Genomic DNA, 121,312 nt, shown 5'->3' with positions numbered 1-121,312 from the left:
TTTGGCATGTTTGTTGTTGGAATAAATGATGTAAGTTTCCCTATTAAAGTTACGCACGTGGTTTCCTTTTTTACAACGTCGCCTTTACGCACGGGCCACGTGACCCCTTCACCTGTCAACCACAGTTCACTTTAAAAAAAAAAATGGCAAAACACATAAATGCATGCTTTGTATAACTCTATTGGAGTTTGACCTTTCGTTTCTTGACCTTCAGTTCTTTGCACGTGTTTGACAACTGTTTCAGGTATTTGAACCAAACTCTGCAGAAAATATCGTTGCTATGGAAACCAGTGAGACAACTCAGAAAGTCTGTTTGTATGGCTGAGGAGTTCCTCCCTGAAGCCCAAAAGCACGGCAATACACGAAAAATATTTGTGATCAGAACTGTTGTTTAAAGATTACTTTACAAAAGTGATATGTCTCTTACCATAAAATAATATATTTTTGTAAATACATATAACATTTGAGGGTAAATGATTGAATTAATGTTCGTGTTGTATTATTTTATAAGGCTTTGTAATATAATTATTATAATAATTCAACAATTTGAAATCATACAAATGTTATTGTAATTTGAATCCTGCAGTATTATACTGTAGAATTTATGAAGCACTCAAATATGTATGCTCTTGAGAGTGCATATTTGTTTTAACCTAAATCCTAGATAAGAAAACATTGGTGAAATCCAGAATCTTTATGAAAACTGCATAAGAACACAATTCTTCTTAAGAAGTCTTGGAGAATGAGGCCCATCATCTATAAAAGGACCAAATATGTCAAATAAATTGGTTAGAAATCCTAGATCCTCTGTCTTAAAGACGGGGATTAACCCCCTATGACTTCCGACATCCATAAAAATAAACTAAACTAAAAAAGGGGAACACGTGGAACCTTGAAGCTGATGGATGACAGCAGCAGAAAACCACACCACCACACCTGTCAGCTCAGATCACCAACATTGGACATTAGAAGAAGGAAAAACTTTACCTGGTCTGTCGAGTCTCGATTTCTGCTGCAACATTTGGATTGTAGGGTCAGAATTTTTTGCGTTATTCCCTCGTGCATCCTATTAACCAGCCGTGTGCCCACCGGTCCCAGGATGCATTGCTTGCAAGTGGTAATTTTGCTATGGCTGATAAACAAACTGAACTCACAAAGCGTCAATTAGGAACCCAAAAATCCAATCATACACGTCGTTTATTCACGCGTCTCTTTTACACAGAACTGAGACGGGTTTAATCACCTTAAACAGACTTCATTCCAACAGGACAGAAACAAAAGGAGACTCACCAAACACGTCTTTGTTTGACCTCCCACAGTTCCATATTCGTCCTGCAGCAGCAGCAGCACACTGTCACATCTACACCGTCAGAAGTTACACTATTACTACTGGGATGCCATTTTCCCTGTTGGAACGTAACAGAGGTGACAAGAAGAAAAGGTTTGGAGTGACTCTGTAGTTCTTCTGTATGCCGAGCACATGGGGAAGAATAACTGATTTCACAGCTGACCCGGAGACACAGCACAACAGTAACGATTGTGGTCGTTTTTCACAATATATTCCCAACTTGGACAGGCAGAGAAAATGTTCCTTTCAAGTAAGACTGCGTGTCAAGCAGCAATAACAACATCAGAACACAGGTCCCTCTGTGGCACCGACATGAAAGACTTTCTATACTGCTGATGATCACATGCAACGGTCTTAGAAACGCAGCCATAGCTCCAGGTGAAGTAGGGAATATTGCAGAGTTTGTCAATAATGCAGTCACAAGGTGTTTCTACGTGGCTCGCTGAGAAGAGAGTTCATCTATGAACAGCTACAGTGGAGTGTTTCCTGTCTTCGAAGAAGAAATGCGTATGCTTATGTGACATAGTTAAGTTGGAAGAAATATAATTATGCCGTCATGAGACGGATTCTTCTTCCTGCCAGATGAAAGCCATGTGAGACTCTCGGCATCTTTACTCCAGATGAAATTATGATGAATAACCAGAAACACAAGATCGAAAATATGGGAAAATGTCAGAATGAAATGCTGAATATTTCATTACTGTACCAGAAGAAGTTACAGCTGCAGGTTTTACAGTGAATCGGCCACCGCGTGTGAGCTCATGGATATCTCTCTGAACATGCAGGCACGTTAACGACGTTGCCAACCTCTTGCCCTGAATATAACTTCCTGGATGACAGAAGATTACTGTAAAAAATAAAATAAAAATAATAAAAATATAGGACCAATGCTCTGTACCGTTTTATTGGGTGAAGTTAGCCGCAAATAATCAAATAGTGGCAAGTCAGCCCAAACTGAAATGTGAGATTCGTTCCAAAAACAGCAGAAAAACAGCAGCTTTCCTTACATTTGAATAAATCCTAAAGGCTACAGATCGTATTCCATCAACTCATTGCTCAAATACATCCATAAAACAAGTCAGGATATCACCAAGATTCGTTTATGATTATTTTCACCAACAGAAATGACATTTTGCTTTTCTCAAATACATCAATACATTTTATGGCAGTTTTTATTTCTCAAATATAAAGTAATATTGCCCTTTACCGTATTTTGAAACAAGCAAACTATTTGGTAGTAAACCACTATGGTCTTGGTAGAAAGTAAACAGTTAGTGTTCATAAAAATTAGCCTTTTTACCCAATTTGTTTTACATATATGTTTGTAAGTCTGCGGTTTTATGACAGTAGTTTGGACTCAATGTGATTTCAGCAAACATTGGTTTAATGTCATCCTGCATTTATATATCAGAGTGAAATCTGTTCAAGATGATTATGATAAGAGCAACCTTTAAAAGATGTCATGTAATTTATCCAGCATGTTTAAATAAAGATCTGCATTTTTAAGCTATTGAAAGTTAATCAATGTTTAAAACCGATTTCCAACGATGATAAGAACTCTCGGTTTAAAGTCAATGACAATAAAAACGCTCTCTTTCTGATTCGGTGGCAAAAAAAACCCCAAAACAAATCATCACAAAGCTGCGAAGCTAAATTTAGATTATTTTTTTTAAAGGGGATTTCCACTCAAAATACAAACTGCTCATAATTCATGGTCAGACGTTTTTCTGTCTGAGAGCCAGAAACCAGAGGAAGTGTAGCACCCGTTATGTGTTTGTGTGCTGCTCAATGATGATGATTGAGATGTTGGTTGGAACGATTTAAACTGAAATGACATGTTAGATCAACTAACCAATCCGTTTTCTGACTCTGGGAAAAAAAAACTTCCACAAGTTCATAACTGTCCGATTGTCCCAGAGTCATTTTGTTTTTAAATAAATGCCACTAAAGCAGAGGAGGATCGGCTTACCAAGGCACCCCTTCCTTTCACTCAAGTACTTTGATAATTGTGAAAATTAAAAAAAATACTATCCCGCTTCGCCTCTTCTTAACTATTATAAACCCTCCAACAGCATTAAATATTTTCAGGTTTCTTAATGTCATTGTTGTTTCCACCTCGGTCAACCCTCTCTTCTCAGTCCCACTCCTCCTCGTCTCTGTAGGGGTTGTCGTCCCTCGGTGGCTCCTGAAACCTGATGTTTGCCAGCATGTCCCTCATTGCCACCATTAGACGATTCACTTCCTGGTTCAGCTCCTGTCCGGCTCGAGCCACTTCCATGTCATCCTCCTGCCTCAGTCCACCCTTATTAAGAACAGAGAGGTCAGTTAATATACAATATACAAGCTGAAAACGTGGTTGGATATCCAGACATTGTTGTGTAAAAATAATTGGTCCTGATGAGGAGACACGTCAATATGTGCAGCATCTGCATGGAAAGAGACGCCATGTATCCTGATGACATGCAGATGAAAGAGAAGGGGCACTAAAATCAAACCTTGAGGAACTACATGTTATTTTGGAGGATTTGGAGAAGTTATCATCAACTGAAACAAGCAAATCTCTGCAAGAAAGATCCAACGGATTAAAAGCAGCTCCAACAGTACAATATGATTCTTATGTCTATTTAAAAGTACCAACTGTATCAAAAGCAGCCAGATTGAGTCATGCCAACATAGCAAATCTATTTGCATCTAAAATGTATCCTGAAGTCATTAATACTTTAAGTGTGCAATTCAATTTAATTCATATAGCCCATAATGACAAATTAGCATCAGAGGGCTTTACAAGCACCGTGGAGAAAGAAGAGCTGGGCTGCATATCTTCCCAAGTCTTAATTTTATTTATTTTATCCAAATCATATCTCTTCCTCTCCATAAGTGGATAACATAATCAGGATGGATGGACGGATCCTGATGGAAACAAGCCTCAGGCTAGGGCTGGGCGATTTGACCTAAAAAATAAAATATCCATATTTTCCAAACGAATTGACCATTTTTGATTTAAACCTTGATTTTGTTTCTGTTTTTCCTCTAAACAAACTAAAAAGACCAAGGTCAAATTTAAATACATATTTTCTTTGTTAACACAGTAATAATAAATGATTACCAAGTAGTCTAGGCCTATGTGGACAAATCAGTTGTTCCAGAATAATAATAAAAAAACAGAACCACTTGGCTGTCATTATGTGTAAAGATGTTTTTTTTTTTTAAATCAAATTGAAAAAAAATGTCTCTTGTAGGCCATCCCTGAAAAAACATGTAAAATGAAATACGATAAATAATAATATGTAGCCCGGGTGTAGAAAGCAGGGATCCCTAAGATAGCTAAACTTAAAGTAATTTGGTTTAATAAAGAGTAAAAATGGTTCACTCAGTTTAAGACCAATTAATCACAAATGAGTAAACAAGGCAAGAAAACGGCAAAAACACAGAAGACAACACTTATTGATCACTCAAAAACATTACTAACACTATTATACACTTATTTACACAGAAAATCCACCAAAACAGCGCTCCACTTTGCCGTCTCCGCTCTCCTTCGCTCCGGCTGAGCTCACTTCAGCCTTTCCCCCCTCGGAAAGCCCCTTCATCACCGTAACGTCATGTATATCGATGGAGAGCGCAGACTCTCTGCTGCCAGGAGCCGTCGGAATTAGGGCGATCGCGTGAATGGTTGAGGAGTTACGGTCATTTCAATTTCATATGTCCATTTCTGTCGCAGGCGACAGGATAAACAAATCTGCGGAGTCTAGTTTTCAAATCGTGATTTTGCGGTTCAGCCATTTCACAAACCGTAGGAAACTCAAATGCAAATGAATCAATTAAGCCCAGCCGTGCCTCAGGCCCATGTATAAACTTTAAGGATGTAAAGCTGACCCCACAAGATGTTCAACGTGAACATGTGGTGGCAGTTGGTTTGTGCTGCTCAGCGACAGCAGACAAAAATAAATCTGTCAGACTTTGGATAATATTTATGATCCCCGGAGATCATACTGTTCCATGTCATGCACCTCAATCAATGTAAAGTTGTCAATGCCCTCTTGTTTTAACCCTGTTTGGACATAAACCAGACTTGTTCTGCACTTGGACTGGCACCACCAAAGTCCTCACAGCACTAAGTAGACTTCGAGGCGTATTGACATTAAAGATTATGGACCACTCCAAAAGTATATAATCATGTTTATGTTCCAAGACGGCAAGTTGTTGGTTTTCTTCTTCTTTAACAGAATGAGTGGGAATAGCTTCAGTCTATGCATTCATTTCAATTGAAAAACATGGAAATTAAGCATTCTGGTGAACTCCAAGAAGAAACTAAAGGACACAGTTATTAAGACCACTTTTTAAATGGTTTTGGTGTAATTAAAATTAACTTCCAACTGGTCGAGTGGGGAGCTGTGGCTGGTGAGCAAACACAACTCATTTGTTCAACCTCTTGGCCTCGACGAGCCAAAAGGTTGAATCAGAGGCGAGGCGAGTCGATATCTAATCTTCTATCTCGACGCTCAGAGCACCCGAGGAGAAAAAGATGTGATGTAGTGAAGACGTGTTACCATGGCGACACGCTGCCAGTGGATTTAATGACCCCCCCAAAAAAAACCCTCTTCGGACCTACACGATTCACATGCATGACCTATATTTGGTTCAAAATGAAAGGTGACTAGTTTGCAGGTTTGTTTAAATCTAGTCACAGTGCTCAGGTGTATGAGAAGATCTAAAAGGGCACCCATGGGAATAATGGCTCCATACAGCGACCAACAGTCCAAAAACTCCACAGGGTTCCTTTAAATTAATGATGGAACATGAATTTCTCTATTTGTGAGTGAAATAGAGAGTATATTAATACCGGTACACATTAATATACATGTATATAGATTTTATTATACAGTGCTGGGACTGAAAAATTCACCCTTTTCTGTGTTTTTCCTTTAGAAACAAAGCCTTCAATGCTATCATATGATTCATGCTTTCATGATTAATACAGCTGCTCCCTGAAAAAGTCACCCAGTGATGCTGCAAAAGACTCTACGGCTTCGTGTGAAACGTAATGATCCACTAGAGATCTGCTAGAATTAGGTAGAAGATTACTGGCACCTTTTTTAGATAAGTCAGATAGCATCAGTCCATATTTGTAATGGGGCCAAAAACCGGCAACTATAGGCCTTTTTACACAGCAGACGCCATGTTGGCGACGCGACCTCCGGCGGATTTAACGAGTTTAAAGCCTAGATCTAAAGAAGATACAAAGCCGGTAGTTGCTCATATGAGGCCACCATTGTCTGTATCAACATGTTTATGATGCAGCAACTTCGCTTGGGGGTTGAAGAGCGGACGAGCAAACGTTCACCTTTCACAGTTGTTTTGCTGCATCGAGCTAATCGGATTTCTGACGCTCATTGAATACGTCACACGACCGGCGGCGCTCTCCTTCTGCAAAGGATGTTTTGTAAAAGGAGCAAAGTTCTTTATAAAACGGTGCGATCGATCGCAGCACATTTTTGACTCCTTTACCTTTATTATCCGCCGGAATCTTCTGCGTAAAAAAAGGGCTTTTAATTCCACATCTCACTGTGACTGCTTTACATCAAAATGTGCTTATCGCCATATGGAACACGGGATAAGAAGATAACGAGGCATAAATGAGCGGAAAGAACAAACACAATTGGTTGGTGAGGACATTATGGACCTATGATGACTATACAATTGCTGCAATTCAAGTTATGTACTTGCAAACTTAATTGATCCTTATAGTGTGGAAGCCACAAGTGAAGCACACGTTCTGATGCCGGTGTCTCTTACACACATGTACTTTTTTAAAAAACTACAGGAATGAATGGCAAAGTCTATAACTTTGCCCTATAAATAACAAATGATAAATATATACAAGCGCATCAAGCTTAATTATAAGGAAAGAGGGAGCAAAGTTGAGGCCAGGAACAAATTTGCACTTGATGAATGTCATTATTGTTCTTCGTTGGCTGTGGGAAATGGTGGACAGAATTAACACGGTCATATGCCTTCTTTGTATTTTTTCAGTTGTCATCCCCTTAGGGTAACCATGAGTCTCTGGAGAAAACAGCCCATCAGTCAAGCATGTGGCGAGATGCTTTCAGGGTCCTTTTTACGAGTTTGTATGTTTCCAACAGCCCTGGAGGGTGCTGCAACTAATTAGCACTGTGTGTTATTTTAGTAATAGCTTCATCCAGACCCTACATTTAAAAACAGTTTACACCCAATCAATGATTTTGGAAAGTCAACTTAAAAAAGAGACAAAAAAGACATCTGGCAGGGAATCAGGGTATCAAAAAGATAATTTCTGATTTTATCAGTTGACACACTTTGAAGCAGGTCAATTCATAGTAAACTACTCACCAGCTCTGGGAGCTTTTTTTTTTATATGAAGTATAGAGCTTACAACTGTCACATGACCTGCCCACATCCTCACCATGGGTTCTTTATTAGAGCCCTTTTATTATACAACAATGCAGCAGCACCAGGATTCATCTTCGGATGACATCACTAGTTTGCCCTTCAGGTTAAAGAGGGATTTGCTCAAAGCCACAAATTATAACTGAGGCTTACAGCATCATATACATAAAAAATCTATATAAAAAAATCAATTTTAAGGAGTATCTGTCCTTTTTTAAATGCATTGAAGAAAAACACATTCAATAAAACTAAAGCACATCCTTTTCTGCCCCAAGCACCACCCAACACCAGACCATTTCATCTTTCCAGACCTATTTCCTGCCTGATCCATGAAACTCACCTGAAGGTTGAAGTTTGGCAGCAAAGACCGGAAAAACAACGACAGTGTGCTCTCATTGGTTGGACCAACGTGCTGCCTATATGCAGACACACAAACACAGGAATCTCTTTTAAAAAAAGAACATTGAGGATTTGCGGGTTTTATGAAGCACAACATTTGTGTCTTTGCCCGTACTGTGGGATATCAAGGACAGGTGTAAGGGTCCTCCATTACCTCTCTGGTCGGGTGTATGACATAACCGAGTCCAGTGGAGGCAGAGGGTCGAAGCCCATCACAGGCTGACTGGTCACCTCCTGAGGGAATCAAACAAACACACTAAGATTAGTCATTTTCTTATTGATACCAGGTAATTGAGCCAAGTTTAACCATCTTTGTTGTCCTGACACACAAGACCCTCATCCTCATTTTATTTTTCCTTACTAAAGGCAGACTTGAGGTGGCTTCCTTGATCTCAGAGAGGAGGACGTGACGATGGATGTTCCTTGGTGCACACTTGTACCGCTGCTTTCTGATAAAACAGAGGAGCAGAGTTGTGTTAACACATGGAGCATCATTTCACAGAAGGTTGGTAGCAGAGAAGCTCTTACTTGGTTTGGCAATCCTCCACCAGAGGGTCTTTGGCATCAACCCGACACAGTACCTCCTTCACAGACTCTTCCAACCACAGCATTACTGATGCCTCCCTCCACAGGCTGTGAGTCCTCCCCACATACAGAGCTATCAGTTCAGCCAGGGCTGGGGGCTGTCTAGAGTCAGAGAGGGTAGGATGAGTTTATCAATACGAGGATAACGGAAAAGGTTACACACAATGCAAAATTGATACGCTACATTAATAGTATGGGGTTAAATAGCATGATAATGAAAATAAAGGGAGCAAACATTACCCTATCTGGCTTCTTGGGCCAAAGAAGACATGTGAGCTGACTGTGGTGTCTGGCTGGACAGTACACAGATCCAGTAGAGGAACCAAAACTGCAAAAAACACATTTAAAACATTTACAACGTCTCTGATGTGAACGGCATTTAATCACTACTATATTACAGAGATCTTTTGAGGCATGCCATAAACAATGTGAAGAAGTGACTGAGGGGCAACCGTGTCTAAATATTCATAGAGGTGGTTCATTTCTGAGAGTCTAACCTCCAGGGAACATGATGAGAGCGTTCTGCAGCATCTGGTTTGCTTCGTGTCTTTCTTTCACACTTTCTTCGGGATCCACGTCTTCCTGCTGACTGAGATGGAAATGGCAAAGTGCAATGGAGAACGCAAAGTTTGGCAGTAGGCACAGGTTTCTGTGCACCTGAAATGCAAAAGAACAAACAATTTCTCTGTCAATCAATCAACATGTATTTGAATTTCACACATGGGTATCGCAGTTCAAAGTGCACACTTTACCTCCAAGTCCTGATGTAACTGTAAGAGATACTGGTACTCTCTGGAGCGCAGCGTCAGGAAGTCGATGAGCAGGAGCATGCAAAGTGGATCAGCGTCCGGGTCCAAACTAATACGGTGGCAGACGAGACGTGAAGCAAAGGATTACTAAAAGGGCACCAACATACACGCAGACCACATTTCTGAATGCAACAATTAAAAGTCTCATCCCACACACTGTGCACCCTTGTTTACAGCTGATATTGAGTTTAAATTCATATGTTGCCACTTTACAGTGGAATTCATTATAAATCACGAGCAACCAGATGGAATAAAACAATCCCACAGCTCTGGTATTTGCTTTCAGTGTACATTTTGAAGCTTGGGCAGCAGTCACACTGCAGTGTCTCAGAGTGGTTGTGCTTTGCACAAATTGCTACCGACAGTGATATCAGTCCATTTTTCTGGTTTCCTTCAAAATCAACCACAATGCCTTTAATATTACCCGAGGATGCACGATGGTATTTAATATGGTTTGTGTTCAAACAACAACAAAAAGTGGAATAAAAGTGTCTCTTCTCCAAAATATAGGATGGACATCATATCACATAATGTGTGATGTATTCTTTGAACAGATTCTGTTATCGATCATGTTGCCGTTTTACGCCGACAGTGATTTATTCACTGCTGGTTAGATATTGCCAGCTGTCATATAATATTCCTACACTGCAGCTTTGCAAAAGGACCAGAACATGGCTGCAAGTAAGGAAGCCAGAATTTGATGAAAATCATAGATTAAATTAAAAATTAAAAAATTAAAAAATTAAAAAATGCAAGCTTTGGCAGATTGATGGGAATGCTTGGGAGCAGCCCTCTTCCCCGTTTATGAAGTCTAACACAAGTGGTCTCTGTACCTGCAGGATACCGGAGGTTCTACGTAATGACATTACATTTGAATATTTACATTTTATAACCAATACAAAAAAATATATATTTATTTAAGTGTATCATCTTGGTCATTTAGGACACATTTTCTTACAGTTTGCATTTCAGCGTCACTTTTAGTTGAAGAAATGTTATTCAAATGTCTTTTAAAAACATTTTTGAAGTATAAGGAAGGTAATTGGACCTGCATTTATTTATAAATCGCTAATTGTCTTCCATCTCATACATAATTTTGCAGGGGAAGTTGTTAAACCAGTATCAGCAGTCAAATCGCATCATGTCAAAATAAAATGTTACTTTTGGATTTCCCCTAGCGCCTGAACAGGATTACCACTGTCAGACTACAAACCTAATAGTTTAACAGTCTTTGAAGTGCGTCTCCCAAGTCTGATGACTGCTGTTGGTGGTTATTTTATTGAGGGAAATAAGAGTTCTTTTTGTTTAGCTAGCATGTGACCATATGTAATATTATTCAATGTGATGTTAAATGAAGAAACTAAAAAACAGGAGGAAAATTAGGAGCGTCGAAGCTGCCATTTTCCTTTTTTGCGGGAGGAGTCGAGTGCTCGTCTGAGGTAGGAGATGAGTTACACATGAAGACATCAATCGAGTATTGAATGTTGCTGAGGTAAAAGTAATGTTATTGGTCAACCTTTAAATGGAAAAGCGTGTTGGTCAAAATCTTCTATCACAGTGTTTGTAATTTAATATCTTGATACTGATATTTATCACAATATAGCATGTTTTCTGGTAATTTAATAAATAGTTTATGTCAAATAACCACATGGTAAAGGTGTATTTATACTGTATACTACCGAGTATTTTCTCATCCAAGAAACAGAAGTGCAAAATTAACATACGTTTAAAGTGAATTATAGAGAGGAATACAGGAATATCTCCAGCTATATGCAGACTACGAATACATACAATAATTTGATTTAATCGACTTTGATCAGATTTTCTGAGAAAGTTGAATACTATGGGCTTGTTCTCAATTTAGATATCTGTCTATATCGGGATGTATGATTTAATCATGAGATGAATACATCGAAAGTCAATAAATTACATTTTTTTTGTACAAAACAAGTTTCTCTTGGACTCTATAGCTGGTCTTTCCCAGCGCTCCAGCTTTCCTTTCTGTACCTCAGGATCAGTTTGCAGTACTCCAACGCTGTCCGTGGGCATCCTCTCTTTTCCAGGAACATCATGTGCTTGTAAAGAGCCAGATAGAATGCCCTGCAAACACAGTTGATTGAATCATTCAATCGCTGAGTCATTCAAACACAATTTAAGTTCCAAACCAGATTCTGGAGTCCAACAGATGAGCCAGAGAAGCAAGGTGTCTAACAAAAGCAAGAAAGGAGGAAACCTTAAATGACCAACCTATTCTCTGGTCGCAGATAATCCAGTCGGCTGCTGCCTGAGCTCAGACTGAACAAAGGGTGAAAGGCACACTCAAAGCTGTACAGAGCCCTCTCTGAAAAAGAACATAAAAATGTATTGATATCTAGAACAAGAATATACAGTTTTCACTGAACACAGCTATAGGTTGTGTGAGACATCTTCATCACCAGCAGCACTTCCTGGGGACCAGAAGTTAAAACCGCTGCGTACTCCCTATGTTAAAGTTCAACTGATGGGTCTGTGATAACAAATGAGATACTGTGCTTTGTCTGGAACGTCAACTTGAAGTTGGCGTCTCGGTTGCTTTATAGCTCACAAACAACACGCGGATGCTTTCCACTCGACCACCGCGATTATTAGATAATTGAGGGAAATTACAGCCCTTTTGGCATCTCATAGAGTGGTTATATTAGACACACTGACCACTGAAACACTATTTTGTTCAGATTCTCTGTGCACTGTAAGGATTCTACTTTACATGTATCTATACAAAGTGCATATAATCAACAGCTGAGAACTTGAAATAGTTATTTCTACAGGGATTTCTTCCAAACTAACAAATAATATTATTAAGTAAAACATTTACAATATATTGTATAATGAACGGTATTTCAGTAAAAGATTAATATGATCATAATGCAGTTAAAACAAGAATCTCAAAACATGCCAACCCTGTTGTGACAAAAGAATACTTAAAATTGTAAAGGGAGCGGAATGTTTCATGTGTTTATCAAAACAGATCCAAGCCCCATCGCTGTTGGCTGCAAATTAAGTGATGAATTAATATGGATAAAGAAACAGTACATGTCTGCTCCTCTTAGCTATGATTAAAAACAGACTTCGAAAGCATCATAATGTCTGTGTTATGTCATGGCTATGCCAAAATCCAGAGTAGACGCATAAAAAATGGAACAGAAGGAGCTCTTCTCCAGTCGGAAACAACTCAGCTTAGGTGTAGTATTTGATAATAGCTTAAAAATATAGCCAGAAATAATTGGAATTAACTAAAGATGACAAATTGTGTCAGTTTGTCTTTGAGAGCTACACCAATCAGTGGCTGTGAAAAGGATTCTGCTCAATGGTTTGGCATCTGGGTCATTCGGAGTGCATGATCCCCACCGATGAGGTCCCTGGCCATCTCCTGATCCTCCTGTATGCGGCAGACGTCCGAGAGCTGCAGCAAGGAGTCAATGTGGTAGGGGTTGAGCTGTAGCAACGCCTGGACAGGAGAGGAGAAGACACAATGGTCATAATGGAGGAAATGCTGTACATGGGAGGAGTTGGATTACAAAACAAAAAAATGAGGGCCGTCCTCGCCCAAAGAAATCCTTAGTCGACTCAACTAATTGATTAGTTCATTTAGATTCTCCACCAAGAATCACAAAAGCACCACTTCAAAGCTGCGTTTACTAGAGATGTGTCATATGTTTCTTTAAATAATGTGTCATATGTTTCATATGTTTGTGTCATATGTTTCTTTAAATAAGTAATTTGGCATGAAAATACAATATTACAATTCTATACAATTTATTGACTAAATAAATCGTAGTCGATTAATCTGTGGGGTAGAGAGTCAACGTTTTATAAAATGCATGTGGTTACACCATCCCTGCAGTATGTTTACATTTACACATTTTGCCCCAACCACGGTTCTCATTGTGACTCAACACTGACTTTTCTCTCAAAGTGTTATTTTAATTGTAGTTGTTGATTTGTTTATACTGAGGACGACTCGACAGGATTGTTAAATGCTGATTCAAGAGTTGAAAAGGCTATAAGGACACGGATAACATTGTCTATGCATAGTGATGTGACCATTCTTGCCACACAATAACATTGATTATGTTATGCATCTTAGGCTATGAATATCTATCACTCATGAGAATGTAACTGACAGCAAAGTACAAAGCAGAGATTAACTGATTTTTACCACAATGTTGTTGGGATCCATGGACTCAACAGCATCCAGGAACTTAAACTGGACTTGCTGGTAGTGCCGACCGTGCTCAAAGGTGAAATACTGAATGCCGTCCTTCGACTGCAGTAAGGCCATCGAGATTCCTGTCAAAGAGAGTTAAGAACAGCAACCCAAGAAAGACAACAGGCTGGTAAATGGCTAACACAAGTATGTGACACAGAACAAAAACCCCAGATTCTAATTATTGCTATTAGAAACTTAAATTAAGAAAATACAGTCTGCATGTAAAGTTCCATTCACCACCAGGGTTATCAGCGTTCGGCCAATTACTCACAATAGTTATCGTAGATTATATATAATTTATCTATTATACATTTATAGTTATTCATTATATTATTCTAGTGTTTGGTGCAACAGCTCAACAGTCATTTAAATTGGCAAACAGTCAGTTTCAGCCTGAATTAAAAGCTTCATAAAAACAATATAGATGAAGGACAAGCCTACCTGGGCGGCTGAAGCGAGGCCAGCTGTCCTTAGGACTGGTCATCCAGGTGCTTCGCTGAAACTGTCTGTTTCTCTGTCGAGGTCTTTCAGAAAACAAACAGAAAATAAGCACAAGAAAACACACGGGCCACTTAAATGCAAACAATCTCACAAACCTTTTCACTATTCTTTTTACCTTTGATCCCCCTGAACAGCTCGAGCCCCGAAATATCTCTTCAGCTCCGTTTCTGGGTTGAGGTGCCTAATGAATGAAACAAAAACAAAAAATGCATTAAATCTTCATAGGCTAATAACTGTGGGCCAGCCGAGGAAACAGAATCCAAGGGAAACATAGCAGATGTTTGATTTAGATATTTTAGATGTGTCCACGTCTCCTCTCCAATGCAGAAAGATAAAGAAATAATTCTAATACTATTTTCTGCTAGTTTCAAGAAGCAAGTTTAACATACTGGACAGATAGTTTACATATGGAAGGCAAGATTTAGTAAGTGAATAATCACACATGTGGGACACCCAACCCAAGCCTCACAGTTCCCCCTTTTATGTGGTTTTACATTTTAATTTGATCTTCAGCCAATTAACAAAAATAGAGGAAAATAAGGTTCCCATAGACATTATATAAAATGATGTAGTATCTGAAAAGCTGAAAGTCTTCCTTTTTATATGTATTATAATCTGGACACTCCTTCAATGACATAATGGCTGCACAGAGATGAATTCATGTGGGCCATCTTTCCTACCCAGAGGTGATCAAACTTGCTTGCGTCACTGAAACCCACAGCCCAGATGACATCACATGCTTTCTATGAACAAAAGTAACTGGCGTTTGACAGCTAATTGAAATGGCCTGCTCTGCAACGCTGAGTCGGACTGCTCTGACATAATCCCAATGCAGGGTAAACAAACAGCCTCCGAATAGTTTTGCTTTCTTGTATGAAACAAGTGCCACCATGTGGCGGCACAGAAAGGAGTCACAGAAATCTAATGTGAGGCTATGAGCTGATCATTGACCAAGTGAAGTCATGTCAGCTACGTATACTAAGACATATCTTAGTACTACTACTCCAATATTCATATTCATTGCTGTGTGAATGTAAATATACTAATGACATCTGAATCTATCTAGTTCGTCTACATGAGAGATGTTGGCCTCCTCACCTGTGCTCCACATGTAGCACAGATCTTCTGTCGGAGCCACTGCAATCCTCATTTTGCAAACTCAGACCATTGGACTGCTCCAGGTTCTTCAGCAATAAATCGATGTTATCATCTGGTACACTCTCCTGAAAGTTATTACAAAGAAAAAAAACAATAAGACGGTGTTTAGTTGTTGTTTGCTTGCCAAAATAAGCAGTGTTGTGTGTATGCAGCTTCTGGCTCTGATTGTAACACATTGTTATAACCAGAAAATGATTTTCATTACATGTAATGAACATACATGTATTAAAAAAATATTAATAAAAATGATTCTAAGAATGTAGCTAGGGTTATAATTTATCCTGCCAGAGCAGATATTGAATCCCTTCTCAACAAATGTACCTCCCCATCTTGTGACGTCACTTTTGTCTTCTTCTTTTTCTTCTTCTTTTTAACTCTGTCTCCAGACAAAGACTTTAAAAGAAAGGAGATGACAGTTTAATATATGCAAAGATGGACATTTAGAGGTGTATTTTGGTCAAATCAAAGGATCACAGAAAGACATCTTTCTTCTCACATCGATCCATCGTTACCTTTGTAGACGCTTCCTCTTGCTTTTGGTTTGGTTTTTGCACATCTCCGTTATCATTCTTTTCTGTGCCACTCGTTTTATTTCCATCTGGTTGTTCTGCCTCTTCGTCGGGTGAGGTCTTCTCTGCTTCGTTGTCTGCATCAACTATCTAGTGTTGGGTAAAGCAGTGCTACAAGTTGACAATGAAATCTCATAGCTGCATTGAACAGCGCAATAAACTTTGTCCAGTTTTAAGGCATCAACTTTTCCTGAAATAATGTAATGGCCACAACAAGCCGATGACTTTTGTGTTCATGAAAACAAGAAATAGGACATGCAAAGTCAACGTTGTTAAGCTTGAAGATGTAATGTGCCATGGATATATAATACTTGTATTATATATCCATACTACTGTTGTGATGAGTAACACAGACCTACAACCTTTTACACAAAGTAAAAAAAGAAGTCATGCATTGTGATCACAGTGATCTTTTGCTTCATAAGCAAATCTCGATTCACGACTCCTGTGTCTTTATTTCCTATTTTTATAATTAAAGATGTCATTACAACAAGTCTGTCTATGTACCTTCGATTTAAGTGCTAACGTTATAACATCATTCACATCGGCTTTACAGAGGCAGAGTAGGAATCTGTAGTTTTGAACACTCGGATATTTCCCTTATTATATAAGATATATATAATCTATTTACTTAAAACACGCGTTGAGAGGCAGGTTGCATCGTGTGATTGTAAAGCTATATAACGTTTCCACTTCAATAATAACACAATATAAAGGCTAGGTAAGCACACCTGTGTTACAGTACACGGTACACAGTATTTCGTGTTTTCTTGGGGTTGGTTTTGCAGACTACTTCCCCGAGATGTTCTAGAGTGACAGACACGTTGTTAGCTAAGTTGAATCTGAATGAAATGCACCTGAGTTTAGTGAAATACGTTTGGAAACGAGCTACCGTGAAGGCCACACGGCTAGCTTGAGTTAGCTCGCTGTAAACATCTGCCAGGAATGACGATGCGTTAGAAGTAACATGCGAGTCGTTTGGTGAATTACACCGTCAGCTTACCAATTCATAAATGTTGGTGAAGTTTTTCTGAGCCTTGTTTTTCTTGGTCTTTCGGCTGCTGCCTTTGCTATCAGACGGGGGGGAAACATTAGCCGCGTCCGGCTGCTCCTCCGAGCTGTCAGCCAAAGTTAGCTCCCCGGGGTCCAAGGCCTCCTGACCCCGCTGCTTCCCTTTGAGCCTCCGCAGAGCCCGGGTGGACATCGTCTACTGCTTTTGGGAAACACACGTGTCAATATTCACGATTTAATACGTTTCTAGTTAGCTGACAGACACAGCAAACGGATGGAATTATGGCCAATGCCATTGGTTTCCCTATCTTCTTCTTCGTCTTCTTTTTCTTCTTCTGACAAATAGTTCAACACTTCTTGGAGTATTACTGCCCCCCAGCGGATGGATGTAAAATTACATCAATAACTGTTCGTCCCTTTTTGGAGCGTATTTTCTTTCTTTCTTTGTTTCCTCTAGGTTGCAGTATTAAACTACCCATTAAATAACAATAAAATCAGAACAGGTACCGATACATTTAAAAAACATATGATGTAACCAATTAGGCAAGCAGTTAAAACATATCAACACAGAGGCCTAGTCATAAGCAAATAGTAACTGTACAGTGTGTGCTGTATAAGTTCACTTGTTTTATCCTAAAACTCCAATGCAACACATGGTGTTTCAAATCAACTCAGTGTATTTGCAGTTCTCTCATACACCGGAGGAGGCAGCATCAACCAGAGTAAAACTGCCTGAACAAGGCAGGCAGGTTTTAAATGACTTCTATCGTTATGAGCTCAGCACATTATGCTGGAAAACACAATGACTTTAATGTGTAAATTGTGCTTGTTATTTTTACCTTATTGTACTGTATTTAATCTATATAATTGATCTATCTGTATGTCATTAGCTACATGTTACTGTGTTGGTTATTGGTAAAAAATGAATAAAAACACATTTTCTATAAAGACACTATAGATGTTATGTCTCACAAGCTACAACCCCACAAACTAAAATGAAGAAACTATCATTGCACCTCTGTGGTATCCAGGCTGACGACAGCTGCAGGTCAGATGTGACCAACAAGAACTAAAACCTATATGGGACATAAATGACTAAAAATATGCAGAAGTAGTCTAAAAACCAATGACTTAATTACATTTCATCATAAGTCAATAAAGGGTAGCAATGTTACAAAAGATGAGAGAAAAGAAACACTTCAAGATGAGAAAAGGAAGTTCTGATGTGGAGAAATTCAGTGTGATTTCAAAAGGGGGAAGTTGCAAACCTAAAATAACCAAGGGAAACTCATAAATTTAGACATATGAAAGTAGTAACAAAAAGGACAGATTATAAATTCAAGGGGCACAAGGAATTTATTTACAAGACATAAAAATACAGACACTAAATAAAAATAAATCCCTAATATAATACACCTGATACCGCCCAATATGTCAATTTACTCCTATATATAATCCTGTATGGCCAACAGTGCTATATAGTCCCACAGTATTGTGATCAGTCAACCTCAAGAAACACACAAATACACAGGGGTCAAGAACAGAGTGTAAGAACATAATACAATATATTGTATGTATTGCAAGAAAAAAATGAATTGACACAGAAAACAGGCATAGGTTTCTGCAGGCTGAGGTAAGAAGGCGTGGACCATGTATTCCAGTCACTTACTACACTTAACTTCAGAAAATGAATGGTATGTCCAGAATTGAATAATGCCGTCCCAGTGTGACTGGTTTTTACTGGTTTATTTTGACAGACAGGGGACGGGGTACAGCGGATGGGGCAATGGGCTTATTAGTGGGCTACTCGCCAACGGGGATGGGGTTGTCATAGGCTGCACCCTCCAGGTCCTCTACCCGTTTCCTGCGGGTCTCAGGAGGAGGTCTTGGTGGAGGATTCTGAGGAGGATTCTTCATGCTGTCATCCGGCTTTCGGATAATCTCCTTCCTTGGTAGAATGGGCTCCCAGTGTTCACCTCGGATTGCTGCCTGTAAGCAGGAAGAAGACAAATAAAAAAGAAGTGAGCAATGGTTAAGCATGCCTGAAACCTATTGTTCAAAACCAACAACAATAACTGGAGGAGGCCCTTACCCGGCACACTCATAGTTGTATGCACAATTAAAATTAGATAAAGTGTTCCTCCTGGCAAGGTTTATAACTGTAGTTACCGCACTTAGTTGCTGTTATTCAGGCACACCCCTGACTGGTCAGATTTCACAACTACGAGGCCATGTCTCAACAGAGGTACCAGTAATGAAACAATCTCTTCTTTGTTGCCATTTCCTTGTTTCCGTCAACCGGCTACTTCCTGCCTCGTCTAACAACTTAAAGACAGAAAGATTTACGTGGAAAAATCTGCCAACTCACCACAAGGTAGATGAGGCTGGCAATGCCCAGGCAGACGCACCCGAGGACAGTAGCAAGCATGAAACCTCCAGGCACACAGATTCTAAAACAAACAGGGATTTTGATGACAAAAGAATTCAAGGATGAGTTGCAACTAAGAAGTATGTTGAGTGATGAGAGGAATGCTGTTTAGCAAAGGAAAGTGTCAGATCTAATGAACTCACGCAGCATGTAAAAACGCTCTGACGTAGTAGTTCCGTGTCAATGGCCCAAACGTCTTTACACAGACAGTGAAGCAGTACTGGCCCCTGAGTGAAGACAAGACACAGGAGTGAGAAAAATGTAGTCTCCGTGATATTAAAAACAGAAAAAATAGAAATATATGAAATCACTTACGTCCTCTCCACACTTGTGCCCTTGGCTCGCTTGCTTCTGGGATACTCAAGTAGACACACAAACGCCCCAGCAGCTCTAGGGACCTGTCAAGGCTGTTTTATCTCACCAGTTTCACTGTTCACATAATTACTATGATATAACATCAGCTTCTATCATGTTGTGTTTTAAACAGCGAAAGACTAGAATGATTTTTGGAAAAAAACCTGTTGGAGACCAATCATACGGTTCGAAACATCTATGCTTTTCGGCTTGTGATTTATGAATTCTTACCATGCAAGTAGGTGCTGTTATTTAATGTGGAATATAACAAAGTATTCAGTAGAGTTACATTATATCATTAAGGAAATGCCGCGTTCACGATAGCAGGTTGTTGAAGTGGGACTCTGGAAACAGGACGGTGCACATTTTGACAGACACTTAATTAGAAGAAACTCTTCTGTTGTGGTTTATGCAAAGCACAAAAGGATACACAGCATAGGCAGCGAACTGCCAGCCCCTGAACTGCCCTGCCACCCCCACAATGCCTCCAGTGAGGAGAACTGAAAGAAGGAAGCAGGAAGATAAAAATGAAAACTCAGAACAAACAGATCTTTGATCAAAAGAGGCGAGCCTAAAGCGTGGATCGCATTCACTCTGAAATGCACTTTCATGTGTTAATAAAACAGGTTTTAGTTACAGTTCATTTAAATAATGTTATGCTGTAAAAAAATAAATGTCCCATTATTTTTTTAATATGTAGCATGATTTTGATCCAACTAGTGAAGGCATATACATATAGATTTGTTTATTATATATATATTTGTAATACAATATTGTATTTGAAAAGTGAATCAGACAATAATTTAATTAAAACTCAGTAAGTAAAGTTTTGTTTTTCTGTTTAAAAGTTACTCACTGAGTCCTGCAGCCAGAGCCTGCTCATTGGCCCACATCGCCCACTCTATCTTCCCCATGGCGGTCAGTGAAGCAGCCTCTCCGCGAACTGCTGGGAGTCACAGGAGAGACGCAGCTCGGATTGTTTCTACACGGAAGAAAGTGGCTTTACGTGATCGGAGGTGTATGTATGTGCAGAGCGACGCCCAGCCGCGTCATTTCCGATTAGTGCAGGATCACAGTGGGCGGGGCAAACCGACCCAACCTCCCAGACAGGTCAGAATTCTTATGAAACAGGCAGGTGGAGGATGCAAATCTCTCACGTACCACTCTCACAGTCGGCCATGTATAATTCATTTATCAACACCTGACTTGATAAAGTTGAATGGAATGAGCTCATAGTCGAGTCATGTGATTTTTAACGTTTTATTGCTCAGCAGGCTACGTCATTCTGAACATTTCAGCCTTTAAAGTTAGATTTAAGGCACGTTTTCATTTGTTCCCTGTCAACAACGAACAAACAAATCTTACAAAAGCTTGAATCTGAAGAAACGGTTTTATTGACAAAAATATTTATTATTTCATGTCACAGAATACAATTGACAAAAGTTAACTTTGTACTCTAGGTCTTTAATCAAGATGAAAATGAAAACATAATATAACATTTATTCTCCACCTCAAAAGGCGAGGGCATGCTCATGTCTACGACTGACCAGGTAGTCAAATACCTCTAAAAGAGAATCTACCTGTATCGACAACGAGCAAGAGGTGAGGGCCGTCTGACTATTAAAGGAAGACGTATTAACACCCACGATGGAAAGGAAGGTGTCTTGTTCTTGAGATTTGTAAAAACATGAATATACATTTCATCCCTGCTGAGTTGGCTTCACTGTTGCTCATTGGAACGTCATCCATATACGGCTGCAGGGCATCACAGGGTTTCCTTGGGCAACCCATCGGATCCAAGTAGATGCTGAGTGGGATCCTCCACAACACGAGGGCCTGGTCCAACCTTGAACACGAGAAAATGACTCGTTATGCAAAATAACCCATCCTCTGTAAGTGCATCTACCGGTATGTGTGAACACGTAAAAATGCATTTAGAAACTTGTTCTAATAAAGTTTAAAACTGAATTAATGTCAGGGAAGCAGAGGAACTACTGTACATCACAATATGTGCTACAAACTTCCACTGAAGTACACAATATTTATATAAGTATATTCAATAGGAAATGTGGACAGAAATTCAGATGTGTCTCACAATCTGCCCATTGATATATCACATCTCTTTATTGTATATTGCCTTAAAGTCCCAGTCGGCAAGTCTGGCGAATGGAGGGCACTCTGTCAGATTTTGAATGTTTCCAACTCTCACACTCCTCCCCCTCGACCACCAAGCTCCTCCCCCACGACCCCCGAGCTCCTCCCCCTCGACCACCGAGCTACTCCCCCACGACCCCCGAGCTCCTCCCCCACGACCACCGAGCTCCTCCCCCTGGACTTCGTGCCCTTTGAACTCCCTTAGATCACGCCACCTTTGAAACGCGGGTTCGATGTTGACTCTGGTTTTATCACGGGCACCGTCGCCATCTTTCTTTTTTCCCTTCTTTTCCACCGGTGTTTTTTTCTCCTTGGTTGTTTTGGACCTCCTCGTTTCGGTTTTTACAGAGTAATTGGAAGCTTGTTGCTACTTCCCTCCGCCTCCCCCCTGAGGGGCTCTGTGTGTGCATGAACACAGCCCTGCGTGCTGATTGGACAGGATGATCCGGGCGCTGTCGATCTTTGCAAAACAAACAACAGGCTCTACGTGCACGTAGAGGCGCACTTTTTTTTCTAAAACCGGATGATTTATGTTGTTCTATCGGAGCGTAGTGTCGGCTTCAGTGAATATGATCAAACACATGTTGCCGACTGGGACTTTAAGACAAACCACAACATATTATTAAAAAACCCAACATGGCTTTTCAGTTGCTGCTGGTGAACTCCGTAAACTGATCTAACCGCTGAGCTACAGAGTGATTACATCTGTGAGTATATGTGTACCTTGGTACTAATAACGTAGCTTAGTCCCTTTGGCAAGGGCTCTAGACCAATAGCTTGTTTCAGCTCCTCAGAAAGAGCAACGTGGTTGACTGGAAGACCCTTAATAAACCTAAAGAGAAAGAAAAAAAACATGAAATTACTCATTTTGAAAGAGACTGAAGCAAACTCACAGTGTAAACGGCTTATTTGGAGCCAAAAAACACACACGATTCCATTACTTTGTATGTATATTAACTTAGTTTGTATGTCAGCAATAGTTGGTGGTGCTAAAGTTAAGTAACTGGTGACTGTCAACTCACTGTCCTCCATTGGTCTCTGGGGGGAAGAAATGTTGAACAGCTTGAACAAACTCAGGAACATGCTGCTGTAAAGTGTAAATCACAGCGTTGGGTCCTGCATCGAATGTGTAGGCCATCTAGAGGGAAACAAGCAGACTGTAACCTCTTTAAGTCTTTGAAACCCTCCCCAAGTTTCACATCTTCATTACACCAGCTGCATGAACGGATGCTCATTTCTAACACGTGTTTTCTAACAATGCCAATGCAAATGTGAGGTATACACACCATAAAGGTATACATGATGTACATTATAAGAAGACATACACGCAGCCACATACAAATGATCTGAAGATGACATGTTTTAGACCCTTTAACTAGAAATCATGTACTGCATTTCCATTCATTACTGTATTTTATTTTGCAGAAGTGAAACTATCTTAATCCATCACATTTAAATTGCTTTTCTATTTGTTGCCTTATAATTAAGCATAAGCATAATATACAGCTGCTCAAATTCATATTTCTCTGCTCCATTTCAGAAACAGAACGTTGTAAAGTTGCTCACCCTTGTCTCCCCATAGTGTCTGTTATACCGATGCACCAACTGAATAACCTGCTGAGACACACGGTTGAGGTAGAAGATAGGAGGGTATGTGTCAAGGCAGGTCGCATGGAACTGGTTGCTGTCCTTCATGGTTAGTTCAGCAAAAGCAGTAAAGTCCTTCCTTCGCACTGCTTCGATCATCTCTACCATCCGGCCTGGGACGACACACTCGGCTCGGTGCTGCACACACACAGGAAAGATTGACATCGGCCTCCTTGTCAGTAACAATACGTTAATAATAGTAGTACAAAGAATGATATCATAAAATAAGTACCTTTAATAGGCAGCTTGTTTGTACACTGGTTTGCATCCCAGAGGTGCTGCCCACTGGTTTTCTCTCAGCACTGGCCTGTGAAAAAGGGCATTCATTTCATGCTAGATAACTTTTTTTTTACCATTTACAATACCTTTTGTGCACTAGTCAAAGTGCTTGCACTACATGTTGCACAAGAAATTGTCATTTACGGAAGTTAAAAATAGTATAACTTTCACAATAGAGCACCAATGTGCCAAGACATAACTGACAAAACATTCTTTCACACACAAACGGACCTACCACGAGTACAAGGACTCTGAGCTCAGGCCAATGAGTCTCTGGGGCCACCTGCTGGGCTAGACTGTCCTTGCCGTCATCTTTCCGTCCCATGATCCACTGGACAAACCCTCCATACATACTACGGCATGCGCTGCCTGAGCCTTGCCGGGCAATTCCAGACAACTCCCCCTCTACGCCAAACACCTGGGCCAGGCTGTAAACTGCAACACAACCACGACACGGGGAGAAGAAGCAGAGGAGACTGGGTAAAGTAAAAATGTATCAAAGATGTAATAGACATGGTTTATAGACAGAAACATAATATAGTTTTCATTCTCATATGAAACACAGCTGTGGAGCTTACAATATAATGAGTTTTTTTCTCACCTAGACAAGCGAAGCCAGCAGCAGAGGAGGCGAGCCCGGCAGCAGTTGGAAAGTTGTTAACAGAGCAGATGTGGACCTTGTGAGACAAACCAGTGGACTCCAAAGCAGGATCCCCGTCGTTGCGTCTCTTCCTCGCCAGGCGTCGGACTAAATACAGAACACAGACAGAATAAATAGTGGCCCGCACTCGATATGTGCTTTTTACGAGGCAATAAAACAGACAGCACTCACTCTCTTTCAGACAGGACTGTAGTCGTGGGTGGTTTATGTCCTCCTCTTTGCCATTTAGCCATATTCGATCTTCCTGAAATGACCTGCTGGTTGCAACTGTCGTGGTTGTTTTCAGCTGAATAGAAGAAGGAAGACGAGGCAGGTCTACATCAAAGTGTAGCTGATCACAAATACAAAAAAGCCAGGTGACACAACTTTTTTTCTTTTTTAAAGAAACCTTTAAATGGGTTCATATAAAACACACATATTGACACTTTATTGTAATTCCAAAAAAGTTTGTCACTACATAGTGTTGGCAGGCTGGATTTACGATGCATTAAATAGCACAGGAGACCCTTAATACGTCATGACTGACGTCTGTCAAACGGGAAACCACCGGTTAACACAAACATGCAATGCTGTTAACATAAATACCTGGTCCTGATGCAGTGTGACGCTCAATGATGAGTTAATTGGTAGAATTAACTCTTCATTTCTCTTCCCCCCTGAAAAGTAAGTTTTATACAATATGAACCAATATGAATGACACATGAATGACACATTTATACAGGCTTTAACGTCGGTTACCTTTGGGTCCTAAAGCTACAAACCACCTAGCTCCACAATAACAAACATGGGTCGAGGAAACACTTACAGTATTTGATGACAGCTATGTTCACAGGAGCCGTGCACGTCACTGTGTTCGGCGTGTCCGTGTTTTCTCCGGGCATCGCTGTATATGTACGCCGAAGCTTGTACTGATGAAGTACCTGGAAGTACCTGAAAGTACCTGAAAACTCAGGAACGTACCAGACGGCTTTCGCGCTTAGCAATTACAGTTAAGCTAGCGCCGCACAACCTCACTGTAGCGTTTCCTCGAGGACTCTCCCAATTGGCCGCCGTTTAACATGTGGCTAACCCCGCGACCAATCAGAGTCGATGTATTTTGATTAAACAGTCGGAATAGCCAATGAGAGAGCATCTGACCACAGTCGTGCGAAAATGGGCCAAGCATAGAGACCAGCCCACACTGGTGTATCTCACTAATGAAGGGGTTTATTAGAAAATACATACTTTCCGTGGAAAGTCGATGATGATTATGAAATAAATCAAAGTCACTGTACATATTGTAATTTTATATTTATATATTATATTTATAATTATAATAATATAATATATAAATATAATAATTATATATTATTATATTTATATAAAGCTGTTGCGAAATAAGTACAAGTAAAGCAAATGTAATTCAGTGTTAGTGTTGTAGAAGTTTTACTACAGTGCAAAAGGTAATACGTGACTATTTCCATTTTGTACTACTTATTACTTCAACGGCACTTTATTTCAGAGACAAATTGTACAATTGATGACCTCATGAGACGCATTGCTATAAATTAATCTAAGCCGTAAATGACAGTATATACTGTCGATACTTTGTATTTGTAATACTTGTTACTTTTACTCAGGTTAACTTTGAATGGGGAGGACTTCTGTCATGGAACTTTTTTATACTCTACTTAACCTCTTTAAAAAGGATTTGAAAACTCCTGCCACCAATGGTGTTAATTTATCGGTGACCAGGTTACTCATATTCATGGAGTTTGATTTCCCTCCTCTTCCACTTTGCAACGCAGGAACACAGAAATGCAAAGCTATGATCAGAGTTGAAAGCAACACTAATTTGTTGTGTTTGTAAAAATGAACGCTGACTGTGCAGCCTCGCTAACTCCAGCTTTACTACATGTTTGCTCCCGAAACAAAGCTTAATGTTACTGGACTCGATAGGAGCATTTCTTGCATATCACACAATAAAATCATATTTCTCATTCATGCTTTTTTATTTTAAAAGTAGCCGGATACATTTGGCAATCGGTAACTCTTGAAATGGTTGATTCAGTAATAGTCATCCATACGTAAACAGTAAGTCAGCTTTTACACTGTCTCATGACGCTGCAAATATTTTCGGTTCTTGTGTAAAGCGTAAGTCACAACCATGACAAATGTGGGCCCAAGGAACATCACCCGAGAAAAAACGAAATAGAAACCTTTTCTAAAGGGTTGAACGCTGGTTGATTTTAGAAGTGGTTCACTAGAAAAACAAAGGCTTTTAAAACATGTTTTTTTTTATGCAAACCTTTAAGATACATGTCAGCAAAAACAACATAAGTGCAACATCCTAAGTTAAGGGGATGTTGGCCCCAAACAGAAAACAATGTATTCACAACAGTCAAGAGAAAATGCATCAACAACAGTGTTTTGCATTTTATCTAGCTTCTTGTGATCGAAGAACAAAAGTCAAACATGTTGAAACTAAAGTAACTACTGAGAGGGACTACAGGAGTCAAGGGGTACAACACAAGCAGAGCAAATTTGCTGCAACTTGATTGAAAAGAGCACCTCATTTGATGCTGAGTATTCTACCCCACACCCCTTATACCACCATTACAACTCCACTTTGTTCTTCCTTCTTGGTAATGTGGTTTCCACTGACAGAAGTTAGTGTGGCCTCCCAGGATTCAGCTAACAGGTCAAATACAGTATCAGAGTCTCAGTAAAGCATAGCCCCTCGCGATGTGTTGTTCCAGAGCTCCCATTTAAAGTTAGTCATCATCCTCATCGTCTGAGTCCATCACCTTCCGCCGGTTGAACTGAAAAGTACAGAACATAAAAGATATAAGATGGACATGTGACTGATAATGAATCCAACACGGGTGTCACTTCAGTGGAACTTACTTTTACAGTTGTTTTCTTCTCCGTTTGCTGACTGACTTTTTCTAGAATCTCGATCAAGCCCGACTCCGAAATCTGCCAAAAGAGGAAATCCATTCATGCTGCTGGCTTGTGGAAAAAGTTCAACCATATTGGTGCTTCAAGCATCAGAGCAGAGGTCATTTTCTTACCTTTCCTCCCAACTTTCCAAAGCGAGCCATTTGAATGAGATAGCTTTCAACTGCATTGGCCTTCTCTGGCTTCACCATAGCAAGATTACTCACTGAAAAAAGAAAATTTATTTCACCGCCTTGTGTTCACATGTGAGTGGCATTTGTAAATGTACATCGCAACATATTCATCACACAATATAGTTTCAATGGAGCACTGGACATTTTGTCAAACCTCATTTAGAGCAGCTTGACATGAATCGTGCATCACACTACGTGGTGAATACGAACCGTTCATACGATGCAACACAGATTTTGTTATGATTCTTTTCTACAACATTTATAGCTAGTAGTGACTTGGTTACAGAAAGTGTAAATTGTACTGTTTGGAAAAGCTTTTATAACGGCTGTCTTTCTCATCATTTGGAATATTTCCAATTCAATTTTTGGAGGAATCTTTGCATTCCTTTTTTTTTTTTGCCCATTTTTAACATGTCAAATTATTACATTTCAGTAAAATGAAAGGAGTCTCTTCACAACCATTGATCCAATCGACTTCATACGGACCCAAGGAAGTGCAATGATGAGTGTGAGCTCTCTACAGGACACATGTATTAGTATTTCGTTATGTAGACACTGTGTAGTGTATTGAGAGGGTACAGCTTGCTCTCAGGTGTATTGGTCAGGATGCAAGGAAGCAGGGTTTTGAATGTGAAGTTGTTTGGATTAGCGGTTCTTGATAAAGCTTTAAGCTGAGGCCAAACAATCGGCCGTGCATGATTTAATTTCCAAAGAGATTCCTTCCAATAAGCTAAATAAATCTGAGAGCACACTTACATCTTGCACGGGCAGACTGGTCGAGCACTTGAGCCAAAATGGAGTTCCTCATGTCCGTTTCTCTGTGAATATAAGTAATATTACCACATCAGAACCACCTACTAATGTTTGGATCAAGGACTGTACTCATATATACATATATATATATATATATATATATATATATATATATATATATATATATATATAAAAACGTAAAATGTAATCACTATATGGTCATGATTAAAATTAATTATCATATCTTACCTTTGTTTAGCCTCCTCTCCTTGCTGTTGATTATTTGAAGCATCCTGAAAGAATGCGAGACAGCACCATCATATATGGCATTTAGACAACTGAAGAATGTATTATAAATGAGTTCATACCAGTCCAAGATTCCCATAACCCTGGTTATGACATCACAAACTACCTCAATAACAATTGCGATGGGTTTCCCCTGCAGTTTTGATTATTTTTATTAAATCTAAAATTAATATAAAATAAAAATGAAATGAAATCTGGCGATCATGACTATCATGATGTGTAGGTCAGTCACTGATACGTATAAACTGTGTACTCAGATATGTACAGGGTTGAATAATTTACATTTGAATAATAAACGTGTCAGCACTGCCTGAGGGGAAAAACGATGTGTATTAAAAACAGTGTTTATATATTACTTCAAATATATCTTCAGCCTTTCTGTACAGCAACATTTTACAATGATATCAATGTATCTGTGATGTAATAATATCATCCTCATTGCATTGATGTTTCATGCTGAGCATCGTGTACTAGTAGTACTAGTGTAGACCGTACTAGTGTAGAACCACTACACTAGCACTAGTGTAGACTGTACTAGTGGAGTACAGTACTAGTGTAGACACCACTACACTAGTACTAGTGTAGGCACCACTAGTGTAGACACCACTAGTGGAGTACCACTAGTGGAGTACCAAAACACTAGTACTAGTGTAGGCAGTGGAGTGTGTAATCAGTACTAGTGGAGTAGACAGTACTAGTAGAGTACCACTACACTAGTACTAGTGTAGACAGTGCTAGTGGAGTACCACTAGTGGAGTACCAAAACACTAGTACTAGTGTAGGAAGTGGAGTGTGTAATCAGTACTAGTGGAGTAGACAGTACTAGTAGAGTACCACTACATTAGTACTCTTCAAACAGCCCTTTAACGCTGAGTGCTGTCTAGTCGACGTGAAGCCATGATGCTGGTTATTACTGTGATTTATGTAATTAACTACCGAGTTCATTACAATTATTCTACACTGAGACACTGACTATGGCTCTCATACGTGGGCTAAGTATATCGACTGAGTGGCGGTTAAATTGTTGGAGTTGGAGTGACTGGTTTAGCCACACACAGTTAGCTAGCAGACGCCCAGCCTCTCCTTATACGGCGGCCGCTAACACGCTTCCCAGCTCGTGGTTTGTGCTTACCCCCTGCTTCGCCTGTAGTTCCGCCATTCTTTGCCGCCTAATAGCATCCAATTCTTCGTCCGCCATGGTTTACAAAGGTAATATGGACCAGAAGACGGAAAATGGGGGAGATAACGCAATAAAAAGCGTCCTAAACTCGCATCAGAAGGAAGGCCCTGCCTAGTTCAGGGGAGTGTAATCGACAGCGAACACACCGATCCAACACTCAGGGGAAACCAATCGAGCGCAGAGTAAGGATCACATAAACAAGAAGAAGTTGCCAGAGCCGTACGAGGACTGCAACATCACTGGTCCCATAGCACACATTTATTATTAATCTGTGTTAATATATAAATATTTTTACAAATAAGATTTTGGTTCAGACAAGGGTTATTTTTCCGTAGTGCTGTAATATTTTTTATTTATGTATTTATGGTATGGACAGTGTCAATTTTACTTACAATTTTCATTCAGTAAAAATGCTGATTTGAAAAGACTTGGATTTACATGCATATTGGCATTAGTTCAAACTAGTTTTCTGTCAGTTGATCGATGCTTCTGGAGTCTCATCACACGTGATCTCTAGCTCCCTCTGTACGTGGAATAGGAGAACTGACTCAGGAGCAGAGGGACATGGTACTTTTGGTCTGGGTTATTTATAGTGAAGACAATCTGAAACGAAACACCAAATATGAAAGAGATAAACAATTATTGAGTATGACCAATTGTTAGGATTCATATAAATCAATCAATAAATACATCAGCATTTCACCTAAGAATGGAAGCTGAGGATGTTATTATATCAACCTTTACCTCAACATATGGGTAAAAGCTGGTCTTGCCCATCCTCTCCCAGTACAGAGCAGTTTCAAAATGCATTCTATACACACCGCAAGTAAACATTTGTTTAGTGATGAGTCCTGGGCAGCGTCCATCAGCATTAGTGGTCCTGTTGAGACAATACATTTATTAAGAACTATGAATAGAAATAGAGATTTTCCCGTGACATTTTGGGACTATGTGTGTGATATTTTGCTATGGTTGTTGTCCCCAGGTTTTTACCCAGTAGTTATCAAACTCCAGTCATTAGTGGAGGGGTCTTGTCGATAAAGACTGAGGGCCATGTTGGAGCCAGGGGTACCCATCGCAGTGTTCAGCACATGGGTGGTCAGGGGACTAGCAGGGCCTGCCATTGCTGTGATCTACAGAAAAATTTGACTTTAATTCATTTGCTTTATTCCAAGGAAATCCCATTAGACCACAATATCACAAAATCCACGAATACTGTTTTTACTACTGGTAAAAACACATTCATTATATGGGCATTGTTTTCTTAAAGTGACAGTTATTATTACATTAAGCTGGTAAATATCAGAACAGTCCAAATTTGGTGAAATATTATTTTATTGACTGCTGTTATAGCCTCTTGTACTTCTCGCCAAATTTCTCCTGACACAACTTGTTGCTATGAAATACAAATATAATATACAGTACATAACAGTATATTGAATATAATCTTCTATTATATTGAATACAATATTCAATTGTATTATAAACCTCGAAAAGGTTCTGTGCTTACCTTATTTCCAGGCAAAATATGACCCTTGAGTTGCTGCAGCCTGTTCGCACTCATGTGTACTGATGAATAAATTGGTTTTAACCAAAAAATAATGATTTCATGGTTTATTAAACACCATCAGCTGTTTGTCACATTGTCCTCGTGCAGTTCTGCACACTGCCCTACTCAGCATGAAATTCAGCACACATCTGCTTATCCTTTTGTCAACAGAAGTCTGGTTGTGCAAGAGCTCCTTTTGTAGCACTTTGAACTTTGGAAGAGATGAAAGTGGAGTCAGAGGCAGTGGCACACGAGACGAGGATAATTAATGGACTGCTGGGTTAATGAACGCTACATACACAACCAACGTCCTGCTTGAAATCCACAGGTTAATCCACTGAGATGAATGTTGATAACAAATCACAGCGACTGTTCCAATAATCTTCAATAATAATTTCTTTTTTGAAAGCACTGCTGTCATTTCCTGTCATTTTAACGCAGTGAACTGTGAAGGCAACGACAAGTTCTTTAAGTAGCCTAATGTGCACCGCTGATCCTATGAGGAAAAACACCTTCAGCAGACCAGAAAGTAATTATTTAGGCCATGTTGCATGGATTAATTTGTGCTCAATGTCTCTGTACTTTATAGTTTTTCTGGCTATAACCATCAAAAAGGTCTGACATGAACCCCCAAGGGGGTTGTGGGATAATTTCTGGGGGTCGCCAGATGGTTGGGGAGAAAAAATACACTCAAAAAGTTTGAGAAGCATTATATTTAACAGAGGGCACATTCACTAAGCTATTCCCAGAGCTTCCTACCAAAACTCATTAATCAGCCAAGGGGACTTGCTCATTGTAGGACAGCTTTCCATCAGTAAATAAATTGGCCTCAACAATTAATATTGATGATTACTTTGTTTTTTATCCGTCAATCTGTCTCTTTCTCATGCTAAAATGGCTTTTCAGAGATGATGCTGCTGGTGGCCGACCGGCTGCAGGTGGATTTATTTTACTAAAACAGAGTTACAGTTTGCAAGGATTGTTGTAGAATATGCAGAACATATACTTGACCTGTTCTGACCTGGCTGCCATGTTGTTGTCAGACAAGTTTGAAATCTCATCATCAATGGACAACTTGTGTAAACTGCTACAGTCTGTCTGGGCAGAGTTGATAGCGTCGTCCTGAAGCAGACACACATCAGCCCTCAAACACACACAGTATGAATGACAATGTGCACAATTCTGCATGTGTGCCAAACGGAGTTATGAACCATCTGTCAATGAGGAGAGGACATGTTGTGGGTTCAAAGAGACCTGTGATCATATGATCTAGTGGCCCAGTCTGATCATTACAATCATCAGCTTTCCTCTGGACTCAGTTCCATAATTAATATTGATTTAATAACTGACCAATTAAACATAATCTCCATTTTTTACCACCAATGTTTCTCTTAATCTCTCAGAATAAAAACACACTCCCATGTATTGCATTTATACTCAATATGAAAATACTTTTACTACTGTGATCATGAGTATTTCCATAGGCTTATCTGAAGATTGCAAACAAACACATGTAACACCATAGGAATAACATTGTTTTCTTTAAAAAAAAAAACATATGGCAAGTCCTAAAGCAAGTTTAAAGTCAGACAGTTCAACAATTACAGCAAAGTTTACAATAATACACAATATTACACACTGACCTGGGCCTTTGCATGTCTGGAAAGTGCCAAATACATGACGGAAGAGAGTTGGAACGTTTCTCATATACATTTAAAGTAGAGAGAAGACATGTTTCAGAGTCACACAGAGGAGTAACGGTGAGAACAAGCAGAACACAACCTGTTCTGATCCGAGTGACTCTTCAGTCTCTCAAGGATTACTGTGATTTACTTTGACTAACTAATTCTGATATCTTAGAAGAATACAGTAAAGACAAAAGTTGAGTTGAGCGCCAACATAAAGCCTCTTAAAAGATGAAGATCGAGAGTTTAGAGATTTATTTAGCTTACAGTCAAAATCCTTTGAGCTCCACTTGAGGGATTTTCATTTTACGGTACATGCACACACTATTCCAGTTATACCATGATTCTTAAAATAATCATATTTAAGCTGTTAACATGGTTCATAACTGCCCATGCTTCATTTATATTCCTGGTTACATTGTTTCTGTATCATCTAATAAAAGATATAAGACCTTAATTCTGGTAGAAACTGGTGAAAAACGGCATCACCTCGAGCAGAACCCCATGACTACACAGAAATAGTACTTTATGTACAGTCTGATGCTGGCATACTGCCTGTTTCATAAGAGGGCTTTTAATGTGGACATGACAAATTGGTAAGCTGCTTACACAATGTTATAATCAGAGAGCCCTGTTGTCTCATTTGGATTAATACTGGAATATTGGCGCTGGTGCAAACCCTCCCATACAGTTCAATTGGAATGCCTGCATAGGCCGGATTATGAGAAGTTAAATTCACCACCATGCCCTGGTTGTCTTTATAATTACTCTCTCACTCCCTCAGTTCAACACAGTAAATTCTCCTCAATCAGGTGTGTGAGTGTGTGTAAGTGTCCTGTGTGACTTAATGGTACGGTCACAGAAAGCAGGCTGCTGTGATACAACTACAGACATGTATGGTGTGAACTGATATGTACACTCTGTTGGAGGGGAGTTGAGCCTCCGATATGCGTGTTGGCTTGTTGGTTGTCGTTCTCTTCCTCCATGTTTGGCACTTCATCCATGTCGTCTAGGTCTTCTGGTGTTCCTCCCTCATATTTCGTCCTCGGGGTCGGAGCTGTGGTTGCTCATCTGTGACACACAAAGATGGGAGAGTGACAACTGGATGCCATGCAGGTGGAAAAACAACACAACCTTGTGTTTTATGTCCGTATGGTTGTGTGTGAATCTCTGTATTGTTGGGGATGATGATGGTTTCTATGCTAAAGACAGATTACCATTGAAATTGATTGGTTTCATGATAGTGGAGTTTTTAATGTCTCACCTCACAGGACAGAAACATGTGGTTAACTTGTCTTGTCTTGCATTTTATCATTGCCTAATATATGAGCTTTATGTAATTAAACGTAATAATGTAAATGCAGGACATGATGAGGGGACACGCTGAGTCGTCCTGTCCCTCCTCCATCTTGGATTATTAGTTATTTTATTTGTATTTGTATTATTTAATTTATGTCACGTTAATATTATACTTTGTATTCGAGGAAAATAAATGAAATCAACTTGAGTTTTCCCATGTATTATTGTTCTAAATACATATATTTGTTGCTGCACCAATTGGACCTTTGTCATGAATCTCAATAATATCTCCAGAAACTTGGACAATGAGAGCAAAAGGGACGCACTTCATAGATGCCCTTATGAGGCATTCCAGTTCACACAGAGTTCAGGTGGGTTTACCGTGTGGTGGTCATCATCAGGCTCCCTCAGGTCAGGTTTCTCCCTGTGGATTCGATGGTGGGAGCTGGGAGGAGAGAGGGAGAAGAAGGAGTGCTCGGGGCTGCTTGCAGACAGAGCATACGGCGAGCCGGCTGGACTGTCCTCCCTCAGGGGAGACCCTACAACACAGGAACACACGATGCAGGGAGGTTAGGTGTGGACATTCGGACCTTTGCTTTGGAGTGAGAAGAAAATACATGTTTTCCCGTGGGTCAAAAACAAAAACGTCTATGCACTGCATCCCACTGACTTTGTACTAGATGACAGGCAGAAAGCAGAGTGGCAGTGACAGGATGAAGGACGGATGAGGAGATAGCGAGGGGGAGGCGAGAGATGCCAGAGCTAGATAGTGAGGGACGGGGGAGTCAAGTAGAGCTGGAGATAAATTAATATGAAGATGAGAGCAGTCAAATCGCCCAAGGTCAGTCAAAGAACACTTTCCTGAAGGTGTGCGTCTACAATTGCAGTAGTCACAATACATTTGTATATTCAGCCTGATGTGAGATAATGAGTTCTGGGTTCAAGGTTAAAGCTTCGTCTTCTTCTTCTTTAGTTTAGCTACAGGGGATTACATCAATGAGTGGTGTGAACTGTCTGTTTAATTAAGATTCTGAAAAACAAAACAAACCAAAAAAAAAAACCGATTTCCTTTGGAAGGATAATAAAGCTAGTCCCGTATCTTCCATCTGTGCCTGAAGTCTTGATGTTCTTCACATGTCCACATGAGGGCAGTAGCAGCTCTTCCCTCCATGCACACTGATCCGCTGTTGTTTCAGTCCTTGATATTCGTCTGTTTTCTGAAGCTTTATCAGTCCAGTCCAAAAACTCGCTCACAACCATAAATCAAGACAACTGCACTCTGGATGATATCGGCTTTGATTCAACTATTTTCTCGACAGGAGGGAAATAATTGATTTGTCAGGTAGAATAGGAGTGGCTCTGGTGGTGCAGTAGCTTCCCATCCCCCAGTTCGCCCTGCGGCACAGATCCTGAATCACTTTGATTGGGGTTGTGACTGGTGGAGGTAATCAAGCAGAAACCTGGAAGTGGCATATCACCAGAATGCACCTGAAAATGTTTTTGATGTGCTAATAGATTATCTATCATTTGATCCGGCGCCTACTTGCCTCCACTGTCTTTGGGAATGAGCGTCTCACCTTTGTGGTCACTCCTCTGTGTGTCCATCCTGTCAAGACTGTCAAGGAGCCCGTCGATCTGTGTCTTTATCAGAGTCAGCTCCTTTTTAATCACCTGCAGCTCCTCCATGCCCACTGCAAGGACGGAGACAGTGAGAACGTACAGGACGTTAGGAAATGACCACACAACCTTTACATCTCTATAGGGAGAGACTTAAAGGGATAGTTAGACATATCATGTAGATGAGGACCAGAGTATCGAGCATCTCATCTAACTTTCTGCAAGAAGGCAAATAAGCATGTCTCGCTATTAGATTTACATAATTTAAAAATATGACTATGAAAGGAGAGAATTGCATTCAAGGTTAATCATATTGGGTATTTTGTATTAAAGCATATAACTTGGATCAGCATGTGCAGAATTGATTTGCCAGATTGAGGAATCATGAAGCTGTGTTATTAATACGGAACATTTCCCCACTGCATGCATCAAAGTAGCATCGCAGGAAAAGAGGTTCAAACTGATCAATTAGAGGTGGAACGATTCATTGATGAATCGATAGTCAGTCCTATAGATTCTACTCAATCAATCTGCTAAAATAAATAAATAGAACGAATCGTTTTGGCTTCACCAATAATCGATATAAATGTGTTAAATCGTATGAATCGTGATTCTTAATGATTAATGTTTTAATACGTTTAAGACACTCTCTCCCCTGCCAGCATGTAGTCTACTGAAAAATGTTCAAAATAACTGAGCATTACATTTTTGTATTCAGCATAAAATATTATGCAGGACTACTTTTTTATAGAATAAATATGTTAAATAAGTAATTCTGTGGTCTGTTTATTCTCTTCTTCTCTGTCTGTTTATTTGTTCACCTTTCAGAAGAATACAGATCGTCTCACTCACATTATTGCATTATTTCATGGATATAGAATTTTGGTTACAAGTTACTGAATCGAATCTAAAAATTGTCCTTGAATTGAATCGCTGTGAAGCCAAAGATTCACACCCCTATGATCAATAACAAGAAATTGTGCATTGTGACTTCAGTAAATTTAACACCGCATATTTAGTCTGCTTTAAACTTAAAGGATGGGAGCCCAGGGATTTATACATCTGAGGTTTATATTAATCATTTCTTTTTTTATAGAAAGACACATCCCCCCCTTTTAGACACGCGGTATAAATCTATAGTCCATTCATATTACTCACACTTGGCTGTGGTTGAACTAGTGGAGTGGGCTCTGGAGCTTTTGGAGTGAGTTCTGTCTCGACTGCGTCTTTGGGCGGAGGAGTAGGAGGAGGAACGGGAGCGCTTGGCCAGACTGGGTCCCAGGGGCAAAGGAGACAGGGATGCTGGCACACGCTGGTAGTCGTACGCCCTGGAAAAACAGGAGACACTCTTTAAAAACAACACATTTCAACGTTGTGCATGCAGCAAGTTTGCTGTGACTTGATGCAATCCAAGTCTTTATCGGAAAACATGACGAAAAGAGAGCCGGCTCACATGCATGCAAGGGTTTCTAGTTCAACTCCAAAATTTCAGGCTGAAAAAACAAAACAATCAAACATGTTTTTATTCCTTAAAATTAAGATCAGTATTGACGCTAACGTTGGGAATGTACAAACCAAGCCCTAGCTGGAAAAAAGAGATATCAGAGGAAGGACGCAACAGTTAAGAAAAGCATCTCCTAGATGAATATTGATATTCACATTCTATTTTCCTTTGTTTTTTTACTTCCCGTCTCTGTTTCTGTCTTGCGCCGCGTTGCCTCCTCCCTGTGGACAGCTCCATGTCTCTATCTGTCACTGAATGTAATTGGTTCTGTCAGGGCCAATCAATAGCTCGCTGCCAGGCTAGTAGTGCTGGTGACAGGGGGCATATCACAGTCAAACTGCATAGTGCTTACAGAAACCGCACTGTGTGCTGTGTGTGCGTTTGTGTATTTCTACAGGAATAGAGGTGATGTTATGACTGAAGCAGAGGGTGATTTGACCTCAACACATGGACACAAAGAGCAGGTGAAACGAGGCCAAGCAACTCCTCACCAAAGAGCCAATCCAATGATCATCTTTCTATGGCATTGAGAGGAAGATCTAGCTAAAAAAACAACAATTCAAACTGTACAACCAGCTGCTGCCGTGTTCACCAACCTACATACCACAGAATTCATTGTAATCCATTAAACATATACATGTTTTTCAGTTCTTCTCGGCTGTTTATAAAAATAATTGCATAATTTATCAATTAACGTGGCTCAGGTCTAGATAAATGACAAAAAGAAGTTAATTAATTGAACTTTTTGCAAAAAACGTGTCCATTCATGAGCTCATTAGCTACAGTAGTGACAGTGTAAGAAAAAATGATTGGACAACGTCCCGTGCCAAAGTATAACGTCTCCTGATTCAAGAGAAAGGGCTTATGACTAATGTTATGGTCTACGGCAGGAAAGAAAAACTAGTCAAGACAATGGCAAATTAAAGGGAAGACTTTTTTTATGAGGGAAGTGGACTGAGTGCTTTTGAGACCTGCAGTTAACAAAACCTCGATCATTCGATAGATCTGGATGGAGGACAGTCTGAGCACAGCCTTAATGGTTTCTGCAAAGCCACGAGTGTGTAAGCTCTCCTGCTGTATATCGCCAGCCAACAACAGGCAGACAAGCTGTCAGCTCCAAGGATTTGGAGACGGGCGGTAATGTAGATTTATGATTGAGCTGTTAGCCAGTCCTGAAAAGTTTTCTCTGTTGTTTTCTCCTCCGTTATATTCTCTGAAGCTGCTCTACTCGAGACTGAGATTTCTGCACAGACGGTGCTCTTTGCACATCCACAGGCACACATGCATCCCGGAGCCACATAAGGATGAAGTGTATTAGGCCACCATAAGTGTGTGAGATTAGAGACTTTGAGCATTGTCCGTGTGGAGAGACACAGAGACCGGAGACTTATGGGAGTTTAAAGTCCTTTAGAGCAGTTTGCAGGGGCAGATAGACAATGTGTTGTTACACGGGCTTTGAAGTGTCATCCCGGAGAATGGAAGTTCAGACAATGAGAGACTGTAGACGAGTGAGGATTACAGAAAAGTGAGCGCGTGTGTGTGTGAGGGAGTGTTTGTCTCTGTGGATTAGACCCCACACGGAAAGCAGCTTTGTCAGCTCGAGCTGTTATCAGTGTGTTGAATGACACTCTTCCACGGAGAGAGAGGACAGCGGACAGAAGAAAAAAAAAAAAAGTAATTTCTCTTTTTCCCCACATATCGATATCACACACACACACACACACACACACACACACACACACACACACACACACACACACACACACACACACACACACACACACACACACACACACACACACACACACACACACACACACACACACACACACACACACACACACACACACACACACACACACACACACACACACACACACACACCCCAGAGGCCAACACATCAATTTGCACACATGCGCTGCCACACAGCTGTCAATAGCGCTGGTCGACAGCACGGGAATAATCATTCACTGTGTTAAAAGCAAATTGAAAATCAGTGGCGAGTGTTCTCCCTTCTCCCCAAAGACAGAAAAATGCAGAGCAAGGCAAACCAAACGCAAAGAAACGAAACAAACAAAGAAAAGATGACAGCGTGGTGACACTTCAATATGTGCGAGAACGGCACTGGAATGAGGTGTATTATCTGTGTGTGTGTGTGTGTGTGTGTGTGTGTGTGTGTGTGCCTGTTAATTCAGATGTGCTGAGTGGGGAGTTTATGATTGAGGCCCGGGGATGCCGGATGGTCTCTGCACAATTTGAGTGGAGGACCAATAATACAGGAGAGCTGTGAGCAGTTTAACGATCTACCTGACCCGTGTTCTGCCGGTGTGTTCTAGAGTGTGTGAGGTAAACACACACCTGCAGACTAAAAGAGTGTGTGATGAGGCCCAAACAACACATAGTTTGGATGTTTCTGGCCTTATGTGACATGAACGGATGGTTGTTGTGAAGCTGTTCTGGCTGGTAGGAACCGCAAACTTACTGGGAACTTTATCTTAAAGTCTACATTCTGAAAATCAGGTGAGCCTCTGAGACAGATTTGAAAAAAGCATCCCGCCCCCCCAACCAAACCCTCCCCTGAGTGTTCCACGATTCAACAAGGCGGGATGACGAGGAGCAGGGGAGATGAGGGGATTGGATGGAGAGAGCAATGACTCCCATTGGTCAATTTCTATGCATTCCTATACTGCTGATAGACTGAATGGATTTTTTTAGACCATAGCTTTAAGTGGCCTGTAACCTGGTGATTTTAGGTTTCTTTTAGTCTCAGATATTCTCACACTTGAACTTGAAACACAGTCGTTTGAGATTGAGCTTGAACCGGGATCGCACAACCCAAATCCACACTGTGTGTGTGTGTGTTTGTGACAGCGAGCTCCAGGCTGTTGAGGAGTAACACTGTTAGCAAAGACGAATGACTGACAGCTGTGTGGCAGACCGGCAGAGACTACTGGAGACGGCAATGGTGAAGAATCCGCTTTAGCCTTTATCCTCCTACGACACAAGCAATAAGGTCCGTGAGCTGCCAAGCGTGGCTTCCTGACAGTACCTGTCATAGTAGTCCTCATGGTAGCCGTCATAGTCCAGGTCGAACTCAGATCTGAGGAAGAGACAGAGATGAGAGCGGGGTTAGTAAGGTTTGTCCCAAAACCCACACAACGCGCTCCTACTGGGGGCGATCACACGTTTCACTTAACAAACAGCGAGCAGCGTTGGCGTGTCGGTGTGTAAATACGCGTGAGCCTCCATAGATTTAAACGGCACGATCACTTCATCTGGTAAGCAGTGTTCGTGATCTCCAGCCAGCTAGAAAAAAAGACATGGGATTTGTTTTGCTGCAGCATCCAATGTGGAAAAAGCATAGACCGTACCACCCACTGAACATGTCATGTGTGAGGCAGGAAGTGATGCAGGTGAGTGATGTGACAGGAGTGAAGCGAGTTTACCTGCAGACCAGATCAGAGCGAGCGGAGGACGGGAAAGTGACACTAAGCCAGAGCGAGATCCCATTCTGGTGTGTCAGACCTCAGCATGCCTCCCTAATCCGCACACAGTCGCTAATAATCCCTCCGTGTTTCTCTCCCTCCTCTGTCTCTCTTTGTCTCTCAATGACTCACCCCCTCCATGAGACTTCATCTCTTTCATTTCATGCTCTCTCTTTGTTTAAACTGACCTCGCTCTCCCAATTTCTCTTTCAATCAGCCTTGTACTGTAGTTCCATTCAAGAGCTTTACTTGCAAGATAATAAAAGAAATGAATGGTTTAAACCTGAAATATCTGGGTTTGTTTGGCCATTTGGGGGTTAGTGGATAAAGTAAGGTGGATATAAACAACTTGTTACTTAAACGGCCATCAGTTAGGAAGACATTTATCTTTTATTTGGAGTCGTGTTTCTGTTGGATGTTAATCCAACATTCACTTGGACTAACTAAGATCCATCGTTATTATAAAAAGATATTGTTTACATTAACATTTACATTTAGCAGACAGTTTATAGCTGCTTTAGAGTAAGCATACATTAAAACTAGGGGTGTGAATCTTCGGCTTCACTTCGATTCGATTAACGATACAGTAGTTGGCGATTTCTTTTTCGATTCGATTCGGTGAAAAAATAACATATTTATTCTATAAAAAAAGTAGTCCTGCATAATATTTTATGCTGAATACAAAAATGTAATGCTCTGTTATTCTGAGAGAGTGTCTTAAACGTATTAAAACACAAAGATTTAACGCATTTATATTGATTAAAAAACGATTCATTCTATTTATTTATTTGAGCAGATGGATTTAGTAGAATCTATAGGACTGACAACCGATTCATCGATTCATCGAATGAATGGTTACACCTCTAATTAAAACACTAACAAAGTATGAAACTCAATCATGTAATTTGCATGAACCAAATTCGGACACATTTTAAACCATATATTCATGTCCAATATATTGGTGAAAAAAAAGTAAAAATGTGATTATTCTTCAACATATTTTGGGAATCTAACACACTCGAACACATCTGCTCATCTGTCACTCAGGCAGGCGGTGATGCTCCTGGTTGTTGTCATGCAGCTCATCTCAAAGAAGAGGTGTTTTTTTGTATGTCAGGATAAGCAGCAGGGGAATAAACTGAAGACTTGCCCACATTCAGTATTACACACACGTTACAGCACACAGTGAAACGTTGCAGGGCTGTGAGGAGCTGTGAGTATGCTTGTGTGAGTGTGTGGGTCTGGATCTGAAGTGGAGACATATTTTGGAGTGGACCGTAATCACGTCTCCGCCAGCATTGTTCTCATGGCCGCTTCGCTGTCTCATACAGCTGGTTTTCAGAGCGCAGGAGGCAGGAAAACGCAAATGAATTCACTGCTCATGTCTGAAGCTGCACACAAAAATGCAAAGCTTATTCATTTAAATACAATGCAGGAGGTCTACATATTGTTTTAGTGATTTTGTGATTCATATACATATGAGAAGTATCAGAAGGGCATTGGAATCCTAACTGATAGAGACCTAAGCTGCTGTGCACTCACTATTCTGTTCATCGGGTTATAACTACTAGGGTTTCTCCTAAATAAATAGATATACATATAAATAATTCAGTACAAAAATGGAAACAGTATCAGCATCATGTCTTTTTTTAAACCAGTGAACGCTGAATAATAATCATTTCATGTTGAAGGTTAGGTGATACATTTTTTTGTGTTGAAAATAATGATGGTCAGGTTCAGAAATGCCACCACGATGCAGTGATGATGTGAGACAAACAGGTATTTTCATATGAGTTAAGCTTAGTCTGTGACAGGTTGGCCCAAGCCATTTAGACTGTAATCATGTTGAAAGTGAGGAGCCAAGTGCCTGGGTCACTGTGTGTGTGTGTGTGTGTGTGTGTGTGTGTGTGTGTGTGTGTGTGTGTGTGTGTGTGTGTGTGTGTGTGTGTGTGTGTGTGTGAGAGAGAGTAAGACAGAGGGAGAGAGCGAGAGAGAGAGAGACAGACAGAGACAGAGAGAGAGAGAGAGAGAGAGAGGGGGAGATGGACAGCAGGGTCACTAAAGGCTAATTAATTTCTTTTCATAATTTTTCAAGTGCCAAAGCAATCCATTAGACACGGCTGGCTATAAATCATGGTCTGTGTGTGTGTGTGTGTGTGTGTGTGTGTGTGTGCTATTAGCCAAAGAAGAGTTGCTTTTTGTGGACAAAGCTTCCCAGAGATTTCCTCCAAATGCACACTCACTCGCCTTAGGCCGAAAACCATCAGTTTCACCGCAGCTGAATCTATAAGAAAACCTCGAAATAGAAGTGTGTGTGTGTGTGTGTGTGTGTGTGTGTGTGTGTGAGTGATGAATTATTAGAGACTTAGTTCAATTGGCTTAGAGCCTTGACAGATGCAATTTAAATCGTGCTGACAATGCATCAAAGTGACATGTTGTGTGAGATTCTTGTTTTCTCGACTGTGGTGACGGCTTCGGTGATAAATATTCACTGCTGGTGTCTTTTCTCCTGCACTTCTTTTACAACCAGTTCAAAATCACATTAACTTTGAGTACCCTTTCATCTTTTCATTTTTTGTCTTTTTTTTTAAATATAATTTTCTTTGGTATTTCTGCTTTGCTTGATAGTGCACGTTTAATTGTGAGTGTGAGACTGTCCCTCATTTGCTTTGCAGTAGCCAAGAATTCACACATAAATTATGTGCATGACTGCAAGACACCATGTTTATGATTGAAATACAATAACAGTTATATATAATTTGCACAGTACAAACATTTGTAAAGCATACATTCAAGTTACTTCATTTCAACACCTGATATATGTTCTCCGTCATCTTTGTGTGGTTTTACAGATTATTCCAGTGTGCTAGCAGTAGAAGACTTTTCTAAATCAGCAGCTCACTGCAGCAGGTGAAGAACTATACCATTAAGAGTAGAATGGTCAACTGAATCTAATCTGCACATTTTTTAATTACCGTGATATAAAACAGAAATGGTTTTGTTTCTGTCCAAGAAGCCAAACTTTATTTTTTTTAATTTAAAGCCTCATTTGAACTTCCTGACCTTGCAAATTTCAATGACATAGCCTTAACAACCTCAGGTGTACTTCACTCATCTGGCAGCAAAACCCAAAGAAGCAAGACGGGAGAATTAGGTATCGTCAGCATAGAGATGTATTTGGAAACGATGCACAAAAGACACAAAATATTTCATATAAATGATTTCAGGAATCCAGATTATTTACCTTTATGGGATATTTAATCTTGAACAGTTATGTGCATCACTCCTGAAGCTGACAGAGATGATTTATTAATATCGAGGCACCTTTTACCTCTCTAATCGTAGCACTACAGGGGGTTAAGTGTGTAGGGAAGCTTCAAAGAATGCATTGTAGAAAGGATTTATGAACATGAGCCTGGTGTTAAATCTGTGCCTAAATAGTCTTAATGTGCTCTTCATTGTGTTCCATAACATAGCCATTGTTTTCAAATGTCACCTGGTACACAATTAATCATATGAGCAAATGCAGTCAGATTAGAGTGATGTCGTGTGACAGTTGTTGTCATTGTCAACGTGAATACAAAGGCAGGTTTATTCCTGAGCTTATGCTGCGCCTGTTGCCAACAATAAAGCTGCAGTTCAAGTTGAAATTCATCTGTGAACCCTGGCTCATCATGTTACTGTTACGTAAGCAGGGCAAACAAGGACAGTTGCCCTTTACTTCTTTTTTTTCCACACATAATAACAAACTTGTTCAGTCATGTTTTTTCCTCTTAAGAAATTATTCTAGAATGAGACATATTCCCTCCTTCAAAGTGCTGAGGAATTAAGCCGTGCTTTTGTGTCTTCACGCTTAGATTACGGTAATTCTCTCTAACCAAGGAACTGCAGCTCGCCGTCAGCTGCTTCAAAACACTGCAGCTCATCTTGTAACAAAGACAAAACACAGGGAGCACATTACTGAAACTCTGGCCTCTCTCCATTCTGTACCAGTGGAGTTTAAGAGTTTAATATAACGTGGTATTACCTCTAGTAGGTCCACAGGGTGAAGAACCAGAGTGCACTTCTGTATCGGTTGGGTTTGTGTACAGGAACCATGCATCTGCCGTCTTTCCTCCATAAAATTGGAATAGAACTCTTCTAAGAGATCATCCATTTTAACTGACCTTAAAAAAAATGTAAAAGATTCATAAAAAAAATATTTTTTCTATTCTTTTGTATGTTTACAAGCCTACCTGCCTCACTTTTTCCTGAATGGATTTAATAGAAAAGCACTGTAAGTGTCGTTTTGTAAAGTATTATATAAAAACATCTTTGGTTACTTAAGTTCAGAAAAGTTCAAGTTCAGTTTTTTGCTCATATTAGAGCAAAATCCTTGGACAAATACCACAGTACAGTACGTGTAAGGTAATATTTTTTCAATTGGCAAACAAATAAAAAGGCAGCGGGCGGATAAAGAGGAGAGATTCTGATGGATTGGAAAGTAAAAAGAATTTGGTGTCAGGTCACAAATTGACTGCGTAAGAAACATAGACCCTTACTGGTTATGAGCCTTTCCACATTTCATCTAAATTTAATTTCCCCTAAAAGTACCAGCAGAGACTCCCAGAGCTCCATATCATGTGCGGTCATTCAGTCAGTGGTTTCAACAACTGTCTAAAAACATGGATTACGTTCCATTAGCTGTAGGAATGATGATTCTCGAAGACTGGGATCAAAATAGAAATCGTGTGATTTTTCTATGAAGCCCAGTCAGTAGATGGCGGAGGTCGGGTGGACGGATGGATCAACAAAATAACCATTTCCTACCGACAGTCAATGTTGGATGATTGGTGGTTATTAACCATGATAATGATGCTCCCCTGATGTTCACTTTGATTTTAGTGTCTTGACCTAACCGACCCTGCACAAACAACATATTTTTTCTATGGCCTCGGTGGTGAAGAAAAGTAGGTAAAGAAGCATCTTCACTAGGATTAGCATTACCTCGTCAACATGGCCCGTAGCCAGACTCATGGTAAAATATGAAGAAGAAAAAACAACAGAAAAGAGCAGAACAATCGAGAGACAACACACTGGAAAACAACCCACATCTACACAGAGAGACTGACAACAGTTTGCAGTCAAGAAGAAATAAGATTACTGTGTAAAATCAGTGCGGTGGGATCTTTCCTCATGACCCGTCTAAACATTAGAAACTACAGTTTTATTCATGGATTGACAATTAGGGGAGAGAGAGAGAGAGAGAAAGAAAGTAAGGGAAGAAAGAGATAGCATGGGATGTTAAGGGTGAGTGTGATCAAGTTGAGAGCAGAGAGGCTTTGATGGGGAGGAGGGGGAGATGAAGGGAGTGCTGGCAGCTCCTTCTCTCCCTCTCAGACTCTCTAAGGACAGACTGAGCTAATCTACTCCCTCTTTCCCTTTCATTTAATCACTATGGCTGTCATTCCCTCCATTTCACTCACATTCATTCATTCCTCCAAGTCTTTCATGTTTTTCGACACATGCATTAAAGTGCACACAAACACACATGATTACAACAACTGTTTTGCTGATATATTCATAATTCATCAATCATTGGTAAAGACATAAACTGTCAATCATACTGTATATGTCAACTGTCAGAGACCTTTCTGTTAACTGTCACGACACATCAGTATCCCTTTAATATCTCCGGTTCCATTGGAGGCAATATTGCAAATCAATGGGCAAGTCTGCTTTATGGCAATATTTGACATGCATCGAGTGATTTGATCTATAATATCAATATTGCAGTAAAAATTACCTTCACCGTGATAGATGACACACACACACACACACACACACACACACACACACACACACACACACACACACACACACACACACACACACACACACACACACACACACACACACACACACACACACACACACACACACACACACACACACACACACACACACGTCCTGAGGGAGAATTAACATTTGACAGAGAGCGACTTCATTACTTCCCGAGTTCCTACTTAATTAAACATGTAGCGATCGCCCACGCTGCTGCTTTAATCAAGGATGTGTGCGGGACAGTAGCCGATCAATAACATATTACCATGTAATCTGCTCCTTGATATCCATTACTGCCTGGCCCACTGATTTGCATCGTTTAGATGCACTGCATGTGCTGCAGGATGCTGATGTACAGCTGCAGGCCGGAGCATGAGAAGTAGTAGAGTAATAGTAGGAGCTCATACGTTTATATCCTACATGCATCGAGGTTAAATTATAGCCTGAGAGCAATGTATTCAGTTGGAGGAATAAAGGGAAATAGATAAGGGTTGTGTGTCATTTGCACTCATGCATCCTCGCTTTAGCGCACGCAGCCCTGGATGGCTGACAGCCCTTTAGGTATGATTGCAGTCACATTGTCAGAAAGAGGAGTGGAAGAGAGCAGTGCATTGATAGAGAGTAGCCGGGGAGCGCTGCTGCATCAATAAGGCCTTGAACAAGAGCCAGGCGTAGAGCTGGAACATAACAGGCAGTAGATATCAGACAAAACATGCATCGGGGAACAAGAGACTCAATACAAAGTGTCCTACAGGTTTGGTCCACTTGTCCATCACAATGCATCCCTTTTTCCCCCATCAGAGGTGTACTCATCAATGGTAAACCAATGCTCAAATGGCAGGAAGGGGCAGAGCGGACTTGCCAAAGCTCTCTAACAAGAGTGGATAAACCGGTGACGACAGGGAGAGTGAGAAAGGGTGGAGTGGAGCATTTGTTAAAGAGACAAGGACGATGGGGACGGAGGGAGGAATGAGTCCCTGCCTCTGCAGCTGCCGGGGTGTGGACATTCCTGACTGATGCAGCTGGCTTGTAGGATCAGCCATGGCAGCGGCAAGGTGGGCAGTAGCATGGGACGGTTGCTGTTTGATTAGCCTAAGTTGGAAAAAATGAGTCAGTGTCATGACTCAGTCTGTGCTTTTAGCCTCATTACGAGCTAAAAATGATGGAAAACTGGCTATTCGACAAAACCGAGTCATACGAGACAGTGTTATTAAATGTTTTGCCACAAGGGATGGAGACAGTGTCATTACAGTCTGTAATCATTAAACCTTAATGTCACCATTTGCAGCAGGGCTTTGATCCCACAGCAACTGAAGAGGTTCAAAAAGGAAAAGACACTGATCACATAGAAGAAACACCAAAGTGACAGTGACGTTGCAGATTCATAATAAAAGGTCTAAATGATCCTGGACGGCCTAAACAAAAGATAAACCTAATTTGCCTTTCAAATCAGGCGGCCTTACAGGTGTTTAGTGTGGAAGCCAAAAGGGCTTTTAGATTAATTACTCATTTAGCACTCTGGCAGGACAGCATGTTAATAAATGGATAATACCGTAAATGATTTGTTGTCAAAGTAAAAACACTTCCCATAATCCAGAATGATCAGGTGCTACATTTAGCCTCCGTTTGATACAAAGCAAGTCTAAAAATAAGACCACGGAGCCAAAAACTCCAACTTTAAATCACTAGCAGGCAAAATCTGCAGTACGTCTGCGAGTGGGTGCACGGATTCGGGTACCAGTGTGCACGCACACTGTAGGTATGTCTCCACACCATGAATATGTGCATATGTAAAAAGTGTGGGTTTAGCTGTGGAAACATGCAGGCCTCCGTGGCATCAACAATGTGGCCTAATCCTCCTGGAGGCAGAGTGTTTTTAGTAGGATAAGTGCAATTCCTCGGAACACGACTCAACACGTTACAAAATGAGAAAATCACTGTACTTTATTTTTATGTATTTTTTTGCAGTGACTTTGAAAAGGTTCTTTTGAATTCCAGCTGGTTGTTGGAGCTCGTGAGGGAGCGACGGTTGGAAACTGCTTCTCCGTATATGAATATGTGTGGCTCCTCTCCAGGAGAAGCCAACTGCTTGGTGGCATTCATCAAAGGCTCGGGGTCTCGCTGGGAGCAGTAATTGGAAATCTCAGAGTTCAGGTTATTTAGTGCTAATTAGCAGTGTTACACAGCAGTAAGGTGACATCCAGGGCCACTCGCAGAGATCCCTCCCCTCCGCCCGTTACCCGAAGAAGAGCTTGACAAGCAGAGATATTAGACGCTTCCTGGAGCTGGGGCGACTACCCCTGTCAGAACCGACTTAGAGCGAAAAGTTAAAAGGTTACCCGGGGCTGCCTGGAGTAATTAATCCTTTCAGCCTTTTCAACTCTGTCAAGCCCCTGCATCGTTTTCGTGCCCTGAACTATGCTGTTGTGCTGAAATAATCAAAGAATTAAAAGCTAAAAGTCAGTTCAGCTCAACTGCATGAAGGGCAAGGCAGCATGGTGAGCTAAAATTATCTTCTTTACTCGCCACCAAAAAGGAAAGTAAAAGACACCACACTGGCACAAATGCCAAAGATCCAAGTGTGTGTGTGTGTGTGTGTGTGTGTGTGTGTGTGTGGTTAGACTTTGTCTTCCAACCACAGAGCAAACAAATTGACTTCTCCCCTCAGACAGCGAGAGGATCCGAACATTTAGGGGAGATCCGGGGCAAATAATAAGCTGCCATTCAGAAAAGTCCTCAGTAGGGCCGTCTGTGGTTTTAACCGTGATGGACATGACTGACATTTACCGAGTCAACCTCAGACTGCAGTCTGCGATCCTCCCTGGACAAAGGTTTAACCTCGGCTAACATTAGCTGGGCTAAAGTCAACAGCCTCCCTGCATCTGCCTCACTTCTGTTGAGACGGAGATTGAAAGAGGCAGAGAGACTGAAAGTGAAGAGACAGGGATGTGTTAAAAGTGGACGCCTTGTTTGCACTCAGACACAAACCAAACGGACTGCGACTGCAGAAACAGAGCCATTGGTTGAGGTTAGGGGTAAAGGAATAGGTCTTCTTCTTCTTTTAAACAGTAGACATTTTGGCTGGTCATGGCAGAAACATCACAGGTGTTACTCATAACTCACAGCACAACAATGGCTCTGTTCTATTCGAGTATCCCAGTAAGCCATGACAGTGCCACAGTCAGCCAGCACAACAAGCCTTTTTTCAAAGCAGAAACTTTGGCTCGTCACAGCAGGAAAACCACGGGTGTACTTTATAATATTAACTACGACTACATTCCATTTAGGTGAGCTCGGCCCACTGCTGGCTGACTGTCATGGCTTACAACCGATGGAACACAGGCATCATCCATGAAATGTGTTTCATTTGTGCTTTTCCTGCAACGACGAGTCAAAATGTCTATGAATTTAGTAATAAGAAGGTCTACAAAATGATGAATCCCCAGAGTGAGTTATTTGGAGGGCGTTTGTCAGGTATCACAGTGTAGACTGAAATAATAAATGGAGTGTACAGTAAAGCTGCAGAAAGGTGACTTTGAGGTGCGTGTTTGCATGTGTGTGTGTGTGTGTGTGTGTGTGTGTCCCTTGTGGTGGCCGAAGTAAAAAAAAAAAGGGGTCTGGCTTGTTTTTGCTGATGCATTCATTAGCATAAGTATGTGTTTGTACATTGGGCAGAGGGAGACATGGCCACAACAGGGCGTCCATTTAATGATCGGTCTATGATAAGTCAGCATCAGTCTTTGTATCGTGGAAGTTGATTCTGCAGAGTTGCTGGTTTCCAAACAGCCTGGAAGAAACCATTTATATGAATTTAATAAATGCTTATAGATGCAAGTTTCTGGAGAGTTATTTGGTATTGTGAGTGCATGTATACACACTGGAGTTGCCGATATTCTGTGGTACCCCTTGGGACATGCAACCAATTGTACTCACACTTTTTATATAGTCACACACTCTGCTAACCCCCATTACCCCTCTGTGCTGACGGAGAGTTTTTACAGTGCAGGCTGGGAAAAGGCTCTCCTGCTGCCGCCCGATCGCTGATATGCTCAGACACCCTTCCTCCCCTCTCCCTATTTTTTTTTACATCATAAAACTAAATATAACATATAAATGCATAGATAAAGGTGTGCTGAATTGTTTATTTATTAAAATAATGGTATCTGATACCAGATCAGGTTATTGTCACCGACGGTACCGGACTGATATCCGATCTCAGTATCCGTGCATCTCTACTTTAAACCGACTGTATGAAAGGTCACTTAATGTTATGTTTAACATACTGTTTCTGTCCATAACATTCTTACTTTGTACCTTCAAGAAATGCCTTTTCTTGAGCAAATCTACGGTGATATTATATTCAAATGCGGCTCCTTTCGTTCGTCTTCCTCATCTCTCACTGTAGAGAGTATTATTGGCTATTTTTATTAATGTCCATTTTTTTTTTTACCATATGGCTGCCTTGTGCATCATATCTTTTTGGTCGTGTCATATCCTCTTTCATATGGACGTCTTAGACGTGAAGCCTAGGTTAGATTCAACCATTCACAGGGTCGGGGGGACGATAGACAAACACTAAACTTACTGTCTATTTTAAAGATAGTGCTGCTGCTAATAGGTCTCGCTTTAGTCTACATGCTTATTTGTACATTATGTGCATTAATATACAATACACAAGTTGGTTCAGTGCCACATGAAGTGATAATATGTAACAATGAGAATGGCCCCCAAACCAGATCCTGCTTAGGCTCCGTCATCAACATTAGCTTTGGGTTCGTTTCTGTCCCTTCTGGTCATGCTCTGGAAAGATGCTGTCAGCTTCAATCTGGTGACGCTGCACAATCCCATAGAAACATAAATGGGAACGCTGACAACTGAACTCTAATTACAGCACTTTTCAAAGGTTGCCAAATATCAGCAGCCAGCCAGTCGCTGGGTATGAAAGTACAGCGGGCTTAAGAAGCTGTGGCATGTGTGTGGAGTTGCTGTGCTCCTGGACTGGATTATCCGTGTATTTTCAGAGCTGCTACGTGTCGAGAGTCACTTTTGAACAATTGTTTATATGGTTCTGTTTTTCACCGGGCCTGGAGAGGCAGGTACCTCCCCTAAGCTGACTGGCCGTCTAAATGCGAGCTGGTATTGATTGTCCTTCCTCTGGCCTTTCACACAGCCTCGCTGAGGACACGTTAAGTGTGTTATAAACCATTAAGGGCTCCAGGCTTCAAATCTCACCTGTCTAACTTAAAATATATTGACATATTGTGCTCCGACAAACTTTTTTATTTTTGGACGTTGCCTCTGGGTGTGAACCGATGCCTGAGCAGTGTGTGTGTGTGTGTGTGTGTGTGTGTGTGTGTGTGTGTGTGTGTGAGACAGCTTGTGTGAGTGTGTTTGTATATGCGGCTGTGTCTATGCACACTATACCCTCCCGTACTCTGCTGAACACTGGGGAGCATGTATCAGTGTATGGTTGGTGTGTGTGTGTGTGTGTGTGTGTGTGTGTGTGTGTGTGTGTGTGTGTGTGTGTGTGTGTGTGTGTGTGTGAGACTCGTCCTCTTGCTGCCCCGGGGGCTCAGAGCCCATTTCCTGTTGTGCAGTGTGATAAGTTTCCCTGTCAGATCCTCCCAGCACCACTATATTTCTGATAAGCTCCACTGCTAGTTTTCCCGACCTCTGGCACCGAGATCAATTTGAGATTGATTCAGAATGCCCTGCTGGGCCGAGCTGAAAGATCAATTTGAGATGGATTGTTCACGCCAGGGGGCCAATGACACGCAGTGCGGTGCTCACTTGCTTTTCCCTCCTTTGCTTTCTTCACCCCCTCACTCTCCCAGGCTGTTACTTCTTTCTCTTTCTGCATTTTTCTCTCCAATCTTCTCCTCTCTCTTTCAGTTGTTTCACACTTTGTTGTTGCTCCGCATTACATCCTGCGTGTCTTTTGCATCAATCCTTATTCGCGCCTCCGATTCTCCCCCTCCGACCAGCTTCCCTTACTTCTCTCCTCCCAGCGAAGAGTCGGCAAGTACAGAGATGACTTCATTAGAGGGGGAACCAACCCCGGTAGACTGATAAGACTACAGGACAGGAGAGATAACTCATCTGGATTGGTAATACAGCTACAAAACACACACACACACACACACACACACACACACACACACACACACACACACACACACACACACACACACACACACACACACACACACACACACACACACACACACACACACACACACACACACACACACACACACACACACACACACACACACACAATGTATTTTCATTTTCTCAGCTCTGCGATCATGGTCCTTCTTGCCATCATGTCCTGAGCTACTAGTGTCACCGCTGCCAACTCATGACCTTTTCACACAGAGCATCAAGTCTACAGCCTCCATATCGCTCCCTCTCTCTCCTTTATTAATAACTCCCTCTCTCTATCCACCCATCTCCCGTCTTCAGTTGTTCTCGGCGGTCTCAAACGCTGTGGCAGTGGCCCTGAAACCAGCAGATGTACTCTCCTCCGTTCTCTGCACAGGGTGACCTTTTCCCTACCGGTACATGCACCTCTGACTGCACTGACCTTTACCTACAGTACGCCCCCCTCATCTCCCCGAGGAATGGGCCGCAGACAGCACGTCGTCTGTGCATCCACGCAGAGATAAGTCCACAAGGAACCGGAGGGAAAGGCGGAACAGAAAAATGAAAATGGCAGTGACACAGTGTAAAATTGATGCTGAAGTGGAAGGGGAAGGTACAGAGGCCTTTGATGAATAGTTAGTGGGGTGGGGTTTTTTTTGTGCTGCAGCAAAAGCAAAAGCTTGCCTTAGCTGTACACTTACTTGCCAATGGTATAGTATGACGATGCTGCATTCGAGGAGCTTCAAACAAACTAGCAAGTGTTAGAGCTGCTCCATATGGCTACACTTGAAAGTGGGAGATTTAATTTAGGGCACACGTTGACAGACAGTCTCTCCTAAAAGGCACTTGGTTGTCCGAACAAAGACACAGAAGTAGTTTGTAGCTTCAGATATCTTATCTACCTTCTCACCTCCACACATCTGGTCAGACATCGTGTAAAGTGGACGCCTTCTACAGTCAGTCACCTGATTGGTCGTATCGTGTCTGACCTATAGTGTTGTTTCTTCTCCCACTTTTACCTTTTCTTTGTGGGATTATCACTCCTTTTTCCAGGATGTTGTTTGTATAAAAGGTACAGAGACGGAATGGGTTGTCAGAGTTGTTCCGACTCTGAGCCGACAACGAATGCCGTCACAGAGGAAGAACCGAGGCGAGGAGACCTCGCTGTGAATGGAGCGAGCCGGGAAGCCGGAACGGAAGGTGACATTTTGAAGACGTGCTATGTGCACGACCCGCCACCGGGGGATATAAAAGCTCAGAATGTTGATCCGAAGAAGAAGATAGGAAGCCAAAGTCGCCATTGTACGCATCAACAATATGATGCACGGCAACTTCACTTGTGCTTGAAGAGTCGGGTAAATGTGCACGACGACCAAAGGAAACTCAACTCTTGTTCACCTTCCATTGTTGTTTCGGGGTGATAGGAGTAATCATATTTCCAACGCTTCGTAAATACATCACACTACCGCGGACGCTACGTTACGCCCTCTCTGGTTCAGCAAAGCCAGCATGCCTCTGGAAAAGGAGACACCGTTTGTGGTGCAATCATGGCATATTTAGGGGTCTTCTTTCTGTGATTAATGCTGAATCTGTGTAAAAACGCCTTCCGACACAAAGGTGGAAACTCTCTACACACAAGGAGAACTTTCTTGTCATTCATGAAGTGTTTTATCGATATAAAAAAAATCGAATTTTCAGATTTTTTCCGTTTTCCTTGATCAAAGAAAACTATCAAATATCAAGTACATGCTGCAGTGACTTCTAGTGAAGTCTACGTTTGATCTACAGTGATGATGCTAGCTAGCAGGATGGTTATCGTACCCTTCGGAGAGCCACCCAGCCCCAGCCATGAGCTCACACTCTCCTCCTGCATGCATCAATTCATCATCATAACCCGATGTCCACACTGGGAAACCGGCGAGCGCTATGTTCCATCTATTTTACATAGATTATTTATAAGGAACAACATGCTACATAAATATGTGTTATTATCTGACGACCCGTGGCCCCGCGCATTATACAACCCCCTCTTTTAAACAATATTTATAACTGTCATATTGAAAAGAGATGATCACGATATGATGCACACAGATTGAGCTGTGGCTGTCATAACAGCTGGCAGACAGCTGCTCGGAGTGATGCCACAGAAATACGTCCGGGCATAAAAACGGATGAACTTCAACATTGCTTACTTTACTGCAGATTGCCTCCATTTGCCCTTTGCTTTTTTCACTGCGTGTGGTGGTTTTACAGATGTGAGCCAGCTGAGCCTCAGGCAAGAAACACATAGAATCTGACAAAATAAGTGTTGCATGGGAACAAATGAGCACGAGGAAGATGACTCAAAATAGGCTGCAGCTTTAATGCACTATACTCAATAATACCACCGTGCTGCCTGTGACAAGCTCTTAAACAATCATTCAGGTTTATTACCGTCTTTATTACCTCCACCAACGACGTCATGCTTTCAGTTGTTTGTTTGTCAACAGGATGGAGGAAAAACTACAGGCCTGACTGGCATGAAACTGAGGATGTAGCATAGGCAAAGATTGGCCCTGGCAGAGGTCTGGACCACATGATAGAAACAATTTGATGGAAAACAAATGCTCTAAAATTGTAAAACACAGAATTTAAAATTGAAAATAATTAGAATTTGGGAAAAAAATAAAACAGAATCCCGAAAAAATGAAAACAGATTTCATCGGGATCTAGTTTACGCCTCAACAGTTTTGTCTTTGTCTTCTAAATAAGTTTGACTTACTAAAAACCGGTGTGATCGAAGATGTAATCAGAATAGATTTTTTACTTGCTGTAGCCCAGTTATGTGACCCATTTCTTGTCATCCTCTTACCCATCTGCCATCAGATTAGCCTTTTTGGTCACGATAACACAGGACAGACATCAGGACATCATCACCCACTGCTCTTGGCAACTGCAGACTTCATACCCCGATGCCTCCACCGGTCTATGACAGATGGGCCGCTGCATTGTTTCCATCCAAACTCAAATTCCTCTATGACCAGCCCTTCTGATAATTAAACAGAGGAGAGAATATTAAAAGAGCGAAGTGCACGATACGAGCAGAGAGCAGATGTTCACTCGGTGTTCAGGTCGGTCCTCTCTGGACCGAGATGCAAACTGGAACGGATACAGAACAGCACCGTAAACACAGGCCGGACATTTCTACAGGGAAAGCGACGACATCCGCTCACAGTGACCTCAAAAACATGTAATCAGATATGTGATCTGTCCAAGTGGGCATCTTAACCAGCCCTGCAAGTTAGAAGTTTTCTCCAGACATTCTGAGATATCCTGTTCACGAGAATGGGACGGACGCACGAATGTCACCACCATAAAAAGAAAACTGCTTAAAAGCAGACTTTTGTCCTGGTTAACGATTTGAGTCCTCAAATAATAGTTTACACACACACACACAGACACACAGACACACAGACACACACACACACACACACACACACACACACACACACACACACACACACACACACACACACACACACACACACACACACACACACACACACACACACACACACACACACACACACACACACACACACACACACACACACACACACAACCTCTGGGGCCCTTCCCCTGGCACCTGAGCCTCCTTATAGAGGCCACACAGTACACTGAGCTTTTGTAGTCGTGCACTGGAGCACACAGAGGCCATGGCTGCTGCAGCAGCATCTGGGTTGTGAAACGCTTGCCACTCTCTCTCCTCCAGCCCTCCCTCCACAGCTGGGACTCGCTAAGCTAGAGGGGAACTGTGACAGTCAGAAAGCACGGACGATAAATGATGACAAAACTCTATGTAGTCAGGGTCACTCCGGAGCAAATGGCTCGGGGGAAGACATACGTGAGAGTGGCAGCGGGAGCAGAGGAAGGAAAAGAAATGGGCCAGCTATCATGAGACGAGGAAGTGACTTGGACTACATCACGTATAAAACACATAGCTCTAATTGAGTTGAACTGGAGACGGAAGGTGAAAACGTAATTTTTATTTCGCTCAATAATCCAACCGTCTAGTAATAATAAAATGCCGGCAAACCGCATGGTGTTTGGTGAGCAGATTACATTGCTTTAGCGTCTCAGACATGAGCTGGAAAGTTTGTTCGCTAAGTAATCTAGGCCACAGGCAGGAGTGTTTGTTGGCCGGCTCTGTGAGAACAGTGGGAGGGGGGAGGAGACGGGCACACTGCTGCCAGCAGCACGGAGCAGGATTACTGGAGTCTGGACCGGGAGATTTCTGGTGGCTGTCTCGCCACAATTTACATTTGTGACTTTAGCTGCATTGTTTCTGTTTCTGGGAAATCATCATGTAGATTTGCTCGTCTAATCATTTATTTCTCTCTCAGAATCTAGATAGTGCTGTGCATGAACGAGGATCCAAAGACATTTAGATGTCGTATTTTGAAACTAAAAAAAAAACAAACTACTGTTTAAACTACATTTTGAAGGTGTATATAATATAAAGGCTGAAATAGAAATTAAATCTCATGAAACTTTACAGATCTGTTGACATCAAAGGAATATGGGTGTGGTTCATGCAACGGCGCCGGAAATGGGCTTTACACCCCTGGCCTGGTTGGGCGTTGCAGCTGGTGTGATCCCGGTCTCCAGTTTGTTTTGGAGTTTTCCTTCTTCACAACTGCATCACTCTATTTATGGTGTTTCTCCAACACCTTTTCAGAATTTCAAAGCCTTTAAAGCTCAGTTTCAATCTCGCAATTTTTAGGGATGCTCCGATCAGCATTTTTGGGGGCCGATCTAATCACCGATCACAGGAATCATAAATCTGTTGTAAATTTAAAATAATACATTTGTGTAAACATTACATGCCCTGTCAAGAGCAATAGTGAAATGAGCTGAGTGACGGGTGTCTTTGTCTCATACTCGACGTATTCTGTTGTGTGGCGCGTTCTCAAATGTCGGAAGAGCTTAGTTGGATTACATTTTCGGAAACTGTGAAAAAATTCCAGACCGGAGAACTCGGTCAGGCTGCCAGCCTCATAAAACAGAGCGGCAAAACAGTCGCAGGTAATTTACGTCAGGCGCAGAAAAACAGTCTCGGGTAAAAAAATATATATTTATATAAATATGCGATCAGCTTTTCTCATTTGTACTTTGAGGGCCCACCGATCAACCTGTTTAGGGTCCATATCGGCCGATAACGATCGGCAGCCGATCGATCGGAGCAGCAATCATTTTCATAATTGTATGCAGTCAAACGCTGAGCTTCAATCTTTCCATTAAAGTACAGCCTCACAGAACCTCCAATGTGCTCTTTTCTGTGGCTGTGCAGGCTGGACAGGTTCTCAGCTGGGCTGAATCCTCATGTCATCAGGCTATATATATATAGCTTCACCTCAGGTGTGTTCCATTTGGGGTTAGGTGTGTGTGTGTGTGGGTGTGTGTGTGTGTGTGTGTGTGTGTGTGTGTGTGTGTGTGTGTGCGTGTGTTGTATGACTAACCTCATTAATGCATGGCCACACACTGTTGAATAACTACATGGTGGAATGGGCAAATTATGTTTGGGGGTTTAAGGTTCATGCAGAGATGGTCCGAGGGAGCTGGATTAACTGTGTTGAAGGACATAATATATAATGTCCTATACAGCATGCATATGTTTATGTATATGCATACCTCTACAAAAATACTGTATGCTATGATGGACCCAGCAGAGGGTCAGGAAATGGTGCTGCCAAAACATCAGTATTTATAGTGGAGCTGAAAACATGTGGAGTCCCAGTTATGCAGAATAATAATAGTTGTTGATTTGGCTTGCGACAAGCTGGCATCAATATTATGAAATCTGTTAAAATGCACTTCCTATTCTTGTTTGTATTCCTAACCTGTTTTGCATCCATATTATTTATTATGTTTACCCCAGTTGCTATAATGAGAGTATCTCTCCTCACACTATCTCCATTGTCAGCAAAAAGCCGTATGTGCTTGCATTGGTGCAGCAATTCACAGCCATTTAATTATTATAATTATTAATATTTGAATCTGTCAAAGTGGAAATTAAATATGTTTTCAGGAACACAATGAATAGACATTCCTACTAAAATGTTGCCTCCCTTCTCTTTTCTGCTGTTGAGATTTCTTTTCGAAGGGCCTTGCTTATTGTTTCCACATCCATTGCTGTATAAAAATACTGTTTATGGAGCTCCAGTGGACATGCAGGAGAACGTGCACTGTGAGATTCAGTGGGCTAAGAGCTCAAACCTTCAGGAAGCACTCGTCCTGTGGTTTATGCTCAATAGAAGAGCTCCAACCAGAATTAGAGATGTCGTCCAAGGAGAGGATGGAGGTGAAGGCCTGAAGGCCTGGTGAATAAAAGCTATTCAACTATAGAATAAAACCAAATAAAAACTAACTGTAAATTCCAAACTATTTGAACCTTAAGTCCCACACACTGCCGTCTCCTCGGCTGCCCTCCGTTTCCCTCCGCCAGCAATCTAAGCACACGGTTAATGTTAGTGTAGTTCCACGGCGGTATATTGAACCGCCGGCAATAACCAGTAATCAGCTCCACTCACATGTGTGCACTCCATCAACAGAGAGATTAAAACATTGACGGATGGTGACAGCACCTCTGGCCATAATCAATAGCAGCTTACACACACACACAGCTGGTATGAAGCTAATAACAAATAATGCTGCATTGATTGCAACACTGTGGTGCAGCCGTTGAGTTACAGATAAAGGGTTGCAGCAAATTATAGAACGCTTGATTATCTCGGTGTGTGTGTGTGTGTGTGTGTGTGTGTGTGTGTGTGTGTGTGTGTGTGTGTGTGTGTGTGTGTGTGTGTGTGTTCTACTCACCCATACGTGGTGTTGCTGGCCCGCTTACTCGCTGCCCTGGAGCGGCTGGACTTCAACTCTCCACTCATGCTCGTGTCTGCATGGAAGACAAGAAGAAAAAATCATAACACAACACATCAGGGCGACACCGTGCAAGGAATACTATCCAGATGATTCACTCACCTGTAAACCCAGAGTTTACTCTATGACTGTGACCTTCACCATTTACACGATAATGACTGAAGGCCGACCGTTAGCCGTGTAAGGAACTTGCAATGAATCGATTGTCAGTCCTACCGATTCAACTAAATCGATCTGCTAAAATAAATAAATACAATTAATCGCTTTGGCTTCACCAATAATCAATATAAATGTGTTAAATCTTATGAATCGCGATTCTTAATTATAATTAATGACATTTAAGACACTCTTTCCCCTGCCAGGAGGTAGCCTATTGAAACATGTTCAAAATAATGGAGCAATATTTAATTACATTGCATTCAGCATAAAATATTATGCAGGACTACTTTTTTTATAGAATAAATATGTTTAATAAGTAATTCTGTTGTCTGTTTATTTATATAAGAATACAGCTAGTCTCACTCGCATTATTGCATGTTTATTTCATGGATATAGAATTTTGGTTAAAAGTTACAGAAACAAAATGTCCTTGAATCGAATCGCCAACTACCTAATCGTTAATCGACTCGCTGTGAAGCCAAAGATTCACACCCCTACCGACCGCGGCTGTGTTCCACGTACATCCATCATCCATCACTCTCCGTTGCTTGCTGCTGCCACTCTGAGCCAGCTGTCCACCTCTACTTTTGTCTCCCGTCTGCAAACGTACATCAGAAACCTGGAGCAGCTTCAGACTCGTCTCTAAAGCCAAAACCCCATCGCCCCGTCTGCATACATCTCTTCTGCAAACACTTCTGCAGACGTGCTCCAGAGGGCCAATTAGCTATGAGCCGTCTTGATTAAAGGATATGTCAACAGCTCACTGCTCGTGTTGGTCGTGGCTCACCGGCGATTTTCCAAAAGGTGAGTGTAAAAGAGAGAAGGAAGGGGGGGGTTGAAGGAGCGAAAAAAGAGGAGAGGAGGCCGGTCTGACATGGACAGATGGGTGGTGAATGGAGTGTGACTGGGCCAGCTGCACATACACTCGCGCAGCATGACTGTCAAATGGCTGGAAGCTACAATTAATTAAGTATGGGTTTGAATGTGTGAAAAGAAATTTAGACACGTGTACGTGCCTTCACCTCCCACAGCAGAGACCGTTCCCCGGCAGCTTAGGGAAACAGTGACCTGCTGGATGGCGTCGGGACTGGCCCCTGCTGCTACTGTACTGTTGAGATGAAGAATAAGTAATAATACTATAATATATATATAAAATAATACTGACATTTCAAAAGATGTATGAAAAATATGGTAATTAAATAATGCCCTAACAAGGTGGGGCATTAATTGTTCATTACACAACTATTAAGACCAGAATATGACTAAATTACTGGAAACTGGCTCATAATTAATTTGACTATACCAGTTACGTATATATTATATTTCATGCGACAAGTAGCTAAATCTAAAGAAGAGAATAATAATTACTTATTGTTATTATCAGGAACAAATCTTTAAAGACACACTGGACAGTTCCTCATCTACATAGATTATGGCTGAAGTTGCAGAGGGAAAGAAAAGGGAGTTTTCTAATGTGTTTGCTGAGCAACATGACGACTGTATGATTGACTGCATGAAGAAGCCATTACACAGGCAGAGGGGAGAACGCTGCTGAGCACAAGTGTCTTCCTCTACGGGAGCAAAACCTCGGGAGGTAATCAGACTGTTCTTTGGTAAACAAAGTCCTGCATATAACACACACGTGAGCATCACATGGGTGCTAATGACAGCACTACTATATGGAGAACTGATTCCTGATTTATGAAAGATTATTTTGGCATTCCAGTGGTATGTTTCTCCAACACTGATGTTGCATCTTAGACATTGCATGTCACAAAATTGCCCGTATGCTGTTAGTTTCATTGTCATGGGCGGCTATCATGATAACATTGTATGGGGAGCCATCATTCACACTACAGACCAGGGACAAGAGTCTCCAGTAGAGCTAGTGTTCAAACAGTAGTGTAATAGACAGCATGTTTGTTAAATAGGAGCAGAGGACACCAGAGGACACGTCAAGGTCAAACATCATTGGCCATAATGGGCTACAAAGCCTCACCCACTGTCTACAGTCTTTCACTGTGTGTGTACAGGTGGATGTCAGGCTGAGTGGCAGACTGTCGCTTCATACCGAGCCAGCACACTTAATCACACTACCTGGAGACAAACCATCACGGTAACAACGTGGCAACGCTTCTCTTATTCTAAATGGCTCTGCAGCTCTAGAGGAGGCAGGACTCTGGACAGCCGTTCAAGACCCGGTCGGTCAGTCAGCATCCACCCGGCTCAAGTGTCCTTGAATTCTCTACTAGCTCCATAAAGACAGCCCTGACTGATCTGTGCTTCCAGCTCCCGGCACACACTGGAAAACAGAAAACTTCTCTATCAGGGTCAACTCGTCATTATTTTTCTGTCGCTACGTATCCGGCTCCAGGTGACTTTTACATGCAACTGTAAAAGTCATCTTCTGAGTGTACACACACACACACACACACACACACACACACACACACACACACACACACACACACACACACACACACACACACACACACACACACACACACACACACACACACACACACACACACCAAGAAAATAATTAACATAGTGACGTGCATAGGAAAAAATAAATTACTTCTGTACGCTCTATTAATCTGTGCCTTTGAAGTAACTGATGTGTGGAAGATGGGATAATAACACAATCTGATAAAAAAGAACTGTCTTCATTTTTCTTTCTTCCTGATTCCTCAGTTGTTCATGGGTTGAACCGCATCCGCAAATAGTTTTTATATTTTTCAATTAGTGTCAAAATCACACAACTGATTTTAGAACAGAAATCAAGCACGAGCTGATGACTGACAAAATTATTTTCATTGGCATTTCAGTCTAAAAATAATCTTAATTTTCTCCAACATTCCACCCAAAAAGGTAACGATAAAGCCATTATGATTTCACTGTCATTTAAATTAGAGCAACTGGGAATGAAAAATGTATCTCACTTTAACTTCATCCTTTGGTGAAAAATATACCCTCAGTAAGTGTTGTTTTTACTGTACATTTCACTTTATTACTCAAAGTCAATCTACACAGTAAATATATTTCTCAAACCTACAATAACTTTTTGATTATCTTAGCTCGTCGTTGATATAAAACACAATATTAAATAAAGCAAAGAGACAAATACAAAAAATGTCTACACCTTTAGCTCCATTAAATATAAAAAATGTTTTTGTATTTTGCCTTAAACAGAAAATCTGTATTCTCTGAGGTCACAGTTTATATTTATTTACTATTCACTTTTACACGGACACAGATTTTCAGTCCTCGCGTGGTTTAAAGTGTAGCGATAAGGTCCCTGGCAGTCTAATGAAGAGAAGGTCGTTTGCGTGCCTGCTTTCTGCTGACAGGCTCTGCACTCTGTCATGCTGCATCCTCTCCATTTCTTTCTGAAAATGACCTCAGGTCAGACTTGGAGCCGGACGGCAACCATGGAGTTTCTACTCTCAGAGTAATCACTATCAACATAAAACATGGAACACAGACAAATAAAGCACAGCAGATATAAGGGATATGGGGGGGTTGATATGAAAAGATAGCATGCTGAGAGCTGAGATCCTGGTGTCGTCTGAGCCAGAAATAAAACCACAGTATAAGAATGAAAGCTCATTACTGACTGTACGTGATCTGGTTTATAGACCCTGAAAAGACCTCATATCCCATCAACCACTGGGAGCCTAAGGTGAGTTTCACTTATAGACCTTTAAGCCTGGACCAAACTCTTTGCTGTACAATTTACTTTCCCAAGTAGAGTAGAGTGCTGTTTCTGAACCATTGCAGAGGTTTTGAGGAGATGTTGCAGCTCAGATAAGTTCACAAAAGATCCACTATTCATTCAACAGCATGGAGGAAGAGAATAAAGCATGCTTTAATGCATCACCAGACATAATCAAGCCCTCATAGGTTTCTGTTTCACAAGCCCTTTATGACCAGAGATGTGCTGACCTTGTTCATCCGGTCAGAATGTACCTGCACTGTTGGGTGAAGTTGTCACGTCACACTAACGCATCGGTGTTTACATCATAACCTCACACACTCCGCAGATCCTTTTCCAAAGCAAAGGTCGGATCAGTGTGTGTGTGGGACCAGGAAACTCGCATCAGACCAGCAAACCCGAGCTGAATGTGAACACGGAGGCGTGGAGGGGGGACGGCAGCAGACGGGAGGGCAGGGCGACAAACACAGAGGAGGCACACTGGAAAATACGTGTGTTTCAGAAACACACATCCGCGTACACAAACACCGCAAACACACGCACACACACCCGTATACTCACATTTCGGACTGAACAGGGTCATACCAGGAATGCTAAACAACCAGGAAGTGGAGAGAAGAGAAGCTAGCCAACAACGCCTTCGCTTCTCTCGTGCGGCTCTCCGGGTTCTACGTCCTAGGCTCGTGCTGCGTGTGCGCGCGCTCCGGCTGGGGTTTGGTTAACTGCTGTGGTACTACTGAGGCGAACCAGTTGGAGGGGCGCCGATGGGATGTACCAAATGTTGTCCTGTGGCGGGGGTGGCTCGAGGTACGCCGGGCCGTTCCATGAGCAGGGAAACCGGGAGGAGGATTGGATGAGTGCGCAGCTGCTTTCCCCTCAGCAACAGGAGCTTGGCTGGAGCTCAGACTCCAGTGTGTGCGTGTGTGTGTGTGTGTGTGTGTGTGTGTGCGTGCGTGCGTGTGTGTGTGCGTGAGAGAGAGAGAGAGAGAGAGAGAGAGAGAGAGAGAGAGAGAGAGAGAGAGAGAGAAGCTGGAGACACAGATGTACACTAAACCCGAGTGAATATGGAAAACACACAAAGGGATTAATGAGAACAATTGTTCTCTCACTATTTGCTGAACGAATAAGCAGTTTAAAATTATAAATGCTCAGACAAACAGTGACTTATTCACCATAAAGTGTATCGAATAGGTGAGCTAAGTAAACAAACTAAATCTCCATCATTATGACATATCACAAGGTTGTTTCCATCTCTGAGATCTTGCTTATAATTAATGCCACATTTGAAGAAAAACAAACACCCAGCTGAATCACTCTTAACTTATTGCAAACTGCGCATGCTGTCTCACTATTGTTCCATTTTTTGTGCGTGGAGGTTGGAGAGAGAGAATTCACCTGAGGGTGTTTTAATCTCTCTGGCTCCCCAGGAGAGGCTTTCATGTGGGTTTAATTAGCTTCTTTAACAAACAACACAGAGTAAGACTGGCTGTAAGACAAACTTTAATCTTGGTCAAACGATTATTACCTCTTTTCACACTACACTTAACCCAGGCACAATTGCATTATTAACTGTTAACCCTTGGCTAACTGTTCTCTGAGTCGTGTGACAAGGAGATAAATTAGCCCGGCAGCCGTCGATCTATAAGGTGCAATGGCACAATATATAATGCGGAGAAGTTGTTTTATTCTAAATTGTTAACATTGTTGTGCTCTTAATGCTGATGGTACAATTAGATTCAGCAGTTGTTTTTTTTTATGTTTCCACATGCAAAATAAGCTATCAATGACATAATGTGTCATTACATTTAAACCCAGTTTAACATAAAGCCTGGGGCGAGGTTTCAGGGTGCTGAAACCCATTGATCCAAAAAAAATGTTCCTTAAAAAAAAAGGTTTAAAAATCTCTGTTTTGTTCTCTTTGGTGACACAATGAGGCAATAATTTAAGTCAAAGGTGAAAATACGGTTTTCATTGGTGGGCCATAGCTCCATCACCTTCTTGTTACCTCATTAACCATTTATTTAAATGAAAATATGAGAGAATATTGCTTTAAATCAATACCTTTGACGATATACCAACAAGAAATGCAGAAGATGCCAGCAGCATGAATCGACTAGAGAGCGGAATGGTATCATATTTAGACAGTCTGTTATTAGAGGGGATCATGTGTTTGGTTGTGTGTGCGTGTGTATGTCTGTCTGTCCAATCTACTATTTTTATTGTTTTATACCGTCATTGACTGCTGACTCCTCAATCCTTTCAGGACTTTGTAACCTCAGTAAATCAACACTCTTGAAATAAAAAAAACTTCAGTGGAGGTAATTTGACCTTCTATTTCTGAGCAGCCCTCCTATAGAAATGTGTTAACCAGGAAATCAGTGATATGTACAGAGAGTTCTCTATATGTGCAAGAGCACACTCCAAACAAGCCCTCACTATTTATACATTCTAGACTATGGAAGAAAGGTTTCTCCTCCTACTGGATTTGTTGCTGCAGTCATTCTATGCAAGAGGAATAAATCAATTTGAGCTAGAGCAAGTGAGAAATATAATGTATTTACATTAGGATAAACCAACAGATTTAGAATACATGTGAATAGATTTGTTTAAATGCTTAATAAAAATAACAATTATATGTGTTATTTCAAGTGTGAAATACAGCTACTTCTCAGAAAACCCCATAGTTATTGTCATTTCTGAAGAAATGTTCCTGTAATATGCATTTATGTTGAAATGATAGGATCCAGCCCCATAGAAGGAGGTTTGTTTTAGCTGACGTATTCAAGCTGTGCTTAGCCAACTGACAAATTAACCACATAGCAAACAATAAAGGCTTCGGGCAATAGTGTTGATGAACTCTCATGAGGAGGCAGGCAGCCATGCTGAGGTTCAGCAGTCAGCTAGAAACCACTAAACAAACAAACAAACAAAAAAGCATATACAGTCGCCCCTCCAAAAAACTTGTTTTGTCAGCCTTGCCCTGTTCCCTTGAGTATTTAGTCTGTTTTCACGGTTTCTGTGTCAGTTCATCCTGGTTATTCGATTCATGATCTTCCAATCTGTTTCCTTGTGCTCCTGTTTTCCGGTTGTCTCATTGTCCAGCCTGTTCTTTTGGTCTGAGTTTTGTTGTTCCACCCCCAAATCCAATGTTTAGACCAATGCTCACAGGTTTACCAGCCACCAGGGTTACCTGGTCCAGGTATTTGTTCAGTAGTGTCGATGCATTTGGAGCATAGAATGTATACAATAAGAAGTGGATCTAATCATCTTAACGTCACCCATTGGTTTGTGGATTAAGGTTTGCCTCCAGTTTGGTATTTTATATCTTCATGTTGGATTTGCAACCAGTTAATGGAAGTGACCATATTTGGACTGTGGAGGAGTGATGGATGGCTCTGACTAACACAAGAGGCAGACCAGCAGAGCGTCGACCCGAGCAGCAACCTTATTGGATCTGGCTCGATCTGGCTTCTGGAGCAAAGCTCTTAACAAAGTTAGCTCCAATAATTCAAGGTTAACTTTGCAGCAAAGTGCTAATTGCATTAGTAGCATGTTAGCAAGGCCGTGTTAGCGAAGCCTGTCAATCACAGGGCAGCCATACCTAAAGCATACCCTGCTTTATTGACTATTTTAATGTAAATGGAACCGTCATTTACAAAATGGACATCATGCTGTTTTGAAGCAGACTAGTGATTAAGACCAACTAATGTTTTAATGTTTACTGAGATAATAAATCAAGTGAGAAGTAGGGCTCTCAATTGTACTTGTTTATGCAACAAGAGGAGTTGCCCCCTGATGGAAGGCACTTCTGCATTGACTTCATGGCTCAGAACCAGAGATTGTCGTCTGATTTGGGGTTGACTTGCTCTCCCAACTGCTTTTGCACCCCGTTATACACATGTTTCATGGGTCCATCAATCCAGTAGCTGCCCATTTCTGCCGAGATAATTCACCCAATCTCCCATGTCTCAAAGGTTGAACCAGGCTGTCTTGTTGCCATGTTTTTTGGTTCAAGTGTGCTTGTGCTCGCCATCATTACAGAGACGAATTGGAGCCAACACCTTCTCTCCTGATTAGCTACTCTGGGTAGATGGACAGACCCAAGCACCAACAGCCAATGGAAATAAATGTTCACCGAGGTATTGCTGTATCTTGACATGATAATCTCCTTTTTAAATGCACCACCGCTCTCTTTCCCCCACCATAGAACAGTGCCGACAGCTCATACATTATCCAGTGCCTTTCTCTTTCCTTCCCCTTCTCTCTCTGTGTCACACCCACTGACTTGCCCTCACACCGCCCTCCCCTACGACTCTCTGTAGCTGGAGTGTCTGAGTGTGAAAACCTCATTATGTTGTGCTACTGGACCTGTAAACTCAATTGGACAGAGAGCCATGGTCCGGGTCTGTTTTTATGTGGGTATGGATGCATGAGCATATGCCTGTATGTGTCTGCAGGCCCCTGTATCAGTGGTGAATAAATCAGAAGGATGCCATCAGTGTGACCGTGCAGAAGTATGGAGATCTTTCCCCTTTTTTGGAGCATTGGGTTTCTATGGCAGCAGTGTGATTTGGCCAGGCTGATGAAAAGAGACCTGCAGCCAGCTACACATTTCACAAGGCTGGAACCTCATTTACTTTAGCCGCTGGCCCTCAGCTATTACACTTAACAGACTCTCTCATTCAATAAAAAACATTCTTTAGCACCACTGTGTCTTTTTTCATCCAGTATTAATATAGATATACATTACTGTGGCAAAATATGATTCATTTTCTTATTTGCTTGTAAAAAAAATTTTTTTGTAAAGTGTATTGAGTGAAAACTGTGCACAGTGTTGTAAAACATGGAAATAGGCTGTCTTTGTTGACCGTATCTGGTTTTCATGCTGGTAACTTAAATGTGAGATAACAGTGTCCCCACTGTCCAGTCTGATCTCAGTTTTGGATGAAGCTGTCTCTCCCTGGAGCAACTCTCGGATCCAGAACACACACAACGACTGTACACTGTTTCCAAACATGTGATGTGTTGAACAAAGAAAAGCGGGCTCAACGAGGAACAGAGCACATTCCTCAGAGGATAGTCCAATTTATACCGGCCAGTCTCTGAAGAACCAATTAGAAGGAGGATTCAAATAAGCACAGAGATAGGGAGAGTGTAAAACTCGGTTAGCTTTGCATTAGTGCCTCTCTCTTTGCCTTATGCAGTAAGGCGGACACAATAGAGAGTATGGCTGAACTGAGTAGTATTCTCAAACAGCCTCATTCATCATCCTATACCTGTGTGCATCAGGGATAGTCTTGTTCACTGGGATTGCCCAGCTATGACCAAAAAAACAACCCAAACCCTCTTAACTAACTAGACACGAACACATGAAAATGTCTGATAAAAAAAGTGATGTCATTTTTGCAAGATATCTGCATTAATGCATTAATAACTAATCGTAATTTTTCTAAACGCTACAGAGATCAATATTTTTATTCAGCATTGTTGGATGCTGAAGAAGCTGCATGCATTAAAATTACTGGTGCATGAACTCCAAAGTCTTTATTGCAAAGGTATAATGCAACAGTAAAAGACTGATGTCTACTGCATGAGGTAAGACCTGACGATAGAATGTATTCAGCTCATTAAGACACAAGCGTTAATTTGGAGATCCGTTTAGATCATTCTGATGAAACAAAGTGCAACATTAACTCTCCTTTTAGCTCTGTTTTTGGTCTCCACCAACTCCTGAAGGAAGTGTCACTGTTGCTAAATCTTCCCTATATTCAGCTAGTTGCTTACCTTTTGGGGGCCTTTTCCCTTTGCAAACACCAGAATACAGTTCAATCAGGAGAGACAAGTGAATGAAGAAAAGATTTTTGTATTATGATGTGTGATGATAAAGGCTTGACTCCACAGGGAGATGTGAAATGGAGGGGACATCTGCCCTGAGCAGCAGCCAGTCAAATCCTCCCGTGGAGTCCAGACATGTGTGGTGTTGGCTGATGATTCTGGAGGAGGCTGATGAAACGGATGAATCCGACTTGTGTAACAGCGGCATGAACGTATTAAAGACAGAGAAAATCACATTTAAAAAGAGACAGCAGCATGATAGACTAGGTCACTGCTATGGAAAAGACCAGTTGCTGAGAACAGATGATATTAGGAATCACAGCATCAAACAATGACAGCGAGGAAATTATGAGTGAGCGTGTGAGAGATGAGTGAATGGCAGAATTTAACCTTCACTGGTAAAATACTGAGGATAAGACAAACAGTATGTGGCTCCACCAACATAGGAAGCATCCATTTATTTAATGGATAAAGAATGTGTTCAACTCGACGATGCAGGTCTGATAGAAACTGTTTGCTAGTGCTTCTCTTTAATCAGAGCAATTCCCTAAGGCCTTCAAAAATGCAATAATCAAACCTCCTTTAAAAAAAAGTCTAATCTGGATGCCTCAGTAATAAGTAACTACGCTATTAACCATAACATTTTTGGCAAAGATCGTTGAAAGGGTTGTTTATCCGAAACTTCACACTTTCATGATGGTAAAAGCAATCTCTTCATCGCTTCCCAGTCGGGCTTTCGATCACAGCACTGAGACTGCACTTATTCACGTTTTAAACGACATTTTTAACAGTGATGGGTAAAAAAACTTCAGTATTACTGGATCTCAGTGCTGCATGACACGGTGGATCACAGACAGACTGGAGACTGGTGGGACTCTCAGGTAGTGACTGTGTGTGTGTGTGTGTGTGTGTGTGTGTGTGTGTGTGTGTGTGTGTGTGTGTGTGTGTGTGTGTGTGTGTGTGTGTGTGTGTGTGCCTGTATTAGTTCATAAAAGCAGTGTTGATAAAGGGGGACTTTTTGAAAACACATACGTGTCACTTCCTGCTGTGAGTGTTGCTTGTCGTCAGGCCTCCTAACGACCTCCATGACAGAACGGCACAGCTGCTCACTGCTTCCTTATTATCATTGGACCATTCATCCACTGACTCTCTCTCTCCTCTCTCTCTCTCTCTCTCTCTCTCTCTCTCTCTCTCTCTCTCTCTCTCTCTCTCTCATACAAAGTAATTGCAGCAGATTATCCTCACCCGACGCGTCGCTCCTCTTCTTCATCCTTTACACCCCTCCTTCTCTGCTTGCTCCTTCTCCATTTGGCATGTGACACCCCCCCCCCCCCCCCCCTCCACTCTGTCAGGCTGCATCACTCTTTGAAGTTAATGAGTCAAAACTATCAGTCGTTTTGCTTTTAATTAGAAAACGGACAGAATGATTACATTTTTAATTGAAGCTGTCATTTTCAATTAAGCTGACATCCTTGAGAAGCCCTCTCCTCTCACAACTCTTTATTTATTCATTTATCAGCAGCTTTCTCAAGATGTTCCACTCTCCACTGTTACAAAGCCTTCTCGTCGCCGGGTGGATGACAACGGACGCTCTGATGTCAACACTTCCACTGTCTTAAATGCATATTTTTTACTCACATCTTACACTCATCTGTGGCCATGCCTCTTCAGATTATATCATTAAACTCCATTATATTATTGTTTCATGTATCTTGGATTGACTCCAGTCTCTTTCTCCCCACTTGCTCACGAACCATGCTTTCTTCTCCCCCACATCCATCTTATCCTTCTATCAACAGACATGTGTATTAGAGTTATTGTCATTACAAAATATGGTGTAAGGATATTCGTTTGATGAGCAGTTACAGTGGAGACACTCACTGTTTAATAAGATGACATCACATGAATGCTAACGAAACAATCTATGCAAAAATACCATAATAAGACTCTTAATATAATATATTTCATGTAAAAAGGTGTATTTGCAGATTGGCTACACAGTAGTTAAACGTCCAGAGGTTGAACATACATCTCTCAAAACTATTTTGAGCCAGTGTTGTCTGAATCGTGTTCTCTCCAGCTCTCCTAGCAGAGGTGAGTTACATAGATCACGGAGAGGACGATTGGAAAAACAGGATTTTGGATGCTGTCTCAACTCTCTCCTCTAACAGAAAAGGCTGCTATGCCAAGCCAAATTTTAATGGGAAAAGTACCCCACATTCTGTTGCTGATAAAAAGGAAATCTAATTACTGGTGAGCTCTCTTTTTGATTGTGAACACACAGTTCAGCCCATAAAGAGACCGAGGTGGGTGCTGTTGATCTTTCATGACAAATGTAGGTTTAAAAAAAGATCCAGGCTTTAATGGGACACGTGAGTGGATTATTATTGTAAATGTCCTATAAATTTCATTTGCTTTTTTTTATTTTCAATTCACAATAATATAGCGTTTTAAGTACTTAACTCAGCAACACAAACTTTTAATAGCAGATTAGGAGCATTCAAATATGAAATATTATTCCAATAGAGAATGAACTACACACCATGTGTGTGTATAGCAATGCTAAACACACACTTTATTCAGGAGCAGAGTCAGTCAGGATGCGCAGCATGTTAATACAGAAGTTGTTGTTCAGCACCGTTTTCATTTTGAATATATATTATTTTGTTGGGTCTGGCAATAAATGAATGTTCAGTCTGGAAAAGACATTGGGCCCTAGTTTCGTAGACCAGGCGCAGTCAGCTTTCAGCGCACCTGCGCCGCGCCGACGGGGTGTGTCCGCCTGGACTTTGCAAGTTTCGTGCACCGCGCAGGCTCGCGCAGGCACACCTCCCGACTCGCCCACCGGCGCAAGTGGGAAAGAGGGAGGAGAAGAAGGCGTGAGTGGGAGACGAGGAGGAGACGAGGCGTGGACTGGGATTAATACAGCCGATTCAGATCTTCACCAATCAAATGAGCTCCTCTCCTCTCCTTTAATGCGTTAGGGGAGGTTCAGTGCAAGTTCCGTCACTTGACAACCCGATGACAGAAGCAGCGCCGCCGCTCCCACCACGCGCATCACGCGCTGTGCGCGCGTATCATAATAATAACAATGCCGATATTATAAAAAACAGGAGAGAGAGAGGGAGATGTTTTGGTCCGAGAGGCTGAGTTTCCGTTACGCGTGCCATCCGCCTTTGATCTGACGTCAGATGTGACGGGACAATCTATATAGATATAAATTCACGTGTTGATTCAGTTAGTTGCATTAAATAGTGTTTGTTGTGATTATTTATTGCATTTAAATGTGCCTGGAACTGTGGAAACCTGCCTGTGAGGTCTCGGTGACGTGTGCGCACTGCGCGCCGTCAACCAAACTTCCGATCCGCCAGCTGTGATTCGCATTGAATGAATGGACTTTATTTACGCCTTACGCCTTGCGCCGAAAGTAGACCAGGTTGGAGCTGGCGAGCTTTCAGCGCAGTCTCGGCGAGGCTTTTTGCCACGAAACTTCCGCTACGCCAAGCTGAATCTGTGACGCCTCCCCCTGCTGCGCCGCCACACCCATCTTGGCGCAGGCGATCCACCAAACTGCCAAACTGACGGTGCGCAAGGCTGCGCGGGTCGAAACTTGCACTGCGCCGGCTGCGCCACCCTGCGCCGGTCTACGAAACTAGGGCCCATTGTCTCTTACAGAAAAACAATGGTGACCAAGTAGCCAACCGATGGAGAAAACCTGCTTTTCTGGGGGTCAGTGGAAGCAGCAACATATCGAATTAGTGGAACTTGTTTGAGGATTGTTGCACTTCCCCGACAATATGGATACTTAACTGTTACACAGGTTTACATTGTATTTGACAGTCAATTAATAACATGTTGTCTCCAAACAAAGAATGTACAAGGAAAGCACATTTGACTGGTTTGATTCAACTTAAATTTCTAAGTGTTTTCTCAACTCTCTTAACTTAACTCTGTTGATTTTACATTGTCAAACTTTGAATTCATTATTCAACCTAAGTTCACATAACTCATGTTTTAAGGCATCGGGGGAACTACCAATTTTAAGTTGAACCAGCTTTAAAAATGATTTACAGCCAGCAAGGTTTTATGTAACATTAACAGCTGGGGAACACATGTGACCCATTTCATTTTTGTGTACAATCTATTAACACAACCATACGGCTGCTGAGCACAGTACTATTTAGGGTGTATTCACATTCTCATTGGTTTGGAAACCTGGAGCATTTCACCCAGTTTGGGTTCCTTTGATCAACATAGAAACCACACTCAGACAGAGGCGGTGGTCTCAGCTTCACTTGAACTCTGGAGCAGTTTATTTGTAGTCAGAATGAAATCATCCTTCCATCTGAATCTGCTAGGCTTCGAAAATAATAAGTACAGTTATCATGTGATTGTGTGGTGGTATGCACCCTTAAGGCAGCGCATCTTCTTATAAGATGCATCAGAACATTGCATATTGGTGTATTTACCACAAAAATGCAATAAAATCAATAATAATTATAATAATTAAAAATACATAAATAATAAACAAACAATGCTGGTGCTCCGTAAGGAAGAAAAAAAGGAAGAAAGAGGAGGAATCGTTTTGAGGTGAATTTTCCCGATAACAATTCTGACCAATCAGGGAACAGCAGGCATTTGTTTGAACACAAACGAACCAAGAGGCAAATTAATTCGACCCTGAAAGCAAACGGACTGCAGATCAGAAATGCTCTGAGTTGTATATATAAACGATATAATTGTACTTGTGGACATTTTTGTGCCTTAATCATGTATGTTTTGCTTCTATTCTTTGTCCTTCACATCCCTTCTCTCTGTTGTCCTCCTCTTCTCTCCCTCTCTTCTCCTGTGATTCTCTCCTCCTCCTCCTCCTCCTCCTCCTCCTCTTCCTCCTCCTCCTCCGGGTCGGGAGGAGGAGTGGGCGGCTGGCTGCAGCTCTTTACGGTCCATTTCCTGGTGAGGAGGCTCTTGAGTTTAGCCTGAGCCATTCTTCCCCATACAATGCCTGTGTTCTCATTAACTCTTATCAAAGTTCATCTTGCATCCAAATGCTGTGCTGAAAAGAGAAAATGAAAAAAGACTGAGCGAGCTACAGAGAGAGCGAGAGAGAGAGGGGGAGAGGTAAAGAATCATGCAGATAAAAGGTGGAGAAATAATGGTTTAATGGTGATTGAGGGAGGCAGAATAATCACTGAAGTCCTCTGACTAGACGGAATATTGGTTTGATGTCAAATTAAACTGTGTTCATATCTGAAACTCTGATAAGCTTGTTTTTTTTCGTCCTGTAAATCAATGCTTTTCTTTGTCCATTTGGATTTTTTCGAGCTGGAAAAGAAGTTAGAGGAGCATAACTGGCTCGGACAAATAGAATTCATAATCATAATTTAATCTCACTGACACAATGGAGGCCCTCTGATGAATGTCCTCGTGTCGTTAACATTCAATCAATACTCACCAACCACAAAGAGCACAGCCGAGATGAAAACAGTGGACACGAGCAGGTGGAGACATGAAGCAGGTACTTATTGCAATCTTCACTTGATTTGTTCAGATGATTAGAAATCACCCTGTAATTCTGTCTCTAAGTGTCATCCACATAAGCATACACGCTTACTCCTCCTCCTGGATCATCAAATCCTACAGTGCAGCTGGATTTCCTCATTGAGATGTAAAGAGCAATAATTGGAGGCTGATTGCAGCCTTCAGTGGCTATAACAAGATGTTCAAACGCACACGAGAGCCTGTTTATGATAAGAAAAACAAACCTGCTGTCTGATGAGAGCTTTCATCTAACTGGAATATCATGTGATGGATAGGTGTTGTGGACTTGGTGTCTTCGTATGCTACATTATGTCCCGTCCTGCTCTGTTTTCATGAAGTCCATAATAATGACTGCACTGCTTCAGCTTGGCAGTCATTTCCCCCATCTGACTGAACGGTGTGATGTTACTCTGGCTTTACTGCCATGTTTGACGGATCATTTTAACTGAAAAACAAACTCCAAGGTCATACTCCCCTGTAACCATAACTCATAAAGAACGCAGCGTTTAGTCTCACATGAATGCTTGACTGTTTCTTCTTGTCAACAGAATCCATGCAAAGACCAACACTGAAAATGCATTCATCTATCCCTCATAGAGCTCATTGTTCCTATTCATTTTTACCACTGGGTCACTCATAAGGAGTTTCTTATATCATTTCAAACAGCTGGGCATTGTTGGTTTTAGAAAATGTTAGTATTTTGAGCTGTAGATAAAAACATTTAGTGCCCTACGTATTCCTGCAGGACAAAAAAACAAATGCCCATGTTCATCACTATGTCAGCTAGTTCTACGATGTGGCAACTTTCAACCATCTGACATTAAGTGACAGGATACTGTTATATATATGCTATTATATTATATTGCTATGTATTTTTCAGCATGCAATAGGCCTAGTTTGCAATCATATTTGTAGATATTTGCTAGTCATTGTTTTATTAATATTAAAACTGATAATTGGCTGTAGAACTACAAACATTTGAACAAATACAGAAAGACATTTCAATAGCTATGACAGAAAAAAACTGAGCTTCCAAAGAGGACGGAGAAAGCACTGAAATGGCATTAAGTGTCTTTGTCTCAGGAGAATCTCTAAGTAATCGTCACTGCTGCAGTGGCTGATTATTATACGTGCTGCTTAAAACAAAGTTATCTGGCGCAATGAGCTTCTTCTCAGCTCGCGGCATCCAAAGCCCCACGGCACACATCCACTTTACTCACAGCTCAGTAGTTTGAAGAAGTCTGGAAAGCCTTTCCCCTCCATTGTGACTCAGATTAAACGCCCAGAGGAGACTCTCTGATACCATTAACACCAGCAGCAAATTAAACCACGATGGATGCTGTTAGACTGTGTTTCCACTTTACCTAGGAACTCTGTCCACAAACTCCAATATTTTCAAATCAATAACTGGTGTTACTGAGTCTGTGCACATATTGTGCTAAATAAACCTCTTGAGTTCTTTAGTGCAAACTGCCCCGTGTCCCCGGGAGAATCAGTTCAGTAAAGAAAAAGATAGTTTGGGGGATTAGATGTTCTTTGTAGAAAGGAAAATACAGCGAGTTGGTATTGCTTAATGTGTGTTTAGAGGCAGCCTCAGGTCTTCGGGACGGCACTGTTCTGCTGCTCCCACTTTAATTGGCTGCTGGCCCCCTCAGCCTCGCCTGAATGGAGAGTCATTTAGGGACCTTTCACTCTCATAGAGGATTGTCGGTTGCCGCTGCAGGAGAAATTGCATTCCTGTTGCCATACAATGGCTGGACTGAGTTGGATGGGGCAAGAGTATCATTGTCATTATCATGACAATGGAAGCTAATTCCACTGCCACTAGCGCCATTCTGAAACCCTCTGCAGCACCAGCTTATCAGGGGGCACCATGAGACCAGCAGGAAGCTACACGAGCACTGTGTCTGAGGTGAAGATTTACACATCCAGCAAACAGCCACACACACACACACACACACACACGCACTCAGAACCGTCCTTTGTTTAGAGAGACAGCCGTGGGCACGAACCAACACCGACGTCAGCAAAAAAGTTTATTACAAAGCACATCTCTTTCAGCGACACGCTGTGTGGCCAGACATTGATCAAAAATGAATGTTGTCTTATTTCCTCAAAGTTTGTGAACCAGTGAATTCCAAATTGCTTTCAGTGTAAATGAAATAAATGTAACTTCCACAATACCAGTGATCCATCCCGAGCTTAGTCTTTATAAATGCATGATGTGCATTCAAACATTATCAAAAGCGACCAGAATTAATTTAATTCTAGAAAAGACCTGAATGATTTCAAAGATACCATTTAAACAACTCTCATATCCATTTGTTCAATATTAATCTGGACCCATGAGGACAAAGACTGAAGCAGGGTGAAACAGCTAACTGCTAGCAGGTAAGGCCTTTACTCAATGGAGGTAAATTCACACTTCAATATATATTTAAACTCTTGTTTTTGTTATGAATAGTTTCACACAGAATGGGAATATTATGTAACACCCTTCTGTTCCGAATGAGGTGGATTTTTCTGAGCTTGAAAACAGATTGAATTGCATTTATGAAACAGCAAGATGGAGGCTCTGCAGTCAGCAGACTTTGTTAATCAACCATGATAAATGCAGCGCAGATCTGATCGACTCCCTCATCTCATATCTTTCACAATAATAGCCAGAACATTTGCATTTCCGTGTCGTTTCTCTGTCATGCTGCTGCTGCATATTTACTGTAAAGACATGAAAGCAGTATTGACCCATCCGTTTTCATGTTGGGATCATCAGGCTGTGGATGCAGTGTGAGCCAGATACTTGGGACCGGTCACATTAGATGTTTGAGGAAGCTTTTACTTTATGTATTATGTAGAGGGACTGTGTACTGACCTTGCAGAGGGAAAACCTAAAATGTGTTGAATAAAGTGGAAACTCAGTGGAGCTGAAACACTATTAGGATATTGGTGTGTTGCTGTTTGTGGCAGCGGTGTAACCCTGCAACCTCGTCCCTGTTTGGTTCATTTGCACTGTTTCGCTGTGCTGCTGGTCTGACCCCATGATGAGCCTTTATCCCTCTCTTCCATCCGAGTGTATAATCACCCACCATCCCACAGGATCCTCCTCTGTTCACTGGAAGGCAGAGGGCAAACCCATGGTTTGAAGCATGGCCGGCATTTCATCCGGATTCACTTCACACTTTTACTACATTTACAATACGATAAATACACATGGTCATAGGAGGCAGGAAGTAAGAAATACAAACCTTTATTGATAAGCATTAGCATGCTCAGACATGTACACTATATACAATACATTTAAACTACATTGATCTGTGTACAATGATTGAAAAAACACAAAAAAGTACAATAACACATTTGAGAAATCCAGGTCACCTGCCATCTTCCCACTGGGCAATGTGCTCTGCAGCTGTAACACACACACACACACACACACACACACACACACACACACACACACACACACACACACACACACACACACACACACACAATGTGATTTTGAATGCTGAATACTAAAACATTGTAAAAGAAAAAGGAAGTTAAGTGTTTGCATAACAATCCTTCAATTTAGCTTAAATGTGAGAGAAAACAGTTCATGTAAAACATGACATAAGAGACCGAGACTCCTTTTACTGCATTATGGACACACACACACACACACACACACACACACACACACACACACACACACACACACACACACACACACACGGACAGTACTCTACTCTGCAGAAACATCTGAGTGTCTGCCTCAGGCTGTGTGATATCCACTTATCATTTTATCACCAATTAACACCACACTGCACTGATGTCTGGATATCACTCTGGTGGGATGGAGGGCTCTGTGTGCCTATAATAAGCAGAATTTATGGATACGACTGTTGTTTCAGTGAAATTTGTTTTGAGAGGCATGGCGGGGAAAAGCGTGAATGAAGAATATTTAAACGTTTAGTTTGCAAATGCCCTCTACTATATCCTGCTGCAGTATAAACGGGCATTGAACTCCTCTCTTGATCATGCCAGTGGTGTTTTATACAAAAACACAACCATCAGGAAAGAAAGCAGGCCCGTTGGTCACATTCAGAGCAGATCACTCATTAAGCGATGAGGGATCAATACCAGATTACACACCGACCACTTACGAGGACGCACTCAAGTGGGCAAAACTAAACATTTGCCACCGCCGCCTCGTTCCTTACGATCAATGTAAGTGGTACGTATGGATCCAAACACCGCAGGCCTCTGTTGAGCTGACGTTTATTGACTGCTCAGAGGCTCTGGTCGGTGAGCGCTGAGTGCCATTGATTAAGACTGAGTGCTGTTTAAATGTGTGGGCAGGATCACACGGCTCTTTCAGTGTTGTGTTCATTAATAGACACACTGGATCAACATTTAAGCCATCACCCTGCTGTGATTCTCAGTTAACTGTCTGGACACAGTAGAGCACATCAGGTGCTTCTATCCAGTTTGGCAAATAGAATCACATCCATGACTCACAGCACCTCAGATACCAGCGTATGTTGGGAGTTGGTGGTCCAGAATACGTACTTGGCTCTCAGCGTTGCCGTTATTTTGGTTGTTTAAATGGACGTACATGTTGGGATATGACACTGTTTGCTAACAGGTATAATACGTTGGGATGCTGATGGAATATTAATAGAGGGAGTCGTGAGAATGAGATTTACCATCCCTTTAGTTCCCTCTGTCTTTCTCTTTTCACACCAATGACCTTTCCACTGTCCCGTGCACATACATGGGCGCGGCCTGTTGCTGATTCGCTGGAATAGAGTGGCCTAAGTCAGTTCAGGCTACTTTGTTTGTTTCCCATTTACAAAGCCAGACCGTGAGGAGATGTTCTCTGAATTACAGAAAAAGTATAATAAATATTAGAAACACAAGCCGATGGTCAAAAATGGCCGAACGTCACAGTTAAACAGGAACAGGCTTATCCTTAGTGCAACGACATTAATGTAACACAAGGATGGATGTGAGCCTGCTTATATAAAAGTCAGAAACCTTCCAGGACCCCTTTGCATGCTAGGAATCCTTCTCACCACCATCATCACTTATTAATGTCATTATTGATTATGATCAATGGAGTAGGTTTCTGTCAAGGGATGGGTGTCACATATCGCCTGCATTCAATCCTGTTTAATCCAGAGCCTTGTTTGGAGCAAGTTTAGGGGAGAAGGCCAACAGGGAGAGGACAAGCCAGTCTCCCTTGCAGGTCAACTGTGGGGCATGATGATGCAGCCACGTGTGCATCGTGTTCAGAAGAAGAGAAGAAGCTCCCACTGATCAGCTGTTGGGTGTCTACAATGTCTTTTTTTTCCTATCATCACATGTCATCAACACAGTGACTGAGTGGTTTTCAGTACCGCCTCCTAGCAGCCATGTCCACCACATCACATCACCTGTTCATTTGTTAAAGCTCTACCTTCATCCACCCGGAAGGAAGGAGCCTTACCGTGCTGGCAGATGTATCGGTTCTGCGTCTTACATCGCTGGTCGTTCCAGTTAAAAGCACTCGATGCCTGCAGCTCCACACAGTTTCCGAAGCTAGACAGAAAGAGAGGAGTAAGATGAAACACGGCCCCCCGAAGGATCACAGAATCTATGTGGAGAAAATTTGGCCACATAGATTATTGAAAATGAAGAAGATTTGAACGAGAGAAAAGCATTTCATTTAAACATGAATACATTCTATATTACTATATAATAACTAGTTTAAAATATGAGATAGAAAAGCTGTTCAAATAGATCGATAGAGCAGACGAACGAAGTGAGGGGGACAGAAAGAGAGAGACATCTAGTGGTCAGGGTGTACTTTGCAAGTCACTGTCTTTCCGGTTAGTCCATATATGAACAGTATAATTAAATTTGAGCCAACCTTGGATAATGTCATTTTAATTGCTATTTAAAGTGGATTCTATTTCAGAAATAAAAACAAATGAAAGAACAACAGAGATATCTTGCAGTAATATATTCACACGTGTTTATTGTCGATCCTTCAGCAGACACATCTGCAGATTTAAAAAAGAAGCCAGAAGCTCCTTCCAAGAAAGTCATTTTCTACCTTTCTGATTATTTGGTTTTATTTGTTCGGCACCATTGCACTTGGCCGTCTGCTTATGATGTACTCTGCAGGAGCTAATGTCTGGCAGTAAATGCGTCTCCTACCCTTGGTTGTCAGGTTGCCCAAAGGCAAAGCTGCTGAATCCGGGGATCTCTCCGGTGTCCCAGCGAAATGACTCTTTCATGGGCTTGTATGTCAAACCTGTGGAGCAAAAATATTGCTGTTTAATCTGTGCAGCATCTCCACCACCACCACCTGGTAGTACATCTGGTCCACAGCAGTTTGCTGTTAGAAATCATTAGGGTATCTTAATGCTCATTTCTGATGAAAACACTGTACCCATCCAATAGTTTCTCGTCTGAAAATCATTGTTGGTGACCTCGTTGCTCGTCTCCAGCTGGCCGAGATAAAACGCCAGGATGTCCTGAACCTTCTGATTGTGTATCTGAGCCAAAATGCCTCGTTGTTTCTGGGGGTGTAACCAAAAGAACAAGCAAAAGAACCTTCATGAAACTGGAATGAAATATGCAGATTTCTATGACACGACTGCAGAGCTTGTCTCACTCCCTCATTGAGCCACATATACCTGTCTCTCACCTGGCAGTGACTCTTGGCTCCATAGTAGGTGTCCACTTCTGAAGACACCATGAAGCAATCACCATCTATCATCACATCACAGCTGTGGAAGGGAAACTGCACTCTCTCTGTTGGGACACACAAGAACATTAATGATGCCTACATCCACCATGGCTCAGGTTCAATGACAGAGATGGTATCCTCTTTTAAGCCATTACATTTGTACATTTAAATGAAATTTGTAGAATTATGTTCAGGGAGATTCATAAAAGAAACTTATTCTAGCCTATTTAGCTAGAAGATATGAATGCAGAGTCATAAAAGGTGTAAAACTGTGCCTCTACTTGCTAGATGGATGGATGGATGGATAATTTATTGATCCCCTAGGGGATATTCTTTACTTTACTTTTACTTTTTTTTTTATTTGCACCATAAAAAACGACAATTACAAAAAACAGAAATGAAAGAAGAATAGTAAGTGCAGGAGAGGTTAAAAAAACCCTACATGGGCTTATAAGAAGCACCTCCCCAAGAAATATACACATTCAGAGGATAAATCAACAACAACAATAGGAGAAAGCAACAACAAATAACAACAACAAAAGAAGCAATACAAGTGCCATTTTATAGCACACACTCAAAGAAGTCAGAAATAAAAACATGGGTATGTATAAATATAAAATAATTATATTTAACTGAGTGTATGAGCATGTAAAGAGATAATGATCCAATGACAAATATACTGGAAAAGAAACTATTAGGAAAATTCGGGGTCGAAGTAGCTCATATATACTCGTATACGTGTATACTCATACATACTCTATGAAGAAACAAGTATTAAAATACTCACTTTAAAAAAGGATTGTTAAGAAGTGACATCCCCATGATCAGTGAAAGTATGTATGTAAGGTGCATTTTGAGAGTGACGGTGCTGCAACAAGGTAAGACAGGCAGGTATAGTCAAGAGACCAGTAATAAATAATTTCATTACCACTAAATGGTTTGACCAGTCAATATGCTGGTGCTTTCAGCACTTTTTCATGTCACGAGACTCCCTTAAGAGACAGAATGTAACAGCAACCTCATGAGTTTCCTCAGTATGAGTGTGCCTGCGCGTGCTTTCTGAATTTGAAGCCGGCGTACAAATTGCTGAAGTATACATGAACACAAAGAAGCTCTTACCTGCACACTCAGCACCGCCGTAACCCACGTCACACAAGCAAGAGCATTCTTCTTGTTTGAAGCGACCGTGAACACACTGCACGTTGCACCGCACTGAAAAACACACAGGTACAGTGAAGTCTACCTCCGAGTTAACGAGATATGAATATGTGTGCTGGGCATGATATTAATACACCTGATGTTGGAGGTGGTACCTTGGCAGAGGCGTCCGGTGAAACCCGGGTCACACGTGCACTCGCAGGATGAGACATTAAGATGGCCGTGCCGACCACAGCTCATTCTGCACGGGTTCTTTGGGATCTCTGATAACACATGCGCACACACACACACACACACACACACACACACACACACATACCCACATACACACATGCGTGTTGCTAAATGTACGTCTGGACATTAGGGGTGGGTAAAAATATAGATATGGCAATATATCACGATACTTTGCCACCCAAAAGAATATCGATTTTTCAACTCCAAATATCGATTTAAATAAGAAAAAAGATTCATGTTTAGACGAGTTGTAAATGCAGTACTTTATCCTTTTTCATCTTATTTTCAATATTTATTCCAGTGAATTTCATGGGAATTAATAAAATGGAGAGGCTGTTTTGAATGAAATAGTTTTGACTCAATTTGTCCTCTGATCAATATCATCTGATGTACATATGCAGGTACTTGTGTTTTCATCTTTATTTATATTTCAATATCGTGATATCGTGATATCGTGATACGTATCGTATCGTGAGGTTCTTGCCAATACTCACCCCTACTGGACAGTGTACCTCTGAATATTTTAGCCAAATCAGCTGTCATTGCAGCAGAACTGTGATTCTAGTTAACGTGATATAAGCAGCGTCGCATGCAACACACAAAATATTTCATGAATGAAAAACCTGCATAGAAAGTAACTGGTAGAAACAATGAATTACATTGCTAACAATCGCTACACACAAACACAACACACATAAATGTGCAGAAATGACCTTGAGGAGCATATTGGTCTAAATTAGTGGTCGTAGTAATGGAATGAATTCCATTTGTATCATACAAATATGGTGATATGACATATCTATGTATCTAAATGTGTTTATATGCATGCATGTATTGTCTCACCACATAATCCACCTACATGGTCCCACAGTCTGAAGCAGCCAGACATGGAAGAGGTGCAGAGAGAGCAGTACAGCCCCGACTTATAGGGAATCACTGAGCGACCATTCACCTCCCAGTTACCTCTGCAGCAACACACACATACGGCAGAACACACCACGCTCAAGGACAAGTTCACCACTTCATATGATGGAGGGGGAAGAGTGTGAAATTGTTACCCTGGGTAATATGCACAGACAAAGATCTCCCGGAGGACTCCGTCTCTCAGACACAGGTGGCTGGCACAGCCCACCTTACTGGAAGTGGCCCACACTAACTACACAACAACAGAAGGTTGAGACAGAGTAAAACAAACAGATAGAAATGTGTGTGCGGCGCCTGTAAAAGCATCCCCTTCACCCAAACGCAGGGCCAGTTTGTAACTGCTCGTTTGTACCTGTGTGTAATGGTGGCAGGTGGCGTTCTCCCTACATTGCCCGTTCACGTAGAGGAAGTCTATCTCCTCCTCAAACCAGGAGCGAACGGCGTCAGAAAAGGAGGCGGCAGCGTCGGTGGAGGGATGTGTGTTCCAGCCGACGTGACTGAGAGACGAGGAGTGTTGAGGAGGTTTGTCTGTGTGACACGATGCTGCACGCTCCTTTGCAAGTAATGCCAACGTCTCACTCCACTCCTATGAAGACAGTAATATTAATGTCAGCATTTTGGCACACACACGTGTCCTCTGTCTTTTGATGGAATTGTTTAAAATCAGATCTGTTTGATAAAAAAATCTTATTCTATAGTTTTCACTCTTGAGGTCCAACAAATCTTCAGATTAGATTTATCGTGTACAGTATTTATTATTTGTTAGAGGTCATCTGTCTGGTGCTTCATGTCCATCAGAAACCCACACAACACAATTCCATATACATAATGAATAATCAATTATAAATGAAGAATTATTAAGCACTTACATGCATAATTACTAACAGGACATTTGCATTAGCAACTAATTGCATTACCAAAGTACGTCACAGGTTTCCTTCTTTTGAAACTTCCTATCTGAGAGGAAGGTCATATTGTACTTTGTAGTCACTGATTAAAAGTGGATGAAAGGGGAAACTATTTGGCATGAAGGTCATTCCTAATAGTGCATGAGTGATTATTTTATCCCGCTTAATCCTCTTCAGGGGTCAGAGCCGGACTCAGAGTACCGCTGGCAGCAGGAGGCACCTTGGGCGAGCTGCCAGCCCATGGCAGCGCCAACAAACCCAGACTGACATCCATTGTGTGCTACACATAAACACTTCACTAAGTGACACATTCTCCCAGATTTGCAGTCGCTGGTTCAAATAAACAAATGGCTTCCACACAAACTTTCCGCAATCAATCACTCTGCCTTGTTTGCTGGTGGACAAACGTCACATTCAGGTCCACTTAGGAAAGGCGACAACATGCAGAAAGTTACAGAGTCAGCCTTTGTCTATTCCTATTTGTATATCATATTCCACTGAGGACGGCTACGTTATCTTGGGTATCACTTTCTAATAGTAAGACACCATATTAATCATTCAGGTTGAAAATGATGGCTTTTAATAAATAATCTACTACTTTTTCCCGTACCTGCTATTACAATTGGAAATACAGTAATAAAAGTTCCTCATACCAGCCGTTACTATGACACCCTCTTGGTTCAACTTGTTCACGGTAACATTACGGCGCTGGTCAACCTACAGCACATACAGAAACCCTGCAGATGAACAGTGAGGACGGGACTGCAGCTAACGTTAGCCTAGTCGACATGGAATGTGCATGAGGGAGCTAAAAGTGTCCAGAACATCATTGGTACTCATCTAGCATTGAGCATCGGGGATATTGGTGACAAGAGGTGCCTGCGTAGAGCCCCCGCCACAAACCTTTCGTTTCTTAAAATCCGCTGGAAATAATCCCCATTTAACTGCTCCTTTTTTCCATCACACTTTACACCTCACCAGCTTTTATCCTCTTTGTGAGGGTTAACCACCATTAGTACCTCTTAGAAACTACACTTACTTGATCAATTCAAGCATGGAACCTCCAAATAATCCAATCAAATGTCCATCCAACTATTGTTGTGCACGGTTAGACAGCATGTAGAGGATCTGTAGAAAGGCTGAGCGTTCATTGTTCACTCTACTCTGATGCCGAAGTCATCGGCTCACACTTTGATGCCACCAGGGGTCACTGGGCAATATTTCATTCCAGACATTTCTTTTTAAAGTCATTTAGGATCCACTGTGGGATTTGAATGTCTCACGATAGATACAAGTTTATACGCTGTTATGCACCAAATGAGCTAAATCAATAAAGTTCCACATTTCGCTGCAACACTCTGCAGATCTGTTTTCTTCCCGCCCTAAGTGCACTAAAGTGAAAGTGCTGGAGCTCGAGAAGATCCGAGGGAGGTTCATAAAATACAAACTCACAAACAGCTCATGATTTACATATCAAAAGTAAATGCTGAACTTTCATTTCTGACTCTGCGAGTGATTGTATGACCTCATAATACTTCCTCTGCTCAAAGAAAACCTGCAGACAGCGTGTTGGTGAAGAAAGGGTGAGAATCCTTCATTTTTATCTCACCCCGAATGCAAAGCCTAAAGGTCTCTAGTATAATCACTTCAACACAATCTCACCTCTATGCTTACTTCCAGTATAAAAAAACAAACCCTTATTCAGATATGCACAAACACAGCCAAAGCCTTGAGCCTTTTAACGTTTATCTGTAAAGCTCTTTAATATGCCTCTTCAGCTCGGCAAAGCTTCCTCTGAGGGTTTTCACTGGGAACCTGTAATACCACAGCTGTGAATGCAGAATGATTATCCACATCCTCCTTTTCTCATTACTGCCTTATCAGTTGAGAACAGTTCTCCGAGGCTGAAGAGCAGTCGACGGAAGGGATCTCGGTCTGCACGGGGGGCTTCGGGGATGTAATCTATGACAAAGTGGCAGTCTGCCCTGGCACAAATCTCACATTTGCCCGCAGGATGTCGCGTGCATTGTGACTTTCATAATCCGCCGTTACCTCGCCATCGTAATCACATGCAGGCGAGACAGTTATGCAGATAAGTACTGTATGGCGAAGCAATCGATGGCATGAGATAAGGTGAGGATTTACTGTAGCTGGGCTGTTTTGCAGGTGTGAGTGAGATTAGAAAAAACCTGAGTCAAACATCAATATTAAAAATTGCTGCACATTCAGCAACACCTCGCCGTGACCCTGAAACTGTTTTTATTGCTCAGACAAATTTATGAGGTCTTCTTTTGCTTCTTTTACCTATATGTGTTGATACTTAGCAGCCTAGTTAGAGATAACACATTTCAAATATTGCTTGGTTTTGACCAAGCTGTGGCATTTAAGGCATTGGGAGGGAGAAAGCGTTGATGAAACAGTGTCATTTGCTTTTTGCATGTGCAGCTGCAAGTTCATTTAAACTCAAAAGCAGATTGGCTACGTTTGCAACACTTGGCCAAACATCTTACATGACTGGAGGAGGAGAAAGTCTGCAGAGAGACTAAACTTTGGTGTCAAAATCAGCAGTATGCCCAGTTTTCTACCTCACGTGCAGACTTTCAATAATGTGAATCTTCCTCTAACTCACATTAAGCAGACAGCAGCATTCATACCATTCAAGCACGCACACAGAAGAAATAGACAATAGATGCCACAGACCATTTTTTGCATGTTAGCTGCCGTGGGTTTGACCCGGCTGCGTAGTCTATTGTGCTGGGCAACAATCTGTGAGTGCACCTTCACCCCGAGCCCTGGAAGAAAACACAAACGCTCACTCAGTAACTCTGCCCCGGCCGCCGTCGCCATGGCAACGGAATGCAAATGAGTTGGCGGGATGTTTGAGTGTGTGTGTGTGTGTGTGTGTGTGTGTGTGTGTGTGTGTGTGTGTGTGTGTGTGTGTGTGTGTGAGAGAGGGTCAGTTGGATTAAACACACATTTCAAACCGTAACTCAAAACAATATTTTTACATTGTTTCTTCCAAGTACAGCATGAGCAAGCAGCATTAAACCAGATTTAAAATGTCCCAATCATGTGTATAAACTCATACAGCACTATTTAAATCTCTATACAGATAATGACGTGGAAGTTTTGCCCATTCCAAACTTTGCAATCTAGGAAGCCATGCCAAATAATTCAAATTACATTACATTGGGCCTGAGATAATTACTGCATTGATGTAATGCTGACATTTTAGAGATCTTGATCTGCCTCATTCAACTTATTTCACCTCTTAAAGTTACTTTAGGCCTGAGCTAGGGCTGTGGATCTTTGGCTTCACAGCGATTTGATTTGATTAACGATACAGTAGTTGGTGATTCTATTCAAAGACGATTGTTTTTGTTGTTGGAAAGATTCGATTCGATTCAGTAACTTGTAACCAAAATTCTATATCCATGAAATAAACATGCAATAATGCGAGTGAGACTATCTGTATTCTTCTGAAAGGTGAAAAAATAAACAGACCACAGAATTACTTATTTAACATATTTACTCTATAAAAAAGTAGTCCTGCATAATATTTTATGCTGAATACAAAAATGTAATTAAACATTGCTCAGTTATTTTGAACATGTTTCAATAGGCTCCATGCTGGCAGGGGAGAGAGTGTCTGAAAAGTCATTAATCATAATTAAGAATCGCGATTCATAAGATTTAACGCATTTATATGGATTATTGGTGAAGCCAAAGCGATTAGTTTTATTTATTTATTTAAGCAGATCGATTTAGTTGAATCAATAGGACCGACAATCGATTCATCGATGCATCGCATGAATCGTTAAACTACTAGCCTGAGCGCATTCAAAGTTAAAGATTCAGCTCCCTGGTGATGATGGTGAACCATTTGTTTGGCAAGATGTAAAATAAAAACGTGCAAAACCGATGACGCGCTGTCCCTCGTGGCCACCTGCCTCGCGCCAGTGTGTTGTGTGTTACCGGTGATGGTGGGCGTCCGGAGCTCCGTCGTGTCGGTGACGATCCGGTTCGCGGAGATGAACGTGGGCAGCAGCACCGACACAAGGACGAGCAGAGGCAGAGACCGGGACGCGGTTCCGGACCCCATGGTGAACTCCAACGACAGAGACGGTGCTCGCTCGTCTCCTGCCTCCCTGCTCTCCCCCTCCCTCTTTCACACACGTGCACTGTCTGGTCCAAGCAGTTATTGAATATTCATTAGTTTATTACAGATCATTCATACTGACCTCTCCGTCTAAACGAATGAAGAGTTTCAGGTTAGTGTCAGGCAAAAAGACAAAATAATCTGAATTATTAAACTAGAATAAAAGACTTTCACTGAATTATCTTTTTAGAATAGTTTCTGAATACAATCTGTCTAGTTATTTCACTTCACAGCATTATTAAAAGTCATTACACTACATGTAAATATGCAATATTATAAGCAAAGACCAACGCGTTTGCATATTATTAGTTCCCTTTAGATTACATTACATTATTTCATTATATCACTCATTCATTAACACTAGGCAGCTTTGATGTTGTAATAGTTTTGTCAGTTTAGTACTTTAATCCAACACATTTGTGAGCTGATAATGTTCTGTAAAGTATGACAAATCTGCAATATTAAGTAAAAGGTAGAAGTTCTAATTAAGATTTGAATAACAAAGCTGTATAAAGGTGGGTATAAACAGCAGGTGTGTAACTTGTGCCAGGCAGTCACTGATGACAAACCATATCATCATTTCCCAAACTCAACGGCAAAAGGAGAGCTTGTCTTTTGGTCAAGCATGAGTGTTCATGATTGTTAAATGAGTCTGAAGTCGATCATTTAAATGAATCAGATGAAGCTTTATTCCTGAGGACAGCCGGAGAGTCAGGATGGTTTTGTATTTCAACTAAAATCCATTTGTTATGTAACAGAACTTGAGGTGGCAGAACTTTAATTGGTAGAACTTTACAGGTAGGTGGAAAGATCCGGCACAAAGCTGTCTGGTGTCTGTTTAAACAGGGTGAGCATGTTTTTTTATGGACCCAGTGGGAAGCATGAATCATGCTTTACATCGGGGGATGATTCAGTGTCTGGAGATGACTGCACAGCAACACAATACACACTGAATGCGTTCCAGTCCCCAGGCGGTCCAGCTATTCCTTATCTGGTTCATTTTGCTGCATCAGAGGACCGTCTGACCCTCCAGTTCTCAGCGCAGAGGATTTCTCACCTGAATCCAGCAACCAGAAGAACCGCTGTCAGCTTCCTTCCTGCTGGAGCGCTGAGCTCTCGAGAGCTTCCTCATTGCTCTCTGGAGGCCACTGGTGTTGGTTGAATGTGGACAGAAGTCCTTTTACACACTAGTTGTTTCTCTACAGCAGCATTGCAAGGCACACACATCTCTACCATTTACTTTTATCGACCGGATTTTCAACAGTTTTATCTGTAGAATTGACCAGTCGACGGGCGAAAAGGGGAAAGTAATTTGGAAGCCGTATAATATTGACGTTGCTAGAATTGTCAGTTAGGAGAGGTGCGACCTGACTAACTGTATATGTACAAATGGCATTATGTATGTCGCTACTGACTGTTGTTTAAGTCAACAGAGAAGAGGACAAATGTTCAGATGTAAATGATTTGGATATAGTGAGGGTTGGTTAGAGAAGGGAATTATTATTTTTACAGCTGTCTCCATTGTTATCGGCCTTACGTTATAATATATAAAGGGAAATAAATATTTACTACATGTCATCTTCATTTTAATATTCCCTAACTCCATTGTAATATCTATATCGCCCATTGTCATGCATAGCTATGGCCCTTTGACTGTAATCTGAGGAAAATTATATTGTGTTTAACCAACAAACAGTATGTATGCATGTGTGAACATACTCCTGTAGAGGGCACAGCTTCTCTGCAGCTTCTCTCCATCACTGAGGGTGAACATTGTGTCCATCAAGGCTGTAAATGCAGCGCTCTGATTTGAAGTTGAGCTGGCACATCCTTGTCAGATGAGAGATGAAGCACAGTCATTCAAACAAAGATTAGATTATATACTTCAAAGCTTTTTCTAACAGAACTGACTATATTTGCTCGGTTTAATCTCGTTTTTACAAAAAGTATTGCTGTAAACAAGCATTTAAAACCAGTGATAGCCTTGCATAATCCTGATGATTATCATCTCACACATCATCCATCTTTTCCAGCACAGCTCAGTTTTCTTCCACTTCTGCATAAGCAAGATACAAAGTAAGCTGCTGACCAGAGAGGAAGCACACACCAAGTTAAGTAAAGGGATAATAATGTGGTCACATTTTTTCTTAAAGTCTCTTTTCCCTGATTGGCTCTGGAAGAGTAAGCCCAGCATTCCTCAGCGGTTCCCTGCAGCAGCGTTGGCCAACTGTGGTCATTCTCTCACCTGGAGCCTCTCACTCAAAGTTCACAGCGCCTGCAGCTCCGACACATTTCAGGATCATTGACGTGTGTCGGATTGGGATCAGTGGAAACATGATTGCTGCCATCGTCATCACCTTGTTGTGTTTCTGCTCCCTCCATTCCACGTTTGGACAGGTGAGTGAATTCAGTGTGACAAGCTCAATTTCATTTCATGATATAATTTATCATAAAAGCCTGACTAACAAAGAACGTTGCATTCTATCGACTGGATTGATTCATTTAATACAGCTTGCCTCTTAAAACTAAACTACGGTAAGTACAATATGAGTACCTTTCTCAGGAGGACAGAGTGCTGCTTGAACTGTGAGTGTCCTTGTTTGGCATCGCATACAGAATTTTAGAAAAGCAAATATTGAGTCACCTTCACTTTGTAATTTGTGTGCATTTTAGGAGCCTTGGTGAATGACTATATATATATATATATATATATATATATATATGCTGTGCTTCAATTTAATCCCACTACATTTTTCCAAAAAGCTGCGTGTTTCTGTGAATGACTCCCTTTATGCTTTTGCATGTTTGTGTGTATATGTGCACGTGTGTTGCCAGAGAGATGGCCAGCATGATTTCTTGTGCTCAGGTCATGTATGTGTATATTTATATTTATATGAGGGAAAGCATTTAAAGTTTTATTTCAGAGTTTCAAAGATGTCACACACGAGACTGTAGATTTAATATGAGAGCTCCAGCGCTGCATGCCTCCTCCACACCGTCATCCAGTGAACGTGAAGTCATGTGAAATGTCGCCGAGCACGGGCAGAAAGAGGCCTTTGACAACTACACTATAAACAGCAGCCGCCCCTCCCAGCTGACTGAAGCCTCTCCAAAACCCCATTTCTCTCCGAATCAGAAAGGTGTTTCCAACAAATATTGACCCTTCTTACATAACCCTGGCTGGACGAAAACACTAATTGGTTGTTTGAAATCATGCATGAGAGGACAGGGCAGAAGGTGGAGAATGACGCTGTTGAGGAGGGCATGGACAGAAAACAAGTCAGAGCCACTCCCTCGCCTCAGCGGCGAATAGAAACGGAGGTCGGAACACAGGTGATGTTTATGCCTGACAGACTGACTCCAGAATCCACCACATCATCAAGCCAAAGTTTGCTTCCAACACGGCACATGGCAGTTACATAACTTTCTGTTTGGAACATTATAAATACCCACACGGGGACACACCTACAAGCCACATCACAAGAACAGTGAACTTTCAGAGTGTTCCTGACTGAGTTACAGTATCTGGCTCTGAGAGGAGGAGGCTCCTGCTTGAACAGACTTACAGTGGCCAAACACACTCTGATCCCGCAGCATTAGCTCGCCGATATAACAGCCGAGCCTCTGTATGCAGGTGTTCAAGGGCGCTCCTTCAGCCGACGTCCGTTTGCTTACATGCCCCTGAGCTGACAAGCTTCAACGTTTTATTTAGAGATATGCTTGTATTTCATAGTGTATTTTCAGTTAAACCATTTACCTGGACAATTGGGTAATACATCAATAGACAACATTCAGTATGCCTATATACACATGCAGAAAATAACATGCTGGGGCAGTTTATGTGAGGTAATCACCCGGTGACTGAAAGTTCAATCGTGGAGCAAATTGTGCAAAAAGAAGGAAAAAAGAAAGAAAATGCAACATAATTAAGAATGAATTGAGAATCAGTGGTAACGATAGAAGGCTTCAGGGTTCAAGTCTTATCATTTTAAGTATTTAATGGAAAGTTAGCTTCAATACATCAATCACATCACTTGGCTTTTTATGTCAACATATATTTATTTTTCCTCTAATCATAAATTCAGCAAACAGCACTCCTTTTTAAGTCAAGTCCTAAGAGATTCTAAAAGAAAATTAGATTATTTCAACATCCTTATATTATCATATGAAGTAATGTGTAGAAGAATGCTGTGTTAAGAACAAGCATTATCTTCTCATATCAAAATCATTGAATTATAATTACTATTATGTGGCGACAAGTTGAAAATGAATAATTAAAACAAACATAGTTTGCTGTTGACAGTGAATTAAAGCTTTGAAGAAGAAAGTTGTTGCCAGTGAATGACATTAGTCACCCTCTCTGTTTTTGTTCCAGGACTGTCCCAGTAGACAGGAAGTCGGCTCTCTGAAGCAGATCCAGAAGCTTCTCTCGGCCCACGAAGCCTCGTACTTGCAGAGTCTTCGCAACCTGAGGAAGAAGATCAACCTGTTGCAGAGCAGCGCTGGGAAGCAGACCACGAGAGCCATCAACAGTAAGCACAAGCCTCTGGAAGTCTGATTTATTCAAATGTTAATGTTCAAATATCTGCCTGTTTTTTTTGTTTTTTTAATGACCTCCCTCAGGTACCTGCCCTAAACTGGACGCGCCTATTAATGGCAGGAAACTAGGCAAGTCACACGGTGTGGGACACGAGGTCCACGTTCTGTGTGACGCTGGCTATGAACTTGTGGGATCAGAGAGCAGGGTTTGTCAGGAGAGTCTGACCTGGAGCGGCCAGCCGCCTGCCTGCCATGGTGAGAGTCCGGCTGATGGTCTTCTCCTCCTCCTCCTCCTCCTCCTCCTCCTCCTGTCTCTCCTCTTCTTCACCCTGAACATCACTCATCCTGTTATCTAACCCCCTGATCACTTCTACAACCCTGTCATCGTCCCTTTGTAAGCCTCCCCTCGCCTGCTCTCTAATGCCATTCCTCTTTTTGTGCATTATGCATCTCAGCGATGTTTTTCTACGTAGAGATACATTTCATGTGTGACTCCGTGATCATGTTTCTTCTCTATGCACCCTGGCCGTTGTCCAGAGAACGTCCTGAATGCGGCGACACGGGATACTCGTCCTTGTGACAACTCGCCGTCTTTAAGATAACAGCTCAAAGGCTGTTTGATGGAGACAAACTAACATTAACTCATCCGCTCCGTTGTTTCTTTATTCACACTCTAACATGCATATGCAATGATGTCACGTCCTCTTATCTTCGAGCATCAAAGATATTCGGTTGCATGCGTCCTTGTGTCTCTCGAAGGTTCAAACGAGCCGTGACTTCTCCTCGGATAACCTTTCTGTCGACTTCTCCCTCAGACATCAATGAGTGTGTGTCCTCTCCTTGTCTGAATGGTGGGACGTGCACGGACGAAGTGAACCATTTCACTTGTGTCTGTGCCAAAGGCTGGACCGGAGCCACCTGTCAGAGCCCCGTGCCCACATGTAGGTATCATCGGGTACACACTCAGACCACATGTTGGAGTCGTAGCTCACTGCAGGAATCCGGGGTTTGATCCCCAATATTAGGAGATACATAACAAACAAATATTCACTTTAGTGCAGAGCATACTTTTATAGGCTGGTGTCCAAATCCTCCCAGTCTGCTAAATGTGATGACATTGGCCAGTGGTTTGGTTTCCTACAAGCCAGTGCTACATACCACAAACCGGGTTTTATTGAATTCCAGCCTGCAGTCCAACACGATGCTGGTTAAGTGGCATTGGTCTGCTGCTCTTCATCTCTACAGCCTATTATGTTTTGTTTTTCTCTCATTCATTGATATTTCCGCGCAAAACATACAGTCTGTGAGTGTAGCTTATTGCTCGTTAGACAATGGCTCTGTTAACCTTTGGGGCCAACCTACAATTCATCATGTCACGATCATAGATTCTGTCACGACCTGGCTCAAATGGAGTAAACCCAATCAAAACTTGGATGCAACAGTATATACATTTCAGTAAAAGCAGTAATAGGATGTGCATGGAAATGACAATGGCAAAACCAAAGAACTAAAGTATCATAACCCATAAGACCCCGCAGACAACCGATTCCTAAACTGGAGCTTCACGAAATCAAGCCAAGAGAGCAGAAAAAGGAAGCCATCCTTCCCTCAAGCAGACTTATGAAGCATGCAGGTGCTGCCAATCACCAGATTGGATGGGTCAGACAGACGCAACAGAAATGAGGAAAAGACTAACAGGAAGTAAGAGACAACAGACCCCAGATCAGACAGACAAGACAGGGAGAGGCAGTCAGTCAGTCAGCTTGTATCTGATTTATATCCGTTTCAAAGCTTTGTCTCATGTGTGCATGGTGACAAATCAGGTCAGACGTAGAAACGATACGACAACTATTCACGATACTGATGTTATATAATATTTGAGCATTTAAAAATTGGTAAAATGTCTGATAATAATATATTGGCTTTCTCTTTTTCTTCTGGAAAGGTGACTAAAATTAGTTTTATAAAGAATGTTGACAGTAATATGTACAGAGCAGGGCAGTACCCTCTTTATTAAGAATAACATGTTATGTGTGAATCGATTAAGGGTAAATAATGCACATGGGGATTTTGGCTGAACTCCTGTTTACAATACTATCGTTCCAAACCCTGGAAAATGATTTATAAATAGCACACTTGTGTAAAACCCCTACTGCATAATGTTGAATTAGCTCATTGGATTAAAGCTCCCTTACTTAATTCACTGGAAATATAACAGCAGGGAATGAAAACACTTTCCTCTTTTCTGTCTTTGTCATTCAGTCTTTGTCACCATGACAAACACCTCTGCCGCCACCTCCCCAGCCACCGCTGCTGCCGCCACGCTGCCGGCTGCCACCACCGGGCCCTTTGTGCGTCCATCACGTTGCACTATAATGCAGGGGACCACCCACTGCACCTGTGAGCCAGGATACACCATCTCTGGCAGGGACAGCAACACCTGCACTGGTACCACCAACACCCGACCCGCCACTGAACCACACGCACGTTCATGTGTCCATGTGTAAACTGTGTGTACGTTGTCCACTTTTAGATATAGACGAATGTGAGCTGTTCCATAATGGCCAGGCCGGGAGACTATGCTTACATGCTTGTGTTAACACACCCGGAGGATACCGCTGCTCATGTCCTGCAGGATACAACATGACCCGCGATGGACGCAGCTGTAAAGGTACTTTTACCTTTTTCTGGGTTTATGTTTTGATAGAAAAACACAATTCTGCACTTAACATCAAGTATTCCAGGAGATACAGTAGTTTCTGTAATACCAAATAGAAATAAAACTCAAAATAACAACCATCATCACCTCTGGTCTGGTTGTCCCATCTTATACTTGCTATATGTGTTGCTAAGACTACGTGTAATAGATAGTCTAGAATGTTAAGGACCAAACTAGCGCCAGCCCTAGACTATAAATAACTTTTTTTCTGGGAGCTCATTTGAGACAATTGAGAAACTATATTGGATTTAACTGCAAAAATGACCCTAAAAACGTATAAGGTGAAGGTGAAAGGGTGCGTCTGCCTCAAACACTGCTGTAGTGTGACTGAATGACTCCAACCCCTGTAAGCTGTCATAGAACACACTTAATGTTCTCTCTTTTTTATTCATATTAATTTTGCACAATAAAAAACAAAACAAAAAAACAAAACAAAGGCAACATAAAAAACAAATACATACATAGGAAAATTTAAAAAAAAGAAACAAACTGTGCCGGTGAGATTAAGGAAACCCATAGGGGCTTGTTTAGGAAATCTCACCTCAAGTATCGTTAAATGCAAGAAAATAAAATGAAATGAAACACTTCATTTAAACACAAAAACAATACAGGCGTCTGCTTGAAATCGTCGTATAAAATACATCTTGTCACAACAAAACCGGACTTGGCAATAACATTACGTCAAACACACCTTCCAAAACCAAAAAAAGTGAGCACCAACTTGTCTGTTGGAACTCATGTCTAACATGTTGATGTTTCCTCACAGACATTGATGAGTGTGCCACCCGACAAAACAACTGCACCAAGGACCAGACGTGCATCAACACGTACGGTGGTTTCCAGTGTGTCCGTGTGGACTGCCCCAAAATCCCCAACGCCACATATGTCAAGACGTCACCTATGTGAGCATTATCATGAATATTCTTCTTTCAAGTTCCCTCCCCGCTGTATAAATAAAACTGATTCCTGAATTGAACAAGTAAGGGGAGGACGTTTTGAGCCGTACACAAACAGTTTAACTAACTTGATTCTCATGGATTGAACACCATTTCTCACTGTTGGATTCGCTCCTTTTCCAGGCGTTGTGAACGTAACCCCTGCCCCCTGGACAACAAGCCATGTTCTCAGACCCCAAACTCCTTCTCCTACCATTACCTGGCTGTCGTGTCCAACCTGTCAGCTCCTCGGGTCATGTTCAGGGTCTCAGCGTTACGTCCGATGGGGGACACACTCCGCTTCTCCATGCTGGGGGGAAGGCAAGCTCGACGCCACTTCACAGTCCAGCGTTCGGACCGCGTGACAGGTCAACTGATGCTGGTGACCCCGGTGCAGGGCCCCGCCACGCTGGAGGCCGAAGTGGAGATGAGCGAGCTGGAGAGGCGAGCCCAGGTGGGGAGGTACATCACCAAAGTCACCATGTTTGTTTCCCAGTTTGAGTTCTAGAAGGAAAGATGGACGGTGGAAAAAAGCTCACAGCACAAAGGCCGAACAGAAGTCTGGTTTTCTGTTAAAGAAGAAGTCGCTGCAGTCTCAAGACTGTACGAAGGTCATCACGAAGTGTATATTGACTCTGGAGTGATGGATGGATTAACACCGCCTTGCACAGCTGCATGCAATACATGTTTTGGAATATGGGTTCTTCAGGCTTACTGAGTAATGTGTCTTTGTGCTGATTTAGCTACAAGACTTTTATATGGATGAACTGAAACGTATTTATTGCACAAAGATAGAATTGAGTATAGGAGTTATAAAACTGAACTACAAAATATGTAGACAGTCCGCATGCTGTGGATGTATACACGTAATCATGATGTGTGAAGTTCAACTATCGTGATTTATTTATATTCTGGTTTCAGTACAACTGTAATACAATAATAAAAACACCTTATAAACCTTAAGAAAGTTGAGTTTTTTATTTGCAAAAGCATCAAGTGTTACTTTCTGCAATATGCTGTCAGAGCTCTATCTATCTATCTATCTATCTATCTATCTATCTATCTATCTATCTATCTATCTATAGATATATATATATATATATATATATATATATATATATATATATATATATATATGTGATATATATGATATATCCATGATATATGTGAGCAGTGGTTGTCTGGGAAATGCTTCTCGCAGTACAGAGCAGTGCTGTTCAGCAGACAGACAGCCAAAGACAGGCTGCTCAAAGAGCCACTGTGTTCTTACAGTGCATGAATAACTTTAACTTTTACATTTGCAAAACAAGTACACACAGAAAAACTCACATTTGCTCTGCAAGGACGGTACGCGTGACGATTTCTTCCCCTTCAGGAGGAGTACATTTGGAAAATTCATGGCGAAGAAGTGTGATGAAATGTGTCACGTCTGTGCAGCGCCGGCCCCTCTATCTGCTCCTCGGCATTACGCAACCGTCTGGAAAAGAGAACCCACACAGGAGTGGATAGTGAGGCTGAGTGTGGGTTCACTGGAGACAAACAAAATGTGTTTAGTTGCAGAGGAGGCTCCATGCCGTGCCCGAGACTTACTGAGGACAGAGCCGAAGGGGCGCGAGGGCTTTAGCCGTAGGATCCTAAACCAAGATTGCATGCTGAGTGAAGAAGAAAGATGCTTGGAGATACGGAGGCAGACAGAGAGTGATGGCTGAATAGAGAGGGCTGAATAGAAGACGATTCACTCCAGCCGGCCGGTCGCTGGCTGAGGGGTGCAGGCGGAATTAATAACTGCTGTCTTTATTACTGCAGCAGAATAGACCTCTTGCTGTTTTTCACTCCATTGCTGCCTTTTCTGTCTTCATGGAAGAGCAAGCAAGGCCACTTTTAAGTCTGTCGCTCAGGGGTCCATGATTCGTGCTCCTGGTGATTTCTACTTCTGTCCCCCTATAAAACACAATTCCCCTCTACTCATCACACAGATTATACTTTCTGTGGTTTTTAATCTGAATTGCTTGTGCGAGGTCCAGCCTCAAACATAAACAGACTAGAGTCTGAGAAAGTCTGCCTGTGAGAGCACCTGGTCTGTCATCTGCTGTTGCCCCCCCTACCACCACCACCACCACCACCACCATCTCTACCTTATCATATTACATCCTGCATCCCAACCTTTCTCCACCGCTCTCTCTCCAGTGTGGCTGAGTCACACTGCACAGATAAAAAACTCCTAATGAGTGCTGGCAGTGTGTACGGGGACTGAATTCAATATCCTCGTCTCAGCCTGGTTGTGAGTTACGGTCAGAGGAGGCTGGGTTACCACTGGTACTTACTTTTGAAAGGGAATACCTCGGTCTCCTCTGAAGTTTGATGCAACAAAGGAGAGTGTTAGTGAGGCTCCGTTGTGCAGACAGAACTCCACCGTCAGGCTCCGGGCCATTTAATGTGGGCATGCAGGCGAGGGGAGGACGGTGAGGACAGGGGAGAGTGCCCACAGTGCTGCAGGTTGGTCCAGCACAGAGGATTGCGTAACCCATCAGGAATCTGATCTGCTCTTGCACCATTAAACCCTGTTGTTTTCTTTTTCTCTCTGTCTGTAACCCGTTTCTCTTTTAGTGCATATCCATAACAACCCAGTCAAATATTAAGAAGTATACTTCCATCCATCATCTACCGCTTTATCCTGTATTCAGGGTCAGCCGATCAGCCGATCCCAGGGCCGAAATGTAGAGACAGACAACCATTCACGCTCACATTCACACCTACAGGATATTTAGAGTCATCCATTAACCTATCCCCATCCTGCATGTCTTTGGACTGTGGGAGGAAGCCGGAGAACCCGGAGAGAACCCACACTTACACGGGGAGAACATGCAAACTCCACACAGAAGGAACCCGAACCTGACCCCGACCCAGGAATTGAACCCGGGACCTTCTTGCTGTGAGGCAACAGTACTACCCACTACACCACCGTGCAGCCAGAAGTATACTTATTGTTGTGTTTATGTCCTGACGTCGTTACAAAAGAAAGCCTGTGCGTGTTGATGTGCATTTTCAAACCACGATGTTACACTGCCACCTGCTGCTCCCAGAGGATACGTGCAGCCTCTGCTTCCAACTGATGTGTTGGTTTCATGCTACCGTCTTAAGTTTGTAACATGTAAAGTGGAAAAAGAAGATGAAGTGCATTTACAATGTATGGCAAGTCTAAGGCTTTACATGAAACAACATTTCTTAGGGGGGGTATTTGTTAAGCAGGTCAGATGAAAAGACAGGAATTAATTTTTAAAGCTGGAAGACGAAACATCACAGACAGGAACATTGTGGATCATGTGTTTGCATCATAAAATGATGCAAAACTTTTTATGATCCATTCACTGTATTGATAATGATTTGGATATTTAAAAACTGATATTTTGATATATTTATATTTGTAATGTAATGTCATTTGTCGTATGATAATTTCGTGTAAACCTCTGTCATGGATCCGTTCATCTGACTTTGACTTTTTAGTATCTGCGAGTGTAATTGTGGTTTTTATTGTACGCTTTCTGCACAGCTTCATTGTTTGCCATCACTGAGCATAATAAGTTATTTCCACTATTTTCATCCTTTATCATCACTAAATTCTCCCTGATCTACATTCCAGAAAAAATGTCCAAAACGGTGCATTATGAAGAATAAAATTCATATGATGGAGCTTCATAGTCAAAGGTTTTATTTCATTAAAAGAAAGAACAAATATGTTGAGCTTTGCAGGTTCACCAGCGCTGAACTCTGGGTAATAATTAACTGAAGATGACGCTGCCTGAGCCCTTGACCTAACAACTTGCGCCACACTGTGGCGAACATAAAATACTGCACCTGAAAGTGAAAAAGTGGGCTTTGGTGACCCTCCTCTCACCCAAACAATAAGGAATGTTGATTCTGCCTTCATTGTGTAGTCCAAACTACAATGAACTAACACACATTTTCATCCTTCTATCACTATTAGAACAGAAGTTATGGGCCTCCAAAAATGCCAACAAATGAAATGCGAAATTCTAATGTGTCAAAAAGGGTCGTGACACTTGAAATTCAAATGGGCGCCACGGGCAAACCGTTTGAGATATTGACCTGAAACTTCAGATTCCTTTGTCCTTAACATAAGGCATATTTTCACCGCTTTTCAGCTAAATCTGAGAGGTGTCATATAGACATATATACACATGCTGATAGTTAGAGACACCAGTAGAGGGCGCCACCAGCTCGTCCTTCAATAACAAAAGTCATTAACTTTTCAGTCAGAGAAGGAAGCCAGATGATGACGAGTGGAAGCAGCAGCAGCAGACAGACCAGGACCAATCTGTCAGGACGATTCTGCAAAGTGTCGATCCAACTTCCATCATGGGTCTTCTATATCTTCTCCCTGAGAGAAACATGATTATATGGTGGATAATTATGGAGAAACATTTCTATCATGTCATTTCATACCGCAATAATCACACAGTATGTTTTGGATTTATACTAATTATATATATTATATTATATTTCTCACGTATAATATCTGCAACAAACAATGAAACATTTTAAAGTGTAAAGGTTAAAGCTTACGTGTTGATAGGAGAGGTGGGTTCTTCTTTAAAGTCTATAATATCATGCATTGACTGACGTCTCTGAAGACGGCCAATATCTCCTGAACGTCTCTGGAAGAAAGATAATCACATAATTACACACAATAATCCCATAATCATCACATGTTTATCAATCTGTATTCATTATATTTAAACCTTGTGTTATGAATTTTATTTTACAGTGTCGTTATGTTAGTATTATTTTTTACTTTATATTCTTACTCTTAGTCTCATGTGGTTGTATTTTACTTTAATGTAAATACATTTTTATTGTTAAAAACTCTATTGTTGCACCGGTGTTAGTATTACTTCTTATGTACTCTATATTTATATTGTTTATATGTATAGTTCTGATGTTATTTCCTTCAGGATTAATACAGTTCTGTCTTATCTTCTGAATATTTACTAACCCGACCTGTTTGTGCAAAATGTTAATGAATGCAGTTCCATTTAAATGAATAAAATCGTGGCTTACATGCGTCTCTTGGTGGAAATCAGGGACGGGACTTTGTGATGTGATGCGGCTCGTTCTGGAGGACAAGAGAGGAAGGTTAGAAGTTCAGTAGAATTCAGTTCAGCCTCTTTTTACAAAGTGCTTTCCCTGAGAGAAGCTCCCCATGTTCATGTTACTGACTGCATAATAATAATAATATATTATGATAAATAATGTGTGTCAGACTGTTGTCTGGCGGCTCTGAGGAGAGATGGTAACTGGTTGTTTTTATTGTTGGAAATTAATTTGAAACTCATATCACCTTTGATCTTCGAGCGCCGCCTTCTCCTTCACCACCGCCGCCTCCTCTGGCTGATCCATCATCACGGCTCACCTGTCTCACCACGGCTCACCACGGCTCACCTGTCTCACCTGTCTCACCTGTCTCACCACGGCTCACCTGTCCACACTGTGTCATAAAGTACAGAGGTGTCAGACGTACAGACAGTACTACCTTCTAGTAGAAGTACACACACTTGTGTTCAAAAAGGCTCCATATTTCTACAGGATGTGTTTTCTGTTTTTTTTTTTTTTTTTTTTTTGCAAGACTAACTGAATCTGCCTTCATATTTATAATTAAACTTATAATCGATACTTCCCCTGTGACGGCGTTTGGCTACGACTCATGCCGCTCCCGTCGGCAAGTCAAGTCAAGACTATCCCGAACAAATATTGTCAACAGCCAGCACGTCTCCGGACGGCGTCGGTGTGTCGGTGTGTGAATGTGTGAATGTATGAATGTGTGAATGTCATTCCTGTAAAGCGCTTTGGATAAAAGCGCTCTATAAATTAGGCCATTTTACCATTTACTTACCTGTTTGCTGATGCTGCTGCACGCCGAGGCGAGCGAGTGCGAGCGTGGGGATGGGCAAAACGATTGCGGCGTCTGCTCTATTTGGAGCGACGCGTCAATCCTAGCAGGAAATCACACACAAAAAAACACGAGACAATCCGGTCAGTTTTCAAAATAAAATACCGCGATTGACAAATGCGATCATATTTGTTATCTAAACTCGCACTGGGAAACAGGAAGACACATATATTTAATACATGTGAAGAGTAGATAAACAAATATGTGTATTTCAACTGTATATCTACACTACTACTGTCTACTACCCAGGGCTGTAAACTAACTTTTTGGCTCACCTGCCAAGGGGACCGGTAGATGAAAGAATCTACCGGCCAAGTACATTTTTTACCGGCAAAATAATAAATTGCCTCTTTTTGTTGCATATATATCTGTTTCAGTACTTTTCATTGAGATAACAGTATTATAGAGCAGTACATGCTTAGAAAAGAGGCCAAAGTATTATTTAGAAATACATTTTAATATTATTAATTGAATTTCATTCATTTTATCTCAAACATTGCAAATTGAAAACATTAACAGTGCAAAACTTTGACAAAGGAAACACTCATTAATTACTCATCAGAACTGAGACAGAGAGAGAGAGAGAGAGAGAGAGAGAGAGAGAGAGAGAGAGAGAGAGAGAGAGAGAGAGAGAGAGAGAGAGAAAATGGTAGTGCAGATATATCGTTGAAATACGCATATTTGTTTATCTACTCTTCACATTTATTAAATGTATTGTCTCTTCCTGTTTCCCAGTGCGAGTTTAGATACACAAATATGATCGCATTGGTCAATCGCGGTATTTTATTTTGAAAATTGACCGGATTGTTTCGTGTTTCTTTGTGTGGTTTACTGCCAGAACTGACGCGTTCGCTCGCGGCACCCTAAAAAATAGAGCTCGAAAGTGTGCAGGAAGGAAGTGGTTCAGGAAGTTATTGGCCAGGTGTTACAGAGATACAAGTTGCAGTACAGTCAAGAGCACATCTCTGCAGAAAAGGATTAGGCTACACGTCTTTAAGATAGTCCCAGCGGTTTTGTGGTTTTTCAGCTGTGGGAGGGAATCATGCATAATCACAGTCATTTCGTTGAGACATTTTCGAAAGCAAGGGGGAGTGGGCAGTAGTACACCACTTCTCGCACCGTTTGTTTTCGTTTTTATGCTGTCTTCCTGGATCGGTTCTGCACATGCGCAGTAAGATGGACTGCTCCATTGTAGTGGAGACTGAAGGGGGGCCCCCGACACACACATAATATGATAAGCATTCTGCTGGCATTTTAGCGAGAGGATTTTATTCAAAAACTTAATTAATGTGCGCAAATAAGTAATAACTATATTAACCATAAGTGTATGAGGATTTTTTATGGGGCCCTCAGGAACTTGGGGGCCCTAGGCAACCGCCTAGTTTTGCCTAATGGTAAGTCCGCCCCTGGTATCAGGTAGACTAAACCACTGAGGATACGCAAATCACTGATCTTTTCCAGTGGGTATACGGCGTATACCTGCGTATCACGTAGACTACACCACTGGGTGGGGGATTTCCAGTTCAGGAGAATAATTTTGCCCAGTATTAGTGCTTGTTGTATCTCAGGCGAGTACCTGAGGGCATTCTCCGAGCACCCAAAGAGCGCCAGCTCTGGGTCAGGGGCAATGTCCAAGTTATAGACCAGACTAAGCCACTGAAACACATCACACCAGAACTTATGCAGTTGAGGACATACGAGATATTGTTTTTAACATTCATTTTTTTATGGAATTCAAATGGGGTCGCCTGAAATGTCTAGTCATTTAAAAAAAAATTACTGATAATAATATATTTTTTAACTAGCCTAATTATTATTATTTTTTAAATTATGATTAAAAACACCACACAGAATCTTAAATAACTGTATTCTATACTTTTACTTTCTCAAATATAAATCGAGTTCAAATAAAATGCAGCATTTAGCCTACATTTTTTTTTTATTGAAACAGGGTTCTTATGGTGATAAGCAACTGGTAGAGCAGTGCAGGGATGTAAAGCCAAGGGGGCCACTCCCCCCACCGAAGTATCGTCAGTAAAGCAATGAGTGTAAATGTTATAATCCTTCCTAAATGCACTATTATGCACAGTCTGTCTTTGTTCTGTAAATTAATTAGGTTACGTTGATTATTATGGCTCAGAATGTGAGATAACATGTTAATTAACAATTACATTCCCACAGTAACACTGAAGCATCTTGTTTGGATGGAAGAGATGCTCTGATATCTAACAGGAACTTGCGGAGGTCAATTAACGTCTCTGTGATTGTGTCCTTTGCTTGACCGTGCATAAATGTCTGTGAAGTCAATTAACTAACTAAATGTGAAATACAACTTGACGCTTTCATTTTTCATCTTTGGGGCTATTTTGATTGGATGAAACATTCTGGCTCGCAGCTTCAGTTCTTTAATATCACTGTTTACAAACAAGAAAACCTTTGGTGGCAGTTTTTGATGCGCCTATAAAGGAAAATCAGTCAGTTTTAATGGGGGTTGGTGTGACAAGAATATAGTGAGGGTGTTCTTATTGATCTCTATATCTTTATAAAGTACTTGAAGACTGACTACGTGTACTTCTGCTGCAGTATCAAGCTGTCCAATGATGTCATCTTTTATATTTTAATAGATTTTCATCTATCAACACCCTTGTTCTCTTATCATATTGCAGTCTGTCTTAGAAACTGCGCTGTGCATAAATCCCCCCCAAATAACAGATCCTCACTTTTCCATGAAGGATCACGGCCTCTATTCAAAGATGACATGAGAGGAAGGAGAATCAATTGAGTGCGTCCCAAAACTACTCTCTTTGCAATCATGTTCAATCAAGAATATTGCTGAATCTGTCTTCATCTGAATCGAAAGATTGTTCCCAACATGAATAAAGTTGTTGTCTCCTCCTCCCTCTATGACCAGCTTGTTTCTACGACAGTCAGTCTGATTTGGAGCACAGAAAAGGCCAAATACGCTCCCAATTCACAGGTGCCACTGGTGGTCCTTGGAATATTCTAGAGATTTTTCAACAGAACGCTGTTTTATGAGGCATTCTGTATTTCCACAGCACATTTGTTAACTTTTACTATGCAATAATCCCCAGTTATGTTGCCACATTGTGTTACATTCTGCAGCTGTAACTCACCACTGAAGTGATGCTTTCAGGCTCCTCCCCCCTCCTTCCCTCCCTGCATCCCCTCCCTTCCTCCCCCCTCCTTCCCTCCCTCCCTGCATCCCCTCCCTTCCTCCCCCCTCCCTCCCTCCCTCCCTCCCTGCATCCCCTCCCTTCCTCCCCCCTCCTTCCCTCCCTCCCTGCATCCCCTCCTTCCCTCCCTGCCTGCCCCTCAACTTCAACACACCCAAAAAAAAAAAAAAAAGTGTTATCCTGCTGAATCCATGGCGGAGCTTCTGCCACATTAAAGTAAGTTGTGTTAACGGTTACCGGTAACGGTAACGTCTCTCCGCGGTGTAACGTTAGCCGTCTGTCGCGGGACAACAACGTAACTTAGCAGGTCGGCACCGAAATCCAAGCCTCATCCCATGTTTTGATTGTGTTCCCCGGACCGCTGGCTAACGTGCTAGCTTTAGCTTAGCTGTAGTTATGTGGGGGAACGGGCGAGCCAACTAAGCGTGAGATGTGGGGGGGGGGGGGGGGGTACAAACTGTGATTTTAGGGGAGTCCGAAGCTACGCGTGTGTTTCTTGTGAATAACGGCAGCTAATAACACATTTAATTAGTTAAACAGCGGTGGTTAACTTTACCCTGCTAACATGGCCAACTTTACAGCACCACGGTGTTTTAAAGTGGTGACGTCGGCGCGTTTACGTGACCTCAACGCCGGAAGTCAACATCCAGCATCTCTCCTGAACAATATTACCATCATTTCTGTAACTCAAGGCAAAAACATGCATAAATAAAGTACCTTGATGACGTCAGGTCCAAAATCAGACATTCCTTTCAGGTTATTTTTATCTTCTGACGTGTTCTGTACAACACCGTATCAGGTATTTCATTATTAAGGCAGAGAATAATGTGTGTTGTACAATGTGGTTACCTGTCTGTACACACGTGTTTTCACTGATTGGCCCTTTTATCTCCTTAACAACATGATGAGGTGTTTAAGCCTGTGGTGACTAGATGATTTCTGTATACTCCTCTAGTGGCCCAAAGATGATCCATACGTAGCAGGAAGCAGAGGAAGACAGCGGTGCAGCAGAGATGTCTCCCAAAGTGCCCAGCGGCCAAGGCAGAGGGGATTATTCTGCAGTGCAAGTAGCTGTCCGAGTGCGTCCCCTGCTGCCCAAAGAGCTTCTCCACAGCCACGAGAGCTGCATCACTGTGGACTCGGAGCTGTGCTGTGTGACTCTGGGCCACGGCCGGAACTTTCTGAGTGACCACCTATTTGAAGAAACCTGCTGTCAAGAGGAGGTTTATTCATCGTCTGTCCAGCCACTCATCGATGCCTTCTTTCAAGGATTCAATGCTACAGTTTTTGCCTATGGGCAGACAGGCTCAGGCAAGACTTACACCATTGGAGAAGCTAATATTTGTAAGTTATTTATTTTGTCTTCCATTGTCCACTTCAGTTGTCAGTTTATCCTGTATTAGAACTGGTCCTTTAGCACAAGACAATTCAAAAGAGAACAATACCAAATGGAAAGTACAGCACGCGTGAAGTGGACTTGTTAAACAACGTTGCACATTGAGTGGCGAAGTCCCGCCCCTTCCGCTGGACTCCATGGGACCTCTGAGATCGTAACAAATGTATGGGTCTCAATGCAGATAATATACTTATTTGCTGGTCCCAGTCGTTGTATACCCCAAATTAGAAAACCTACCAGTATCAAACTTTTTCGTCATGAATCGTAGTTTTTTTTGCATGAAAAATTATCTTTAAAAAACAAAAACAACATTTGTGAAATTCATGGCACAATTCAAACGGGACCAGAAAATTATTTCGATCTCGCCATAGGAATACATGCATCAGAAATTCATATTGAGGTCCCATGTACCGGACATAGAAAGGCGGGACTTCACCACTCTATTGTGTGCGCTCTCATCAAGTTTAAGCATAACAAGCGAGTTGCATTCGCTTCTGTGTGTTTGAATTGTGTTTGCAGGTTCCTTTAGAGATGAAGAGCAGGGCATCATCCCCAGGGCTGTCGCAGATGTCTTCAAGCTGCTCGATGAAAATGACCTCACAGACTTCTCTGTGCGAGTCTCATATCTGGAAGTCTACAAAGAGGAGTTCAAGGACCTACTGGAGGTGGAGACAGCCAGCAAGGACATCCACATCAGGGAGGATAAAGGCAACATTGGTATGGAATCGGCAGCCTAATGTGTCATTAAGCATTTCTTTGTGGTTGTGTTATGAAAGATGTTAATTTACATTTTATGTTGGTTTTTTTTCTGTGCCGCTTCATAGTTTTGTGTGGTGTAAAGGAGTGCGAGGTGGAGGGTCTCGATGAGGTTTTGAGTTTACTCGAGTCTGGAAACACAGCCAGGCACACCGGTGCCACCCAGATGAATCCAAACTCCAGCCGGTCACACACCATTTTCACCGTTTATATGGACCAGCGTCGGGGAAGTACTCGCCTTTATGGGACTGCTACAAATTCTGGACCGCAAATGTTGTCTTCGAAGTTCCACTTTGTTGACCTCGCAGGGTCAGAGCGCATCTTAAAGACGGGGAACACTGGAGAGAGACTGAAAGAGAGCATCCAGATTAACAGTGGTCTTCTGGCTCTGGGGAATGTTATCGGGGCCCTGGGGGACCCGAAGAGGAAAGGCTCTCATATACCATACAGAGATTCTAAAATCACAAGGTACATTCTTTATAAAGCTTGTGAGCATACCAGTCCAACAGAAAGTGGTGTAAAATGGCTCTTTGGTTTAATTCATATAATCCTTGTTTCACCTAGGATCCTAAAAGACTCTCTGGGAGGAAATTCCAAAACACTGATGATTGCCTGCATCAGCCCGTCTTCTTCAGACTTCGATGAGAGCCTGAATACGCTTAACTACGCCACAAGAGCCAGGAACATTCAGAACCGGGCGACGGTCAACTGCAAGCGTGAGCCGGACCGCGTGGAGGGGTTGGAGCAGCAGATCAAGGCGCTTCGCAGAGCCCTCGAAAACCGCCAGCGCTCAGAGACCCGGATCATCTCTCACGCTGATCCAAACAGGAGACCTCGACTGGGAGAGGGAGAGATCAGCAGAATGCAGGCGCAGAGCGCCCACTACAGGACATGCACAGACACTGCTTACAGGTTAAAGCATTGATTGATCAAGTTAAATGTAGTCTCCATAATTGTGCTGTTACTAACTATCTTAGTTCGTATATAATGTGCATGTCCTTGACTAATTGAGTGGTAAATTAATTTGTGAACTAAGTGGCATATTTTATATTATAAGCCACGTGTGTCCCATGCACAAGTTCATGATGTAAAAACAGAATTAGGGATATCAAATGATTTATATTTATGTAGTTCATCTTTTTGTTCATGGAAACCACCACCATATTGTGAAATGTCCTAATTCCCAATTCCCAGTCAAATTTAATCCAGTTACTCGAATACATTTGAGAAATTTCACTCAGTTAAAATAATAACACCGGGAGTACTTAATCCTTTTTATTTTTAATCTACAAATCCCTAAAGAGGCCAAAACCGACAAAGAATTTACAACTTCTACAGTTAAACAAAAGCCTAATATACAGTGACTTATGCATGAAGCCCTGCTTCAGGAACGCAGGTTTAAGAAGCATTGATGTTTGCTTCCTTCAATAGTCCTCTTATTAATGTCTCACAGGCTGCTGCGGGAGCTGCAGAGTGAAGGGGCTCTCACTGCAGAACAGAGTCTCAGAGTGAAGGAGTGGCTGTGCTCGGTGGAGGAGGAGCGGAGTGGCCTGACCACGGCCTCGGGACCAGACAGCGGCATCGACAACAGCTCCACTGAAGACAGTGTTGCGTTAAGGAGAACAAGGCCTTCTGTGAGGACCCAGGTCTGCCTCTTTTCACACTTATTTATAGTATCTTTAAATGTTCAGGGTATCCAGCACTGGTGTGTTAAAAAATGTGCTCTGAAAACGATTCCCCAGGATCCCGAGGCTGCGGAGGAGAGGTGGAGCCATGAGCATGGAGAGAAAGAGGATAGCATCGTCCTGCTTCAAGCACAGATCCAGCGGCTGGAGCAAGAAAACACAGACTTTTTAGCAGCTCTGGAGGATGCTATGGAGCAGTACAAGCAGCAGGTGAGATACAGAAGAATTCCAATATTGTTTTTAGTGTTTAATCACGGCATGTCACCTTCATAATCAGGGTTGAGAGGGTTACTTTAAATATGTATTCCCATACAATTACTCATAATGTGTTAAAAAAAATGTACTCTGTAACCCGATCCAAATAATCATAGTATTAAAGTAATGTAACTTGATTACTTTCCATTACTTTTGGATTACGTCAATACCAAATATGCATATAAAGAGTTTAGCTTACGGTTTCCTTCCTTTTTCATGCGTGATAATAGCGGTAATTATCCGAATTTAACTCAAATGTAAATGCTATTCATACTCAAATTTCAATTAAACTGCCATAAACGTATTCCGGTTTGGGGCTTACCTGTTAACAGTTCCTTAAATTTGACGTTGAGTCTTTGGAAAGTGACTGTATTTTCAGCACCGGAAGGCATAAGCTGCACTGCACGATGAGGTTGTTTCCCTTTTTCAGCTTTGAAGTTAAAATATTGTCTATATTTCCAGCAAAAGAAAGCATTATTTGATCTGGAGGCCGTGATAATGAGAATCTTTTCACTCCAGACCAGTGCTCTCGAGCAGTCTTCCATGCATGACGTGTATCGTTCTTTGTTTTGAACCGTGACATATGGTGGTGCGCAATAAAAACGCTGACTAGTAAAATACGATGCCTTCGCTGATGATGTTGCTTTTCCTTCCTTCTCAGAGTGATAAGCTGCAGGAGCAACAGGACTTGATAGCAGAGCTGCAGAGTCTGCTGGCTACTCCAGAGCTGGTGGGTCTGGGCCTGAACTTGAGACCGCGGCCACACACGGCCCCGATGAGCTCCATGCAGCACAGTCAGAATGGAGGGACACACAGACAGGTAACCAATCAGCAGGGAGAGTTTCTCAGGAGGTGCATGCTCGTTAATGGGGTGAGCACATACCTCGCTACCAGAGCACATGTCATAAAAAACTCTTAAATTATTAAATTTTAATTATTTTACAGGTCAGTCCAGTGGGCTGTCTTGGTTTCGGGTCTTGTGGGGATCAGGAAGGTAGCCTCTATGAGGAGCAGGAGATCCCAGAAGAAGCAGAGATGCTGGACACAGAAGAAGAGGGCAGTCATTCCAACCTCAGCCAGGAGAGACGCAAGTAAGTTGTGTTTTATTTCTATTGAATGTTAATCAAATAAATAATGTTAACATTCCAGACTGAGGACAGACACTTGCGTTATGTTCCAAATCCAATGCTTTTGTCAGACAGGTGAACCTGACCTGGAACAAGATGGACATGCTTTCAGGAGGATTAGCGATTGGTGGTCGAGGGCTCATATCTCTGCCGGAGCCAGAGCAGCACCCCTGTTTAGCCAGAAAAGCATGTAAGTAACAACTAAGTGCTGTTAGAAATACAGAAATAAAAGGATCCACTGGACTCAAATATTCACAACACTGTTTGTGTTCCTGCTATTGAAGTCATTCATGCACAAATTGGGATTTTATTTATTTATTCTCACACTGAGAAACATTCAGACTCTTTTCCTGAACGTTTCACAAGTATAAAACCTTTTCGAAGCCTTTTTGATGCACCATGGTTCATGTGTTTGTGGGGAAGTGTTTGAGATACCAGCCACATATGGGAGGACAATCGCTGTAGCTTTTATTGTGTCTCCAATCAGATCTTCAGCGTTCAGTCAGGCTTTTAAATTGTGTTCAATATGCTTTTGTTGTCTTGTTTAGTTGTACTCTGTGGTCCAAGGTCCACATTGCACACACTTTATGCTCAAGTGGAAGACCAGAGTTAATCAGGGAATACTGAGCTGTGTAGTTGCTTGAGGAAGATCAGATATGAGGGCTTGAAGCATGGCTGTTGCCTGGAAGCTCTGTCTCCTTTCCTCATGATACTGCCCTGCTGACTTCCTCTGTGTTCGCTCTCTGTGCAGCCAACTCCAGTGCTGGGGAGACATCTGTGCGTGAAAGTCTGAAAAGCTTTGAAGGCGTTTCAGAGTTGGGACTTCTTCAGGCACAGCAGAAGATCAGGGAGCTGTCCGTCACAATACGTATGAAGGAAGAACTCATCAAGGAGCTGGTCAAAACAGGTAGCCATGTCAATCAGCTTATCCTTCCTGAGCTGCAGCTTTTCCAAATACAGGTGCATGTTTTCATGCATCAATTGTTTGTGGGGGTTTTTTTTAGGTAAGGATGCTCAGGCCCTGAACAGGCAGTACAGCCATAAGATCACAGCTCTGGAGAGGGAAGCTGTGCTGGCTCGACAGGAGCTGCAGGAGGCCCAACGGCAGCTGCAGGATCTAGAGAGGCAGGAGAGGGAGATCAGCGGGACGGACAAGACCAGAGCGCAGGAATGTCGCAGGAAGATAGCTGCTGCTCAGAGTAAAGTTCAGGTTTGTGTGCCACACTTCTCTAATCATGCATAATTACACATAAAGACACACACGCAGTCTTGATTTTAAACCCATATTCTTTCACTGGTGTGTAATTAACCACAAACACTGTACTAGTGTTTATTAATATGCTTACACGTGAGACCTTTGGGCCTATACTTTTGAACTTCTGAAAAGGAACATGTACACGGTTTGGTTTCAGGTTCTCAGTCAGCGCCAGAGGGATACCGCTCGTCTCGCTAACCTTCCTGCCCAGAGCGAACGTCGCGTGTTGGAGCTGGAGCGAAGTGTTCAGAGTATGAGGCAGCAGCAGGAGCAGCTGCAAAGGCGGCTCCGCCAAGAAAGTCAGCAGAAACGACGTCTGGAGACGGAGATGCAGAGGAGAACTCACAGAGTCAAGGTACCTCAGGCCAATACGGCAGAGTGGCAGCTCACTAACCTTCATCAATGTCAGTAATCGGTCAAGTTGCTTTGGTCATGATCCAGGTGTGCCAAGCCCTACATGTCTGGTCATTGCTTCTGATCCTGAATGAGTCATTTTAGAACCAAGCTAGTCTCAGTTTATTGAGAATTATTATTAATTTCCAAAGGGAAACCTGTAGCGATACCAGTAACCCATCAAAAGTCAAAATGGATGCAATGGTTTAAAGTAAAACTCATACTATATGAGGGCCAAATGCATTTATTTCTTGAAGGCAGGTCATTTTCTCCTATGCTAGTCCTGTCATTGACCTTCCTTTCTTTCCACCCCATCCATCCCTTTTGAAGGAACTCGAGATCAAGAATGAGCAGCAGCAAAAGATCCTGAAAATAAAGACGGAGGAGGTCGCTGCCTTCCAGAGGCAGAGACGCAGCGGCAGCAACGGCTCGGTCATTTCATTGGAAGAACAACAGGTTGGACAAGAACGAGTTTATATCTCTATAACTTTGAATTCATAGGAAAGAAATTGCTTTTATATTTTACGTGTTTCTATTTCATCATGATGTGTGACCTTTTGTGTTTTGACTACCTGTGAGCAGAAGATAGAGGAACAAAAACGCTGGCTGGATGAGGAAATGGAGAGTGTGCTGCACCAGAGGAGGGAACTGGAAGACCTGGAAGGAGAGCTCACTAAACGAGAGCAAATCCTGGCCAAGAAAGAAGCCCTGCTTCAGGAACGCAGTGGACTGGAGACCAAGAGGCTCCGCTCCAGTCAGGTATGAACAGCCAGTAACGGCTCCATTCAGTGACACGGGCAACTGGCAAGTGCTAAACATTTTTATTTATCTCGCTTCCAGGCCCTGAGCCAAAACCTGGTGACACTTACGGGGCGCATAGAGTCACTCGAGCAAGAGTTGAGCGAGAGGAACGGTCTTCTCCGCAGCAGCAGCGCTCAAGACTCGCAGCAGATTCGCCAAGAGATCTCCAACCTTCGCCAAGAGAAAGATTCACTGCTTAAACAGAGAGTGGAGCTGGACGATAAGCTGCGGCAGGGCAGCCTGCTCTCACCTGAGGTCAGTCATTAGTCTGGGGTTCAAGCAGAAACAGAAAACAACACTTTGTGTCCCCTGAAGAATGGATATGTGTGTATTTTTGTGCTTTTATAACAGTAACGGCAGATGAGAAAACATGTGACAAGCTGTAGCAAAGTCTCACTGAAAGCTGTGATGAGAAGCTGTGATGTTCATGTTCACACTCTCATTAAGTGTATTCCCTACTTCCCTTTGGCATTCGTAGGAGGAGCGTACAGTGTTCCAGTTGGATGAGGCCATCGAGGCTCTGGATGCAGCTATTGAGTACAAGAACGAGGCCATCACTCAGAGACAGAGACAGCTAAGGGCTTCTGCCAGTATGCTCTCCCAGTGGGAGATGAACCTCATGGCCAAACTCAGTTACCTGTCTGCCTCTGAGACCAGAGCCCTGCTGTGCAAGTACTTCGACAAGGTCTGTGCAGTGCTCAACATGAGATTCAGCTTTTTTCTTTTACCATGTTTCCCCTACTTCAGTTCTAAAATACCATATTTACTACATCAGTAATGTTAAATGACCATTAGTAATGGCAACACTCCCCACTTTATGTGTCATGTAGGTGGTGTCTCTGCGTGAAGAGGAGCGTAAGCTGCAGCTCGCTCTGGCGGAGCTGGAAATGCAGCTGGACGAGCAGCAGAAACTCGTGCAGTGGTTGGAGTCCGCCCTCGATCGCACACAACTCGACACAGATCGCCGGCTCACACAACAGCAGAAGGAACATGAGAGGAGTGTGCAGCTCCTACTGCAGCAGTGTCGAGGTGTGCATACATAGTATATGTAGTATAGATAGAGGATAGATTTATAGGTAGATGATAAATGGGATTAAAGGAAGGGGTTAGTTCTACATTATGTATATATTTTATTAGATTATTTTCATCTTCTTTGATAGGATAACGTGAGTGTCCTTCTATCCACACAGAACAAATGGACGAGGGCCTGGCAGGAAGGCAGCGGCAGTATGAAGGATGGATCCATAACCTCAGCAAGGAGCTGAACCACTACAAGACAGCAAATCTGGAATTAAGCAACAGACTGAGGGAATTCTGCGGTTCAGTCAGCCAGCCAAAAGAACACGTTAAAGGTAGAAGTATCATTTTTATGCACAACATCTTTTAGCCGCCTAAATGAAATACAAAAAAAGGTCATAAAAAATGTCTTAGTATTTCATTAAAAATATATTATATATATAGTTCATCAAGATTTTACTTAACATTTTCATGAAAATGTCATAATGAAATTTTAATTCAACTGGTATGCTATGAAAATAACAAGTAATATAAAATGATAGTATTTCATTAAAAAAGTCATAGTATAGTACACCATAACAAAATTCTGTATGTTGTGTTTAATGATAAAAATTCAGAAAATTCAGTCATAATGCTGCATGTCATTAAAAAGTCATAGTAAGCTATTAAAAAAAATAATGGTTAAATATGGCATAAAAGTGTAGTATGCCTTAATGTAATCAGCAGCAGAGGCCCTGTCATTGTAATGTAACCATATCATATACTATATTATTATAATATTACCTTTAATGTTGTGTGTTGTCGAGCTGAGGCTAATTCTTACTGAATACTTCATTTACAGTACTATGTTATTTAACTTAACTTTAAAGCGTTTTTCTGTGTACAATTGTATTCTGAAAAGTAACCAGTAACTAAAGCTGTCAAATAAATGCTGTGAAATAAAAATGTTCCCGATGTATGTAGGCATGTTGAGTTGAAATATGAAATAGCTTCAGGTTAGTCGTATGCCTGAGTAAATGGACTTACTTTCCACCAGCGCTCTTTAGTTCAGAACATTTATTGGGTTCGTTCCTCTTCATCAGACATCTTTGATTAAGCTCTGAGTAGCAGCACTTATGTCTGGTGGCTAATACTAATACTACTAATACTCACTGTTCAGTGTGTCATGGCCGCTCTAACTCTCCTCTGGACATGTTGTCTTTCAGCGGTGCCGTCTGACGGTAAACCAGTAGGTGTTGGCGGTGTTGAGAAGCTGAGCCGTTGTCCTGACGACAGCCCAGGAGGACGGGGGTCATGCCAGTCCGACAAGCCTTGCAGGTCCAGGGAGGAGATGCGTGAGCTCGTGAACACCCCTCTCCCGTCCACATGGAGGCGCTCCTCTCTCCCCACGGAGGAAGCCGCCGTCATGGAGGAGTTCTGGCTTCGGACGGCCGGGGATGCTCCCGTTAACCGTGTAGTACAAACTGGTTTGGGGTCCTGGGGCGGGCCGGCGTCTCTGCCCGCGGTTAAGTCCCGCAGAGAGTTCCGGCGCTCCAGCCTCAACGTCGGACCACTGACTTCAAACAATGCCTTGATTGATGTCCGGAAGAATCCTGTCTGAAAAGAAATGTATTGTACGACTAAAGACAGTCTCATAGATTTTTGTTCTGTGGTTTCTGAAATATTTTGTCGCATTAACCTGCTTTAGTTTTTGTATGTTCATTTTTTACGTGCGTATAATGTTTTTTTAAATGAACAAGGACACCCACTGATTTTTATATGAAGCACTTTCAATGAGGTAAAGTTTATGTTTCCATGTCATACAGTAATTGGAAGGTCCTGCCAACCGCGGTATCAACAGGAGGTGAATCATTCGCATCATTACAACATGACTCATGTCGTCTTTTTACCTTCAACAGTACGTTATATTAAAATGTTTTTGGAACATGAGGTCCCTGAGTTCGGATCTTCTTTTTTTTTTATCATAACCTGCTGTGTTGTGTTGTTGAATATTGAAACTATACTATCCATCCATCCATAAATATTTAAAATTCAGTGACCTATTTAGCTTCGTTATGAACTTCCAAAAAATCATGAAATTGTAGGATATGGCCTGTAATAGACACGCATCATTCAATTTGATTTACACTTTATGAGAAACTTGTATCCAGAAGTTAAAAATACCTGAATCTGACAGGAGGAGGTTCTCCTGTTTTATGTACGTCCCCTTTCCCCAAACGAGCTGGGACGTAACAGACATTACAGGCCATTTAAGGAGGTGATTTTCTTGGTTGGTTCTCAGAGAACAAACAGGAAGTATTCAGAGAGGAGCAGCAGATGAAGGTGAGGAGAGGTGGACCTGAAAAACACTAGTGTGCAATGTTTTTTGTTGCCTCTCCGTTCCCCAGAAAATGCTGAGAATCAGAGGGACTCATATCAAGGACATGGTATATTATATCATGAAAACTAGTAAACATGTCACGTGAAGTTTTTCTTCATACTGTTGTATGGTATGAAATAAGTAAAGAAAAACAACAACCAAAACAGTTTATTACGTCACAGGAACTTACTAGAGTATGCCAGAAAAGTAATTAAAAAAGGCATGAAAAACATTTAAAAAAAAGGTCAGTGTCGAATGCCAGAAAAGAGTGATAACAAAGACGTGTTATATGGTATGTCATTAAAAATATGGCAAGAAAAATATTCTAAAACAATGTCATAACATAAACAGAAGACAATTTTATAGTTTGGTAAAAGTCACATAAAATTCATTAAATATATATAAAGTATGCAACAAAAAAGTCACACAAACGTCATAGTGTTCAGGAAAAGGAATCATAGTTTAGAATGTTAGAAAAATAAATAAGTTATAGAATAGAATTTCATGAAGATGTCATGAATAATGACATGGTATAGCTATAAAAAATGTCATATTGTAGAAAAGCATGAAAAAGTCATAGTATAGTATGCCATACATACTATACTATGACTTTTTGAATGCATTTTTTCAACATACTATCCTATGATTTTTACTAATTCTTTTGGACAAAGTATTCTATCATTTTTTCATCACTTTTTTCGACAGACTTTAATTTGACTTTTTTCCTTGTTTTTTCAACATGCTATACTATGACTTTTATTATCACTTTTTACGACATACTTTAATATTTCTTTTTTTTTCAACATGCTATAGGCCTACTAGGATTTTTACTAACACTTTCTTCGACATATTATTCTATCGTTTTTTCATCTTTTTTCGACAGTATACTTGGACTTTTCTTATCACTTTTTGCAACATTTTGGACATGCTATGATTTATAATCACTTTTATCATCACTTTTTTGACATACTTTGACTTTATCAAAACGTTTTTCAACATGCTATACTTTGACTTATCAATTTTTGGGACATACTATACTATTACTTTTTTGACATGCTATACTATTACTTTTATTATGACTTTTTTCAACATTTTATACTATGACTTTTCTAATCACTTTTGCGACAAATTATATAACTTTTTTGAACATGCTATAGGCCTCCTATGATTTTTACTATCACTTTTTTCGACATATTATTCTATCATTTTTCATCACTTTTTTCGACAGTATACTTTGACTTTTTTCAAAACTTTTTTCAACATGCTATACTATAACTTTTTTGCAACTTTTTATAACATTACTTTTTTTCGACATGCTATACTACTACGTTTTTATCACTTTTTTCAACATGCTATACTATGACTTTTTTGCGACTTTTTATAACATTACTTTTTTTCGACATGCTATACTCTGACTTTTTTCAAAACTTTTTCAACATGCTATATTTCCTTTTTCATTACTTTTTTCAACATGCTATACTACTACGTTTTTATCACTTTTTTCAACATGCTATACTATGACTTTTTTGCGACTTTTTATAACATTACTTTTTTTCGACATGCTATACTATGACTTTTTTCAAAACTTTTTCAACATACTATATTTCATTTTTCATTACTTTTTTCAACATGCTATACTACTACGTTTTTATCACTTTTTTCAACATTCTATACTATGACTTTTTTGCGACTTTCTTTAACATTACTTTTTTTCAACATGCTATACTATGACTTTTTTGCGACTTTCTATAACATTACTTTTTTTCGACATTCTATACTATGACTTTTTTGCGACTTTCTATAACATTACTTTTTTCAACATGCTATACTTCTACGTTTTTATCATTTTTCAACATGCTATACTATGACTTTTTTGCGACTTTCTATAACATTACTTTTTTTCAACATGCTATACTATGACTTTTTTGCGACTTTCTATAACATTACTTTTTTCAACATGCTATACTACTACGTTTTTATCACTTTTTTCAACATGCTATACTATGACTTTTTTTTGCGACTTTCTATAACATTACTTTTTTCAACATGCTATACTATGACTTTTTTGCGACTTTCTATAACATTACTTTTTTTCAACATGCTATACTATGACTTTTTTGCGACTTTCTATAACTTACTTTTTTTCGACATTCTATACTATGACTTTTTTCAAAACTTTTTCAACATGCTATATTTCATTTTTTATCACTTTTTTCAACATGCTATAATATGATTTATTGTCACTTTTTTCAACATGCTATACTGACTTTTGTATCACTTGCTTCAACATTCTATACAATTACATTTTCCATTTCTTTTTATCGACATACTATATTACATTTTTCATAACTTTTCTCAACATGTTATACTATTATTAATTGACACTTTTTTTGCTATACTATGACTTATCTATTTTTTTAACATACTATAATATTACTTTTTTCCTTGTTTTTTCAACATGCTATACTATGACTTTTATTATCACTTTTTACGACATACTATACATTGACTTTTTTAAACATGCTTCACTGTGACTTTTCTAACCACTTTTTGCGACATACTTTAATATTTCTTTTTTTTCAACATGCTATAGGCCTACTATGATTTTTCACTTTCTTCGACATATTATTCTATCATTTTTTCATCTTTTGTCAACAGTATACTTTGACTTTTTTCAAAACTTTTTCAACATGCTATACTTTGACTTATCAATTTTTGGGACATACTATAATATTACTTTTTTGACATGCTATACTATTATTTTTATTATCACTTTTTTCATCACTTTTTTCAACATTTTATACTATGACTTTTCTAATCACTTTTGCGACAAACTATATTACTTTTTTTAACATGCTATAGGCCTACTAATATTTTTACTATCACTTTTTTCGACATATTATTCTATCATTTTTCATCACTTTTTTCGACAGTATACTTTGACTTTTTTTCAAAACTTTTCAACATGCTATACTATGACTTTTTTGCGACTTTCTATAACATTACTTTTTTTCGACATTCTATACTATGACTTTTTTCAAAACTTTTTTCAACATTCTATACTATGACTTTTTCAAAACCTTTTCAACATGTTATGACTTTTTTTATCACTTTTTTTCAACATACTATATTTCATTTTTCAACATGCTATACTATGATTTATTGTCACTTTTTTCCAGCATGCTTAACTGACTTTTGTATCACTTGCTTCAACATTCTATACAATTACATTTTCCATTTCTTTTTATCGACATACTATATTACATTTTTCATAACTTTTCTCAACATGTTATACTATTATTTATTGACACTTTTTTGCTATACCATGACTTATCTATTTTTTTAACATACTATAATATTACTTTTTTCAACATGCTATAGGCCTACTATGTCTTTTTTTTTACTTTTTCGATATACTATACTATCATTTTTATGACTTTTTTCGACATACTGTACTTTTTTGATGGGGGTGTATTGACACCATCTAAGCAGCAGAGGGAAGCATACTCCAAATTTCACATGAGACTGTAATGTCTCCGTTAGATTAAAGCAACAGATGAAATCAAAGGAGTATGGACGAGGCCCAAATCATTTTATAAAGAGAGCACCAT

General features: G+C 41.3%; 9 protein-coding genes and 1 long non-coding RNA gene across 13 annotated transcripts; 2 read left to right on the top strand and 8 right to left on the bottom strand.

Annotated features, from left to right (window-relative positions):
• Nucleotides 1–2,236: 2,236 nt before the first annotated feature.
• Nucleotides 2,237–17,379, bottom strand: tcf25 (TCF25 ribosome quality control complex subunit). The gene is made up of 18 exons (XM_084016143.1): nt 17,048–17,379; nt 15,988–16,134; nt 15,797–15,868; nt 15,416–15,540; nt 14,433–14,498; nt 14,258–14,340; nt 13,766–13,896; nt 12,955–13,054; nt 11,815–11,908; nt 11,575–11,667; nt 9,511–9,616; nt 9,256–9,415; nt 8,999–9,086; nt 8,702–8,860; nt 8,535–8,622; nt 8,328–8,407; nt 8,115–8,190; nt 2,237–3,650 (listed from the first exon to the last, which is right to left on the bottom strand). The coding sequence occupies exons 1-18, from the start codon at nt 17,246–17,248 to the stop codon at nt 3,483–3,485; spliced, it is 2,037 nt and encodes a 678-aa protein (XP_083872269.1). The 5' UTR covers nt 17,249–17,379; the 3' UTR covers nt 2,237–3,482.
• Nucleotides 17,380–18,392: 1,013 nt separating this feature from the next.
• cyba (cytochrome b-245, alpha polypeptide) lies at nt 18,393–20,846 on the bottom strand. The gene is made up of 6 exons (XM_084008825.1): nt 20,694–20,846; nt 20,268–20,337; nt 19,799–19,873; nt 19,627–19,710; nt 19,424–19,505; nt 18,393–19,044 (listed from the first exon to the last, which is right to left on the bottom strand). Exons 1-6 carry the CDS (start codon nt 20,749–20,751, stop codon nt 18,859–18,861), a joined length of 555 nt encoding a protein of 184 aa, XP_083864951.1. The 5' UTR covers nt 20,752–20,846; the 3' UTR covers nt 18,393–18,858.
• A 369-nt stretch (nt 20,847–21,215) lies between these two features.
• On the bottom strand, nt 21,216–25,594 carry mvda (mevalonate (diphospho) decarboxylase a). 2 transcript variants are annotated; one of them, XM_084018323.1, is made up of 10 exons: nt 25,384–25,594; nt 25,164–25,234; nt 24,750–24,864; nt 24,519–24,665; nt 24,153–24,352; nt 23,871–23,945; nt 23,558–23,776; nt 23,014–23,129; nt 22,715–22,823; nt 21,218–21,683 (listed from the first exon to the last, which is right to left on the bottom strand). In XM_084018323.1, the coding sequence occupies exons 1-10, from the start codon at nt 25,457–25,459 to the stop codon at nt 21,603–21,605; spliced, it is 1,209 nt and encodes a 402-aa protein (XP_083874449.1). In that variant the 5' UTR covers nt 25,460–25,594; the 3' UTR covers nt 21,218–21,602. The 2 variants fall into 2 exon arrangements, with proteins under 2 accessions (XP_083874448.1, XP_083874449.1); XM_084018322.1 differs by having other exon boundaries at nt 21,216–21,683; nt 24,519–24,864.
• A 1,656-nt stretch (nt 25,595–27,250) lies between these two features.
• On the bottom strand, nt 27,251–30,072 carry pdcd5 (programmed cell death 5). Its single transcript, XM_084009978.1, has 6 exons — nt 29,883–30,072; nt 28,694–28,737; nt 28,448–28,509; nt 27,632–27,723; nt 27,465–27,536; nt 27,251–27,379 (listed from the first exon to the last, which is right to left on the bottom strand). The coding sequence occupies exons 1-6, from the start codon at nt 29,946–29,948 to the stop codon at nt 27,332–27,334; spliced, it is 384 nt and encodes a 127-aa protein (XP_083866104.1). The 5' UTR covers nt 29,949–30,072; the 3' UTR covers nt 27,251–27,331.
• Nucleotides 30,073–30,263: 191 nt separating this feature from the next.
• uraha (urate (5-hydroxyiso-) hydrolase a) lies at nt 30,264–32,028 on the bottom strand. Its single transcript, XM_084017558.1, has 4 exons — nt 31,441–32,028; nt 30,924–31,063; nt 30,675–30,810; nt 30,264–30,533 (listed from the first exon to the last, which is right to left on the bottom strand). Exons 1-4 carry the CDS (start codon nt 31,492–31,494, stop codon nt 30,444–30,446), a joined length of 420 nt encoding a protein of 139 aa, XP_083873684.1. The 5' UTR covers nt 31,495–32,028; the 3' UTR covers nt 30,264–30,443.
• An 867-nt stretch (nt 32,029–32,895) lies between these two features.
• Nucleotides 32,896–64,622, bottom strand: LOC311018538 (heterogeneous nuclear ribonucleoprotein C-like 1). The gene is made up of 7 exons (XM_084017546.1): nt 64,387–64,622; nt 59,892–59,967; nt 40,634–40,684; nt 37,239–37,408; nt 36,041–36,154; nt 34,845–35,002; nt 32,896–34,235 (listed from the first exon to the last, which is right to left on the bottom strand). Exons 1-7 carry the CDS (start codon nt 64,406–64,408, stop codon nt 34,197–34,199), a joined length of 630 nt encoding a protein of 209 aa, XP_083873672.1. The 5' UTR covers nt 64,409–64,622; the 3' UTR covers nt 32,896–34,196.
• Nucleotides 64,623–78,451: 13,829 nt separating this feature from the next.
• On the bottom strand, nt 78,452–89,325 carry LOC311019021 (C-type lectin domain family 18 member A-like). Its single transcript, XM_084018180.1, has 12 exons — nt 89,119–89,325; nt 87,844–87,935; nt 84,588–84,821; nt 84,370–84,467; nt 84,155–84,276; nt 83,233–83,340; nt 83,039–83,131; nt 81,878–81,984; nt 81,620–81,749; nt 81,385–81,481; nt 80,672–80,763; nt 78,452–78,610 (listed from the first exon to the last, which is right to left on the bottom strand). Exons 1-12 carry the CDS (start codon nt 89,243–89,245, stop codon nt 78,573–78,575), a joined length of 1,338 nt encoding a protein of 445 aa, XP_083874306.1. The 5' UTR covers nt 89,246–89,325; the 3' UTR covers nt 78,452–78,572.
• A 1,997-nt stretch (nt 89,326–91,322) lies between these two features.
• LOC311019009 (fibulin-7) lies at nt 91,323–98,447 on the top strand. 2 transcript variants are annotated; one of them, XM_084018161.1, is made up of 8 exons: nt 91,324–91,699; nt 93,678–93,834; nt 93,926–94,096; nt 94,657–94,782; nt 96,104–96,289; nt 96,375–96,512; nt 97,327–97,462; nt 97,640–98,447. In XM_084018161.1, the coding sequence occupies exons 1-8, from the start codon at nt 91,637–91,639 to the stop codon at nt 98,001–98,003; spliced, it is 1,341 nt and encodes a 446-aa protein (XP_083874287.1). In that variant the 5' UTR covers nt 91,324–91,636; the 3' UTR covers nt 98,004–98,447. The 2 variants fall into 2 exon arrangements, with proteins under 2 accessions (XP_083874288.1, XP_083874287.1); XM_084018162.1 differs by lacking the exon at nt 94,657–94,782 and having other exon boundaries at nt 91,323–91,699.
• Nucleotides 98,448–101,181: 2,734 nt separating this feature from the next.
• Nucleotides 101,182–103,153, bottom strand: LOC311019028. Its single transcript, XR_014597773.1, has 4 exons — nt 102,855–103,153; nt 102,575–102,629; nt 102,080–102,171; nt 101,182–101,894 (listed from the first exon to the last, which is right to left on the bottom strand). It is a non-coding gene; the product is annotated as an uncharacterized lncRNA (long non-coding RNA).
• A 3,621-nt stretch (nt 103,154–106,774) lies between these two features.
• On the top strand, nt 106,775–117,260 carry kif7 (kinesin family member 7). Of its 2 annotated transcripts, none has more exons than XM_084015989.1 (20): nt 106,775–106,873; nt 107,613–108,001; nt 108,573–108,770; nt 108,878–109,277; nt 109,374–109,721; nt 110,263–110,455; nt 110,552–110,704; nt 111,411–111,569; nt 111,695–111,840; nt 111,948–112,066; nt 112,628–112,783; nt 112,881–113,086; nt 113,289–113,486; nt 113,855–113,980; nt 114,107–114,283; nt 114,365–114,580; nt 114,804–115,010; nt 115,156–115,354; nt 115,516–115,677; nt 116,548–117,260. In XM_084015989.1, the coding sequence occupies exons 2-20, from the start codon at nt 107,671–107,673 to the stop codon at nt 116,940–116,942; spliced, it is 4,089 nt and encodes a 1,362-aa protein (XP_083872115.1). In that variant the 5' UTR covers nt 106,775–106,873; nt 107,613–107,670; the 3' UTR covers nt 116,943–117,260. The 2 variants fall into 2 exon arrangements, with proteins under 2 accessions (XP_083872115.1, XP_083872114.1); XM_084015988.1 differs by having other exon boundaries at nt 111,945–112,066.
• The last annotated feature ends 4,052 nt before the right edge of the window (nt 117,261–121,312 follow it).

The sequence above is a fragment of the Eutrigla gurnardus genome (assembly GCF_963514095.1).
Source record: "Eutrigla gurnardus genome assembly, chromosome: 1".
Classification (NCBI taxonomy): domain Eukaryota; kingdom Metazoa; phylum Chordata; class Actinopteri; order Perciformes; family Triglidae; genus Eutrigla; species Eutrigla gurnardus.
This window is presented reverse-complemented; position numbering and strand designations above follow the sequence as displayed.

Coding starts and splice junctions, on each gene's coding strand:
- tcf25 (XM_084016143.1), bottom strand. CDS start 17,248: ATGTCCACCCGGGCTCTGCGGAGGCTCAAAGGGAAGCAGCGGGGTCAG. Junction 11,909..12,954: donor GATGGCCAGGGACCTCATCG/GTGGGGATCATG, acceptor GTTCTTTTTCAG/AGAGGGCTCTGTACAGCTTT. Junction 9,087..9,255: donor TCTCATCATGTTCCCTGGAG/GTTAGACTCTCA, acceptor TGTTTTTTGCAG/TTTTGGTTCCTCTACTGGAT.
- cyba (XM_084008825.1), bottom strand. CDS start 20,751: ATGGGGAAGATAGAGTGGGCGATGTGGGCCAATGAGCAGGCTCTGGCT. Junction 19,711..19,798: donor GGCACAAGTGTGGAGAGGAC/GTAAGTGATTTC, acceptor GTCTTCACTCAG/GGGCCAGTACTGCTTCACTG. Junction 19,506..19,626: donor AGAGCGTTTTTACATGCTGC/GTGAGTTCATTA, acceptor TGTTTGTTTTAG/AATCTGTGTGCCTGGAGGTT.
- mvda (XM_084018322.1), bottom strand. CDS start 25,459: ATGCCCGGAGAAAACACGGACACGCCGAACACAGTGACGTGCACGGCT. Junction 24,353..24,518: donor TGCTGGCTTCGCTTGTCTAG/GTGAGAAAAAAA, acceptor GTTGTGTTGCAG/TTTACAGCCTGGCCCAGGTG. Junction 23,777..23,870: donor AAACAAGCTGCCTATTAAAG/GTACTTATTTTA, acceptor GTGTGTGTGCAG/CACCGAGCCGAGTGTGTCGT.
- pdcd5 (XM_084009978.1), bottom strand. CDS start 29,948: ATGGCGGACGAAGAATTGGATGCTATTAGGCGGCAAAGAATGGCGGAA. Junction 28,738..29,882: donor AACTACAGGCGAAGCAGGGG/GTAAGCACAAAC, acceptor GCATTCTTTCAG/GATGCTTCAAATAATCAACA. Junction 27,724..28,447: donor CCAGTCTGCCCGTGCAAGAT/GTAAGTGTGCTC, acceptor TTCTTTTTTCAG/TGAGTAATCTTGCTATGGTG.
- uraha (XM_084017558.1), bottom strand. CDS start 31,494: ATGAGTGCGAACAGGCTGCAGCAACTCAAGGGTCATATTTTGCCTGGA. Junction 30,811..30,923: donor TGGAGTTTGATAACTACTGG/GTAAAAACCTGG, acceptor TTGTCTCAACAG/GACCACTAATGCTGATGGAC. Junction 30,534..30,674: donor GCTTTTACCCATATGTTGAG/GTAAAGGTTGAT, acceptor GTTTCGTTTCAG/ATTGTCTTCACTATAAATAA.
- LOC311018538 (XM_084017546.1), bottom strand. CDS start 64,408: ATGACCCTGTTCAGTCCGAAAT. Junction 40,685..59,891: donor GCCAGCAACACCACGTATGG/GTGAGTAGAACA, acceptor TCTCTTCCTCAG/ATCTGAGTTCGACCTGGACT. Junction 35,003..36,040: donor ACAGAGGAGTGACCACAAAG/GTGAGACGCTCA, acceptor CCTGTGTTGTAG/GGTCTCCCCTGAGGGAGGAC.
- LOC311019021 (XM_084018180.1), bottom strand. CDS start 89,245: ATGGGGTCCGGAACCGCGTCCCGGTCTCTGCCTCTGCTCGTCCTTGTG. Junction 84,468..84,587: donor CCTGCCACCATTACACACAG/GTACAAACGAGC, acceptor GTTGTTGTGTAG/TTAGTGTGGGCCACTTCCAG. Junction 81,985..83,038: donor CGGCGGTGCTGAGTGTGCAG/GTAAGAGCTTCT, acceptor GTGTCCCAACAG/AGAGAGTGCAGTTTCCCTTC.
- LOC311019009 (XM_084018161.1), top strand. CDS start 91,637: ATGATTGCTGCCATCGTCATCACCTTGTTGTGTTTCTGCTCCCTCCAT. Junction 93,835..93,925: donor GACCACGAGAGCCATCAACA/GTAAGCACAAGC, acceptor GACCTCCCTCAG/GTACCTGCCCTAAACTGGAC. Junction 94,783..96,103: donor TCAGAGCCCCGTGCCCACAT/GTAGGTATCATC, acceptor TTTGTCATTCAG/TCTTTGTCACCATGACAAAC.
- kif7 (XM_084015988.1), top strand. CDS start 107,671: ATGTCTCCCAAAGTGCCCAGCGGCCAAGGCAGAGGGGATTATTCTGCA. Junction 111,841..111,944: donor CTCAGCCAGGAGAGACGCAA/GTAAGTTGTGTT, acceptor CAATGCTTTTGT/CAGACAGGTGAACCTGACCT. Junction 114,284..114,364: donor AGAGGCTCCGCTCCAGTCAG/GTATGAACAGCC, acceptor TCTCGCTTCCAG/GCCCTGAGCCAAAACCTGGT.